Source organism: Stylophora pistillata, chromosome 13 (assembly GCF_964205215.1).
Source record: "Stylophora pistillata chromosome 13, jaStyPist1.2, whole genome shotgun sequence".
Classification (NCBI taxonomy): domain Eukaryota; kingdom Metazoa; phylum Cnidaria; class Anthozoa; order Scleractinia; family Pocilloporidae; genus Stylophora; species Stylophora pistillata.
The window spans coordinates 14,491,415-14,628,914 of NC_142531.1; the positions used below are offsets into that span (position 1 = coordinate 14,491,415).

The 137,500-nt window shown below is 38.7% G+C and overlaps 10 protein-coding genes, 3 long non-coding RNA genes and 2 pseudogenes across 15 annotated transcripts in view; 4 read left to right on the top strand and 11 right to left on the bottom strand.

The window, feature by feature from the left end:
- Window positions 1–11,471, bottom strand: part of LOC111321831 (ankyrin repeat and FYVE domain-containing protein 1) — a 21,555-nt gene extending 10,084 nt beyond the window's left edge. The window contains exons 1-13 of one of the 2 annotated variants that reach the window (XM_022924809.2): window positions 11,420–11,471; window positions 10,419–10,614; window positions 9,863–9,981; window positions 8,984–9,119; window positions 8,314–8,437; window positions 8,072–8,221; window positions 7,290–7,561; window positions 7,066–7,209; window positions 6,705–6,773; window positions 6,289–6,440; window positions 5,418–5,583; window positions 3,858–4,279; window positions 670–909 (exon numbers count right to left, since the gene is read on the bottom strand). In XM_022924809.2, coding sequence (XP_022780544.2) covers window positions 670–909; window positions 3,858–4,279; window positions 5,418–5,583; window positions 6,289–6,440; window positions 6,705–6,773; window positions 7,066–7,209; window positions 7,290–7,561; window positions 8,072–8,221; window positions 8,314–8,437; window positions 8,984–9,119; window positions 9,863–9,981; window positions 10,419–10,614; window positions 11,420–11,432 — 2,203 coding nt within the window. In that variant the 5' untranslated portion in view covers window positions 11,433–11,471. Of the gene's footprint in view, window positions 1–669; window positions 910–3,857; window positions 4,280–5,417; window positions 5,584–6,288; window positions 6,441–6,704; window positions 6,774–7,065; window positions 7,210–7,289; window positions 7,562–8,071; window positions 8,222–8,313; window positions 8,438–8,983; window positions 9,120–9,862; window positions 9,982–10,418; window positions 10,615–11,419 lie in introns of those variants that run through there. The other variant, XM_022924811.2, reaches the window with a different exon arrangement.
- A 4,622-nt stretch (window positions 11,472–16,093) lies between these two features.
- On the bottom strand, window positions 16,094–18,810 carry LOC111321832 (uncharacterized). The gene has a single exon (XM_088742480.1). It carries the CDS (start codon window positions 18,644–18,646, stop codon window positions 17,465–17,467), a length of 1,182 nt encoding a protein of 393 aa, XP_088598606.1. The 5' UTR covers window positions 18,647–18,810; the 3' UTR covers window positions 16,094–17,464.
- A 456-nt stretch (window positions 18,811–19,266) lies between these two features.
- On the top strand, window positions 19,267–24,428 carry LOC111321833 (uncharacterized). Of its 2 annotated transcripts, XM_022924813.2 has the most exons (5): window positions 19,271–19,509; window positions 20,681–20,801; window positions 22,551–22,655; window positions 22,802–22,871; window positions 23,038–24,428. In XM_022924813.2, the coding sequence occupies exons 1-5, from the start codon at window positions 19,322–19,324 to the stop codon at window positions 23,340–23,342; spliced, it is 789 nt and encodes a 262-aa protein (XP_022780548.2). In that variant the 5' UTR covers window positions 19,271–19,321; the 3' UTR covers window positions 23,343–24,428. The 2 variants fall into 2 exon arrangements, with proteins under 2 accessions (XP_022780549.2, XP_022780548.2); XM_022924814.2 differs by lacking the exon at window positions 22,551–22,655 and having other exon boundaries at window positions 19,267–19,509.
- On the bottom strand, window positions 23,677–54,127 carry LOC111321790 (citron Rho-interacting kinase). Its single transcript, XM_022924759.2, has 46 exons — window positions 53,820–54,127; window positions 53,335–53,426; window positions 52,759–52,842; window positions 51,642–51,886; window positions 51,265–51,358; window positions 49,761–49,961; window positions 46,309–46,462; window positions 45,556–45,763; window positions 44,642–44,900; window positions 43,713–43,840; window positions 43,440–43,548; window positions 43,035–43,088; window positions 42,281–42,388; window positions 41,925–42,014; window positions 41,706–41,747; window positions 40,837–40,944; window positions 40,165–40,257; window positions 39,594–39,710; window positions 38,379–38,488; window positions 37,557–37,656; window positions 37,424–37,477; window positions 36,941–36,994; window positions 36,565–36,633; window positions 36,289–36,327; window positions 35,975–36,028; window positions 35,080–35,151; window positions 34,731–34,847; window positions 34,464–34,573; window positions 34,294–34,377; window positions 33,106–33,241; window positions 31,757–32,113; window positions 30,951–31,122; window positions 30,185–30,398; window positions 29,479–29,567; window positions 29,148–29,331; window positions 28,788–28,876; window positions 28,451–28,716; window positions 28,294–28,374; window positions 27,596–27,740; window positions 27,081–27,223; window positions 26,763–26,855; window positions 26,365–26,473; window positions 26,128–26,262; window positions 25,919–25,999; window positions 25,256–25,340; window positions 23,677–25,175 (listed from the first exon to the last, which is right to left on the bottom strand). The coding sequence occupies exons 1-46, from the start codon at window positions 54,004–54,006 to the stop codon at window positions 24,827–24,829; spliced, it is 5,964 nt and encodes a 1,987-aa protein (XP_022780494.2). The 5' UTR covers window positions 54,007–54,127; the 3' UTR covers window positions 23,677–24,826.
- Window positions 54,128–58,847: 4,720 nt separating this feature from the next.
- LOC148717767 (uncharacterized) lies at window positions 58,848–59,435 on the bottom strand. Its single transcript, XM_088742411.1, has one exon. The coding sequence runs from the start codon at window positions 59,433–59,435 to the stop codon at window positions 58,848–58,850; it is 588 nt and encodes a 195-aa protein (XP_088598537.1).
- Window positions 59,436–59,522: 87 nt separating this feature from the next.
- Window positions 59,523–60,464, bottom strand: LOC148717768 (uncharacterized). Its single transcript, XM_088742412.1, has one exon. It carries the CDS (start codon window positions 60,462–60,464, stop codon window positions 59,523–59,525), a length of 942 nt encoding a protein of 313 aa, XP_088598538.1.
- Window positions 60,465–60,802: 338 nt separating this feature from the next.
- Window positions 60,803–63,811, bottom strand: LOC148717769 (uncharacterized). Its single transcript, XM_088742413.1, has 4 exons — window positions 63,695–63,811; window positions 62,693–63,538; window positions 62,037–62,609; window positions 60,803–61,924 (listed from the first exon to the last, which is right to left on the bottom strand). Exons 1-4 carry the CDS (start codon window positions 63,809–63,811, stop codon window positions 60,803–60,805), a joined length of 2,658 nt encoding a protein of 885 aa, XP_088598539.1.
- A 9,388-nt stretch (window positions 63,812–73,199) lies between these two features.
- On the top strand, window positions 73,200–76,528 carry LOC148717770 (galanin receptor 2b-like). Its single transcript, XM_088742219.1, has one exon. The coding sequence runs from the start codon at window positions 73,918–73,920 to the stop codon at window positions 74,929–74,931; it is 1,014 nt and encodes a 337-aa protein (XP_088598345.1). The 5' UTR covers window positions 73,200–73,917; the 3' UTR covers window positions 74,932–76,528.
- Window positions 76,529–83,624: 7,096 nt separating this feature from the next.
- Window positions 83,625–84,805, top strand: LOC148717771 (uncharacterized; annotated as a pseudogene).
- Window positions 84,806–85,337: 532 nt separating this feature from the next.
- On the bottom strand, window positions 85,338–91,990 carry LOC148717772 (uncharacterized; annotated as a pseudogene).
- Window positions 91,991–98,968: 6,978 nt separating this feature from the next.
- LOC148717773 (uncharacterized) lies at window positions 98,969–102,325 on the bottom strand. The gene is made up of 8 exons (XM_088742238.1): window positions 102,242–102,325; window positions 102,094–102,132; window positions 101,659–101,752; window positions 101,490–101,524; window positions 100,479–100,551; window positions 99,880–99,917; window positions 99,344–99,419; window positions 98,969–99,028 (listed from the first exon to the last, which is right to left on the bottom strand). The coding sequence occupies exons 1-8, from the start codon at window positions 102,298–102,300 to the stop codon at window positions 98,969–98,971; spliced, it is 474 nt and encodes a 157-aa protein (XP_088598364.1). The 5' UTR covers window positions 102,301–102,325.
- A 14,072-nt stretch (window positions 102,326–116,397) lies between these two features.
- Window positions 116,398–121,024, bottom strand: LOC148717774 (uncharacterized). Its single transcript, XR_015994812.1, has 4 exons — window positions 120,837–121,024; window positions 118,553–118,603; window positions 117,650–117,786; window positions 116,398–116,493 (listed from the first exon to the last, which is right to left on the bottom strand). It is a non-coding gene; the product is annotated as an uncharacterized LOC148717774 (long non-coding RNA).
- Window positions 121,025–124,372: 3,348 nt separating this feature from the next.
- LOC111321827 (antimicrobial peptide damicornin) lies at window positions 124,373–126,421 on the bottom strand. The gene is made up of 4 exons (XM_022924803.2): window positions 126,286–126,421; window positions 125,833–125,943; window positions 124,885–125,018; window positions 124,373–124,551 (listed from the first exon to the last, which is right to left on the bottom strand). Exons 1-3 carry the CDS (start codon window positions 126,383–126,385, stop codon window positions 124,894–124,896), a joined length of 336 nt encoding a protein of 111 aa, XP_022780538.1. The 5' UTR covers window positions 126,386–126,421; the 3' UTR covers window positions 124,373–124,551; window positions 124,885–124,893.
- Window positions 125,938–134,023, top strand: LOC148717775 (uncharacterized). Its single transcript, XR_015994809.1, has 3 exons — window positions 125,938–126,169; window positions 126,254–128,296; window positions 133,263–134,023. It is a non-coding gene; the product is annotated as an uncharacterized LOC148717775 (long non-coding RNA).
- LOC148717776 (uncharacterized) lies at window positions 130,545–134,335 on the bottom strand. The gene is made up of 4 exons (XR_015994808.1): window positions 134,159–134,335; window positions 132,434–132,481; window positions 131,115–131,232; window positions 130,545–130,651 (listed from the first exon to the last, which is right to left on the bottom strand). It is a non-coding gene; the product is annotated as an uncharacterized LOC148717776 (long non-coding RNA).
- Between the last annotated feature and the right edge of the window lie 3,165 nt (window positions 134,336–137,500).

The window sequence follows — 137,500 nt, forward strand, 5'->3', positions numbered from 1 at the left end:
CGTGGGAGAACTCTAGAAGAGGATAACGTGAGAGAACTCTAGAGGAGGATAACGTGGGAGAACTCTAGAGCAGGATAACGTGGGAGAACTCTAGAGGAGGATAACGTGGGAGAACTCTAGAGGAGGATAACGTGGGAGAACTCTAGAGGAGGATAACGTGGGAGAACTCTTGAGGAGGATAACGTGGGAGAACTCTAGAGGAGGATAACGTGGGAGAACTCTAGAGGAGGATAACGTGGGAGAACTCTAGTGGAGGATAACGTGGGAGAACTCTAGAGGAGGATAACGTGGGAGAACTCTAGAAGAGTATAACGTGAGAGAACTCTAGAGGAGGATAACGTGGGAGAACTCTAGAGGAGGATAACGTGGGAGAACTCTTGAAGGACCCATAATCTCGACGACTTCCCCTCTCCTGTTTCGTAGCTCAGAGAACTGAAGCCTTTACTTAATAAATCAGAGACTACACCTCTTGCACTCTCATAAAAAAGAGAAGTCAGTTTCTTTCTTTCTAAAGAACTAATGAAATGGCCTACATCATAGGATATCGTTTTTCTAAGTTAGGGATTCCCGTAAATTTAGCCAAAACTAGAGCCAAAAGGTGGATGGCACTTGACCTCTTACCGCTACTTAACAGAAAGGTACTCTCAATACAATTTGACGATAACCAACCTTGAAAGTCTAGAAAACAATTGACAACATCTTCATGCTTTTCTGCCAGAGCGATGTGCAACGGAGTCCTTCCGTGACAATCCATTATAATAGTTTTCAGGTAAGGATCCTGGTACAATTGAAAGTCGTCTACCAACTTGTCGATCATTTCTTCTGTTGGAGACTCAGCCACGTCCAAATCAGCGGCTGTTACCTCTGTACTAGCTTCGCTGGGAGAGAAATCTGGTACGGGGGCAGTTTCTAACAGAAAAAGAAAGTATTATGTCACAACAAAAAATAAGTATGTATGTAACATGACCACAAGACAAACATAGTACAAGAGTAAATTTCGTCTTAAGAGAAGACTTTGTGAGGAAGTTATTTTTCAATGAGATGATGACTTGGACACTTTAAAACATCGAAGTTTGTTTTAGCAATTGTGTAACAAAAATGACTACTATTCTTCCCTTCTCATAGGTTCTGTTTAACACCCCTCCTATATATAGTCCCAAAGATAGTACGTTATCGTGCCAACCTATCCTACTGTGATATTATTAGAGTGATTTGGGAACAACTCATTTCTTTTATGAAACCTTAAAGAGAAAGTACGGTCTAGAAAAAGTTTACTTAGATCAAAAGCTCCTTGCTTGAATTTTCCTAACTGGCTATTCCTTTGGGCTAAAAGCGTTTTAGTTGCGAACAATTACGTTCCAAAAATCGGCATTTTCAAATTGAAATCCGCCATCTTTGTTATGACGTAGCAATAGTCAAACATGCTAAATTAGATCCCTTACTAAAGTGGATGTAAACAAGGAATACAGCGGTGATGGGAGCGCCACCTATTGAATTCTCGACTTGGATTTTAATCTGAGAGGATGTAGTACATCCATTTATGTTTCAAACGAAACATGGCTCGTCTTCAGGGGAAGGAGATACTTCTGTTTGGGAGAAAGACATAGAGAAAGTCAAGAAAATGAATTTCAAGAAGAAACGTCGACCCGCTCAGTCGCTCACGTCTTGGAAATCGCGAGTCGCTCACGTCTTGGAAATCGCGAGTCGCTCACGTCTTGGAAATCGCGAGTGGTTCTCCTGCGGCAACTGTCAACAGAAACCTACGGAAAACGAGAATGTATCCTCCTAAGAATTAAATGTACTAGGACACCGACTCAATTTGAAAGGCAAAGGTTTTTTCCTCAAACAAATCCTTGCTGTGGAGTGATAGTTACTTTGCTAAAGAAGACCGCAGTGCCCGCTACAGATTCATTTTACACTGCTACCTCGGAATGAGACGAACTATTTTTGCAGTTACAGGAACCCAGCTTCGGTGTATAGACGGAACACGAGCCATTTGGAACTAAGATCAACCCCAGTTGGCATGCAACAAGTTAGAAATTCTAGACTTAAAGATCATTCTTCGTATGCGTAAACACTGACAAAATTGATTACGAACACTAAGTTGCCAAAATTAACGCTGACAAAAGGCAGAAGTTAATTGTTACGAATTAAATTCTGTTTGTTTCAGCATTTACCTTTAAGTTGCAAAGTTGTTTTTCATCTTCATTGCTTAGAATTAGCTTCAACGCAGTATTTTTCGTTCTAAAATGTTTGAAATGTCGCGAATTGTGAGAAGTAGAGCTTTCTTATTTCCGACGTCGACGCGCGCCGGAAAATCGCCTCTGTCTTACAGTGTTTACATTAGAAAATACCTAAATATAGTTGAACCTAAAATGAAACTTTCGATTTCTTTTGAAAGCATAAGCACTGCATAATTACGTCAAGTAGTTGGTTGGAAGACATGAATATTTTCATATTATTTTTATCGTGTCCAATCGATATGTATAATGAAATAAGGGCGCCTGCCTGACGAAGGATAATTAACAATTATTCCACGAGCGCACGTTGGATATGAGATGATAGGCTATAATCACCTCATATCCAACAAGCGCGATGATAGGCTATAATCACCTCATATCCAACAAGCGCGATGATAGGCTATAATCACCTCAAATCCAACAAGCGCGAGTGGAATAATTGTTTTATTAAAAACGCCTCCAAGAAATTATTATTTTGTAAGAAAAAAACCGGATTTCTTAGCGCCCTTTTGATTTTAAGCTGACGCGTACGCTTACCATATTTGTAGATTATGGTATATTGGCTCATATACCATAATGGCTGAGCCAATCAAAAGTCTTGAATTGCATTATCCAATGACCCAGTTTTTAATAATTTGTCTTAGTCGCAAACGTGTTTGTCTTGATAATTTGCTAGCGATGTATTAAATGCATGTCCTGTAGTTTTTTCTCCGCTGAAGAATGTAACTGTTGGGGTAAAGAAAATCTACTCGATGGACTTATAACAGACTTAGGAAAGACAAGATATATTTGTACACCGCTTAATAAAGCGCATGATGTTGAAAATCGGCTTTGGTCAAGGGTGGCGACTGAAAATTTACCACAAACGGTGTACCACCATTACGAGCTTCAATTTATTTGCTTAAAATAAAATGGTTTGAAAAAACTCGTAGAATAAATAACTGAGAGCTGTGTTGAATATGGAAAAGTCATTTTTGCCGGCTAACTTTTCTTTAATATTTCACTTTCCGGTAGCTTAAACACCTTTTCCTTTTGAATTTTAGTATGTATTTTGACATTCAACAACAAGACAGTTCACCTCATTTCAACTATTGGGAGTATTAGAAATTGTTTTCACAAAAGGTCAAACTAGTCAACAAGGTCGAAGTGCTGAACTAAGTTTGACTATTGCTACGTCACAATGACGTAATATCCAAGATGGCGTTTTTCTAACCACGAAAGTTGTAAAAATGGGCAACTTCGAAGCGCTCTTGTCGCTAATAAAAGCAAACTAGACAAAATGGCAGTTATTTTCGAACTCCTGAGGAAAAAGTCTTACAATTGAGATATTAAACTTTATCTAGACCGTACTTTCCCTTTAAGAGAAATAAGCCAGGTATAATCATTTAAGATGGAAACTGTGAAAGGTGTTAAATTTAGTTGTCGATAGTTTATGGTATTTCTTTAGAAAACGGGGCTGCTGATGGAAATCCATTGCTTGTACGCTCAGATACTAAGATGCATGTGTAGAAAAACGCTAGGCGAACGCCGATCTCGCTTGACAACGCGAAGGAGAAAAGACTTTCAGTGTACGCTCCATACTGATATAACTTGTAAAAATGGACCTCCCTATCGTACCTGTAGGAGGCTCCTCAAAAGGATTGCCACCATAAGACAGGGCAGAGGCTGCGGCTGATGCAGCTCTGATATCGTCCAGAAAAGGATTGGTTGCATCCTCAGATCCGAATGAGAACTGATCGCTTTCATCGAAAGGATTTGTGCTATGTCCCAGATCCTGCTCGAAAGAGTTCAATTCGCTTGCGGATATGGAAGATACAGCTGGTACAGATTTCATTTGAGGTGTTGGTAGCTTTTGTGATTTTTTCCGCCGCTCAGATTCTTTCGCTTTCTCTGCAGCTTTGGTTGTTTGTATTTCCACAAATTTCTGTCTGGCCTTTTGTCTCGCTTGTTTCTTAGATGCCTCTCTCGCTTGAGCTCTTTCTGTGGCTTTGACTTTCATTTCCTCCGTCTCTGTGGTTTGAGCGTTCGGGTTCGCTCCGCTTTAGAAACAAAAAAAATTGAAAATGTTTCATGGTTGCAGTATAAACAGGGCTAATCACTATTCGCGATATCCGATTCACATGAAATATGAAAAGACCAGAAGTGCATCGCGTTCTTAGGTTCAGGGCTTGACAACGGTAGCCAACTAGCCACAGACTAGTAGAAATTCAGTTTTGGCTACTGGTTTTCGGTTTCCACTAGCCAGTTTGGCTAGTAAACGAATTGACATTGTAGTAGCATCTAAGATGTCACCAGCCACTTAGCTAGTAAGTTGAAAAGTTAGTGTCGAGTCCTGAGGTTTCTGGTTTAAAAAGACTGTAACATGATTACCAGACATACTGGGATTATCAGAATAACAGACTGTTATTCATGCCCCTGACAGCTCAGAGCTAAAAGTAGTTCCAAAGGTTTTTCCCAATTTCCCACTTTATGGGACTTGTTGGTGATATTAGTATCTACTAAGTCCCATATGCAGTAAATGGTTTGAACTCGGGGGTAACATGTGAAGGTGTAGTCTGATCGTCCGGGTGAGTGTAGTCCTGAAAAGGACTGTTGTCGGTGGCAGTGACTGACGTTTCGACAACCTGTGCGGAAGTCATCATCAGAGTCAAGTGAAGTCATTCAAGTGAATGACTTCACTTGACTCTGATGATGACTTCCGCACAGGTTGTCGAAACGTCAGTCACTGCCACCGACAACAGTCCTTCTCAGGACTACACTCACCCGGACGATCAGACTACACCTTCATAAGTCCCATATAAAGGGATCCATAAGACATCCTCTGACTGATAAAAACACGATACTTGAGCAAAACTGCGGTTAACTGGTAAACGCTGCAAACCGCCAGAAAAAAACAAATAGATAGGAATGAATTGTTGTTTCTGATGTTAAAAAAGTCCAACCAGCACAAAACGCGTGAGGACCCTTGACTTGCTGGTATGCACAGTTGACGGAAAAAAGTGGTCGGTTTCAAGACTGGAAAAATGATGCCAACGGCTTTACGTTCAAGTTTGAAGTAATTCAAACGTAAATGTGTAGCGCTAAACGAAAAAAAAAAAAAACCCTAGGAAGCAGTCACCAAAATTAATTTTTTCAAGAAATCCTTAGTGCAACGATAAATGACTTGTCTTATCTTACTTATTAAGAAGTTCAGAGACGAGTTTGGCCAGGCCCTTCCTAGCCGCCACGTGAAGAGGCATCTCGCCATGTTTGTTCGTGTGGTTTGCTTGAGCTCCATGTGACGCTAAAAACAGACCAGCCTCTTCAAGGCCAGAAGCAGCCGCCATATGGAGCAAAGAATCGCCTTAAAAACAAAAAAGAAAAAAACAACCCAATGAGCATGAGGAAAAGTACTCCTGAAGACTTTCAGACAACGAAGGTTAAGATATCCAAGGTACATTAACAGGTATACCCTTCAACAGTAAGGAGACAAAAAAAAAGAAAAACACAGGCGAGCCAGGGTGAGAAAGAGGAAGGGGAACAAAGTTATTCGTAGGGATGAGCACTTTGTTGATAACGATCGCAAAAAGAGGGCCGCATTCAACCTTAAATATTGACAGAAAAAAAATTTTCCTTGGAAATCGCAGTTGTGTCTGGTTTGTGCTAGAACCTACGGACTTAAAGACATGAACAATTTGTTAAATGTGGCATTCTGCAGGTCTGGCTTGTTTGCATACAAAAACTATCCATTGCCACGGCAAACAAACCTGGATTGGCGGAAATTGTGCCACAAACAAATAGTTCCAGAAATCAACACTTGGGCCTACAACCTCAGCAATAGTTAGGTTGATTCCTTCAGTTACTTGTAAAAAAAAAAAAAAAACAACCAAAACAGTCACGTTGTACGACCCAAATATCGACAAATAAGTTACATTTTAGTTAGTCCTGTGTATCATAAAATCCAACTTGCCGTAAAGCTAAGTTTCCGGTAATGGAGAGCGAAATGCGTTATTTCTAACTCTGCAAAATGTTCCCGGTGAAACCTTCCTGTAACAAGAAGACATCTCACCTGTAATATTGTTGATGGCATCTGCACTCGCTCCATGTTTTACCAGCTTAGCCGCTAAACTATCTTCGTCCATTGGATCAACTTTCGTGTCACGTGATAATGCCAGCCACAATGGGACTCGCCCTTCATTGTCACGTAACTCCAGATTGAGTCTACCAATCAGAACAAACAAAGAAACGGCAATAAACCAGTGGAAATGTTTTGGCAAAACACGTTAAATGCAGGAATATGTTTCAACTGAGTGTGGATTTGCATTTGAGAGAATGAGTTGCAAAATGAGTACTACATGTACTTCTTTCCTTCACGGCGTATCAGATCCTCTGAAAAATTTGTACATTGAAAAGCTCTAAATCATAATGGGTTATAAGAGCGCACAACATAACACTCAAGAAGAAATGACATTAAGATCTACATACTTGACCTTTTGTAGCAGAACAGAAAGGACAGCATCATTGTCAGCCTGTATAGCTCTGTGTAATGAAGTCCTGAAAAGTAAATACACCTAATGATAAGTCAATGATATACAAATCAAATACCAGTGATGGACAAAAACCAAAATGGAAACTTGGCTTCACAAAAAATCTACAAACCAATATCTCCCTAAACCATACCTCTCAGAAGATATTTTCAAATGAAGCCAGGCCAAATACACTACAAGTTTGTCTAGAGAGCTTTGTATTAGATTTTTATAACCTTGTTTTGTACACGTTTGCTTACAACAAGAACATTCTTGTAGCAAATGATTTTCCAAAAAAAAGAAAACGTTTTTTTGCCAACCTCCCTGCACTGTCCTGAGCATCAACATTAGCAGAATTCTCCAAAAGCAAGGATGCAATTCTTGCCATTCCTTGTGCTGATGTCATTGATGGTGAATTGTTAGCTCCTACAGAGGCTGATGAAGCAGAAGAAGCTGACCAGGGTCTGAAGTACATACACAAAAAGTACAATGTAAACACAACAGCCTTGTTCTACCAAAGATAAAAGTGAGATTGTTCCCTTACTTGTAAGAAGCAGTCAGATGTAGTGGGGTCACGTGTTCACTGTGTGTTGCAGCACTGACTCTTGCTCCATTCTTGATCAAAAAGGTGGCTGAAAATTCATCACCTTGGTTAATAACCTTGTGTAACAAACACTTGCCATCAATATCTGCCATGTTCACATCACAGCCGTGACCAACCAGTGTCCTAGCAATGCTTTCCTGTTTCTCTGAGAGTGCAATGTGAAGAGGAACTTGACTACTAGAAGGTTCTAGCTCATTCAGTTTACCAGGTAACTACAAAATAAACACAACATTGAGTGTACAAGGCATCATGTTAACATAAACAAATAAATTCTAGAAGATGCAAGAGACTTGGAGTTAGTGCAACACATTCCATGTCAAGAGGACATCAGAGAAACCTTAACAAGGTTCTGTCTCCAATGCATTCTTGGGCATGTCAACAAACTCTCTTGGTACCTCTCAGGAGTGTGTAATGGGTACCAGCATAATGAGAGGGAAAACTGTAGAAAGCCTGCTAGGGAAAACCCTGGTATCTATTAGGGCTTGCAACATATAAGACCCCAACCTGGAAAAAAACCTAAATTCAGGGACTGCCAAGTTCCTGTGAGCTGGCCATGAGGGAGTCACAAAGGTGAAAATACTTGTGCTGCCTCCTAACCATCTGCAAGAATTTTGAGAAAATTGTTGTAATGTGAGTTTTCATGGGTTTTATGGTCCATCTTCAGGCCTAAAAAATCTCTTACCTGCCCTGAACTGCTAATTTTTTTCTAAAATACTGTTTACCTGTGAATTAAATTCAATCAGGAACAGAAAGACAACATCTTCTCTGTGATGTCTAACTGCCAGGTGAAGAGGGAAGCCAGACTTTGACTTGAACATTTCATATAATAAGGGAGCACTCATACTGCTAAAATCTTCGGTTTTTAGGTCATGCTGAAATAATGAATGTAAATTTGAGCAATGTTAATAAATTCACTTACTCTCCAGACAGTGTTTAAGACATTGCAAATAATAACATAACCAACCCAGTGATTGGAGATAATTTCTGCACAATACTTCTGCAACTCTTTGGCACCAATATCTTCAGCAGTCTGGTAAAACTTTATACAGTTGGAAACAGACACTGAAGACATTAACATTTTCTCACACCTGACAAAGAGACCAAACAGGAAAATGTTTGTATTATAAATTAATTTAAACACAATGTTCCTAGCTTTCAAGCAACTAAGAAATATCATTTAAATATTGCTGCACTAAGACAAGCCACACTTGATCTTCACTTGATGTAGGAAGCGAGCATCAGGAAAAATGATTGTACTTCTTTTGAGAAAGAGAGAGTACATGTAAGTAATGATGTGGCAAGGTCTTCTTGATTCACTAACAGCTTTCTTCATAAAATGCAATACCACTTCAATTTGAAACTAAACACTCATGCCAGAGACTCAATATAATATGGAGAAAACTGTTATTAAAAGAAAACTAAATCATGCCCCAACTGAGATAATATTTAAAAAATCCCTTCTTTTATCCTCCAACCCAAACATTACAAATGCCTCTCATGAGTGCAACTATTACTGGTGCCAAGGGTTTTTCCTCGTATATCTCAATGTAAATGAAACTTTTGAAATGACTACCAAACTGTTAACCTTGGTTTCAGGAAGGTATCAAATCATTCATTTTTCCCTCTTCCAGTACCTTTCCTTTAACTCCTTAAGTCTGTACTTTTTTGCAGCTTTAACCAGCTCAATGAGAAATGCTTCATCATGGGGGATTTCTGCCCTATCAGTGTACACCCATTTCATTAATGTCAAACCAACTGCTGAACTGACATCTGAAATTACAATCAATCAACAAAATGGTGAATACATTTCCTTTGCCAGAATTTCTAATTAAATAAATTCTTCTTTTTTCAATTCTTCAGTAACTGAAAGGAAGGTCACTCAAGGACTCTTCTACAACCAAATTCGGGTCTGTTATTCTTATGTACTGGTATGCAAATTTTTTATCTTCTTGCAACATAGCCATGTTTAAAATATTTACCATAAGTACTTGGAAATTGCTTCAACACATGTACAGTGCCAAAACCAGACCAGCTCATATTCTCGGGGATATCAGAACATGAAGTAGATTGCTAGTAATTTTGTTTAAAATGAATTCAAGAAATAGTTCTGGAAGATGATAATTAACCAACTGGATTTTGTGTCAGACTGGCCATATGTATTTTTTCTGCATTGGGTGAAATACTATTGAGCATTTTCAGAGCATCAGTAGGTATCAGTTAACTGCGTCAGCTTGATACAAATGCTGGGCACTGAACTGTTATGAGCTAGCATTCTCCAGGAGGAAATACATAACTTCCAGTCATTTCATTTAACAAAACCAGGGAAAATGTTTCTTTGCCTCAATACACTTTGCCTTCTTGGCATATTTCAAAACATCAGCAAAAATCATTCCAATAAAATTGTTTGTCCAAAGTCTATACCAAAGGATACAACTCCACATTAAAAGAAATGTCTGGTGTTTTAGAAGAAAGGACTCCAAGATATTGAAATGAGTTTTAATGGAGTAAGTTACCTGCTAATTCAAGTTCACTGATTTCATTCAGGTCTCTGTTACTCCAGTGATCCCCTCGTGCTGCCAGCACAAACTTGTGGGCCTTTATCTTCTGATCCGCAAAACACACTGTTATATCACTGTTCATAAATAGTGAAATAACCCTCATTTATAACTTGTTTATATCGTGACATCATGACTTCACTGAAACCCTACATTTAAAACCATGGTAACCCTGGATGGTGGAAAAGGTTGGAGATAGTGCAGTTTATTGGTGTATTTATTGCAAATGTTGCATTCTAAGTTTAACCAAAAGAATGTTAATAAAATCCTGCACTCAGACAACAGGATTCCAATGGGGACAGGAAACATATAAGCACACAAAACTTCTCTCTTTGCATTCAGTAGATCAATAAGAATGAGCACATTGTTACAAAAGTAAACAAAAGTACAAAGTATGTCATAAAAATTTATAGTGGTAGCTCTTCTCATAGGGCATGCAAAGCTTATTCTTTTGGAGCCAATTAACACCTGTTTTGGTTGAATAGGAGAAATCACCATTCCCACCTGGCCATACCTGTACAAGTCTTTATCAAATAGTTCTGCAACAGTTTTCAACAGCCTGCTAACAAAGGTGTTCTCATGTTCTCCACTCTGTCCTGATGTGGCTATTGCTACACTATACTTCTGCTCCAGCTCAATATGTTTGTTTTGAAGCTTTACATACTCTTGACGTAACAGGCTCAGGTGTCGTTCCAGCTTGGCAACCTGACCTATACTCAAATTAAGACACAGAAGAAATGATCAGATTTTAAGGAGTTAAAGGAAGAAGGCAAAAAATGCTGTGGAAAGGAGGGGGAAGAACCATACAAGTTCACAGTTAGGAGAAATGAACAGTCAGCTCAAAACTGTTTTCTCCGACCATACTTGCCTAAGCTTTCTTGGATTGTTGTATTTACCATTATGATTATACATTCACAAACCAAAAGTGGGGAGGTCGCTCTTTCATTATTCAACATCAGTTTTAATAGTTTGCAGCAGAAATGAGTGCTTAATTAAATTACTTAGTATTAGGCTGACCAGAAGGCCCTTTTTCACCCTGGATAATTATTTTGGTTTTTTTTTTTATTTACTGTAACGCAATTGAAAATAGAAGTTGAAAGAGAACACAAGATCGCCACCCATTCACTGAAAAATTGAATTCTTATTGTTAAATATAGGTCTTGTTGCAAATACAGTGCACAATCACTAGTTCTGATTAACATAACACGTCCGAGTTTTGATTTCTTCTCCTTTTTCGTTCCAAAACTAAAATATTTCCTTTATCTAAGACGCTGATTGAAATCTAGCCGGCAGGAAGGACTGGCAATCATCGACATAGATCAGATCGTTGCAAACGAACCATGCCAAAGTACATTGAATGACATAGCATTGTGTTCTCCAGTGTTGTGGTTATTCAGTCCTTAAAATTATGAGAATTAGAATATTTCATCAAAACATATACAAATACAAATGATTAAAAAGGTAAACAAAAGATACAGATTTAGAATAAAAAACTTAACATGGATTTCGACTCACCCTCGTCCGCCATTTTGAGCTATATTGGCACTAGACCTGTACCCCCTTGGTTTTGATGAAGATAATTACTAGTGGGGTGGGGTGAGATTGGAACTACCTGACAATATCTACCTGATAATATCTACCTGATAATATAAGAAATGCAACTGTTTTTATGTATGCAGATGATACCACCCTGTTCTGTATCGGAGACACCGTAGACATTGTTATTGCCGAACTGAATGCTGCTCTCAAGGTACTAGAGCTATGGTGCTTAAGAAATCAACTATTGCCTCACCCCAAGAAATGCGAAGGTATGCCAATTCATCGAGGAAACTTCACCGGTCCACTACAGTCATTAATACTGATGAATCATTGTATAAGTCGGGTTAAACACACCAGGCTGCTTGGAGTCTATTTAACAATTATTCCACGAGCGCGCGTTGGATATGAGATGATAGATAGCCAACTCGGCGCTACGCGCCTCGTTGGCTATCTATCATCTCATATCCAACAAGTGCGAGTGGAATAATTGTTTTATTGAAAACGCCCCCAAGAAATAATTATTTTGTAAGAAGAAACAGGATTTTTTTAGCTCCCTTTTGATTTTAAGCTGACGCGTACGCTTACCATATTTGTAGATTATGGTATATTGGCTCATATACCATAATGGCTAAGCCAATAAAAAGTCTTGAATTGCATTATCCAATGATTCAGTTTTTAATAAATTGATAATAGACTTAACTGGGACTACCATGCCAAAGCATTAAAGATCAGCTTTGTAAATAAGCTTAACATGCTGAAGCGCAGCTTGTTTTTACCAAGACCCATGCTACTGGACTTATACTTCAAAGTAATGTACCCATCAATTGTATATGGTATCACTGTCTGGGGCGGCCTTACTAATAAGGAGGGCCTAATTGCATTAGAGTCTTTACACTGTAGAACGGCAAAATTAATTTTTAACTGGCCATGCGATATGCCTAAGTCTGAAGGCTAAGCAAGGCTCGATGGTCTTCCGGCCATTGAAACCACAAATAAAGTTAATTTGGCTAAACTGATGTTCAAAATAGATAAGAGGACTTTACCTAAATCCATCTTAGATACCACCGAAGAAGTTGACGTGAATACTAAGGAAAATCTAAGAAGTAATGCCAACATAAAAGTACCAAAATTCAGTACATATTACATGAAAAACAGTTTTTCCAGAAGAGGACCTATCGTTTTTAACACACTTCTCCAATAGTCAAATTTAAGAAATATGACCATTAAGCAGCTATCCTCGTTAGCCTACAAATCAAAGGCACTTTTAAATTTGAACTTTAATTCTATTTCTCCACAGACAGTGAACTTTAAGGATCCCAATTTGAAAAAGTTTTAGATCTTCTAATTTTGATAGGCTACTTTAATTATTTTACGTATGATGCACGATCCTCGCAGAAGAGAGCGCTATTTATGCAATAGCGAAAATCAGACCTGAAAAAAAAATCAGGCCTGTACGGCCATATATTCTTTGTACCTGATTTATCGTCACGGGTTTATTACGAATCAACTTAACGGCCTGCTCCCAGTTGGCTTGTTAGCTCAATTGGTAGAGCGCTGCACTAGTATCGCAGAGGTCAGTGGTTCGAATCCCGTTAAGGCCTGATTTTTTTTTCAGGTCTGATTTTCGCTATTGCATAAATAGCGCTCTCTACTGCGAGGATCGTGCATCATACGTATCTACAAAACCTCTACAACCGTAGTTCAAAATATATGAACTTCATATATTCATTGTACCTGATTTAACTATTTTATTTTACTACATTTCATTTTATTCCATTTTACGTACGACCCCACAAGCGTGTAGTCGCTTTAACAATTATCGTGTTTAAATAAAGTCTTTGTATTGTATTGTATTGAACCGAAACTGTTGTTTGCGCTAGATAAACAGTCTAAGCGGGGTGAAGATTACTTCAAAAGTGACGAATCGTATTTCCTACGGCATTGTTGTTGTTTCTTTTTCTTTCTTTCTTCCCCTTCTTCGGATAACTATCGCTTGACATTTTACCCCCACTAACAGACTGCTCACCAGACCAGGGGCAGGGGCAGGGCAGGGGAGAAAAAGAGCTGGAAAACCCAACCCCGGTAGTTATAAAAAGATAACAAATTGTGTCTGTTAAATCACATTAACACCATCCTTTAAAGTGCCCCTGATAGCTGATATCAAAATTTTCGTACATCATTTTTTTCCATTTTCGTGTTCAGTGTATCTCCTTCACCTACTCTGCCAAATTTCAGTTTAGACCAAGCACCAGAAATATCTTTTTTCGGGCCGTTAAATTCACGATTTCGCGTCCGCCATTATTTGATCATGTTCCGGAAGTTGATCGCAGGACTGACCATGCTGCAGGTGTTTATCTGCATCGGAGCCTTGCGAATAGATCAGAGCGGGGAAAACGGATACGATTTGTGCGACCTCGCCGAGTAAACTTCAATCCTACAGAAATATTTGTGATCTACTCCGAACACTTCTCGGAGGACTGTTTCGAGAGACCTGTGTACTTTGAAGGATCTAGGCGAACAATTCTGTCGGGTTCAGTGCCTACCGTTCAAGAAGAGAAGGGACAAGAAAAACCATTCTCAGTGCGATCTCGACGCAGGAAAGCGAAGTCTACGAACCTCCATGGATTTTGTTACCTTTACATATGAGCTGATCAATATCCACCTTTAACAACTCACTGGCAGAATACCTTACACAAAGAAAGTACTCGGTGAACACTGTAAATAAGAATGATAAAATAGCCGAGTTGAGGAGTGAGATTTCTAACCTCAAAGAGCTCACTTTTATACAAAAGAGATGAAAAATATAATTGTGTGCTCTGATTCTAAAAAAGCTGGCTTTAATATCAGCGAAAGCAGAACAAACAGCTTAAGACACAGAGCGTAAAAACACTAGTACTTTAAAATGTAGGCTTGCAGCCGAAAAAACCGAGAAAATGAAAATTTCTTTAAAAACCTGTCAAACTATCAACCATCTGATAGCCAAGTCAGCGTGCTATCAAAGGGTCTCAAATTCATCCCAACGCCCGTGACAAACGAATTTAAAATCAGGCCAACTTTTGCGAGATTTATTCGCAAGACGAATGCGCCTCCGTTACACCTTTCACGGACAAAACAAAGAACCACTTCTGTTTCATATCAAACTGAATGCCACTGGTTCAGTCTTCTATCGCCCTTCAGAGCTACTTGGAAAATTGTCATAACGCTACTTGCAGACTGCATCTAAGCCAAAAAGTACTTTAAAAGAGTTGAAACAAACTCTGCTTTAAACCTCACCGAAGCAACACAACAATAGTCATCATGAATAAGACAGAAAAAACAAAAGAGGCCACTCAACAACAGAGTTCACTTCAAACCTCTCAAAGCACCGATAGTAAAAAACACGTAGGAAAGGGTTAATGAGATCATTGACCAAATGCATCGGGGAAAACACATTGAGATGGCTTAGAAATGGCTTTCACAAACTCCCAATATCCGCCTTCGGATACACAATTAGCTACTACCGAAAGCTATTTTTACTAATCACCCGATCATTTCTTACAAAAAAGGAAATTACGACAAGCAAAAATACAGTTCGAAGGCGATAAAGCGATGCGACCACAAAAAGCGGCGGCCACATGGGGAGTCCGTGCCGTATAGCAAAAATTCATCGTTTGTCGGCGCAAAACTATCCACAGAAGCTTCAGATGATTTCTGAGACAATTCATCGTCTGAAAAAGTCGACATTTCCCGACTGACAACGAAACAGTTCCCAAAAAAGTAATATGTGTGATTCCCTGTCCAGCGAACAAAGTGAGTTGTGACAAAGCAAAGCATAAGTTTGTTGAGCCTTTGACGTCATGATGACGTTTTTGCGGGCTCGGCTGGAACATGTTTTCATTAATGGCGGACGATTTTTGGACGACTTTGAAGCGGTAAAAATTGGTCATCGAAGGTTTGTTTTGAGTTTTTAATGGTAAAAAGGGTCTTAACTTGACCCAATTCAACATTGTGTAAACAATTTAGGCCAAATAAAATGGTCAATTTTCGTCTCAGGGGCACTTTAACATACACTGGTAACTCCCTCGTGCACATAGTTAGCTCAATTGGTAGAGCGCCGGACTGTTGTGTGGGAGCATAGTTAGTAGTTCAAATCCGGCCGGACCAACACTCAGGGTCTTTAATTAACTGAGAAGAAAGTACTGCCTTTGTAATAATATCTCCAAACGGTTAGACTTTCTAGTCTTCTCGGATAGGGACGAAAAATGGAGGCCCTGTCTCCTGCAGGGTTGGGGTAGGAGACGTTAATTTCCCACACACGAGATTACTGTGTGACGGATGTCCTCCTCGGGGTGGGATGGGTGGGTAATAAAGAGGTTAGGTGTCAATTGGAACGAAAGTTCTGTTCCTTTCTCCTGCCATTCCTGTGGGGAATAAATTAAACTTAAACTTAAGTTCTTCTGATTGCTACTTTTGCTGTGTCCTAATGAGAATATTTAGAAACCCCTCTGAACTTAACCTTTCAGGACGCTTAAATCTGAAAAAAAGCCTGCTCCCACAGGGTCACCACATGCTACTTGAAACATGGCATAGTTCATTCAAACATTAATTTACCTCTCTATGTTGAAGACACAGGCTGTGGTATTAATTAAAGTCATATGAATCACACCAACATTTAATTGTTTCTTTGGTAATTCTTTATTCAAAAACACTAACAAAACTAGGAAATAAGTTTTCACAAAAACATTCATCTTTCTTACAATTACTAGTCTTCATGACTGATTGCCCCCCCTGCCCCCTACTAGGACATATGGTACTCTGCACCTCGATATGTATCATGCTTTCAGCCCTTCACAAATAGCAAGATTACAGTAACTTAAACAACAACCTTCTCTAATGTGTTATCAGGTGTAGAATCACTAGATTGACCTTGTGATTTTAAACCTAAAGTAACATTTTTGAAAGATGACAATTATTCACAACCTAAAATTCTTGATTTGTACAGATTGTTTTATGTTTACTTCAAACAGATTCATTAAACAGAATCATTGCCAATGCCATATAATTATAATTTCTGTCCCTTATTTTCAGTCATTTTAATTTGCTGTAATGTAACATAACTTAATGAAGAGGTGAACAAAAACTCTAAATTATAATTGGCATGAGTGATTTAACAGTAGCATTTGCACAAATCAATAGAATTAAAGACTATTGCCACTGGTTCAAATTTGTAAATTGAGCGGCAATTACTTATATAACCCTCCAAGTCTCACAATCCAAATGGAAATTCTCCCCTCTGACTGCCATACATTTCCTTGTAAATCAGAAGGAAAAGTTACATGTTATATCATGATGACATCGAGCTGAAAAGCATCTTATCTCATGACCTATTTGCCAGATAACATATTGGAACCACAGGGAGAGGTGACATGTTCATCACATCTGGGAGTTAAAAGGATAACAAGAAAACATATTCAAAATGTATGGATATGGACTGAATCTAGATACTTAAGAAACTCAAATTCAAACATAAACTTCAAAATATTTACCAAGCTTAGTCAAATTAGATAGGTAGAAATACTTATCTCGAAGGAGGTATAAGATCCAAAACTTAAAGAAATCAATTGATGGAAATGAATTGCTTTACCAAAAGTTATTTAGTCATTTTCATTTATTAAAGTAGCACTTCCTATTTCTTAGGATCCTTTGGTGGCACTGAGTTCTGACAAATTCCATCACATTCTAGGGATAACACCACCTATTTCTGGAAAAATATCATTACTTATCTCTGTGAAAATTTTCCATATAGCACTGGAAAAGTTTGTTCAAGGACAATAATGTAGTATTGACAATAAATTTGCAATCAATTTGACTGTCAAGTCTTATTGATATAATTTATACCTATAAAAATTTCTAATTGGTTTAACTTTATTTTTCTGGATTATGATTTTGCAGTACAATCTCTTGCTAATTGGATTGTTATCTGCTCATGATGCTTGTTATGAAGATATCCTTCACATCCCTGTCATTGAATTAGCATCTTTATTACTGCACTGATGTTTTGACATTATCTTGTCCCCAAATTTCCTTACATTTCACCCAGATTGATGCACTGTAAAGTTCATGCAGATATTTGAAGACACTACCATGCTCTGGATGATAGCCTGCATCATCTCCTTGTGTTCCAGATCTGGATAGGGATCTACATTTTCCTGTTTCCAAACTTGTAGTTTCAACATTGTGATACATGGTGCGAATATTGTTTCTCCGACGTTCAGATTTGGGTCTCTGCTGACGGGTCAATTCTTCGTGTTTAACCCTCCTAATCAAATCAGAGTCATCTCTACTTCTGGAGGGCACATTTCCTGTCAATCTATTTAACAAATCATCTTTGTGTATATCCTCTAGTCTCTCCAGATCTGAATAGCTTAATGGCATCAGGTGAGAGGAGTCTTTGTGGAATGAATAAAAGCCCTCATCAAGTGCAAACTCGTTATGAATTGGAATTTGATCATCCTCGTCATCGTCAAGATTGATCAGATTACCAACAACTGATCCAGTTCTGTTGACAATAACGTCACCAGAGATGTCACAATGGCGAATTTCTGAAGAAGCAATAGGAATGTCCTGTTTCTTTTGTGGTTTACTATTATCCAGCCCATCATTATAAACAACACCAAACTTTCCTATCCCACTCGAACTAGGCAACTCAACAATTGGATCAGCGTTCGACCCTTGTTCTTCAGAATTTACCTCATTGGGGCCTGAAGCTCCCGATATATTCGTTGTCAAATTTGAACCGCCATTTGCGCTCGAACTGACAAGGTCATCCGAGGTTAATTTTGCTAAAGTGCTTTCAAATGACTCTACCATCATTCTCAAGTACTCGTAATTCGAATGAGTGATCGCTCTCATCCAAGATTCCATTTCTTTCGGTGTATCAGCACCAAGAATATACGTCCTTGACCCATCTCCACCAAAAGTTATCTGAAATGCGTATGGTTCTCCACTTTCTGCTAACTCTACGTGACAATTGTCCAACACAATCACTCCGATGGGTTCTTTGTCGGACCTTTTCTCGAAATAATACAAAAGATTTCCCTTCAGAATAAACCAACGTCGCTGATATCCTCGATTCACTTCACCCTTTTTATTGAGGAAGCCTTCTTTGTCGATTGGAGCCGAGGAAGTAGAAAATTCAGCAACGCAACGTTCGTTCAACCTCATAGTAATACGCACTATCTTTGATTAGTTCACCAGAATAAACATCTAAGACACCATCCTTAACTCTGAATGGGCATGGCCCTAAACTGACGAATAAAACTCCTCAGTAGTAAATATGCGTTCCAGGAAATTGTCACTTTCAGGCTCCATGTTTTTTTTTTTCTTGGTCACGTGATATAAAACGAATAGAGGGGAACTGGGTTCTAAATTGGCAATTAGAGCGTGACCTGGCACTACCAAAACACTTCAAACTTCCGGTTTCTCACGCTTTGGTCGACGAAAACAATCTTTTCGATGGAAACGTGTACAACCCAGTACACAATGTTTCGACAAATTTTCCACTCATTTATGATTGTAGGAGAACCTAACAATTGAGGTAAAACGAGTTTGGACGATGGCAGACTATAGGCTTTAAACAGATCGACCATCTTCCGCCATTTTGGAATTTAAGAGGTGAGTGTATTATAATATCGTAATTTTGTATCGTTAGGTTGTTATCGTTAGCTTCAATTCATGATTTTCAGTGAATTTAAGGGGGGGTCAGTAAGGGGGGGGGGGGGGTCAGTTGACCCGGGGTCAGTGTTTTGTCCTAGCCCGAAAATTTTTGTGGGATCGCTCTTTAGGAGCTTAGAAACCAGGCTCAGTTTAGTAATCACCGATCACCAAGCAGAAATAAGTATGGCGGAGTGCCAGGCGACGTCAAGTTGCTTGTCGTTTTGCACTCTAGAAGAGAGAAAAGCAGACGGGAAAATACTTTATTACGAAATATTTGAGTGGAAAATTAAACATGCTCCGAGCGGAATTCACCATTTTTCTGATGCTTCGCTAGACAAGCAAATGAGAAGGGATTTAAACACCTGGATCAGGTACGCCCGGGGTGGGGAGCGGGGGAGGGAAAGGAGGTGGTTATTCCTGGTAAGACACTAATTGTGTTGTACCGTTGAATGGCGTCGCATTTTTATGACTGGAGTGACTGTAATGGAGTTGCACATTTTTGGGTTTTTGGGGTTAAGAAAATCACGGAAAGTAGAGATTTAAAAATGGGAAGATTCACAGTCAAAAATTTGCTTCATTGGCCCAAAAGTAACTAAGATTGGGTCTATAATTGGTCATGGAGCACACTATAAGAAGGAAGGGTTCTGAGGAGCCAGTGGTACATACTTAGCACAAATTGATTCAGGCTTTTAACTTTATTTTTTCAACTTTCATACATTTATTTTTGTTAGATCTTTTCTCTGCAGTTGTTGTTCAGTGCTGATTTTGACACTGATCAATGTTTTTTTGTTTGTGTCCAACGTTAAGGGATATTAGAGTCATTGATTTTAACTATGCACTCTTGTGAAGAGAAGTTTTAGTCCTTGGTTTTGTTGTTGTTGTTAATTCAGTGCCTAAGATCAGACAAAAAATGATTACAACCGATAACAATACGTCTTTTTCTTGGGTAGTTTTTATGAGCTAATTATACAGCAGATATCTTACAGGATTGTTTGTTTACATGACTTAATCATCCAGGTGTAGGACCTTGATGCCCATAATTTTCTGTTCAGTTGCTCAAAGATTACCTAATATGCTAATAGATACCAAATTTCATCTAATAGGCGTCACAAAGGGTACTCATCAATGAAGTTTCACCTAAATAGCTATGTCAGTTATGAAAGTATTCTAAAACCTTGTCATATGGGGTACACACCAAACAAATCTTGTGGTCACATACACTATGTACCGGTTCATGTACCTGTAAGAGATACAAAACTGATACAAAGTGGCATTATGTGTATAACCTTTGGTCACCAGCTGTGTCAGTTGTGATAACTCAAGGGGTAGCTTATTGAGGAGAAGCAATGATCATTAAGGTATTCCATTCACTAATCTTTAAATTGGTATCATTGAGTAAAAAGAATTATTGATCATTTCATAACCAGTCCATGGACATGTTCCCTACTTATTTATCACAATGAGCACTGCTTTATAAATGTAATTTTTAATTCAGTACATTGGGAGGTACAGTAGATCAACATGATATACTAATGCTTTTAGAAACATAGATGAAAGGACTTCATGCCAAAGACTACAGATCTTATTTTCATTTTCTGTCCCTTGTGAGGCAGCCCTTGAACTTATCATTGGATTGAAAGTTTCCATCATCTCTGCAGGTGCTGTGAGTATTGACTATTACTTTTTCACTATAAAACAGCAAAACATAACAAGTTACATGTACATGTATGCTTAGTATGACCATCAAGCCGTCTTTTTAACAGCCTGGAAAGCAACTTCAAGCAAATTTGGGGTAATGCACATCAGAGAATCTTAGATCAGCTCCTAATGGTGGTTAATATTCTACTGCTCTGTTATTCTTGATCTTGTTTCACTACCTGTTTCCAAAAATCTACCTCTTTCCATGCTCACTCATAATGTTACCACAGTATATGGTGTAGTAATGAAATGTTTGAGTTCACACAGAAGGTAACCTACACTAACGACCAGTTCACTAACGTCTTGGGTCGTTTTGCCAACATCTCAGGTCAGTTTGTAGGATGACTCGTCACAACCCTACATCACACAAAGCCACAACTATCAGAACTCTAACACGACGCGCACAACTAGTGTGTGACTCGACAGACAGCTTATCCGACGAGAACAAATACCTTCACCGTGTTTTTACGAAGAACAACTACAACAACGACTTCATCCGACGAAACACTCACCGACCCACTACCACTACCGAAACAAACGACACCGCAACCCCTACGACTACAGCAACCATACCGTACATAAAAGGCATGTCTGAAAACATCTCGCGCATCTTACTACCCTTCAATATCCGCGTCGCCCACAAACCCATCACCACACTACGTCAGTTACTAACCAACGTTAAAGACAAAGACGAACCGAGGAACAGACAGGGAACGATTTATAAGATCAATTGTTCCGACTGCCAAGCCTCCTACATCGGTGAGACTGGCGGAAACCTCACAACAAGACTGACTGAACACAGACGAGCGACGAGGAAAGGTGATGTCAGCAATCACATTGCTGAACACCATCGACTTACCAACCACAACATTGACTGGGACTCTGCGCAATGCCTAACCTACAGCACTGACTATTTTCAACGACTGACTCTGGAAAGCTGGTTTACTAACTTAGAACAGACTCCCCTAAACAGATGTCAACAACTACCCGCTCCATACAAACCACTCATTCACGACCTAAACATCACAAACGACCGAAAAAGAACGACCTAACTTTACCGACAGATCGAAACAGACCAATCACGACCGACTTACGTCACTTGAGTCTTACAGCCAATAACATCACGGCAAAACCAACCGATCATTTCACACGAACTGGAATAAGAACATTCTACTGACAACAATCATTCACTTGACTCTGATGATGACTTCCGCACAGGTTGTCGAAACGTCAGTCACTACCACCGACAACAGTCCTTCTCAGGACTACACTCACCCGGACGATCAGACTACACCTTCACAATAAAGTTTCTCCTTCATCTGTGGTGCAATAGGCCAAAATGTACAAAAGTGCTCCAAAGTGCTACTTGGAAGAACACAAAAATAAAAAGAAACTGTTGGGAAATAATCCTGATTGTTGAAAGGCCGGTCCTCAGAACTATTTTAATTTATTACTTTTGGTGAAAATTATAGCTGCCATCTTTGATTTTTTTTTGAGCAGCAGAAGGCTGGGGAGAGGAAAAAAATTTGTACCAAGCAGGTGAGTGATGGTCAAAAAGGAGAGGGGAGGGGGTGGGGCAATCAAATGACTTGAGAGAAATCAGTGAACTGACCTGAGATGTTAGTAAAATGACCTAAGACATAAGTGAACTGGTCATCAGCAAATCGACTCGTAGGCGAAATCGGTTGAGTTGTGCATTTTCTTTGTTATGTAGGGAAATGGATATTGGGAGTTTCTACTCCAACAGCGAGGAGCAGACGTCGTAGCTTTTGATCAAAACACTGTTTATCCAAAAGATATGAGATATCTAGAGATCATGGTAAAGTTTTTTTGTGTTTTTTTTTTGTGTTTTTTCTGCGGGAGGATTTCTTGCAGAGGATGTTACATTTAACCCTGTATCACACACAAGGTTTCACATCGAAAGCAAAAACCTCTTTTTCAACTTGTTAATCTTGATTTACTTAGAAAGGTGACCCAAGAATTTTATGTGATTATGAAGACAGAGCTTTACTGTTAAGCTGGCCTGATCATGCAGGTAAATATTCGTGTTATGGTCACTATAGCCTCTTTATCACTCAAATCCCTTCTGCTTGGTACTTCTTCTCTTCACCAGACCTCGCTCCCCAAATCATTTAAACCATTACTGCTACTGACTAAAATTCATTCGTTTTCTTTAGTTTGTATTTTTTTGTTGTTGACAGAGGATTGCCCATTCTCACTGGACTGTCTGAAGTACTACAAAGGGAAAACTATAATTCACATCGGCGAACTCTTTGGCGAAACACTCTCATCAAATCCCTGGGGACAAACTACCTCACGTGCTTTCCAGCTTCGACTCGGAGAAACTTTCCGCTGCGTGTCACGAGTTCAGCTTCCAAACTGGCCTGGTCACATGGATTCACTAACAGTTTGGTCACGTGCTCCAGACGTCGTCGACTGTGAAGGAGCTGATATGATATTTATTCCATTGGAGAATCCGAGATACTTTGGGTGGAGAGGTACTTGATGATATTTGCACTTCCTTATGACTAGACTTTGCACCCCTGGTCATCATAGAGCTATGGATTTTAATGAATATCTGGAAAGAGTTTTCTAGCACTGGACATCACAAAGGACTTGGCAATAAAATTATGTGGTCTCATCAAGGATAGTGAAACAAACAATAGAGGAAAGTAGTGTTAAATTTGAAGCTTTGGCACCTTTGTGGGCAATGGGTGATCCACATGACGGCAATTTGTTATACTTTTGTAAAAAGCTGTAAATTATTTTTATCGCGAAAAGGGTGTTGACAAATCTGTTTCAGAAAAAAGAACCCTTGTAAAGCAAGACAACAGAGTAAATCTCTATCTGTTCTTTTTATTAACTCCAATTAAAACTTACAATGACTGTGGTAAAGGAAGCACGTTACTTTAGTTAGTGGATGTAAACATTTTTCCATGTCCTCAAAAAACTGATTGATCAGTCCTCGACAGGGGAAATCATCGTGCCGGCGTTTTGTCTCAGACTCCCTTAACTGTAACCTTGTGAGGCTGAGAAGCAGCAAAAATGAACAGGTCTTATCGTAAATACTGATAACATTAATAATGTACTATTAGTCGAGACTACAAAAATTAAAGTTCATTTATTCATAACAATAATTTGAAGACAACCTATTGAACCATTGGACAATTAGGCCAATTCCCTGACAATGATACAATTACTCAGGTTTCGTTACTCGGAAGCTTCCGGATAACTTCCACATAATTGTATTAAAATACTGTATTACTATAAACACATTTGATATAGTAGTCAGAACTCAGAAAATCGTGAACACAAAAAATGTTCATAGAATGTTTGTGTTCCAAGGGACAAACCAAACGGGTACGAGGAAACTAAACCGTAACAGCAAATCTGTTTATGGTTTTGAGGTTTTTTTGCATTCCCCCACTAGACAACTGAACTTTAAGAAGCTTATCACAGTGTTCATGGTTTTCTGAGTCTCACACTGAACAAGACGGATTCATATTAATTAGGGGAGCACCGCGCTTCGGTTTCTTAATGGAAAGGACCACATTCGATATTTGCACAATAAAGGTAGTTTCACGTGATAAAACTGTGATCAAAGGCTGGTTTTTAAATAGAAAGTTGGGACGGCTCGCGTGAAGAAAACGTCTTAAGAAGACTCCTGTGGGTGCCATACCCAAGCCGGGACGCTGTATTTCGGAATGACTCACTGATCAGTAGAGTTCGAAACCCTTGCACATGGTTTAATGGATTCCTAATTACGTTCGCTACATTGTAGCTCAAAATATAGCTGGTCATTAGCAACCCTTTCCGTTATTTAGAACTTTTGAGCTCGACAATGATGCATCAGACCGATTGTTGTAAAACTGAGTTGTTTATCAATTTGAAGTAGCTTTCGCGTGCATTTTAATTCACAACTGCAGGAGATTCAATTATTGCTATCATTCAGTGACGATGCATTATTCGCGTGCTCTTATAATTGCTAAGTCACATGTTTTCCTCCATCAGAGGCCTAACTGCGCGAAAAGTGCTGCTCTTTTTAAGATTTCCTCCTTTCGGCGACTTCACCCAGGTAGATCCAGGACTCCACGAAGGTGAACGAGCCAACATCGACGAACGTCGGCTCGGGCTTGACAATCGGGATAGCTCGGAAATGACGGACATGCTTTCTTCATCGTCCTCGGGTTGGAAGACACTTGCGGGAGCTGCGTTACCTTGGAAACATAGCATCTCCACTTGTTCGTGCAACGTGGAAGCGAGATACACTGCACCGGGAGAGACTGCTAGACCAAGGACTCGTGGATTTTGAATTTCCAGAAACTTGTGCACGTAGTGACTACAATAAAACAAGAGAAAAGCGAAAAGTGAAACATTGAAATTATTACAAATAATTAAGGAGGACTAGTGCAAAGGTACCTGGAATTTTCGGCTTTGATCGGTGGGATTTCACAAACGTCGATTGAATTAAAATGAGTGACAAACAGGAACGGCTCACTGTATGCTGTACAAAAGAAGAATTGAACAAAGTCAAGTTAGCGACCTCTACATATTGTAGACTTAAAAGATTTCGCGCAGGGGTCGCCATTTGCACTTTCTAGAGTACCAGTAAGGTGAGCATCGTTACTGTGCAACTTCACTAAAGGGAAATTTCCATGATGTCAAAGCGGTATTTTATAACTAATCAAATGCGGGCCTTAACTTAGTGCGTACCAGTATGAGTCAATCACATCCACATTAACTGAGCCCTTGATATCTCGGTTTAAACAGGGCAGATAAATCGCACATTACGTTGATTCTCAGCGGCGATTTTGGCGAAATATTAGACATTTTAGAAGAGTTGAGCCTGCGAATCCACAATTTCAAATATTGTTAGCAATACAAGGACTCGATCGTACGCTTTCCTTTTTGCAGACAATAATAATGCTGCGCTGTTTTCTAGTCTTTCTTGTGTGAGTGAATATCAAGACCAATTCTTTTGTAATGGTTGATCCAAGTAAAATAATGAGCCGTCTCTGTCGCAGAAATATGAGCAAGGAAATAGTAGAGGAGAATTTTTCCAAATTTTATCATGAAACCCACCGAAAGCAAGCGGCAGTCTGCTCCACATCAAAGGTTTTTGCCTGCTGTGAGAACCAAAGCTGTTCACAAAAACCCCAAACTCTGAAACAGGGTAAAATTAAGATAAGTAAATAGACTTGCATGGTTTTTGACAGTATCTCGCGCATCAAAGGCTACACTGAATATGCGTGTGATCCATTTTTGGATTCAAGTCTATAGGCATTTCTCACCGTTAAAACAAAGTAATAATTCTTCGTTGTCTGAATCCGCAGCGGTGACATCGAGAACGGCAATCGGGAATATGTTTAGTTGAGCGGCTCCATAAACTGCAAAGGCTAATGAAGGGTCTTTGGAGTTCAGAAATTCTGCAAGGAAATTTTGGGTTTTATGGTGAGATAAATGTGATCTTCTTCTCGCATGTCTTGAAATTGGCAAATCTACTATAGAATTTGATTTCTTTTCCAAACCTTTTACAACGTGTTGCTTTATGTCCAAAATGTAAAACTTGCCAGTGCCGTAGATCACGTAATTCTTACTGAAATGAATGCAGTTACATGGTTCGCTTGTCTCGATCTCCTGCAAGTGAAAATAAGTCCGCAATGTACCCAAAAACCCAAATGAAGTCCAAGTTCAACCAACTCTTATGAGCATGTGAGAATTACTCAGAGTCCAGCCTTTTATTTGGGGTAGAAGCCCTCCTCACCATACAGCGATCTCAGGCTTCTTTCCGGAACAAAAGCTGGTTATCCAACATAAAATACGAGGTTGAAGTGTCTTAAAAGAGCTTCTCAATAGCGGAAATGTTCTTGAATTAGATTGGCAAAGATGAAAGACTTAAGCCAATGGAAAATTTATGTTTCCTTACCTTGCGGGTACAAAACGTCCCAATGCTTGCATTGTATCGCAACAGCAAAATGCTGTTAGGAGTTGCAGCGCAAATGTAGAAGTTTCCCTCACACTGACAGAGTGCAAAAAGTTGTTCAGAGAGTATAGCGTACATTTTCACGAGATGTTTCACAGAAGTTTATGCTATAATATCGTTTAGGGTTAATACAATCAAACAAAGGCGGGAAGAAAGTTATCAGAAGAAGACAACGAAACGTTGTTAATCATGTCATGGTCATTATCAACACATAATTCAAGAGTCAACACCCTTGATGTGCAAGAAAAATATTTCACAAACCTGCCCAACAGCAAACAAGTGACAATTGGTGATTTTTTCAATTCCCTGTGGAGTCAGCTCTGTTATTGGCACAGTGGAGTTAGAGTGTCGTGCCCGGCTTGTGACTTGCTTAAGATCGACGCTACACAGCAGTCTGTCTTTGCCTGAAAAAAAATTAGTTTAGAAGGGCACCTCATCGATCAAGAATCTTTACTTTTGTTTTCTTTCTCCGAAACCTACAAAAGCAAAGAATTTGTTTGAGCTTGTAAGCGTATGGCGAGGTGGAAGTACAAGGTAAAAACTTTCAGTGTCTTGAGCCCAAACGACGACTTATGGTACATCGAGGACTCCACACAGTACACGGGATCATGATAACCAAAAAACCTCGAGATTTCCTCGTAGCCTAAATCCCTTAAAATTTTAAAAAACAAAAGTTCAATTCATTGTAAAAGAAAAGTATCACACCTTTAAAAAACATGTTTACGCTAAGAGAATATAAGATAAAAACAGGATATATGTGATATTTTTCACTTTACCTGCAATCATGATAACTTGGTTCAAGTCACTCAAGATATCAATCTGAAACGCTCTCTCGATTCCAGGAATGGCTCGAGGCGAGTGTTTTCTTGGGGTGTCAAGCGACAGAGAAAAGAGACCCTCTTCTGCACCAAGGAGAACCAACTAAAAGAAAAAAAAAAATTAAAATAATAATAATAATACAAATGAAATAGGGAAAAGTAACTAATTGAAATAAATGTATGAAAGCGACCCTCGCAGTAATGAACCCTACTTATGTAGGAGTGGAAATAGGGCCTGAAAAAAATGTAGGCCCGTGCGGGATTTGAATCCATGACCTCTGCCATACTGGTGCAGTGCTCTACCAACTGACCTAACAAGCCAACTGGGAGCTGGTCATACTACATAAGCTGGTTAGTACTACATAAGTAGGGTTTATTGCTGCGAGAGTTGCTTTCATACATTTCATGACACCGTAGTACACATATATGATTTTCATATATTCAAAATTAATTTATTTATTACAATAATTTCTTAAGGCAGCAATGGATGAGATGGCTGCAAGGCGAGATTTCGGGTACCAGCACAATTACTGTAACGAAGGACAGACGAAAGATCTCGCATGAATTCCAGGCCAAGCGTCGGACGACTTTTTATATTGCAACCGTCGCGTCCATGAATTACATCGACGATACCCCAAAACTTCTTTGATTATTACCTCGTCATTAAGCAGTTTTGTGCAGTTAATATCAAGACGCTCGCCTCCCTCCAAATGAAGTAACACGTTACCCATGAGCTTCTGCAAAGAAACATGAGAATCAAGTCAAGAAAAGGTTACTCTGCACGTATTACAAATCACAGAGAGCGTTTGTAACCTGATCCTCGCCGTCAATATTCTTCTTCTTAATCTCATCCAACACGAACTCCAAAGAGGTGACCCATTTCTGTTTAACTGGGAATGAAGGCGCTAAGATGTAAAGATTCTGAACGGGCCAACATCTCTGGCGCGACTCCACCCTCAGTATGTAGGGAAGATCCGTAGGGGCGGTACCTATCAATTCAGATGACATGACAGCGGAATGAACGGTGACGTGACCGTCTTTGCCACACAAGTGTAATACTTCTGATGGAGACGAGTTTTCTGAAAAAGAGAAACGCAACAGTTTTACCATTACGGCAGACACCTTGGAGAATCTCGAAATACTTTCTTACCGCCCATATTTTCTTTGTCATAAAGTTGCAGCATTTGATCGGCCAGGACTACCCATTTCTTCTCCCATCCATGCTTGACAGAACCACAACTGTAAAAAAGATACAAAGTTGTTTGTGACCACTAAAGCGGTTAGTCTTTTTTCATCAACATTGAGAGGTATCTTTGAAGTGATTACAAGTTCATCTTCGTTTGATAAAAATTGCGTTTTAATGTTTTTATCTTCTGGCATTGCTTTATGCTTGATGTGATCTCTGCTGAGACAGAACGTTACCAAACTCAACATGATAAAAAGTTACAATCCTAATGACACACTGAAGTTGATCTACTCCAAAATGCACTTTACAAAAAGGTCTGCATACCGTGGTACCCTGAGCCATCCTTCTCTCCTGCCTCCCAACCGAGTGGTGCTCTGTGAATTGCCCTCAGTTTCATCGCTCTTCTGTTCCTGAAGAGTTTCAGTGAAGTGCTCAACAAACTGGCTTGGTAATCCACATGTGCGTGGGAGGTTTGGTGCGCACTTTACATGGCAAACTAGGCCACACTCTGTAACGAAATGTTTGAAAGTGAATGAATGATCCAGTAACGTACATTTAGGTATCAGAGCGACAGTTTCTGTTAATCAAAGAGGTGATAATATCTAAAAAACTTCAAACCCCGCAAATGTCTTCTTTAAAAACAAAATAGGCTTACCAGCACAAAGAGATGATGGACGCACGAAGTGTAGAGTATCCAAACACGTAGCACACTTGGTAGCACGCATGTTCAGGGCATTGACAAACCTGATGATAGACGACAAACGTATTATTTAATATGCTTACAACACTACCTAAACCTGCGTCCTACGAATTTTGCGCAAACCGCCGCCCAGTTAGCCCAATGGATAGTGTGCTGGACTGTTGTGCGGGAGGTCGAGGGTTCGAGCCCCGGCCGGACCAACACTCAAGGTCTTAAAATAATTGAGAAGAATTTGCTACCTTTCTATAACATCAAGAAATGGTTAGATATTCTAGTCTTCTCGGATAGGAACGAATAAATGGAGGTCCCGTCTCCTGCAGGGTTGGGGTAGGAGAAGTTAATTTCCCACATACGAGATTACTGTGTGATGGATGTCCTCCCCTGGGGTGGGATGGTGGGATGTACAGGCCCCCATTTAAACCAGCTTCAAGCTGAACTGGGCTGGCCTGTCTAAATATCGTAAATACAAATCAAGAGAACGCGTCTCTCAAATTGACCGAGTGACAATGTCGCCCTGAAGTATGGGGCTGCTCCAAAAGGTCACACTTCTTTTTTCAAACGGGAGTCTCAAAACGAAAACAAAAAACTCTCGGTTTGGAAGGCAGCTAGAATGGTGATGCCCACAAAGTTCAGGGCTAGCAGCAGAACTTGTAAGTCCTACCTGTGTGGTATATTATGATGCATCCTCTCTTTCGGTCTGTGTGATGTTCCGCGGCCAGCCGGAGTGGCTGCATTCTTAGCAGTCTTCGACTGGTTTTGAGCACCCAACGGACTCGGTTGGTTGCTGGGTGACTGTTGAATCGCGGACAAGACAGCGTAAGACTGGGTCGGTTTTGGAGTAGCATTTCCGGTGTTTTGTGATTTCCAGTGTGCAGCTGCCAAAGGGCAAAAACAAGGGTAAGTATGGCTCTGGACTGCGAGAGGCTCCTTTATTAGATAATTTTGCATATTTGTACCACAGAGGTCCTATCTTTGGATAAATTTTAGAGAGAAAAGACAGCTATTTCAACCCATGACAGTGGCTAAGGCAGCTTCTTGTACTCTCCACAACGAGCATAGGAAAGTCACCAACGTTTAAACTTGGTCTACAGTGAGCCAAGAAAAAATAACCAAACATAATACCGGGAATCACGTTTTATTTCGTCTACGAGAAATGTTTGTTTTCTCCTGGCGAAAAAGTGGCCTACTGGGGTTCCTCCACTATAATCCGAATTTGATGACAATTTCCTTTGGAACTGATTGTTCTGAGGAAAGTTATAAGTTCATCTTCGAAATTAAAGCTTTTTGCACCAAAAATTAGACTGAAGTCTCAGTCTGTAAGCATGTTCCCCTTCAAAAGAAGCAAGGGTGTGATGAAGCAGCAGAGCTCTTTTTCTTCCTTGCTTGCTCATGAGTGATCTTTTGAAAGTAGCACATCAGAAGGATACCTTCCATTTTAGCAGCTTGCATTTCTTGCCGAACTCTATTCAGTTCAGTCTGTAGTTTCAAACTGGAAGCTCTTTCCTTCTCCAGCGCCTGCTGCAAGTCTCGCCATTGTTGCGGCACCACATTAATACTCTCTGGTTTCTTGCGCCACGACTTACTGCCACCACCGATAAGCTACCAAACATAATCATATCACTGTTTCTAGACACTACTTACAAATTATCAATAGTCATATCTCAAAGAAATCAGTGAAAAACTATTTTCGGGAAAAAAGAAAGGTCTAACTGGAAACAGGAAAACGATAGCAAAATGGAACTCATCATGCAAAGTTACAATCCAAGAATTTATCTATGTATCATGTAAAGATTTAGGGTTTGTCCTTTGTTGTCAACGAAACAAAACGGTGCGCAGCCAAATAAAGATATGATTATATTAAAAAAAAAACCCACAACATTTTTCCTCGCTCCAAACATGGTACCTTCTAGTGCAGTTGTTACTAACGCCCAACTAGTTTCGCTCTAACGAAGGGTTAACGCACGAACTTCTGCGTCAGCTTTAGAAACTCTGCGGTGGCCAATTTACAGTATCAACTCAACTTTAATACCAAATTATCTCTCTGAGTATTTGAGAGGCATGGGTACGAATCTCGTGGAAGCATGAATTCTTTTCAGGCTTCTTTCTGTGCATTTTCTTTGATTGCAGTTCACGTGTGAGGATACCTTGTACATTTTCATAATTCACGGGTCAACACACGATTCCTATCATTCATTTCTGATAAAATGCAACATGAATTCAGGGACAATTTCACCTTTTTCTTTTTAGATGCTTGGCCTTCAGATTTGCACTGCAAGAAGTCGATCAGTTTGCTCTGTTGAGAGCTAGTTGCCTCTAGTTTGAGGCGCTCTTCAGCATGCGAGGCCTCCATTAGATCCAGCTGCTCAGCTAAAGCAGCTCGTTCACACGTCAGTTCATCGCACTTCTCCATAGCTGCCTCTATGTTCTGGTTTAACTCAAAGTTACTGGACTTCAGCTTAGAAGTTTGATTCTCGAGACGCTCAACCTCAATCTTTAACTTGTTGTTGTTTTCGATTCCAAGTTGAAGTTTGCGTTCCAAGGATTTAATGTCCAGTTGGACCATTCCATATTTGGTCTCTGCCTCGCTAAGCTGCAATGGATGAGGACATTTTAATCTTGGCATCGCTTACACAGCTGTTGTTAAAGGTCTGATCACTTGCCACGAACAAGTTTAATTCATTGGCAGTTTATTTGGAATACACTGAACACTGAGGACTGAACAAACTATAATCGAATCTTTATCAAGCGGCCATCCATGGGGAATGGCGGGGTGACCGCTTAATTCCGGTCAACCGCCAAATACAGGTTCCACAGATCAGGGGTTTTATAAAAAAAAAAATAATACAAAACCCCACATAATTGACCCCTTTATGTACAGAATCTCGCTAAAAAAAGGTAGTTACTTTTATTTTGGGAGCGACGCATCGATTACAAATTACTTGAAACATTATTCTTAGTTTCATTTGAGTGGTTGGGCTCTACAGGTAGAAGACAATACAAACAGACCTTTGGAACTTCGTTAAGGGTGACCACTAACTAAAGGTGAAAATCACAGTGTGACCATTAAATACGGTGCCGCTTCGTACAGGTTCGATTGTACGGGGAAATTATGACAAAAATGGGCCGCACATTCTTCCTACTACGGAACTTATTACCATACTAGGTACACCATCAGGATAAACTTGCAAACTTCAAGAGTGTTATAAAGAGTTACGGTACTTATTCCGCGAGCATTTCAATTGAAGCACTTTCTCAGGAATAATTTAGATAGTAGAAATATCAAGATACTAATTTATGTTCATTATCACTGATGTATTTTTAAAACTACTTCTGCATGAACTTCCTAAATCTGCTATAGAAATCCTTTGATTATTCATTCTACAGTTTTTCCTCTCTTTTCATTATTTTGTATTTTTCCCCTACATTAATTTTCCATAGCAGTCCGCATGTCAATTTACTGAAAGTTTTCGTTCTTCGCTCGCTTGTGATTGGAAATTACTTTATCTCAAAGTTGATGTAAGGTCGCACGCTTGTTTGAAGTGCGCCTCTTAGAAACAAGCCCATCTGGAAGGAATAACTTACCGCTTCTGTCAGCTCCTCGCAACGTTGTCTCTGTCTGTCCAGTTGAGAATTCATCATGCCAACCTCCTTGATATGAGTGCTTTGCACTTCTTTCAACGCATCCTGTAACTTGGATACTTTCTCTTCGGCAGCCGAACTAGGCAGTATAATGAAGCCATTTAACAGAGTCAATGAAATGCCTACATACAAACATCAATCACGCTCTTCTAGATATGGTAAGTGTTTGTTTTTATTACATCGCTCACAACACTCGTGGGCAAGATGAAGCGAATCCTGCGTTCTGATTGGCTACCGGAGCGGGCAAGATGGGCCCATCTTGCCCGCTCGGGATTTCCTGCATCAATCCCGCGCGTGAAAAAAATGGAATTAGGAACCACGTTCGTAATTCTAGGACAATTTCGACGATGGAAACGCAGAAAGTAGCAGATGATAGTGAAACAAAGAAAACAGAAACGACTCTTTTGAGTTTGCTGTGCTACAAACACAGTTGGCTTTCTTTCTCGGCTCTCGAAGTAAACAAGTCATTTCTAAATTCTTAATAAAGCGAAATTTTACTACAATATTATAAATCCTTTATTAACCAAGCTTGTTCGGTCAAGATGGCTGGACAATAGCCTCGTTTTCTTTCCCATTTGCAAAAAAAGAACTTGGCCAAAATCCAGCCACCTTGACCTCACGCTTGGTTAACAACACATATTTATTATATAAACACTGATCAAATACCAGGATTTTCCTTTTACTAAAAAATCAGATCTTCATTGCGCGCAGTGAAGACACTATTTTTATCTTTCACGCGTGAGGACATTAGTGTCGCCATTACAAGAGAGCTTCCTACGCAGGCGCGTTGTGTCTTATGAGGAAATTTTATCCATTTCTAAAAATAACAGAACATTACATGGCCGCTTGGAGATACGAATTTTATCTCCTCGTGCTGAAAGTATCTATCAAGAGTGAGCGATGCGAACGAGTGAGAGATACTTACATCACTCGAAGATAAAATTTGTATTCCCGCGCGGCCATGTAATATCTTCTATATATTCTACGGATATCGCAGGGGATATAAATATATTTCAAAATATTCTTTCGAAAGAAGAGGTAAAAGAAACGATGTTTTTCCAAAGTAGGTTTTCCTGGGAAAGTACTAGAATCCAACGACGATAACTGTCAGATATGTACATTTTCTCTTACCGTGCCGTTTTCTCCTGTTCTAAGGAGCGCCGAGAGTCCACAAGTTCACACTCAGTTTTCTCTTTTTTCTGCTCCAAATCTCCCCTTGATTTAACAAAAAAATATCAAGATGAGTGTTTAGGTTGACTCACAAAATTGGGCACCTCTGTGGCTAGAAAACAATCTAATACCTTGTGATATTCCATTGTAACTGTTTTTCTTCAAAATCTTCGTTGATAATCTCCAGTTCTTCTACTTGATTTTCCAACATAGTGCAAGTAGATTTCAACATCGAGTTGGTCTGTGAACAAGTAAGTGCCAAATTCGGAATACATAATTAGAAACACATGATTACATTAACCTGAGAGGAGTTTGGTGATAAACTCACGGACATAATTGAAAGAAACTATTCGATAGAAATCGAGTCTGCAGACGGAAATAACAGTCACCCAACTTACAAATTCTATGCCTTCAGCTGCTCTCTTCTTTTCATTCAGTTCATCTTCAAGTTTCTCCTTTGTCACCTTTAGATCACAATTTTCGTCTGTAAGTTCTTCAACCTTCTTTTCCAGCTCCTAGGAGAAGATGAAATAAATAAAACGATCAGCACAACATTCGCTAGGAAAGAAAAACGCAAGAAACAGATTGACCCCTTTCAAAGCACTTTAAGAAAAAAAAATTGTCATCGAGAACTCACATTTCTAAATCCTAGAAGAAAATCATGAACGCTGTTTGTTTTCTTATTGACGTTGCAATGCCTAAGTCTGTTCCAGTATAACATCAAGAATTGCATAAGGTTTGACTTACTTTGGTTTGTGACACCAGTTCGTTGCAGCGATTGGACATTTCACTAAGCTGAACGTGGATTTCCTGAACCACCTGTGTATCACAAAAAATAGAAAGGAGACTCGAATTTAGGCTGTAAGTCGTCCCTTTTCGGTTAATTATTACAAAGATATGATCGGAAAAAAGCAAGGCAATAGATCAGACAAAAGCAGTTCCTTAATGGTTCAAGTGCCACAGACATAATTAGATAAATTGAAGTGTAGAAGGTAACTGTGGATAATAATTATTAAAAACTGGATCATTGGATAATACAATTCAAGACTTTTCATTGGCTTAGCCATTATGGTATATCAGCCATTAGTATATGCTAAAATAGTGGATAGCGTTGAAGGCGCGCTCTGATTGGCTAGTCAAACTCCGAATATCCGTTGCTATTTACCTCCGAGTAACTCGGGAAAAAATGGCGCCCCGGTTTGCATTCGTGACAAGCGAAGAAATCACTCAAATTAACGACGGTGGTGTATATTATCTCACTGCTTTAGTACATACTAAAACAACTATTCACCTCAGTGTCGGTGGTTAGCGGTGGATATTAACCTCACCGCTTCGCGGCTCGGTAAATATCCATCACTAACCACCTCCACTTCGGTGAATAGTTGTTAAATATACCATAATCTACAAATATGGTAAGCGCACGCGTCAGCTTAAAATTAAAAGGGAGCTAAAAAATTGAATAAAATTGAATAATTTAATTTAACGTTTTTAATAAAACAATTATTCCACGAGTGCGCGTTTGTTGGATATGAGATGATTATAGCCAACTCGGCGCTACACGACTCGTTGGCTATCTATCATCTCATATCCAACGCGCACTCGTGGAATAATTGTTAAATACATAATGAATGGAAAGACTTACCTCTGATCGATTCTCTTGCATGGTTCTTGTAATCTTATCCTGCCTGGCCGAGGCCTAGATGAAAGTAGAAAGTGATGTGATTAGCATTTCCTCATGGTAGACTCTTTTGACTCGTCGTATAGACATTTTACACTGTATTATCACACCTCTCGTTTCAGCAACTTAATAGTGGCTCTGAGAAACGGTTGCACTCGACTTGAAGAGGGGAGGGGAGGCGCAACAACATCTCCAATCTGGATATTTACATTTTCATGAAAATGACTTCTCGGGGATAAAAATCTTACTTTGCTGTACGAAAAAGAAAAAGGATTTACCTTAAGCTCCAACTCAAATTCTCTGGTATCAATCTCATTCTGAAAAGAGAACCAAGAGGCTGAGTACCGGTGAATATTAAATAAAGAGCACAAAAATCATGTTCAGGTTAATGGGGGGAATATTTGCTCTCTGACCCTACAAACACGGTCTTTGAGCCGACTCTGGCGATCACCCCATGTTTTAGATATGTTCTTGTTTCAACAGGCCAAAATAAAGAGAGCAACAAGTGAGCGTTATTGAGAAATATACGTGAAAAAATGGCCGACTGTATGTACCTCTAGTTTGAGAATGGTTTCCTCCAATGCCTTCTTCGTCGATCTCAATTCAGAACGTTCTGTAGAAATCTGTGTGAAGAAAAAGGCCATTAAATATATCAAAATCAAATAAATCGAACGAGGCGAGGCTTGAATTTAATGATAATGACAATGTAAAAAGGACTAACTTGGTCAAAATTTCAGGACATGTCAGCAAGCGCCATCATACAGCTCGCGGAGCCAAAGACCCAAGTGATTTAGAGGAGTGCACACGAGATGGGAGCCGTTCACGCGCCAATGTTCTTATCAAGCAAGAGCCAAGAGGCAGCTTCGCTTAAGAAACCTACAATCAATTCCTACCAGCCCTTTGACTCAATGAGATCCACCAACCACCTACCTCATTCAATTGCTTCTCGAGTTCTTGCACCCTTCGATCCATGTCTTTTGCAAGCTAACGGTTTAAATCACAAGAAAAAAATCTTTTGTGACTGTCATTTCCATTCCGTATAAAATCCTTTCTCCCGCTCCCCCCCACTACAACTCTTGGCGGCTAAACTCAGCTCAACATCGAACTGCTCTAACAATAGTAAAGAGTTATGTCGGTGTGACACTTGAAGCGCGTATTTTTTCCAATATTAAACTTATCCTCTCTAACCTGATTATATCAAAGAAAAAAAAGAAGTCTGGACAGAGATTGTTAACAAGAACTCAACGATGAAGGTAATCTTCTGTCCTGTATTGAAATTTTTACTATTGCGCAAGCCTGTGGGCTCGTTCAGTAGTGGTTGTGCTGACACTTGGTGTGTTTGCACTAGGCAAACCATTCTGCATAAGACGTGAAAAGCCGGGAGTTTCGTGATCAAACTTCTCTTTTTCTTACCTTTCTCGAGTTCTGTTCTGAATCTTCAAGCTGCTTCACGAGTGAGGAATTTTTCTGAAAACCAGTCGCAAGAAAAACAGTTTCAGCGATGCACAAAAAAGATAAACTTGCAATAAGCATCACTCGCCGGTACCTGCTGTTGAATTTTTAGGTCACTCTCTAGCCCGGCCAACTTTCTCGTCATCACCTCTTTCTCTTCGCATAACTTTTCCAATTCTGCTTCATTAATTGCTCTAAAGGGGGAAATGGCAGAAGTTACATAAAACGACCCGATTCTATAATAAAACCATGCAATGTGCCACAGTCAAGACGTTGTTGTCTATTGGGGCGTAAGAAGGATTTAGAATAAAAGTTAGGTTAGAAGGACCCACACAAGCGTCACACTGGCATTTGGGAAGCATGTCATTACTTGTTACTATTTCCTTTTGCCCCATAAGACCACACCTAACTACCCCTCCCCCAGCTCAATTGATTTCAACACGAAAACAATATCGATTTTAAAAGCTAATAGTTCGGTTTCGTTTTGATGAACACAGCGTGTTTAGAAACCACTACGGTATATGAGTTAAGGGATTCGCTCTGAGAGGAGTTGAAAGACCAGTCAACAAAGTTAATGACCACAAGTTAAACGGATTCTTCTGGTTAGCGATTATTGTCACAAGTTGCAACTTCGTTGCAGCTCACATTCAGGAGTTCTTGAGCATTTAGGTGGCAGCCGTTCCTTGGCATTTCCGAACGTTTTCGAAGCGGACCTTTTCCAGCGTTCCTCTAACACCAATCCTCCCTCTTTTCCTCCCACTGCTGTAATCAGTGTTGGCAGGTACTTCTGGATTTTGTCAGCCATAGGAGCAGTATACCATCAGGGAGCTAGCTAACTTCAAAGGAAACACCTACATATACCGAGAACTCATCTTTTATTCAAGCGAGGAGGCGATTGCACAAAGTCTCTACTTACAATTTTCCATTGTTGTCATAATCGGCTTCTGAGCTTCTTCTGCTGTAGTCAACGTTCTTTTCGAGCATTTCCTCTAATATCCGGCACTTTTCCGTCAAGGTGTCGATTTTCTTGAGATAACATAAAATCATACACAAATTAGTTAGCAACTCCCTTTTGCAGTAGAAAAGAGAAAAATAGAGCAAACATTGTACCGCAATAAGCCCTGTCATTTGCTCTAATCGTCTCTCAACCGTGAGAAAAGTATAAAAATAGTGTTCCTTTACTTCGTACCACACCTGTAGAAGCCTGTAAACCGGGCCCCACCCTTTTTTGTGTTTTTCAGGCAAACATATAGACCACTTTCATAAATGGCTGCCGGATTAATATTCTTTTGTTTAAATTTAAATTAGCCCTTCTGGCCTCGTTCTCCAGTACAAAATTGAAAAGAATACATTATCTCAAGCGAGGCCAGGAGGGCTAATTTAAATTTAAGGGTATATGACACGAAATTTTTTTTTTCGTTGATAGCTAGTTCCATGTGTATAATAAACGGTTTGAGAGTTTAAAATGAATGAAACAAATTTTTTGGTCGATTTTTAGCGCCCGAAACACGCAAAATTTTTTAATTATAGACTAGTGAGCAGCACTTCTGCGAACAGTAGTTGTAAAACTTGTTGTATTTTCCTACGCGTTTCGTCTAACTGTCGTAGACTTCTTCAGGGAGTTTTACAAGTGTGACTAAACGCCTGTATTTATAAGCCAAAGTTACAGGGGCCGATGACCGTAAAGGCTTGGCCGGACTTACGAACAGGAACAGGCGAAGTTGTGAAAAATTTGTGAAAAATTTAACACGTGTAAGGCAAGGTGAGAAAAATATTTTGGGGGCCGCGGTTTTAGCCTTTACGGTCATCGGCCCCTGTAACTTTGGCTTATAAATACAGGCGTTTAGTCACTTGTAAAACTCCCTGAAGAAGTCTAAGACAGTTAGACGAAACGCGTAGGAAAATACAAGAAGTTTACAACTACTGTTCGCAGAAGTGCTGCTCACTAGTCTATGATTAAAAAAAGAATATTAATCCGGCAGCCATTCTTGAAAGTGGTCTTGGGAAGGGACTAGGCAAGGACGAGAGGCGAAGCTCCTTCTCCCCGTTCGCTCAAAGACAATACCTGTTCTTCAGATTATGTGTTGCTGTATTTGAGGAGGCTACAGGAAAACAAAGAGGCTTCACTGACCTGATCTCGTGAAGCCATTAGCTTTTTCGTTTCCTCCAGCTCACTCTCAAGTCGACAGTTGGTATTTTCCATCTTTCTCTTGTATCGTGATAATATATCAAGTTCTTTCTCCATTTCCTGGTTATATTGGAAAGGTTAGTTTTGGTTTGGATAGTATTGACAGTGGGAGATGCGCTTATCCAATGTTAAGCGCTAGACTCTAAATCGAAGGGTCTGGGACCGAGACCTGGCTGGCTCATTGGGTTGTGTTCTCGGGCAAGACCCTTTAACTCCCAATGTCTCTCTCTCCACCCAGTAATATCATTGGGTTCCCGGAAACTTTCAGGAAATCTTCATAAATTGCTGAAGGGTAATTTGCAATGGCCCAGCATCCGTTGTAGGAGGAGTAGCAATCTAAATGCTCATAGTTGCTGCATGCTAATGAAAGCACCATATGATCCAGCGGAAAAGGGTGAGTAGGCTCATAACACTTACACTAACCACGACACTTACCAACAATACAACCAAACAATTCGGGCGAGTTTTTGGGAACCCGCCACACAAATTACAATACAGATTAAAGTAAAGTTACTTGTAGTCTTCTCTCCTGAGCCTGGCTGTTTGCAGCTTCCTTTTCAAGCTTCTTCTGTGATCTTTGGCTTTGAAACAATTGATCCTCTAAGTCCTGCAGGAGTGAGAAAATAAACTCATCGCACACAACTCCTTTTTTCACCATTAGGAAATAAACATACCAACAATCAAAAGTGAACTTCGAAAGTACACGAAAATGTCTTTGAGACATTAATACTAAAGAATGCCAGGTGTTGATTTTACCAAAATATTATTTGAACACTCTCAATTCACCTAACTAGGGTTTCAATGACTATGGAGTGAGCAACTTAGCGTGACTTGATGAAAAGCAACTGATGTCGATCTCCCGATATAAGCCTACTAACAAGGCTGGCCCGTTTAACCTAAAAAAAGTGGAGTTAAGTTCATAAAGGAATGTTCATTTTGGAGCAGAGCGAGCTGAGTTTCCAGTCTGTTCCAGTCTGCTTCATCCTTCAAGTTTTGTCCCGATTATTGGGAAGTTGAAGAATTAAGGGAAACCTTCAACCCGATTTCCGAGATCTCAGTCACTGGTTTTGGCCAGCGCGAATGAACAAATCGAAATTGTGAAAATCAAGCCAGCTTAGTTGACCGGGTTTACTCCATTTCTCTGGAAGATTCCAATCAGGCGGGCTATTGACCAGTCTCCACTTACCATGATCTTACTTTGAAGCTTACGTACTTCAGCCGATTTTTCTCTAAACCGCTCTCGCACACTGTTATCGTCTCCTCCTGTCCGCTTGATTTGAGCATCTCTGCACAACTACGAAAAAATAAATTACTTAATTGTTTATCCGATTGTCCATGCGCTCAAGATGGCAACGGTCACAACGTTAGAGTTATTCGGTTTCAATCATTCCGTACACCACTGCGCGGTGAAGGAGAAACGAAAACACAAGTTTGGGAAGAAGAATTTAGTCTCGTATTGATTGGGAAGAAAACAGACACTTTCAAAAACGCTCTATTGTGACGAGGGCTTGGTATTGCTATACTAGCTAGTTAGCTGTACTAAATGGTAATTTTCTCTTCTATCTCTCTACCATGTTGCGTTAAACGCTATGTTGTGGGGATCGAGGGCTTGGTATTGCTACGAACTAACAACCTAACTAACTAATCGTACTGAATGGTAGTTTTCTCTTCTATCTCTTTACCACGATGCGTTTAAATATCTCCTCTGCTAACTCTTCTTTGTACTTTAGTCCTATAACTGCACTGTCTGATCTCCTTGTTGGCGTAAAAGGCTGAGAGTAACAAATAAACAAGTAAAATAGTTTAATGAAGAAGTTAAAAAATGCTGAATAAGTGAGAGAAAAAGACACCTCAGCTGTAAGAGATTCACGGATTCAACGCTTTCGAAGCAAACCTTTCAGTCAAGAGCCCGCATGGACGATGTTCACCGAACAGCACTTTTCGCGGGTAGAGAAAATGATCAAACGACTAATATTAAAACCTTAAGGGCACTTACTGAAGCATGTATACCGACAGCCACAAAGATGTGATGTCGGGGAAAAGAATAACACTTACCTTCCCTTGCACTTCTGCGGAGTCCGATGGCTTGCTTGACTTCTACAAAAGTTGAATTGCGCCAAAATTAGAGTTAACTGCTTGTGTTAATGTAAAAGAACGCCATGCAAAGAAAACCAGTTTTACGTTGTGATAACTTTAAGAAACCTTAAAGAAAAGGAATATCGTGATCATAAATACGAGTTACCACGATGAAAGCATTTCTAGTTTATTACAAACCTTCAGCTTTTCGAGTTCTGTTTGTAGTTCGTCTTTATTCTTCCGCACGTTTTCTAACAATTCAGTCGCCTCCTGGTTTGACTGTAGAGACTGAAAAAGAACACTTCCGCAATCAGATTCATGTGTTGCATATCTTCCTTGTTTCACTACAAGGATCAATTTTGAAATTCCAGTCCTTTTTTTTTATTGGCTCACTTTTTTCAGAGCTCTAGAGAGCAGGCGACTCGCGCATGAGAAAACTGACACTGACAGTTCGCGCGTGACTATGTGTTCGCACGAGCCGGTGTACATCACTTGCGCTCAGTTCAACGCCCCTTTACTCACGCTAAGAAAATTGTTATAAGTGCATGGCTTACCTTTGTTAACTTCTGTTGCAGTTCCGCGATTCTTTGGTTGCTGTCCTTAGTAACTTTGTCCAGTTTCTCTTGCCATACCATCATGCTCCTCTTTGCTTCTTCATTCATCTTGAAATAGAGAATTGGTATGAACTAACATCATAAGAACATGGTGTAGGGTATTTGTGTCTAACGTGCAAAAGGGGTTGGTGAAGGCGATTAGCACTGATGGAGAATCAAAATGAAAACTTAGTTTTTATTTTGCACGTAAAAACGCGTGCGTAACTGTCTGTGGGGTTTTATCTTACTACTTGGCAAGAGAGACCAAACGTGACCCATAAAATCGTTTACAACGCTTAAAAAAAGGTCTTACAAACCAAATGCACAACTGCACTTGTGCCTCTAACAACGGCCGACGGATAAACAGACCTAACCCCTCCCTTAGTATTCACCGCAGACACATTGTACGGTTATTTTTATTTATCCTATCCTGACTCAGTTAAGGTGGTAACATTGAAGAGACTTGGTGGCCGGTTAAGTTTCTGATTATAACGCAACGTTCACCGAACAAGTAAACAGAGTTAATTTTACTGCTTCTGTTGACCTTTAGATATGGAATGACATCATACGTGGAAGCAATATTTCACCAACGGTCGGCGAAAATCTAGACGCTCAGAAAACTGGAGGGAAAACAAACTGCTTCTGAAGTGAGTCTAAGTTGTTTTGACACAGAGAGTAACTCAGTGTGCACAGAATAATAAGAAGGCGACGTTACCTTTGTCATTCTGGCTTGATGGTCGTTGATTCGGTTCTTGCTGACTTCAAGAAGCTGTTAAGCAAACAGATTCAATGATTCATGTTTTGAATGCTGACGTTTCACATCATTCACGATCTTTTTAAAATAAGGGATATCGAACATTTTGCGATACTACTGAAACGTGACGTTCTCTAAACAGTATGTTACACGCAAGGTTAACTACATCAAAGTACAGCAACGGTAAAATATCAAATTGGAAAAAAAATACATCATTTCGGACAAGAAGCTGGTGGCCAACCTGGGGGATTATCGTTGGTGTACAACCGGCTACAGTTCACTAAGGAGAGAATTTATTTATTCCTATTGATCTTGTGTACTGAAGAGTTTCTTCTAAAAAAAACACTATTTTTACTATCCCTTTACCTTTTCCTGTGATTTCAGCTCCTCCTCCAGTCGTTGGGCGCGTCTACTGGCTATAAAACGATCGTTTTCCAACTGGGCTACAATCTGTTGAAGGTCCTCGAGATTCTCTCTGCGTATTGAATTCAAACCAGAACATAACGGCACGTGTTTTTGTTGAAGATCAAGCATTTTGTTCAAGATTTTCCGGCTCTCTAAATTAATTCACCATTTGTCCAACACTTCTAAATGGGTATTTATCCATTTAGTGTTCTTTCTTTTACAATTAAAGCTAACCTGCTTTCCTGGTCCCTCAAATCATTGGCTTTTTGGCTGTCTTCTTTCAGTTCCGATAGCAGTTTAAGAGTAGCAGAGTCAGACTTGTTTCGTTCAGCTCTTTCCAGATCAAGACGTCTCTGTAGGTCCTGTTATGGCCAAACGTAATGATGATAGAAAGCACACGAAATCAGACAGAATCGGCTACATTTAAAGGTTACAATTTGTGAATTCAAACGGTGGCATAATAGGGATATTTATGTAGCAAAAAGGGTACGAGACACTAACAAGTAAATCATGAGACCACAGTATGAAGACATTGCACTCCTTAATGGGGTCTACAAGTGGGTCGCACAAGTTCATATATAAAATCCCCCAAAAATGGACTAGAATTATACAGGGCTCGACACTAACTTTTTAACTTACAAGCCAAGTGGCTAGTGACACCTTAGATGTTACGACAATTTCAGTTTGTTTACTAGCCAAACTGGCCAGTGGAAATCGAAAACCAGTCGCCAAAACTGAATTTCTACTACTCTGTGGCTAGTTGGCTACCGTTAGTATCGAGCCCTGACGGAGTCATTTGATGGAGGCCGTATAAGAAACGGTTCTTTCAGAGCCATCACAACTGCTCTTTTCAGAGCCACCAGATCTAAAAAAGTCAATGACCAGTAATTAATGTCCATGTCTTGTCTTCTTGTGTTTTTAGCTATAAGTTCTGCTACAACTGTAATCTTAAGATTTAGTTGCGCAAAAAATACTTGGCTGTAAGACGCACCCCAACTTACTGAACTTCTATGGAATTTAAAGTAACTCCGTAAATCTTGAAGCTAAGCTAAATTTAAAAATTACATTTCTAACAAATCTAAGACTTGATACTGAGAAGCGATAACTGTTAGAACCTGTTGATACCGTTTAAACAAATGTAACTACTCTTCTGTAGTCCTTACCTTGACTTGTGTATCATAGAGAACCTTTTCCTTTTCAAGCAGATCTCTTTCATACTCAGCGTTCCTCAGCGCTTTTTCTTTCTGTTCTAACGCAGTTTGAACTTCTTCCAAGCTCTTTTTCATAGAGACACTTTCTCCTTTCAAAGTATGACATGACTGTAGCGCATCCTTCAGTTCTTTAGCTTTGATAGTCAGTTTTCGTTCCAGACGACTCGGGGGCATGCCAGATGACATGGGTGAGTTAGGAAGGCTTCCGGCTCTGTATGTAAAAAGGAAACAGATTTACGTAGGTGTATGTGGGAAAAAAAACAAACTAAGATCATTAGATAAAAATACGCGTACATATACTTTTGATTGCAATTACAGTTATGTAATTGAAAAACGCGAGAAAGTAACGTTTAAACTGAAAAGTTGGATCGCGCCAAAAGATAATTGTATGGCAAAATCTATGTTGCTTTTCCTCACCGCACAAACTGCTAACTGATCACTGTTATGCACTCACACTTAAATCGCGACAAAATCAACGACTTTGCAACAGACTTGAACCAGCAGTCGTTAGTCAAGTCTTGCAGAAACTACGGAATCAAACGCGGCGTTGACCGATTCTGACACACAAGACATGGGTGGGAGGAATTTTTCTTCAGCTCACGTTGGTTTTTTTTCCTCTTCTTTTTAATACTTTCATTTTTGACTGTTAAATTTTCACCTTCTTTGCATCTCGAACACCGGTTTGGTTCGAATTTCTAGCTTTGTCGAGAAAGTAAGGTACACGTAATATTGTGCGCCGCAGGAAAAAACAGTTTGAGGAAGGAACGGATCGGAAGCAAGGTGCAAAATGAAATACAAAAAGGCAATTCCGGCTGCATGAATATTCATACTCTTTTAATTGATCTTCAAAAGCAGGCTTTACTTACTTCCTAGGAGAGAAAGGAACACTGTTGGCTAGATTTCTTGAGAAAGTGAAGCCGACAAATGGAAGATCTTTGCCTGTGAATCCCTTGCTGTCGTTTGTTAAGTTATATTTTTCCAAGTGTGCAATGACATCAGGGCTCTCAGGTTCAAATTCATCAAAATGTGACGTGTCTGCTGCACCATCCAGGTTTGGGACGTACGGTGGCACGGCTACAGTACATAGTTTAAACTGTATGAACACTAGTCATATTGGCATGGACCATTTTATAGAATGGGTTTAAGAGAAAGACAATTAAATTTTTTAGCTCTGTCCTCCCATTTTGTAGGTTTGTTTGTTTTTTGGTTCCACTGTAAGTAACTAATTTTGCCTTGAAAAATACAGAATATCAAAATTTTTTAGTCCTGCGACTGGAGAGGTACATAATGAGTCCAGGATAGGAAGGATAGCAGGACACTCTGGGCCTTGTTTTACTCGACAGTCCGACACAGACCACTGCATGGCCTGATTTTACTTGAGTGGCCCCTTTTTATTTGTGTGTGTATGCATTTTATTTTTCTTGATCTAAACTCCTACCTCCTCTCTCTCAGAAATACTTTGGTAAAGTATGAAATGTCAAAATGCACCTGTCACTTTCTCAAACTCCAGAATGGATTAAGATACAGTGTAAGACCCACTACAAAAGCTACTGTTGAATTTCTGCAAAGTTTTATCCACAAGTATCCAAAAGTATACCGTAGATCAAAGTTTGACTTACTCTCTTGTAAACTGTTCCACTCAATGCCACTAAAGAACTCGTGACAAAGAAGTCCTTCATAAGCCATTCTTGATTTGCAATCAGTGCACAATTTTAGAATCAAATCCCTTGTATTTTTGCTGACTTGGGCATCCTTAGAAAACTGCAGGGATGTCTAGAAAAACAGCAAATTGAGAAACCCAAAGGTTGGTTGAATATAGTTTGTAGCTAAGCAAACAAATATAAGTACAAAATAAATGGTTTGAAATAATTTAATAAAAATAATAATAGTAATAATAATAGTAATAATAATAATAATAATAATAAATCTACTACAGTAGGGCTGGAAACATATCTGAGAAACACTGATGACATTCTGCTCCAACTAGTTCTTCAACATGAGACCAAAAAGAAGCTTTACTCCATCCTAAAAGAGGCAGAGAAATTTAAAAGAGAATTTGGGGTACCAAACCTCAAGAGGGAAGCAAATGAATGAATTGCTAAGTTTGGTAGGAAAGTAAAACAGAAGGTAAAGCAGCAGGCCCAAGATATAGAAATGAAGCAATGGAGAAAAAAAGAACTGCATGGAAGACACCCCAAAAGATTAAGGGAAACAGATGTTGATGATTATAAATTTAAACCAATCAGCGGCTCAGAAGTACGGGACTGAAAGCTGAGACAGAGGGACTGATAATTGCAGCCCAGGACCAAAGCCTCCCTACCAAGTCCTATTTTGAAAGGATTGTTCAAGACGGTAGCAGTCCACTAAGCAGAATATGCCACAAGCACGACGAAACGGTAGATCACATCATATCTGGCTGCCAGGAACTCGCAAAAAGTGATTATCTAGAGAGGCACAATAAGGCAGCTGCATATATTCATTGGAAGGCGTGCCAGCATTACAATGTTGAAGTCCCAGACAGGTGGTAGGAACATAAACCCGAGACAGTTACCGAAAACGAATAGGTCACAATTCTCTGGGATATGCAGATGCATACTGATAGGGAACTGTCAGCGAATAAGCTTGATATAGTGATGAAGGACCATGCCAACCGATGTGGCAAACTTATTGATGTACCGGTACCATCCGACAGAAACACCTCAACGAAAGTCATGGAGAAGCTTTCAAAATACAAAGATCTTGAGATTCAAATCGCAAGAATGTGGGGAATGAGAACAGAGACTGTGCTGATTATTGTTGGTGCGCTAGGACTTATTAGAGAGGGAATGGAACAGAACTTAGGAAAGATCCCTGCAGCCAGTAACATTAATGAGCTGCAAAAGATTATCCTCCTAGGAAAGGCGCACATACTGAGGTTTCTGTCTATCAAATAAAAGAGTCCCCTGGCACCTCAGGACCAAGGATTATTGAGACTGAAAGAAGCAAATAATAGCACTGTAAACTATAATAATAGTAATAATAATAATAATAATAATAATAATAATAATTTGTAATAATGATAACAGTTTTTTTTATTATAAAGAACTTTATTACAATCCAGATCCTATTATAATAATATCAACAAGCACAAAGGTAACATTGAATTGTTATTGTAGTTGCTAAAATCTATTTACAATGGAATCTATAATTTTATATTTTTTACATAATGTCAATAACAATGATATTAGTAATTAGTATAATTTCAGAACTGAGCAAAGAGTTTGCAGGAATCTGATTGGTTGAGCAGTTCCTTATATGACGCTATATAAACCACTCCACGTGGTTTATATAAAATGTTAAAATAAAATGTTAATAAATGTTACCAAAATGTTATGATTTTAGAAATTTCTCTGTTGTTCAGCTCTGAAATTATACAAAACAACTATTCCCCCCAGGTTCGGTGAATACTGTAGAATAATCCCCTTGACTTCGTTTTAGGGATTATTCGACAATATTCACCTCACCTCGCCTTCGGTGAATATTGTTAATTATAATTATAATGATGATAATAATACCAATACTTCATAGTAAAAAACAATCTATACTTAAAAGAAAAAATGAAACAAAAAAAACCAAGAAATAAAATAACTTATTATGCAGTAACAGAGACCCTGCGTGTATGTTTACCTCTCAATGTCAACCTGTGGTGGATAAGGTACATGAACAATGCAATATAAAAAGGAACATAATATTTATTGAATGTCTATCAGGCGCCATATGGGACAATATTGTCAATGAATTTGTATTGGTTTTAACAAATATATTTGTACCATTACATAATATATTTATGCCTAATAAAATATACTTGTATCTATGCATGATATAATTAAAAATATATACCGCTATTGCCCAATAAAAATACATACGGCTAACACCCAATGAGAATGCGCCTGCTGATCAGCGGAGTTCATTGGGCTGATGGAGTGGGAGACCTGGGCCAGGGGTTAGCTACAAACAAAATGGCGGAGGGTAGTGGTCTGCAGGCGTTTTTTCTTGACTCGATTCCTTCGCTATTTCATCAAGCACAGAGATAATCTTAATGTTTGAGAGTATTTTGAGTGTAGGTTATTAACCGGCACTCAAAATAGGTGTCATCATCTAATAGGTGTAATCATTTAATAAATGATTACACCTACGTCATTAGATCAGTTATTCTACAATGCGAAGAACAGAGGGCTAGCGAAGGCTTGATTCAGCTGTAAGATTTGTTGCATGCAGGAGTCTCTCACCACTTCTTTTCAAAATAAATTAGGTCTTTGGGAATGTCAAATCTTGGCCTGCCTGGCCTCGAAGACTATTCCAGTGGACATGAAAATCCCACTTCCGAAGCCAAATTTCTTTGAGCATTGCATAGTTCTTGGAACTGACAATTTAAATCGTTGACTCCCGAGTGCAACGAATCTAACAGCTGAATCAAGCCTTCGCTAGCCCTCTGTTCTACACATTGTAGAATAATTGATCTAATGACGTAGGTGTAATCATTTCACCGGTGCTCGAAATACTCTAAAAGATTAAGATTATCATTGTGCCGGTGTCTCTGTGCTTGACGAAATAGTGAAGGAATCGAGTGAAGAAAAAAGCCTCCAGACCACTACCCTCCGCCATTTTGTTTGTAGCTAACCTCTGACCCAGGTCTCCCACTCCATCAGCCCAATGAACTTTGCTGATCAGCAGGTGCAATCTCATTGGGCGTTAGCCATGTATATTTTTATTGGGCAATAGCTGTATAAATTTTTATTGGGCATTAGCCGTATATATTTTTCTTGGGCGTTAGCCGTATATATATTTATTTTTTGAGCAATAGCTGTATATATCTTTATTGAGCAATAGCCGTATATATATTTTATTGGGCAATAGCCGTATATATTTTTAATTATATCATGCATAGATACAAGTATATTTTATTAGGCATAAATATATTATGTAATGGTACGAATATATTTGTTAAAAAACCAATACAAATTCATTGACAATATTGTCCCATATGGCACCTGATAAGTGTCCAATGTATCTATAATACATTGCCATGTACCTTGTAATTCATGATCTTGCTGTATGTTATCACCACTGAGTCAGCCTCAAATGGTGTCTGTCCACACAACATCTCAAAAGCAACGACACCAAGTGACCACCAATCACATTCCACTCCATATGGAACACCTGACCCATCCATACTGGTTAACACTTCAGGTGCAATGTACTCAGGAGTGCCGACTGGCATTTTACTGTGCACCTTTTTGCAAATACAATGTTTTTATGTTTTCAATCAAACAAGATAAAATTAATTACCAATTTAGCCAAAAGAGGGACCAATATTCTAGTGTGGCTGGGGGGATGTTTTTTGACAGAAATTAATTAAACATAATTATATCATTTACAGATAATTTATATTTACACACCACTGACCAAGCATGAGGTCAAGATGGCTGGATATCTTTCTTTTTGCATTTTAATAGTCCCAGACAAAGTCAAGGTAATTAATCAGCCAATATCCAACCATCTTGACCTGACAAGCTTGGTCAATAAAGGTTTATTATAAAGAAACAAGATTTTACTTATTACGAATCAAGAATAACTTGCTAGAGGGTTGTTTAATTTTTTCTTTGTTTTGACTGTCTTCGGCCACTTTTTGTGACTTTGTCGCTGACATTGTTCAAACACTACAAATTTTGTAAGTCAACATGGACTTTTCTTCTTGCATGGGATCAAAGTGGGCAGTCCCAAGCAGCCAAGATGGACTCATCTTGCCTGGTTATGTAGCCAATCAGAACACAGGATTTGCTCCATCTTGCTCACAAATGCTGCCATGTATATTTAATAAGTTGTAATATTCAATAACTATGACGGTCAAAACAACAATTGCATGGAGACAGTTAAAATTATTTCATTTTCAAAAATAAAAACTAGTCAACCTTCCAGAAAGGGCTTCCTTCATTGGACATTTCATACATATCAAACAATTTCTTTTCTTGCAAGGTTAATATAAAACTAGATACAACTTCATCTGCGTCCTAGAAAATCAGAAGTCTCAGTTGCAGAATTCAAAAATAAAACTGTTTAAAACCTATTGCCAGTAAATCCCTATCATTACATGTCACTGATGAAAAAAAGCAGTGCCTCTTCATTTGATAAATATATAGAGGATATTACATGAACACGCGGGGATATGAGTTTTATCTTCGAGTGCTGAAAGTATCTCTCACGAGTGAGCGCAGCGAACTCGTGAGATATACTTTCAGCAACAGAAGATAAAATTCGTATCCCCAAGCAGCCATGTAATCTCCTGTTTATTATATAGATACTGATGAAATTTCCACATAAAAGACAACTTTTTTTATTCATTTTTGAAATAGCAATTGGGTAATTATGTTAGTAACCATGACCACACCAATATCCTCGCACGTGAAAGATAAAAATAGTATCTTCACTGCGCGTGGTGAAGATATGATTTTTTAGTAAAAGGAGAAATCCTGGTATTTCATCAGTATCTATATAATAATTAACTTAATTAATAATTTTATTTATTTATTACATACCTTTTTGTCTGCAGAAAGTCTGGCTGATGAACCAAAATCTGCTAGTTTGATGTGTCCAGTTCGATCAATAAGGACATTGTCTGGCTTTATGTCCCTGGTAAACAAACATAAAGTAAGTTTGTGCACGATCCTCCGTAAGTTTAAACTGTGTCTTCTGTCATAAATATTGTTAACTTACACTCAGATTACTATTACTAACAGTTTCTATGAAACACTCTGCTTATACCAGGCTGTCAGATTTATAATATACAGGTATATCATGATACTATCCCCAAGTATACAGCCAATCAAACTGAAATCTGTAATTTGTGAACAAAGAGAAGTCTGAGAATTTTGGCTTTGAGAATTTCTATCACCAGCAATAAGAAGAATTTTACCTGTGCACATAACCTAGTACATGAAGACTGTGAATAGCCATAACCATCTCAGCAAGATAAAACCGTGCAACATCTTCCTCTAGTACATCGTCATGCTTGCTTAACAAAGACAAAAGGTCTCCACCAGGGTGATATTCCATCACAAGATACAGGTTATTGATATCTTGGAAAGCATACTGCAGTGATGTTATCCAAGGATTGTTGCATAATGCCATTATTTCTCTTTCTTCATCATAGAAGGCGACCTTTTGATAAAAGATCAGGGGTACAGAATAAGTTATAGAAAAGGAAAAGGGTTAGGTTAGGTAAAATATTTAGCAGCAATTTAAGATCACAGATTTTTAACATGAACAAAATAAGTAGAAAGTGAATCTTCAATAGCTCCAGAAGTACACATACGAGACTGTAAAGGCTACAAATAATAAACTGTGAATTATTTACCAAAGTGGGGGTAAATAGTGGTGAATATTTACCAAGTCTTGAAGTAGCAAGATAAATATCCACCACTTTCACTGACACTAAGGTGAATAATTGTTTTAGTAATACCATACAGATACTGAAAAATTAGTTTTTAATTCATTTACTATACTGAAAAGTGGTTGGAAATTAAACAATGGATGCACCATTTTGTCTTTTACTGCTGCTCTGAGGTGAACAGTACTTGCTATTTATTTCCAAATTAGCCCATCAGCTCACGTAAAAAGCATTATTCGCCAGTGTGGTAGAGTGTATATATATAATAATGATGTAATGCAGCTTACAAAGAAGCTGTTTTCTTGTGCTGTTCTCCTTGTACTTTTTAAATAATTTGATAATGATAAAATATTAATTATGATAAATTGGTGTCACAGCAGATGGCTGTATGATTTTAAATTTTGAACACTAAATTTTAGAATACAGCAATTGTAACTAAGGGCAAGAACTTCTACACTCAACACCAAGAGATGATTCCCACTCTATGAATATGCACATCAATAAAATAATTAAGAGGAAATTCCAAACATATTCTGTCAGGGGTGTTTTGGATAAAGTACATGTAGTTAAGCATCAAGGGCTGTTGAAGACATTTGTTGTCTGCTAGGTAATGCTAATACCAGTAGTTCATCTTTATACTCACACTTTCTTGAGCCAGCGTTTGACTCTTCTTCAATGTTTTCATGGCAAACACATCCCCACCTTGTTTGTCTTTGACAACTTGAACCTGTTTTAATTCACTTTAATTCTTAATTGTTGATATTTTTCTATCACTACATTGTAACACGCCGCTGGATCTTTGAGAAGCGTTGCGCTATATAAGCTATGAATTGTATTGTATTGTATTTTAAAGTTTGAAAAAAAAAAAAAAAACTAGCAGCATGTTTCATCCTATCAATAACTTTACAAAATAGCCTAATCCAATATTTTAATTCAAATATAAAATTAAAACAGTATCCAAGCAAATATACTGTTCATGTGCGTTTGAGATATCATTGGGCAGATATTGAACTATAAATAGAAATTTTTAAATTTTCGAAGGGTCCAAAACATTTATGGAATTTCGTACGGTTACTTCCCAAAAGCAAATTCAGCTTTCGTTGCAATTTTAACGTCTCATGGAAACCTTCAAACGTCGAAATAGATTTAATTTCCTCGAATTCACTTCTAACATCGAAATCGATCGGTTATTAAAACTAAATGTAATATTTAACCAAACCTGTCCAAAATGCCCTCTGCCAATGATATTCAAAACCTCGAAATCCTCTTTACTCAAGCAAATTTTTCGAAGATCATCAACCATAGGCTGGTCTAAGGAATAAAGGATAGGAGTGAAAGCTAAATGAAATGATATCATGGGCCTAAAACATTACCACTGGATAGTTATACGTACATGTAATTAGGAACATATTTGTAGATTCCCACAGATTATTCACACGCCAATTTTTTGACAAGAAAAAAACCATTATATCCTAGATAATGAAACCTTATGCATTAACACAACATCACGAAGCAGAAAATACTCTAGTAATCTCAGAGGGCTAGCTAAACACTCTTATAGAGACTTACAGACCAGGGACGACACCTATATGGGCATAAATGTCAAAGCAAAGCAACAAATCCTCACCATTCCAAACCAGAATTCTCGATTAGATATCCATGAGAAACACAACCGTGGAAAGGGATTTCTTGATTTACACTTACATTTCTTAACAAATCCAGAGATATTCTTGTCCTTGAGCATACACGCCGAGTTACATTCATCGAAGAGAAGGAGAAACGCATCCAAAAGTGCTTCGCGGGTGAAAGTTCCGCACGACTTTCGACCAACATTCTTTCCGGCAAAAATCTGGTTGAGTTTCGCACAACGAGTTGAAATTGAATCAGCCATTTCTTTACAAATATCAATCAGAACACCAGAAAAGTTAACTATTCAGTCCGAAGGAAAAAAAAACCGGCCGACAAATTTCAGGAAACAATAATTATTGAATCCCGTTGAAACTGACAAACTAAACCGTTTGCATGCCAGAATCTGCGCCGGCAAACATACCAGCGGAAATTCGCTAAGCGATTTCTGATTGGTGTAGAATGTCATTATGAGTGGTCTGATTGGTTGACTGTCAGAAGAGAGCGAACTTCGAAACGTTAGCGGGTTAGCAGGTTTGTTTACAAAAATGTGGTAAAACTTCGGGAAATTTTGAAGTTTGTCTAGTTGAACATAAAAGTTAATTATTCAGAAATCGGTTAGAAAACAAACAAATGGCGGCTTTTTGTCTGGAATTTTACTGGACCCATGGTCTTCCATCGCAAGCTAAAACAAATATTGGGGAAGAGTAGACAGCTATTTTTAGACTCCCAGAGTTATAGTGAAACGGTAGGATCTGGGTACGAGAATGCTCCCCTTTAGGAGTGAGGATTATTATGAATCATTAGAGACGTTTCACTGTATTTTGCTTTGGTTTTTAGCTGTTGTAAGCTTGCCTCTTTCATCTTCCTGAAAGTAGAAACGTTCAGAAAGAATAAGAATCTCCCGAACGAAAAGCTGCGTCAATCAGCTGGAAAAATCTCAAGTGGGAATGGCAGGGGCCGGGGCACCGCCTGAACACAAGAGCATCCCTCGGGTATCCCTTCGGCCTGGGTATCGCTATTCCACATGTCATTTATGAATACCTGCATTTCCGTTCTTAATTCATAATAATCCTCACTCCGAAAGGGGAGCGTTCTCGTACCCAGATCCTACCACACCAGCTGATAGCTGCCGATGCAACTATTACTTTGTAATTTTTGTAATTTTTAACCTGCTTTTAACTTGCTTTATCAAATTAATAGCTTTAGAGTTAAAATATAAGGAGTAAAGGAGTGTTTGCCAGCAAAATAGGAGGGTCCCCAATAGCTTTTTCGGGATCCGGGATGGGGCTAGTTTGATGGCTGGGATCTTGGATTTAAAAGGGGAACAAGACACGGAGTATTATTATGAACGAGACACGGTAATCTGCGATTTTGAGGGGTGGGATTCGGGAAATAATTACAGAAACGAACCGAGAACCGGGATGTCCGTTGACGAGAATTTATGACGAAATTGATCTACTAGATTCACTTCTCCCTTCAAACGCTTAAGTGAGACGCGATTTCCTAAAAACACTTGCATGGAAGGCCAAAAAAAGCTACTCAAAGATTGTTACAGGCCTGAATTTGTTATGACAGTCTTTTCTGCGCATGTGTCAGGGACACGGCCTTTGCCTTGCGCTGTTGTTTTCATTGCGACCCTTTGGTGATACATGGACGTTCTGAGCCGTGCCCTGTCCTGTAATGGTGACCTTTGATTTCTTGGTGACCGACCAATTTACCTCTATCAGAGAGAATTTCAGCCGGGTGAACAGGTAAGCCTCGAACGCTCTGACTCTGATGAGGAGCAGCAAGAACTTCTGAACAGCGGGCCACAACAACAACAACAACAACAATTGTCCTGCTAGGCATTTCCCCACCTCCTTGCCCTGTCGGCTGAAACTTATGCAGTAGTCTTTAGCCCTTCCCCCCCCCCCCCGCTCAAAAATTTGCTCAACTGGCCCCGAGGAGGTCGTTACCGTGACTAGCGGCGTACGTTATTCGTGCAAAACTTGAAAAATTCTAAAATGAACAATATCATTACTTTTGTAAAAAATAGAAAAGTAAAGTAAAAATAAAAATATCACCCATCGAAAAGGCCCTTCTTAGTTAAGATAATATACCAAGAAAAATATTTATGATCGGAATTTGGATTGGCCGGTATAATCCTTCGGCCCGACGGGATGGAGAGAAAATTTTGGTGAAGAGTGCGGGATTGAAGACGCTACTGGGGACCCTCAAATACTTCAGGCCCTTTGGCTAGCGTTGTCATATATTATAATAGGTTTATTCAATATCATCAGTTTTGGCAATACAAGTATTGAAAAACGACTGATTTACAAGCATACTCAATAATAGCAGATAATAAGTATGATGCACGATCCTCGCAGTAGAGAGCGCTATTTATGCAATAGCGAAAATCAGACCTGAAAAAAATCAGGCCTGTACGGGATTCGAACCACTGACCTCTGCGATACTAGTGCAGCGCTCTACCAATTGAGCTAACAGGCCAACTGGGAGCAGGCCGTTAAGTTGATTCGTAATAAACCCGTGATGATAAATCAGATACAATGAATATATGAAGTTCACATATTTTGAACTGCGGTATTAGATACGTATGATGCACGATCCTCGCAATAGAGAGCGCTATTTATGCAATAGCGAAAATCAGACCCGAAAAAAAATCCGGCCTGTACGGGATTCGAACCACTGACCTCGGCGATACTAGTGCAGCGCTCTACCAATTGAGCTAACAAGCCAACTGGGAGCAGGCCGTTAAGTTGATTCGTAATAAACCCGTGATGATAAACTTCAGTATTGGTGTTTATTTCCCTTGACTGTCTGTCAGCTGCTTCATTACATTTTCCTGCAATGTGTTGTGCAGAAATCCAGATGTTTTTAGCCATGCACCAACTCCAGATATCTGAAGCCACTTTGTTACATTTTACAGAGTGATTAGTGCCCATGTTATTTATTGCTGTCACTGCTGTTGTATTATCAATTTTCAGTCTGATATGTTTATTATTTAGATTTGTCACAAAAGCTTGAAGTGAAAAGAATGCAGCCATTAACTCAAGGTAGTTGATATGCTCTTCAGCTTGTTGGGGTGTCCAGTGGCTCCCATAAGTCACATCATTGAAAACACCTCCCCACCCAATTTTTGATCCTAATTGTTAAAGATGGAGGGTCATGATTTATGACATTGAATGAGTTCTCAATGTTTTTGATCCACCATTGTAGTTCTGTTTTGGCATCTGTGGAGAGTGACATAAAAGCCTTATAGTTGCCATTATCGTCTTTGATAGCATGTGATTTCTCTTGTTATAGTTGTATGTAATAAAATAGCCCATACATAACTGCAGGGAAACTTGAGACTAGTAGTTCTAGGATACTTGCAACCTCTCTTATACTGTATTTTGACCTCTCTTGCAGTGCTGTGCATGCATTCTTAATTTTTGTTTTTTCTCTATGGTCAGTCTGACAGTCATTGTGACGGAGTTTAACACAATTCCAAGAAAAACAACTTCTTGGGATGGTATCAGACATGATTTTTCAGGGTGGGCACAAAATCTCAGGTTAACAAACAGCTTTAATGTTTCAAGCACAGTAGTTAGACATTCGGTATAAGTATCACCCTGAATGTAATTGTCATCAATATAAGCTGCCAAGATGTGGCCTTGTAACCTAAGACAAGAGTGGACTGGCTTCATGAGCTTCGTAAATTTCCTAGGGCAAAAACATAGCCCATTAGGAAAACAGGTAAACTTGTAGAAGTTTCCTTTCCTGTGAAATTTGAGATATTTTGGTGCTTCTCCGATACTGGCACCGAGTAGTAGGCATCCTTGAGGTCAATAGTGGCCATGAAACAATTTGGTCGCATAAGTTTAATCACAGAACTGAGAGTATCCATTTTGAAATGGTGATAAACAATGCTCTTGTTAAGTGCTTTAAGATTTAAAATCATACAGTGTGATCCATCTTTCTTTTCCCTCGGAAATATGGGGGAAATAAAACCACCAGTTTCGCGGTCAGTTCTGACAATCACGCCTTTGTTTAAAAACTTTTCGATCTCAATCTCAATTAATTGTGACACAGCATCTGAGAAATCTCGAATGGCCGGTGGCCTATGTTGGACTGGCGCGTACTTAACGTCAATGGTTGTACCAGTTATCATATCTAAAATTTCACCATCAGATGTAATGGTTCTCCAGTTGGAAAGGAAACTAGTAAGGTTACCTGCTTTAAAGCATTTCAAACTTTGCTCTAAGCCTGTAATGATAACTGGTAATAGGGTTTAAAATTTACTTACATCATGAATAACTGTTTGTAATGTGGAAGTTTGGTTCACTTGGAGTCCTCTCTCTTCTGGTTTGAGGCCCATGGTTTCTTTTTGAACGTGTTGTAGCTCTTGCGATGCCTTAAAAAGGTGTAGTCGCTAATTTCACACTTTATTTCTTAGCTCACAATCGAGATAAATTTTATGATTCGAATGTATGAGCCTTTGGAATCCGCAAAACGCTAACTGAAAACTTCAACAACCAACATGTCTGACTCAAAAAAAAAAAACGTTCCACGTGTTTTCTCCTCTCTCGCTATGCCTTATGGGAGGCACAGGCCTCCCAACACTAAAAGCAACAAATTCCCCCTTTTTTTGTAATGTTCAACAAAAAGGTAACAACATTCCGCCCCCCACGAATGCTCATGTTTAAGGGCCAGTTCATAGTGAATCGTTTTGTCTCTTAGACTTTCAGTTTACTAAGCTTCTCCAGAGTCTGATTCTTCCAGCAAACAAATCTTGGTGATTGGCCTTCGGTGTGTTGACCCTTTGGTCCTCACTTCTACACTCCTAATCAGTCCGTCGGGTCCAGGAAACACATTGCTTACTAGTCCGAGTGGCCACTGATGTCATGGGACGTTATCATCAGCAATAAGGACTAACTCTCCAATTTTCAAGTTCCTTTTGGGCTTTGTGCCACTTCTGGCGTTCTTGTAGTGAGGGGATGTACTCCCTGAGCCAACGCCTCCAATAATGGTTAGCCAGTAGCTGTGCCTGGCGCAATCGCTCTCGACTAAACTTGTCACTGTCATCAACCACTTCTGGAGGTAGGTTCACTGTGGGACGAATGTTTAAGAAATGGCTGGGTGTGAGAGGCTCAAGCCTGATGAATTTCTTGTCAATGGTCTGGAGTTAGCAACTCGTTCAGCTTCCGTAAACACTGTTTGGAGTACTTCTTCGTTGATAAGGTCTTTTCCAAAAATAGCCTTCAGGCTCCTCTTTACAGTTTTCACAAGTCTTTCCCAAACTCCAGACATGTGTGATGCCCCTGGAGGGTGAAACACCCACTTACAGCCACGCTGTGACAACTCTCTACCCACTTTCTCATTGTCTATTTTATCAATAGCCTCTTTAATCTCCCGATCAGCCCCAACAAAGTTCGATCCATTATCGGAGCGAAGCTCCTTCCCATGTCCCCTTCGATTTAGAAATCTCATCAGCAGCAAGATGAAGTAATCTGTTTCCAGGGACCTGGCAACCTCGAGATGCACGGCTCGAGAATTCATACATACAAAGATGACGCCCCATCGCTTCTCTGCAACTTTTCCTCTTCCTCTCTTCACGTAAAAGGGGCCAAAATAGTCAACACCGGAAAAAGTAAACGGTGGTTCATAGGGGGTCAGCCTAATCTTTGGTAATTCTGCCATTTCTTGAGTCATCTTAGGTGCCATTCGTTTCTTGCAGGATATGCACCTCCCAGTAGTCTCCCTCACCGCTGCTCTTCCTCTAACCACCCAGAATTGTTCTCAAAGAAGGGAAAGTACTTGGTCAACTCCACAATGTCCATTTTTCTCGTGTAAATAGCGTATCAGGATCGTGGTGACTTGATGATTTTTCGACAGGATCATAGGGTTCATAGCATCAGGAGATACGGGTGCTCTCGAAATTCTACCTCCGACTCTCAATACACCATCATTCATGATTGTTAGTTTAAGCTTCACAATATGGCTTGACGCCTTCACTTGTCTCCCAGCTTTGAGATCCTTTATCTCTTGCGGGAAGACGCTCTTCTGCACCAACTTGACAACTTCTCTTTTAGATTTCTCAATTTCTTCTTGACTGATACGTCGTGTGACTTCGCATGTGTTTGTCTCTTCTTTCTTTTTTTTTGAGGACCACTTGATCCACTGTAGAAAGTTCAGTAACCAGGCAAATGTGCGAAGAAGAGCAATCCAGCTAGAGAATCGGGTCAGAAGGCAGTTTAAAGATGCTGTTGGGTTTACCGTGGTCACGTACACTTCTTTCTTTATTTCAAGCTTCTCTACTGCGATGTTCTCAAACTTGGTTTCTGGCCAGTGATCCTCACTACTATACAGGAAGGGTGGGCCTTTTAGCCAGCGCTCGTTCTTAAGAAATTCATTCATTCCAAGGCCTCGACTGACATTATCAGCGGGGTTGAGTTTGCCGGGACAATCTCTCCACTGGTGTGGTGATGTAAGGTCCCTAATCTCTCCAACTCGATTGGCCACATAAGTTTGAAATCGCTTGTTCTCGTTGTGAATATAGTTTAAAACGATCATGGAGTCGGTCCAAGAAAGCACTTGTTCAAACTCAGAGTTCAATTCGTTTCTCACTGCAAGATCAACACGTGCTGCCAAAAGAGCTTCCTGTAGCTCAAGACGGGGAATACTGACAGTTTTGATTGGGGCGTTCCTCGACTTTCCAATAACAAATATATTAATGCACATTCTACAGTTCCATCGGAGTATGTAACTCGGAGGTATGTGGCGGTACCATATCCAACTTCGGACGCGTCGCAAAAGTGATGAAGCTGTAAGGTAGCTCCTTCATGGTCTACCCGACTAAAGTAACATTTGGGGACATTCACATTTGCCAGAACGGGTAGGTCATTTTTCCACTGTAGCCATCTTTGGAGGAGCTCTCCTTCGAGAGTTTGATCCCACGCCCTTTTTAACCTCCACAGTTCTTGCATGATTTACTTCGCAGGCAACATTACGGGCGCAGCGAGGTTCAGTGGGTCGAAGACGGAGCAGATTGTCGATAGAACTCCCCTCATGGTGTTATCTTATTCAAACTCTAAGACCTTGAAACCAAACGTGTCCGACTCTATGTGCCACCCTACCCCCCGTGCTCTGTGGACGGGTAATTCATCAAGATTGACATCCAGAGACGGGTCAGCTCTCTTTCCCAGAGGTATAGAAGCCCAGAACTTGCGGTTGTTGCAAACAAATTTCGTCAAGTTAAATCCGCCCTTAGCACAAAGTTTAATCAAATTTTCCATCAACGCAATTGCACTTTCCGGTGTTGGTACTGATTTCAAGAGGTCATCAACATAGAAGTTGTTTCTAAGAGTGTCTATCGTAATCGGGTCAAAACTTCCTTCATTGTCATCAGCAGTTCTCAACAGGGCAGAGTTAGCTGAGCAGGGTGAGTCGGCTGCTCCGAATATGTGTACTGTCATCGCGTACTCTTGCGGTGTTTCGGCTATGCCTTCTCTCCACCACAGAAATCTTAGTGAGTCTTGGTCTTCTGGGCGCACTTTCGCCTGGTGGAACATGCTTTCAATGTCCCCAACCAGAGCCACATTCTCCTCACGAAATCTCAACAAGACTCCAATTAAATTGTTCGTGTAATCAGGCCCCTGTAATAGATTCTTATTCAAAGACGTTCCTTGGTGTTCTACGGCAGCATCAAAGACTATCCTTACTATGTTGGGCTTGCTGCTGTTAGTGGCTGCAAAGTGAGGTAGATACCACGTTCTGGGACCAGATTTGGAAGCTTCCTTATCTGATAGCTTACGAGCATATCCCTTCGCTATGTAATCCTCCATAGTAGCACGATATTTCTCCTCAAGACTGGGATCTCTATGGAACTTTCGTCTCAAACTCTGCAATCTCATTTCTGCATCCCTTCGGTTATTCGGTAGCTGAACATCATCTCTTCTCCACAACAGCCCCGTCTCGTAGTGATCTTCGTCATTTAATCTTGTTGTCTTATTCAGGATGTCCACTGCTCTCATATCATCTCTGCACAAGATAAGGTATCGGCGTTTACAATCTGGGTCCCTTTCCGTTTCAGCCTTCAAAGTGTTCTTTGTTCCAAACCCTTCCACTTTCCAAAACTTCTCTACTTGGTCATGTAAATTCTTTTCACATGTGACAAAGTTTACTGAAATGTCCCTATGTTTCTGTGAGCCATGAATCGTTCGAGTTATGACCCAACCCGGTGGGCCACGCGGAGCTTAAAATTGGCTATCAGGCTTATTTTACTTTCGAACTTCAAAAAATTCATGTGCTAACATCCTTTCCGATTAGTACGGCCACCTTTCTCAGCTTCACGTCAGGTATTTCAATGTCCGCTAGGCGTGGGTGTGATTTCCTGTCAATATCTTCTGGAAGGCACTTCTCTGCGATATTGAACTTCTCTGATACAAGGCCTTCTTCCACAGTAATGACCTTTCCTTCTCCACTAGCGGATTGCAACTGGAATTCTACAACTTCAAACTCTTCATCTTCTTGTTGCAAAAGGGTGTTAACAGACACCACTTCCTTCCGACCTTTCAGGCCTAGTTCATTAGCAACATCGTAACTAATCATGGTTCCACGTGAGCCATTGTCTAGCAATCCATACGTGGTGATGGACTTGCCATCGGACGATGAGATCTTCACTGTTATCACATGGAGAAGTATGGTCTTCTTCTTGGTCGGTACTATTGCGGTTGCGTACTGCACTGTACTCCTAGGTTCAGTAGTGCTCGGGTGCTCACCATTCCTTGGATTTGGCTGATTCTCCGCAGGTTGTTGTTCCCGTTCATGGGTTTGGTTGCCTCGGTGAGAGTCTCCATTGTCTCTTCTTGGAGGGTTGTGAAGAACCTGTGATGTCGTTTATCACTTCTACACGGACAGAACCTTTGAGATTCACACCTGTCTCTACGATGTCCTGGCCTCATACAAACATGACACAACCTATGGTGTTTCACAATATCCCAGCGGGTTTGCAGATCTTTGTTCTGGAAGTCGAAGCATGAGGCTAGTTCATGTGCACCAGAGCAACACAAACAGCTCTGTACTCCGAGTAAGGGCTTACTCTGTCCATTACCTGTTCCTGGCCTTCCAGATGAGTCTTTCGCAGAGAAATCAGTAGCAAAGGATGAGGTCTGCGTTGGAATCGGAGGGACTTTACTTCTCTTGGGCAGTTTTTTGTTTGCTCTTGTCTCCATGGTTGACATGGCGACTACACCTGCAAATCCTGGGTCATTCTTAATTGCAGCCTGTCGTTTGACAAACTTGGCTAGATCTTCTAGGCCTGGATTCTGTCCCTTTTCTCTGCTGGAATACGATACGTCAGCCCACTTGTTGATCAAGTAGTCGGGCAGTCGTCCCGCGATGAGCTTCATATTTGCAGTTGTGCTTGCCTCGCGTTCATAGTCCCCCTGTAATCTTTTGGTAGCACACTGGAGCTGTTCGGCAAAGTTACCTAGACCTTTAAAATCTCTATTTCCCAGTTTCGGTCCCACTGTCAGCTTTTCGACACAGGCAGCCGCAACTGTAGCTGGTTGACCATAGCGATCTTCTAAATTCGCAACAATATCTTCATATGAACACCCTGCAGATCTTGCTACAACATCATATGCTTCACCTGTCACAAACTTCGGTAGAAATTCGATTTTCTGCGCATCAGATAATAAACCCTCTTCCAAGTTGTCTCGAATCCTTTTTCTAAAGACTGGAAAGTCTGCGGCACTTCCACTAAATTTTACTGGGTGCATCGCCTGAAGCGTGGTGACTCTCAACAAAACTGCCTGAATTGAATTTGTGTCTGAGTGTTAAATAAATTCGGGGGCTTTGGGGTTCAGTGGCTTAGTCTCTTGCTGACAGTTCGCAACCCAATTGGCTGTCTGTTCTTGTTTCGGTAGATGAGGTTGAAAAGAGAATCTGGGTTCATCTTCATTTCTTACAACCGAGCTCTCTTCATCAGATGCACTGTCATAATCCTCTAAAGCCAGCAAATTAACCTCCTTTTCTTCTAACTGAGCTTTAAATCCGACCTCTTTAGCAATTTTTGGTTTTTGCATTTCGATATCAATTTTTTAGGGTAGTCCTGAGAAAGAATATTGTCGGTGGTGATGAATGACGTTCCGACAACCTGTGCGGATGTCATCAACGGCAGAGTCTGATGATGACTTCCGCACAAGTTATCGAAACGTCAGTTAACAAGGCAAGCGACGATGAAACAACTGAATACATAAATACGGAAATGAAAGAAGCCGGAAATTCTTAAGTTGGTGTAGACGGGAACATGATAAAATTTACTTACGGGTTTTCATATCGCTTGATACACTAATCCAGAGGTCTCAATAAAAGCCAGTTATCGGCGGTCTCTCGCCATCTTTTGAGCTTGTGAGCAGGGTTTTACCTTTGGGTTTGGATTCACGGTCCAGTGGGCTATTACGTCATCTACAGCTGCTCATGAAAAAAGTTATTTAACCCCTGCTGATCGCAGCTAGATGTCTAACTTGGTCTTTACCAATGAACTACTGAGCAAAGAATAATTATCTTAAGAATGCTTTCAGGCTGAAGACACTCTAATAAGTCTCAGTCCCAAAATTGTTCAAAAATAATATTGAGGACCCCGCTGGTATTAAAGATAACTTGACATAATTATAGCGGTCATAGAAACCTTTCTATTTCATGCCGGAAAACAGTAGTGCTCGCGTTTTAATTAAAGGGATCCTCCACTGTTTTCGAAAATATCGCTTGAAATGCTCTTTAAGTGTCCAAAATTAGATCTTTCGGACAGAAAAATGCTCTCTCCCCTTAGATTTTTTTGTTTTGGCCTCTCAAAGGAGGCCTTCATGACCAGTTCGAACGTCCCGCGATCGCCATTTTGATCGCAGGGCTCTCTGGGGTGATGCCGGTTAATATTCTTAAAATCATTAGAAATGTTGTATCTGCCCCATTAGCAAACTTATTTAATACTTCTATTTCATCTGGAGTAGTACCAGAGAAATTTAAAGTTGCAAATGTCGTCCCTGTTTACAAAAAAGATTCACAAACTAATGTCAGTAATTATCGCCCTATCTCTTTACTTTCTATATTTAATAAAATCTTAGAGAAACTTATATCTAATAGGCTATTAAAATTTCTAGAAAAAGAAAATATATTTTTTAAGGGACAATTTGGTTTCCGTCTTCAACATTCAATTGATTACGCTATTCTTAGCATAATTGATAAAGTACAAAAGGCAGTTGATGAGGGTAATCTCTCTTGTGGGTTATTTTTGGCTTTCAGCAAGGCATTTGATACAGTAGATCATGACATTCTAATTGATAAACTTGAATACTACGGAATAAGAGGCATCGCTAAGGACTGGTTTACTTCATATCATAAAAACCGTAAGCAAATGGTTTTAGTAAATGGTGCAACATCTGACCTTGTCTCTGTTCCTTGTGGGATTCCTCAAGGATCAGTACGGGGTCCAGTTTTATTTCTATTATATATTAATGACTTTCATGAATGTTCAAGCCTCCTTGATTTCCACTTATTTGCTGATGATGCTAATTTGTTTTATAGACACAAAGATATTGCAACCTTAAGACAGCACATTAACACTGAGTTGAGAAATGTAAATAGATGGCGTTGCTCTAATAAGCTGTCACTAAATATTGAAAAATCAAGTTATGTCATATTTCATCCCTCTCAAAAAAAGATATCTGATGATTTCAATTTGGTGATAAATGATGTTTGTCTTAAGAAGGAGAGATCTATTAAATATCTTGGTGTCTTCATAGATTCAAATTTATCATGGAAACCGCATATTGAGTATATCTCAAAAAATCTGAAGAGGAGCCTCGGAATATTAAGTAAAATCCGTTACTATGTTCATATTATTACCTTAACTGGCCTATACTATGCACTGATCTATCCTTTTTTGATATATGGTATAATTGCCTGGGGAAACACGTATTCAACTACCCTAAAACCTCTTTATGCTTTACAGAAAAAAGCATTGCGCCTCATGACATTTTCACAATTTGATGTGCACTCAAGTCCCCTGTTCAAAACCTTAAATATTATAAAACTACATGATCTTGTATCATATCAGATTGCAATATTTATGTATAGGTTTAAGAATAGATTATTACCTCTTGCGTTCAATAATTTTTTTACTGAGGTCAGTGAAGTTCATCATTATAATACAAGATCTGCTGCAAAACAGTCTTATTACCTCCCTAAAGTAAGAACTAACTATGGTAAATTTCACATAAGATTTCAGGCGCCCGTGATATGGAATGCAATAAATGAACAAGTCAAAACTGGTTCTCTTTCAAGATTTAAATTAAGTCTAAAGGAACAATATCTTTCAGTATATTGATGACATTGAATTAAAATATTGCTTTCTACACATAGCTATTTTAATTATTATACATCCTCGATAGATTACTTTACACATAGCTTAATGTTTTTATTGCTGTAATTATCATTATCATCTTTGTATGTTGATGTTGTAAGTGTGTACGTGTATGTGCGTGTGTGTGTGTATGTGCGTGTGTGTGTGTGTGTGTGTGTGTGTGTGTGTGTGTTTAGGTCTTACCTCCGCTGTAAATATTTAATTTACACTATTTAAACCAGCTCTCTGGTGTTTTTAGCTACTTAGTTATTTCAGGGAGCTGGTAACCCTTAAACAAGCTTATCAAGTCAGTTTTTACAAATGACTGTAATTCCTAAATTATGGGGTAATAAAGTTGCTGTTGTTGTTGTTGTTGTGATGACGTAAAATGGTTGTTCGAATCCCTTGCCCTCGGTAAAATTGGTAGCAAAATGCCTCATTGCGTTGCTTTTAAGTGTAGTATTCAAGCTAAAAACAGGAAAAACGATCCCAAAATTCGTTTCCACAATTTTTTCCGAATGATGCAGCGATTCGACGAGCTTGGATTCATGCTGTTGGAAGGACATCCTTGCCCAAAGACTCACGTCTGTGTTCGAAGCACTTCGAACAGCATTGTTTTGAAGAGTCTTACCCCTTTCCTGTTTTTCCTTGACCCTGCTTTTTTCCAGGAAACGGCAGAAATACTATTGTTTAGATACACTAGTTTATTAATAAGAGGTGTTATAAACTAACAGTTCTTTACAAACGCGTCATTATGAAAAATTACAGCCAAATTCGTGCGTTTAGTTCGTTTTGTAAATGACATTCCAAAAAATTAACCAACAGTCAAATGACCTGAATTTAACCGTAAACCGTCAAAAAGGCTTATTTTTAACCGTCAACGTGACCCCTCCCCATCGAGACCCTCTACTAATTGGCTTATAGCAATAGAATCTGTTTTGAATTTGCAAATCAAATTAATCTTGCTAAAAATATGATTCTAAGTCAGTTAAATCCCTTTGCAATGCCTTGAGACAAAAAAAAATCATTCGAGAACACATCGAAGGAAATATTTCTTTTTAATAAACCAAGCACCATAATTTTTATTGGTCAGCATGAAAACAAGGCTCTACCTAAAACAAGGCTTGAGAGCTTATTCAGTCAATTATAATAGTGACACATTTAGGAGGCGCCGTGGTCCAGTGGTTAGGGTGCTGGACCCTAACCACAAGTTCATCAGTTAAATTACTGTCAAGTGTTACCCTCCTTAAATAAAGTTGTTGTTATTATTATTATTATTATTATTATTATTATTATTATTATTATTATTATTATCATTATTAGGGTCCTCCACCTTCTACTTGCTGGATTTGTTCTCGGTGCCCCGAGTTCAACTACTCGGCTGCGCTCTGTAAATAGCGTACTGGTCTGCCTCCTGCCAGTGGGGATTTTCATGCAGTTTAGGTTTACTTAAAACCTTTGTTTGATTTATTTGAGGACCACAAGTTCATCAGTTAAGTTACTGTCAAGTGTTACCCTCGTTAAATAAAGTTGTTATTATTATTATTATTATTATTATTATTATTATTATTATCATTATTATATGATGACTTTTCCCGAGAGGTAGGAGTTTTATCAAGGGAGTGCATTTTTATCGACTGCCTACTTTACATGGCATTTAAACGCTGATCATTCATGGATGCGAAAAGGTTTCTAGCTTTAGATAACGTACATAAAATCGTCTCTAAAATACAGTCAGCCTAAAACCAGAACTTTAGGGTCAACGAAATGGAAGTGTTTGGGTTCGAAAAGTGACATACTTAATTTCTACACAGCTGTTTACTATAACTAGAATTTACAAGGTTTTTCCTTCCGAGGAAATTCAATTTTCAATTTTCTTGATGAGTGAAGTCCGCAATTTATAGGAAACCTAGGAGTGTCAAATTGGTTTAAACTTTGTTGTACAAAATGGAGGGACTGGTGTAATAATCTAGTATCATTATTTGGAGACGAATATCACTTTATTGAAAAATATCAATCATAAAATCGAACATACCATCATAAAAAATCGTGGACTAAAAAAGAAGAAAATCCAGTGGATCAGTTTAACCACAGAATAGCTTACTGTAAATATATTACAATTCTGACCTCCGTTTAAATTTTAATCTAAAACATCAACTGTCCGAGGACAGTGATATTTTTGTCTTTTCCACGTAACAGTAATACTGCCATCAAACAAATGAACAGTTAGATTGCAATATTTTTTCTAGAGTGAGTATCTAATATCTAAGTGATTGTAGTGGTAAGAGGACTGAGTGCAGACCAATTTAGTCTGTTATCAGATAAGTAAGTTACAAAATCAGACGACCACAAAGTTCTGTTACCAGTTTATCAAAACTGTAACAAAATTCGAGAAAACAAATTCACCATTGTTTCTACAAAAAGTTTTGTATGATGCATTTTTAAAAGATTTACATTGTAAACTCACTGACTTGAACCTTGCTTGGAGTGATATTACAGACCAAGATGTATCACTCCTGTGTGATGCATTGAAATATGAAATATCAACTCAACAGACTGTCTTCTCTTTTTTTTATGCAAGTTCTCTAAAACTTTGTGACGAGAGCTTTTTTTTTAATGATACCACCAGCCCTGCCTATGACTATCTGTACAGAAACTTTCGCAGTAGGGTTTACCTATTCAAAATGAAAATGCAAGTTTCCTTTCTGGTCAATCTAAAAGACATTGCAATTTCCTACCAGGAGCTCTTGAAGATAACATGCTTTGGTTAGCACTCTTAATTACTTAGTAACAGATGACTCTTTTACAAATTATTTCGTATTAAAATTCTAAAAGGTCCCTGAATAGCACCAAAATGTTTTTCTCGTAGATACCATTTACGATACAAATATTTCTTTTCCCGGGGAAAAGTTTCGACTGAATTTTTTTTTGGTAATTCTGCATCAAAACCAATCTAATATATTCTATCCATCTTTTAACTCAAGGAGGAATTAATGTAATGCTACTAATATTTCTTCCAGTGAGAGAGATGTTTCCCAACAAAACAATGATGTGCGTCACGCACTCGGTGTCATTATCTGACTGATGAAGTGTAATTTAGGTATTTGGCTCCTTATTCTTCTTATCCGAGCTCAGTTCTGTACCTTCTCTACAGCAATAACAATTTTATGAGTTGGCTTTCAAAGCATTAATAGATATGCAACTATGAGGAATTTCGACTTCATTATAAGCAAAGTGCTTCTCTGATTGTCTGCTTAACCGCTTGTCTCACTTCACTTATCTTCCAGCGGTAAAGAAAGGGGTTTAATGTCGAGTTGAAGTAAACTAGAATAGCTGCTGTTCCCCATATGACGACTAAGCGCGACGAATAACCGATCACAAATTGCAGTATAATATATGGCGCGTAACAAACAACTAGTACTAACTGTACCCACAAAGCACTGTAAATTACCTTCCTGTATCGTGCCATGTTGAGTGCATCTAGCTGGCTTGGCTGTTGTTGAACATGATCTTGAACTTGAGCTTGATGATGACTGAGAGTGTGGAAAATCTTCGTGCACGAGCCGATTGAGATTAATAAGCAAGATGACATCAAGACACGGCCAAACCAAAATATTATCCGATAATGTAGCATGAAGCATAAAGCAAGGATACTGGATACAGCACAAAAAGTACCAACTACGATGATGTGTTTACGCTTCAAAGTTACAGTTTGTTTGTATCTTAGCCCAAACAACAAGGCGAGAAGTCTGTCCACGATTATGGCTGTCAATGTTGACAAAGAAACTAAACATAACGTGCAAAGGCTGATAGTTTCTAAAGAAACTGTTTGGGGCTGCGTCGGTGGGGGAAACGAAATAGTGTGAATATATCAACAAAGTTGAAATGGTAAATTTGCCACCGTTACGATTATAAAAGCTGACGTTTCAAGCGTTAGCCCTTCGTCGAAGCGTGTAGCTTGTTAGTACGACTGCTTTATGTATGTATCGACAGAGATTCCAGTGCTCGTGAACTAAAGACATCCAATATGACGCAGCCCCAAACAGTTTCTTTCGAAACTATCAGCCTTTATTCATGTTTATCTAAGTTTAGTTTTCTTTGCATTTGTCTGCTTTTCTTTATGCTGTTTTGTTTGCTGTTTGTTTTGTTTGTTTTGCCTTTTTCATCTTAAGCAGATCTGGGTATAGCGTTCCTACAATTAATGCTTATGTGCAGTTACATAAAAATCAATTCTATTTCCTTTTTGTCGTACTCAAGCATTTAATCTTATTTTCTTGCTATTCACGGTTTAAATTTTAACCACTGGACATAGAGTTTCTAAGAATAGGCATTAAAGTTTCTTGCTGAGAGTAGAATCCCCTTGTGTGTTGCAAAGCATGCGAATCAATCAGCAGTCAGTTGAAACTAGATGCAAAGACCATAGCATAGATGAACTTCGTCTTTACTGAATCCGCATTGTACGATTAGATCATAATTTTGCAATGAAATCACTTATCTGAAACATCGAACTAATTAGTGGACGAGTAGTTCATGAACAGTCTGAATATTCAATTGAACTGATGAATGTACTAACTGATACTGTTTAGATGATTGGGCCGCCTACCCTGATCAAAGAATGAGACCAATATTATTCATAAGTAATGCCATTTTTTCGCAAAATTAATCGAGGAGCATTGAATAACTAACAAGAAATTATATTAGAGTGATAGAATAAGAAACCGCTTTTTCTAGCATACAATCCTTGTTTACGATTAGGGGTATCAGTTTCAGTCTGCTTTTGACACCTCAGTTAGCTGATATACTGTAAAGGTCACGGTATGTAAATTAAATAGGCCTTATAGAAACGAAGAGGTTGCTGAAAACCCACCAGCGGCTATTCTTTGGCTACATTTACAATAAAACTTACTTCTAGAACATATTAGCCATTTGGTTTAGATTATTTAAAATCATACTGCTTGGAGGGAATCATAATGGGCTCTTATTAAAATCAAAATTGAAATCGATTCTAGCTGATTACTAGCCCTGAGAATTCCCATCACAATTCATCAGTCTAGCGACCGGCGAGTTGTTTGCGAATCAAAACTGCGACGCCTTAAAAATCTGTTGATATGGACCCAACCAATAACTCGTATCAATTTATCCGATTTCTCCTTCTCTGCACTTGCGAAATTTATTGCCGGTCATGGAATAAAGGCCGTGAAATACGCCTACTTTACCGGTTGCATGAAGATTTCTAAGTCGAACAATAGTTTCAGCAATTATGTTTTCCTCACGGGTAAATAAAACTTTTAATTAATAACTATGCCGGTTTTATTTACTAGGCTCTTTAAGACCTCAATATGTTTGTATTTTTTCAACTATTAGTGATGTTAGATTTACGTTTGATTATTTGTTTCACGCCCTTGTATTTCAGTCTCTTCATGAAACTATCTGTAGAACGCCGAAAAGCCAGAGTAACTTTCTTTCAATGAGACGATCCCTGCCACGTCTTAATATAAAGTTGAATAAGGACCTGAGTTACCCATTGATTCTTACGGTGATAAGATTACAGTTAAAAAGGATCAAAGCGATGTCCTTACTGACAAATTTCCAATAGTCACAAGGTACATTATTCAATGGAGGAGGTCATTACTGAAACATCGAAGGGTCGTTAAAAAGGCAACTCCTTATTCTAGCTTCCTTTGAATGTCACTCAAAAACGAGTTCGGTGGCTCCCGTTTCAGATAATTTTCATTGCAATCAGCACATCAAGATAAATAAACATATCTGCAATCTTTTTCTGAACGCTAAGGGACTCCATCTGTCAGAAAATAACTTATCAGAATAAATAGAACCTACAAAGAACACCAATACACTGTGCTTTGAGTTAAATTTCTCTTATCTTATCATGTGTTTTCCTCGAGAGATAGCATGTTTCACATACATTAAAAAAACGCACTTGTTTATGAGAAGTTACCTGATAAACTATTGACGCTGTTCTTCAGGAGCATGTGAATTAAATTGTTAACTCGACTGAAGCACTGAGTTACTGTATTTCTTTTTTATTCCAAGCTTTCGCCGATCTACGGCATGACAGTTCCCCCTTAAACTTGTATTGGTAGAAAGAAGGACAGAGGTCATCAGTTTTTTTATTTGTTAATTTTTTTCGTAAATCAGCAAACAAGAAAGTAGATACTTAATTTACTTCATAATTCTCCCAATTCGAGAACCCAAGGAATAACACGGGTGCAACAGTACTAACGGTTCAAAATTTGTGGTTGGGTAAATAGCCAACGTGTTGAGTTTTACTGATTTGTAGTGGACAGTTTCACAGTCGCACTTGATATTTGATTTCCACACGCAGTCCTGGGCCTGGCTCATTAGTCGATGGGTCGCAACTAATTGTTTAGTTGCATGGGAGAGGAGGCAGGTTTTTAGACAATGTAGTCAGTTTCGGTTTGATCTGAAGTCAACAGAGGGACTGGTTGGTAGTTATACGGAACTGTCTTTCATTATTGGCAGCTAAGTTCATACTATGCTAAAGTACTACCGGCAGGCTGAGACCTGGTACTTACAGGTGTTTGTGTATCCGAAGCCCCGGGCCGGGGCTTGGAGTTTAATATAAAGTGCAGTTTGGGTCTGTATAGCAGCAGACATGTCACGAATTTAAGAAAATATACGATATTTTTTAAAAAACACTGTTTCGGCAGTTCTTCTCAGTGTCATCTTCAGTTCTAATTTATACAAAGTACAAAGTTGAATCTAAAGTGCGTAACAAGATGCTCATGGGTCAAAACAACACTAGAAAAAAAAAACAATATTAATGTATAGAATTTCAAGGAAAGTTTTAAATCAACATGATAGAGATGATGATTAAGTATAGGTTGCTCCCACTGAATGTGAATAGCTTCTTAGATTTTAAGTTGGAGAGTTGTGAAAGCGTGATCTAAGATGCTGAAACACTCTTCAGAACTTAGACCGGTCCGCTTCTAGTTGAGTTTGCTGTCCCCAAGCATATCTACTGGAGAATCCTGTTACAAATGCTCTCTAAATTTCTTTTTGGTTTCCTGTCTGGTATTCTTAACCTCTGGTGAACCAGTCCAATGGTAGGTACGATGTTTAGTTGACAGAAGACTTTCGGATTCTCGTGGTGAGTCGATTTTTGACATATAGTGGTGTTCAAGACTCAGCATTTTTGCCGTTCGTCTTCTAAGTTTCATTAACGTAATCGAAGACAGATGTTTATTTATTCAATCAGGAGTATCATGTTCATTTTTCGATGCACGCAAGCCTCTACTCTTACGAGGGAATTAGTCACGACTTCAATTAAAAAAAAAAAATAAGAACATCGTGATTTAATTTTTCGACCCTGAAGTTACTTTATCTCTAATTTTCTAAACATCGTATGGGACGCATTGCGATTCATTAAAGCCGAAGATCTGTAATAGCTTTTTAATTTATTTATTGAACTTCTGCTGTCAAAAATGATGGCAAATAAGAAAGTGAACATCCTGTGCAAATGCATTTTGAAATTACTTTTTATTTGAATTAATTGCGGCACTGTTATGAAAACCTTTTCCTTAAATCAAATGCTTATTTTTTACTGCTGTTCGATGCTTGTTATAAGTTATTGACTGTTTGTTCCGCTTTCAGAAGTGAGCTGATCACGAAACTGTTCAAAAAAGCTGGCTACACTCTCGTTGTTAAAATGCGTGGGTTTTTAAACCAGTCTTGATGTGAAGCTCCAAGCTTACGCTACTGGGGCCTTAGGGTTTTTTTTTTCGTTCACGCACAAAAAAAAAAAAAAAAAAAATGAATCAAACTTTTCTCAACTTGACGAAAATCGCCAAAGCTAAATATCGCGAAGATCTTGCTACCTTTTGGATTCCTTACATGACTTTGTTTACCAGCGGTGCAGTTCTTAACGTCATGGTGGTGTATGTCTTGCTTCGAAGTGGAAAAATACGACAAAATATTTCTAGCTTCCTGGTTTTCCACTTGTCTGTTACTCATTTATTATTTCACATAACGATTCCAATGGTTTGGAAAATTCATGGAAACAGTGGAACCTCTGTATCTTGTAAGGTTCTGGTGAGCCTCGATCTCGCATGTGCTGCGGCAATTTTTAACAGTTTGTTCGCGATTGCCTGGGATAGGTACAGAAACATCATGCAACCTTTCAAGAGTTTGGCTCCAAGAAGTGCTAAGGTCTACTTGATACTCACTGCTGCCATTTGGATCTATGCTTTGATAACGTCACTACCTTTCATGTTCAGCGCGAGGACATACACTCAAGTATTTTGCCCGAAAGGAACCAGTCCGCTTAATGGAACATGCAGAAAAATAATTTTCTGTCACATGCCTGCAGATTGGAAAACAAAGCTGTCAAGAACGATTTACTTCATGCTGGCATTCGTTATTCCTTTCCTCTACATGTTCTTCGCCTATACAAAAATTGCTTTTAATTTGTGGAAAAGAAGCAAAAACGGTAAAATTCACGTTGCTGTTGCTAAACGAAAAGTAAAGTCTACTCGCTTGATGATCATTGCTGTTTGCGGCTTCGTGTTTTGTTGGGGACCAAAGTTCTTTGTAGATTTGCTCGCGGTGTATGGAGGTTTCAATGAAGAGTTTGTGGCATTACAAATTATAAGTTACTTAGCGCAAATGTCAAGTTCATCGATAAACCCTGTCATTTACGCATTTTTCTGCCAAGAATTTCGAGAAAACCTGCGAAGATACTGTTGTTGCTGTTGTCGCCCGGGTCGAATACTTTTTAGCAAGCGTAACCGACTTACCTCTGCAAATCGAGTGGAGTCCATCATGTGAAGTGGACAGTCTGCAAACACAAGCGAACCAGGCAAAAAAACCTACCCTATCAAATTATTTATTTAGGGATCTACCACAACATAGAGTATGGATTTGAAGGATAAGGTATATAGAGATAAATCAAAATCTGTTCCAAACAGAATCTGAACTTGCGCTGGAGAGGAGATAATTTTATGATCATTTCAATAATTTTATTGCTCACGAAAGGGGTAATCAGATTAAAAAAATATATTTATAAGTAACAGGAAAAATTTAAAGAAGCATAGTAAATAAGAATTGAAGCCTTGAGGCTAAAAGAGCCATGAGATTCTGAAGTTTGCTCCTATTTATTAATAGTCAGTTCTTATTCTTATTAAAAAAGAAAAGACAAGTCAAGTAAGAGAGAAAGAAAACAAACTCAATACATAATTAAGCGAGACAGGTACCAGAATTTATATGCTAGTAACTTATGATGTTGTTTTGAAAGCAAATAACGTTTCAATTTTTTGACAAAATCGGACGTCCTTCAATTAATGAGGACTATCATCCCAGAGATTTACGACCTGATATAAACGCATTTGTTTGCTTATGCAGGCAAAGGTACTTTCAAAATTGCTTTATTAAGAAACGATTTTGCAAAATCGTTTTCAAAACAAGGAAAAAGAGAAAAGGAAATGAAATACTGTATAAACATTATTGAGTTCTATTACGACTGTTTTAAATTGTACTCTTAATTAACAGCCAGGGTGTTTTTATGCTCAAGGTTGTACTGCAACTGCTCCAGTAAGAGAGAGAAAAGTTCTAAGTTGTTAAGAAACGATTCCTCTGTGCTTACGGGTATGTTGGACAGAAAATTGGTTATTATCTAGAAGTTAGCCGATATAACCGAATTCTGAAAAGTTAATCAGCCTTCGTCAAAAACTGAGATTCAGATCTTCTGAATCGGAGCAAAGTCAACCAGGTGTTCTCGCGGAGGATAACTACTCTGTTTTCAATCGACATCTGATAGGAATACGGATTGCTTTAAAATGCCGTAAAGATATCTCTAACTGTAGATTGACTGTTTTATCTTTCCGCTCTTAAAAGTTTATGTGAAGACAGAGAAGATCTCCATGGCAGTGAGTCAAGACACTACAAATATTGTGTTGGTTTTAATTTGCATTGATCAAAAGTTTCATATTTTTTTTAACCATTTTTATGATTTGGTAAAAAAAATTTATTAACTTTATTAACTGTTCCTTTTTACTCTGTTTGATTTAGTCACGTTTCCATAAGTTTTGCACCTGGAAGACTACGCCCTCGTCAACTCTTTTTGGTTTCATATTCAGCATGCATCCCAACTTCTTTTACAACTCTTAAGTGATGCGGTTTTCAAACCTTAGTGTCTATGATGGAGTGAGGAATAATGACCCTCGGGGATTTTATGACCAATTAAAGCAGTTTAAGCCTCTTTGACTAAAGGAGAAAATCTCTCCTAAAATGTAAGTTCCTCTTTGCTCCTTTGTCGTTGTTAGCGATGCTCAAGTTTTGAAGTTCTTTAACAGAACTTACTATCTTTATATAGTTACGACAGAAACTTAATTTAATTCTCCTGAGCAATAAAAGCATAGTTACACAATTCCCCAAATCTAATAACGTTTTAAAAATAGGTAAACAACAAACACAGCTGAACTTTTTCATCAACTGATGATGAAAATGAAATACTTTATTATATTTTAATTTCCAATTAATATAGATATGAGGAAATTAATTTTAGGCGTAATTTACTTTCTGCCAAATTTATTTGGCATGTCCCAGTAGAACAGCTGGTCCAAATATCTTAAACTGAGGTTACATAGCCTCATTTTATATCATATATTATCATATAGCTGGCAGCACCCGCGGGCAAGATGAAGCAAATCCTGTGTTCTGATTGGCTATACGAGTGGGCAAGATGGGCTCATCTTGCCCGCTTTAACCCCAGCACGAAGAAAGGTGCGTGGGACGGATCTTACAACTTTCGTAACTTTCAGAAAATGTCGGCGATGAAGTTACAAAAAAGCGGCAAAAGACAGTCAAAACAACAAGGTTTATTATGCTACGAACACAGCGGCTTTCTTTTCCGGCTCGTGAATTGAATAAACGAGTCATTCTTGATTAATGATAAATCCTTTATTGACCAAACTTGTTCTGTCAAGATGACTGGATATTTGTTCTTTTTTTACGTTTTCGGCCAATATCCAGCCATGTTGACTTCACGCTTGGTCGATAACGCATATGTAATTCGTATTGAAATCCAAAATTTAAACCGGATTTTTTCATGGCATTTATGTAAGCTACACGGAAAAACTGCCCAAAATATGATATAACTGAATAAACCTAACACTGCGTTTTCTACAGGTGTCGATAGAAGAAATGCCAGAAATAAATATCAGCTATCAAGAGTTTAAAAGAAAGGTATAAAATTAATAAAAAAAATGAATTGGATTTTCGCAGAACAAAGGGATACAAAGGACATAAAAGAGAGAGAGAGTAATGAGGCTTCGACTGAAAGTTTCGAGTTTCCACATGTCAGTCAGATATTTCACAAAAAACGCTGAGAAGGGCGGTTTTAAACGGCGCTAAATTTCATTTCAACACTATCGTTCGGACTCGGAGGTAGATATTGACATATTACAATTTAAACTGCGGTGTTATGCAAGGACTTCCAACCTGAGAAAGGGCGTAAAAACACAAGTGAAAAAATACAATAATTTTTCACTTGTGTTTGATATCGCCAATCAGCTGCTGACGTCACTCTGTCACGTTGATAGATGAATGGCAAAGCCTACACCATCCCCAATCCAATATTGTTGGTCGAGATTTTCTCTGATCATGGCTGCTGGAACACTGAAAAACTGGTATGGCTTACAGACAGTGACGTTCAAAATATCCTGCGAGGAAAAGAAATTCAAAATACGAAAAGAAGAACCGAAAATTATGTCCTCAGTGGCGATTTCTGCCGTTTACCTGAAAATATATCTTCTGTGGGTGAGTATCGGCTACCAGTTGAAGATTATCAGAGCGATGAGAACCGCGTAATAAACGAGTGCAGTAAGGCTGAAAAGATGAAAAGCATGAAGAACGTAAAAGAACAAAAACATCAGGCTCTGAATTCCCTTTATTTGCAACATAAGCATAAAATGTAAACGTGGAACTCAGCTAAGTGGCAAGGTAATTCCAAAGACATCTGTTGACGAATGAAAACAAGACGAATTTAAAGCGTGAAAAAAGAGCAATCTTTCCAAGCTTTATGCATGCCGGCCTTACGTCAATTCAAAACGAGAGTTTTAGGTCTCAGCCTGCGATAAATTCTTTAGCATGTATACGCATGCCAGTGATATGAAAACGTTTAGGATGCGGATTGGAACTTTCAGATTCTGATCTCAGGAAGGAGAAATATGCATTGGGACGTCACAGCGTTTGAGGGCTCGAGCTGGCCTGTGAGTCAAAGTATCGTCTTTCACTTTCCGAAACTAATGAGCAATAAACACATTCTTCATAACCTGCTTACCCTTCAACCAATGTTTGCATTTTTGCTGTTATCCAAGGGCATTTAAATAGTTGTTTGCACCGACATAATGATTATTCTGGTATCTCTGAGTCTCCTGATCAGGCAGAAAATTCCAAGAATCGCTTTCAAACATGATAGTTTTTTCAAACCTTCTAAAAGCAACAACGAAAAGTAATGATTAGAGTTCTTTACGGGTAACCTAAAATGAACAATTATAACCAAATTAAATCAGTGAAACAAGTTTCATCACACAAGGGGTTCGAACAAATACGCCAACTAGTAATTTAAATGACTCGGCTGACAATGATGAATTCTCTGTCAACTTCAATTTCTAACGAAAACGTGAGCTGCAATAAAGATTGCAGTTTTGTATTGCTGGTTTTATTTCCCAGATATCGACTAGGCGCATCATCAACCGAGCAACAGACAGACACCTTTACTTTCTGCAGGTGCAGTTTGTCATGAAAGATAATTATGCTGGTTTGCATTAAAAGAAAAAATTAATGACTATGGATTACCGTGGGTGATGCACTCGCCACGACCACTTCAGCAGCAGCTATGATGATGATGATGATCGTTTGATTCCATACTCTCGCAGCTAAGTCTGAATTACAGTATGGGTCAGTATTACATAGGTACTACATTAAATATACATCTTATTGATACTTTGAACACAGTTCACTTCATGCTGTTCAGGCTGAGGCACCTCAGTTGTTTCACTAGTATAATCATATGTAGCAAAGAAATAAACATGAAAACATGCAGTTATACAGCTTTATGGTAAAAAATCTCTATGAGTCAAGTTGCAACCAATAATAAAGCTTCTTGTACAAGACACAGACGTGAGTTAATGTGAATTTTAAACGGGAAAATTCAAAGAGAATGAAGGAGAAAAGAACAGTTATAGAGGATGTCACAAAAAAAGTTTCGTAACCCACAACGTAAGCGTCCTGGTGAAACCCAGTAGTGAACGTACTCAGGTTAAGTTGAAACTCGATTAATGAATTAATTAATAAAATCTTCCTTTTGTCACTATATTGCTACTTTCATGTCTCTCACTATGCAAGCTATGGTATTAGTAGAACTAGAAAGTTTTGTGTCAATCTTACAAAGGAATAAATATTTAGAGGGTGAGGGTAGTTGTCAAAAGCATTGCAGGGCTCAATATGGGATTAGAATACAAAGTGCAAGTAAAAGGGGTGGTCAGTTTATAAATTATTTAGTTAGTGCAAAATCTTTTAGGCTCAGCAAGACCAGTGCCATCTGCCTACATGCCCCAGGGTGCTGGAGGGCAATGAGAATGCTTGTCACTTGACTTGTGCTAACCCTAACTGTAACCCTAACCCTAAACTGTAACCCTAACTTAACTGTAACCCTAACATCAAAATACTGGAAAAAGATCAATTTAAGTCGAGACTTGCCATAGCTGTCTCCTGAAGGTGTCAAATACCTTAGTCAGCTGATTTAAATTTTTTCTTAATCTTCTACCAGCAGACAAAATACCTTATAATTTGGCCATACAAAACTCAAGCTCACTTGGTTTGTCGTTATATGACGTATCCATTACAACATTTGCGGTTTTGAGACACCGTGGGTTCAGACTTTGTGGTCACGTGACCTAGATCAACCGCTCGTGTTTGGATGCGTTCATATAAATGTTTTTTGAGCCATTTTCCCTCTACAGAAGCCCTCAGGACAGCATCATTAAGCTGGAATGTGAGTAGAGGCAAGCCTCAACCACGACAAGTGAAGTCGTTTCTCTGGCCGATCTGTGGATGGCTACCAGGACCTACCAAGGCTTTTTGGGCTAGTTTTGAGTGGAAAAAGTCTCGATGGATGTGATATTTTGCTGGTAGGACTGGGTGGCCCGACACGATTCTAATAATTTGTTAAAATGGAAATGCGAAGTGTTCCCTTCTCGAGTTGTGGTGGAACTTCCCAGAATTCTTTTCGGTCATAAACTAGGCAAAGATTGTGTTTGCGACACTAGCTTTCGTCAAATGGAAAAACAGGGGCTAGCGGATGAAGTGAGAAAGCATTTTCCAGCCAAAAAGCAAGATCTTGGCCCTGAGGTGTGTTTTGAATGCAAACTTTTGATTTCTTGAGCAAGTTTTGATCTTAAAAGATCGACACTTTTTCAGTGTTGCTCTTGGAGCAGAATGCTGAATTTTTGGGATTTGTTGTTATAAGAACGGTTCACTGCAATGGAAATCGGGAATCATTGTGGCTGTTTTAGGCTGCAATAGGTGTCACATCAAACACCCTTCCAATGTACACACTTACATAATGTTGTCTCTTAATTTCAACAAGAAAAAAATAACAACAGTAGTCAGTATGTATGCATGGCTTGCCCTACAAAAGTTAACTACGATAATGCAGCTACATGAACTCTTGCTGTGTTATGGAAATACGGCTTGGTATTTTCAACAATTTTTCGTATCAGATGCAATAAATATATGAAGTTCATATATTTTGAACTGCGGTATTAGATACGTATGATGCACGATCCTCGCAGTAGATCGTGGTAGATCGCTGCACTAGTATCGCAGAGGTCAGTGGTTCGAATCCCGTACAGGCCTGATTTTTTTCAGGTCGGATTTTCGCTATTGCATAAATAGCGCTATCTACTGCGAGGATCGTGCATCATACGTAATTTTTCGTTTAATGAGCTTTGCACGCTTTTTGTCTTAGATATTAGTTTTTCTGCAAAATATAGTCAGAGGAGGTAGGTAATTCCAGGATTGCCCTTGCAAGACATTACGTGTAATTTGTGTCATCGTCCGGGCATGATTCAAATAAATAACAAGATTCACGCCGGCAGAATATTTTACTTTACGCGTTCCAAGAATTCGAACGTTTGAAAACAATTGTACTAAACAACGGTCCTCTGGCTACCGGAAATGTATAATCACTTACCATCCTATTACCAGCGGTGATAAAGTATTAAATGACAACTAGTTCAGAAAAATTAGAACTAGTTTTCTAGCTCGTCACTGTTGTGATTGTTGCGTTTTGATTGTTAAATAAACTAAATATAACTGTGCCAATAAGCCGTTTATAAAAAGTCTTAAGAAACTTTTTGAAATGATGAATCCTAATATTCTGATATATATGCGTTATTGGCTAAGCGCGAGATCAAGATGTCTGGATATTGGCCGAGTTCCTTTTTTTTTTTTGCGTTTTTATGGACCGAGACGAAAAAAAAAACGGGAAAAAAAAGAACGAGGCTTATGTCCAATCATCTTTACCGAACAAGCCTGGCCAATATAGGATTTACTAAGACTGACTACGAAATACTTGTTTATTTCGAGAGACGGAAAAGCGCAATAAACCAAGGAGATTCGTTCATGCTTTATCTAAATAGCCACGCTGCAAATTGAATATATTCATTTAAATCGTCATCGCGCGAAAAAGCATATTTGACATTTCTATCCTAGCAGTATGCAGAAAGTATGTCACGACAGTTACATAAAGTTGCAGAAAGTATGAATAACATAAAGTATGAATTACATAAAGTTGCAGAAAGTATGTCAAGACAGTTAAACAGCCTAGTCTACCACGAGTTTCCCGTAGGGAATCCGAAGTACTATTCGGGAAGTTTTTCAACATGGTCCATCCAGCCAGGGGCCGCCTATAGACCAGCTTATCAAGAGGTCGTAAGTTCAAGTCCTATTTGGAGCTCTCGCCTATCACCTAAATGACCAGGCTTCAAATCAACCATCTCCATTCACATCATCACTGCGTAAAAGCATCACCTTTGACATTTGTATCCTGGCAGAATGCAGAAAGTTTGTCAACATATATAAACCTAGTTAATGGTATAGTTTATCACAAGTCTTCTTTAACTCGGTGATGTAGCGTCCAAAGTACTGATTGGAAGGTTGTGAGCATGTTAGAAAATTTGGGGGGGGGGGGGGATAGCCATAAAGCTGACGTCACATGTATGCTTAGAGTTTATAATGGCACAACTGATATTTCTGTGCACTTTTCTTGGAGGTGGAAGGTCAGTTTCCTTTAGTAATATTGGTGCACCTCGAGCTCTTTATTTCCCTTGAATACGTCTAATACTCAAATCGCCAGACTTCAAATCTACCATCTCTATTTACATCATCATTTAACAAAAACATCACACTCGGCTTTTGTATCCAAGCATTGTGCAGAAAGTTTTTCAGCATAGGCCTAGTTAAAACCATGGAGTCTGTCGCGAGTCTTCTTTAACTTAGTGATAGAGCATCCAAAGTACCGTATTTACCCGTGTATAAGTCGACCATGGGTCAAAACTTGAGGTCCAAGCGCCAGTAAAATAATTAGCATAATAATTGTCTCTCAATGTTAACAAACATGTAATAAACGGCAGCACAGTTTACAGCGTACGTTCGCTTAACGATCTGTTTCACTATATCAGAGCTTCAAGTTAAAATACATCAACATTTATCATCTGAATGTTAACGCGAATGTCGTAGATACTCACTGGCTCAATTTTGCCATAAAGAACCAATATTTTTGCTGTAAATAAAGCTGTAAAGCCGCTCAGAGAAAGCATCTGAAGACGCATATGATGATCGTCTCACAGAAGAGTGGCAAAACTTGTTTGGCACGAGTGATGACGAGGACGACTTCGACGGCTTTTTGCGAGCAGGGACTGTGCTTGCTTACAAAACGGCTCCTTTAGGAGCCACCAAATAAAGCAAAAGTCAATGACCAACTGTAGAATTGATTTTTTTGTTGTTGGTTCTTCTAATGTTCTGCATGCATCCGACTACGAAGTTTACAAGAACTTTCTTGTTTTAGCATGTATTTTTGCTTAAAAGCAATAAAGACCTATTATTATTATTATTACTATTATTTCAGTTACCATACCAATACTCGACCGATTTCGAGGCTTGCCTACCAAGTTCCCCAACATACGCTTTGCACTTTGTTTATCGAGTCGTTTGGAGAGTCCTGAGCTTCTTTGGTATTTTGCCTGTCTTATAAAGCCGCTTTTTACCTCTACACACTTAAATGGTTCGTTTGAAATCATTATGTTTGATTTTGTGAGCATTTTTCACAAATTATCCTCAAAAAGCCCGCATATACATGTGTTGCTAAATTGGGTAATACGCTCGTGTACGTGCCATAATAGTGACCTTACGATACGACAACGACAACGGCAACGGCGACGGCGACGGCGACGTTAAGGGACTGAGTCGAGTGCGTCGTTGCCGTCGGTGTTCCCGCCAAAAGTTTTGATTACGAAAAGAACTTGAAAACTTCCAGCTTTTGTGGACCTGTGTGTTTATTTACTTATCAATTGTGTTGAGTTCTTGCTGATTATATTATGCCAAAGGTAAGAAAAACTATTGTTCTATCTTTTTCCTTTAATATGATCGATGCTACGGAATGCTTGCTTTTATATGATGTCAATGCACCCAAAAATTCTTATATTCCATATTGGAGCTACGAACGATTCGATCTTGACCTGATGACAGACGACGAATGCAAGACGGAGTTCAGGTTTTACAAAAACGATATATAAGAAATGAGCGAAGTTTTGAATCTTTCACACCGAATTGTCTGCTACTTGAACGTGGACAGAACAGAGGCATTTTGCATATTTCTGAAGGGGTTTGTCTATCCTTGTAGGTATGTGGATTTGATACCAAGATTCGCGAGACCTGAGCCTCAATTTTCCATGATCTCAAACGCTGTGATGAATTCCATTTACACTAGTTGGAGACATTTGCTGTTGGATTTAAACCAGCCATGGTTAATTCACCCACATTTGCAAACATTCACAGAAGTTATCAACGAGAAGGGGGCGGTTCTCCAAAACTGTTGGGGTTTTATTGACGGAACTGTAAGACCCATCTCTCGTCCGGGCAGAAACCAACGTGTAATGTACAATGGTCATAAGAAAGTGCATTCAGTTAATTTTCAATCTATTGCTACACCAAACGGCCTAATTGCTAACCGTTATGGCCCTGTGGAAAGAAAAAGGCACGACAGCGGAATGTTGAACCAGCTTCAACGTCTTTCGTTCAATCCTCACGGAGACACCTCATGTGTATAAGGTGACCCAGCGTACCCCCTCCGACCTGAACTTCAGGGTCCATTTCGCGGTGCTCGGTTAACAAACATTCAAAAGGCTTGGAATAAGTCAATGAGTAAAGTAAGAGTTTTAGTTGAGTGGATTTTTGGCGATGTCGTGAACTATTTTAAATTCTTGGACTTCAAGAAAAATTTAAAGATATGTCTAAGTTCCGTTGGCAAAATGTATATTACATGTGCTCTAATGCACAATGCCGGGCATGTTTGTATGGCACCCCTACTTCAACATTTTTCCAGATTTCCTCCCCAACTGTCCAGGACTACTTTCAGTGATAAAAGAAACATGGCCCAAGCTGGCTGAAAAAAGTTTCCAGCACTTAAAATTTAATGGATCGTTATAACCACCCTTTATCAGTTGATGCTGCAGTCATCGTATAAAAGGTCTACCCAATCAATGTTGAACATGTTATGATTTTTGCGAGAAAATAGGTTACCATAGCAAAAGTATCACCTGCTAAAAACACCCTCCCTAATTATAGGTTTAGGAGCTTATAATTCAAAAACGGCACGTGGAATTTTTTTATCCTTAACACATTTTTTAGAGTTCGCAAATTTCAGCCTCCGTTTTCTTATAAAACTCCTATAATAAAGAAAGAGTGTAGTTTAATGAGCAGTTCGTAGTTTTGTAGAAAAAAATTTGATCTACTTTAAAGGATGATTACCATGTAACAAAAACCTCCTCATTTCCTTAGCTTCACGTGTCTTCAAAATTTCCAAGACGAATTTTATACATTTTTAACAACTTTTAACGATCACATAACCGTTAAACAGATTGTCTAGTTAATACAAAATAAACAAACCATTCTTAGACTACAATAAAGAACCATGAAACGGTCTCTGAACGGTTAAATTTTTTAAGAACTGTACCAGACATTTCTATTTGCCTGCAAACTTCTGTAGCAAGGTCATAAGTGTAGACTTGAATACTCGAATAAGTTTTTAATTTCACGAAGATCTGGTTTGGCTGTACAAAAGGGAAACAATCGTAAACAAAAGGAAGCGAAATGGAAACACCACAGTGACAACAAACTTACAAGATTTGTGAACTCGCAGGAATACGTGAATAAACACTCGTGAGAAAAACAAACGAACATCTATACCGAATTTTGACCTCTGCAAGTACGAGCACATGGTTCATCCCAAAATATTAACAATTTAAAAGACGTAATTTTACCAGTCCCGCGCGGACTGAACACGGGAAACGAAATAAACAATTGTAGAACGTTTTGTAACTGACAATAAGCGCCTGGGTTTGCTGCTGTTGCTGTTGCAATAAAGCCATATTCATATTTTGTAACTGTTGCTGCTGATGTTGCTGCAATTGAGTGGCAATTTGCTGTTGCTCTACTCTTTCCTCGTGTTCTTTGGCCCTTAATTTCAACTCAGCTTCTTTCGCCACCTTCTCCATTTGTAGTTCTTGTTTCCTTAACTCCAGTTCCTCCAACCTTTCCTGAGACTCAATTTTAACTCTTTCTTTCAGGAATGTCACAGTGTCTGCTCCACTTGCTCTTTTCTTTTTTTCTGTTTTGGCTGGCCATCTTGGCTTCTCTCTTGACTTTGTTTAAAGGTTTCCAAGCTCATATTTCGCATTTCTTCTACTTGAGAAGCTTCTTGTATTTTCTTCTTTTTGGAATCATTTAGCCTATCTGCCTCATCAAATAAGGATATTATTTCTTCCATCATCATATCTTCACTTGGCTCGGGAGATGTTCCGGACGCTTTTTCGTCCTCGGACACTTTTTTCTTGAAGCGCCTTTCAAGAAGCGGGTATCTGTCACGTACTGAACGTTGCGTTACACAAAAAACTGGGTCACTCGATCTTCCAAGGTGACAAGCAAGATTTCCCCAAACTTCACCCCTCTCGACGGTGCCTTTTTTTGTCCTTCCAAGGTTGAAATTGAAGAATATCTTTGAGGAAGAATATGTCGTGAGCTTCGGTCCATGTAATGATTTGATAGTATTGTTAGCGGAAGTTCTCGGACATTGTAAACATGCAAAGGATCATGGATAGTCGTGTGGGCCATGCTTTCCGGGTTGTCATGGCGGCTGAATAAAGTGTAGTTTCTTTTTATAGTTAAACCTGGTTTATTACTCGGCCATCCGGGTGACATCGTTACATTGGCGAAGAGGATTCAATTTGTTTTGTGAGGTAGTGGATATTTTTGGAAGTCATTTGTGCGGAAAGTCTTGGCAGTTTCTCAGAAGATGGTGGACAGTGGAACCAGTTCGAGTACAACTTCAAGTTCACAAGCTTCGCCAGCTGCGACATTTGTTTCTCTTCTTGATATGGCCAGCCTTACTCCCTTCAATCCAAAGGAAGATCCGAACACACTTGCAGTTCGCTGGAAGTTGTAGAAACGCTCGTTTAATCTGTATTTGGTGGCAAAAGGTATTACGAAGGATGAACAGAAAACTGCATTGCTGTTTCATACTGGAGGGTTGAATTGACAGGAGCTTTATTACACGTTATTGACCGGTGCGGATATCAAGCCGTTTGCTGAGAGTATGGAGTTGTTGCATAATTATTTCGCACCACAGTTGAATGTTCCATTGGAAAGGCATCAGTTTAGGCAAATGGAGTAAGCGTTAGGAGAGTCGGTGGATCAGTTTGTTGGTCGGTTTAGGCAGAAAGCAATCTCATGCGAGTTTGAAAATTTCGATAAGGCAATAAGAGATCAGTTTATTGAGAAATGCAGGGATGCCAGTCTTCGTCGTAAGTTTCTTGAGAAAGCAAATGCTACTCTGAAGGATTTACAAGATTTGGTTCGTGTGCAAGAAGCAGTGAACATGCAGGTGAAGGCTATGGATCAGTCATCCGGTCAGGTAAATGCTGTTTCCGGAAGACCTTACAGCAAAGGAAAAGGAAAAAGGACAGCACAGGTTCATTACACAGACCATATGGCACGTAACCCGAATTGTCCTGCCCGTAGCAAGAAATGTAATGCATGCGGTGAGATTGGACATTTTGCAGTCTGTTGCAAAACAAAGGAACGCAAACCTTTCGCAAGAGATGGCGAGCGAAGGAATAATGTACGGGGAAGAGCTTACCAACTATCAGAAGATTAAGCCACTGGCCAACAAGATTATTACGCATTTGCAGTTGGAGTTGGTCAGCCTGCAAGTGGCAGTGAAGTAGATATGAAGATTTGAGGAGTGATATTACCCGCACTACTGATTGACTCTGGCGCGTCATGCAATGTGATCGACCAAGTAACCTGGGAAATTTTGAAGAAAAGTGTCTAGTGTGAATCTAAGAAATCAAGCAAAAAGTTGTTTGCTTATGGGAAGAAAGATCCTATTGAGGTGATCGGGACATTTGTGTCTGAGATTGTATGCGAGATCAGTGGCATCAGTTGTGTGGACGAATTCACAGTGGCTAAAGGTCCAGGAAGACCTCTATTCGGTAAGAACACTGCAGAGAAGTGAGGGTCGGTCCAGATGTGTGTTCATTAACTGCTGAAGGAAGTGATGCCGACATCTGTGAGAAGTAAAGAGAGGTTTTTACGGGATCAGGGAACTGAAGGATTTCCAACTGAAATTACATAGAAAAGATGATGTCAAGCCTGTTGCCCAACCCGTACGGAGACTGCCAGTTGGGTTAAGAGCCAAGGTTGACGAGAAGTTGAATGAGCTGTTAGCAAAAGACATCATCGAGGAGGTGTCACACAACCCAACTGAGTGGGTGTCGCCGTTGGTTGTGTTCCCGAAGACAGATGGTGACATTCGGATTTGCGTGGACATGCGCAGGGCGAATTCAGCAATAGAGAGGGAGAGATATCCTATCCCTACAATTGAGGTAGTCTTGTACGACCTTAATGGCTCAACTGTTTTCTCCAAGCTCGACCTCAAGTGGGGTTTCCACCAGGTGGAACTTGATGAAGGATCGCGCGAGATCACAACGTTTGTTACACACCGTGGTTTGTACAGTTACAAACGTTTGATGTTAGGGGTAACATCGGCGCCTGATAAGTACCAGAAAATTGTGGCAGATAATTTGGTTGCGCATCGTTGTGGCATAAAGGAACACGACAGGAATTGACATGCCCTACGGACCCGATTGGAAGAGAAAGGACTAACCTTGAATGGGGAAAAATGCCAATTTCGTCTTCCCAAGCCGACATTCTTCGGTCATGATCTGAGTAGGCAAGGTGTTGCACCCAGTGAAGAGAAACTAGCTGCCATCTTAAAGGCAAGCCCTCCACAAGATGCTTCACAGGTCAGATCATTTGTTCAGCTTGCACAGTATTCTGCAAAGTTTCTTCCCAACTTCGCGCAAGAAGCAGAACCACTCAGGAGCCTCCTGAGGAAGAATGAGCCTTTCATTTGGGGTGAAGCACAAGATAGGTCCTTCCAGAAGTTGAAACAGCTCGTTGTACAGGCCAATTCGCTTTCATATTTCAGAGGAGACTGTAACACGCGTGTTATTGCCGATGCAGGTCCACAGGATCTAGGGGCGTTCCTGACTCAACTTCAAGACGGCGGGTGGCGAGCAATCCCATACGCGTCCAGGAACCTCACTGAAGTGGAACGGAGATACAGTCAGACCGAGAAAGAGGCCCTTGCCCTAGTTTGGGCTTGTGAGAGGTTCAACATTTATGTGTACGGGCGGAAATTTGAGCTTGAAGCTGATCACAAGCCACTCGAGTGTATTTTTGGCAGGTTTTCAAAACCATCAGCACGTATCGAACGATGGGTTCTGAGGTTGCAGGGGTATGACTACAGAGGGGTTTATCGGCCTGGCAAAGCGAACATTGCAGACTCTCTCTCGAGACTCAATCAATGTGAACCTAAAGACTCAAGTGGGGAGAAATTTGACTTTGTCAAGGCAGTCGCTGAGGAAAGTTTACCTGTTGCTCTGACAGCGAAACAAATCGAACTGGCTTCTAATAGTGACCCAGAACTTACTAGCCTGAGACAGTACATTTTTAGTGGGGACTGGTCTTAATGTAAGATGACAGCTAATGTGTGTGTCAAGGATGAATTGTGTGTTTTGGGCAAACTTGTTTTGCGCGGTACAAGAGTTGTTGTTCCGAAGGCTTTACGGGAAGAAGTCTTGCGTCTTGCCCACGAGGGACATCAGGGCATCATAAAAATGAAAGCACGTTTAAGGACAAAGGTTTGGTGGCCAAAGATTGACTCAGATGCAGAGCGGATGTGTAAGTCTTGTCATGGATGCCAAGTCGTAGGTGAATTTCAAGTTCCTGAGCTCATGAAAAGAGTAAAGTCGCCTACTGGACCCTGGCAAGACATCGCCACAGACTTGATGGGTCCTCTTCCCACTAGAGAAAGTTTGCCCGTAGTCGCAGACTATTACAGTAGATTCTACGAGGTCGTGCGCTAAACAGCAGCTAAGAGAGTGGTGGATGTACTGACAGATATTCTTAAGATATGGATTTCCATTTACTCACAAATCTGACAACGGTCCTCAGTTTTGCTGTAAGGAGTTTGAGAAGTTTCTCTCTGATCACGGAATTGAACACTTGACATCTCCACCACCCCGGCCGCAGGCTAATGGAAATGTCGAAAGACAGAATAGAACTCTGCTTAAGTCTTTGAAAGTTGCTCACGTCGAGGGAAAGAACTGGCGGGAAGAACTACAGAAGTTTCTGTTAGCATATAGAACCACACCGCAAACAAGCGCTGGTGTTACTCCTGCGTTTCCCATGTTTGGTAGAGAGTTAAAAACAAAACTTCCAGAGTTAAGGTGCGCTGGTAACTTGTTGAACGAGGGGGTCAGAAATCGTGATTGGAATCACAAGTTGATCCACAAGGAACATGCTGACAACAAGTGGGGTGCTACCGAAAGCCTTGTAGCGCCTGGGGATCTTGTTTTACTAAAGAACACGAAAACGTCTGGCAAACTGGAAGCAGATTTCGAGAGTGAGCTGTACACAGTGCAGACTAAAGAAGGCAGTGAGGTGGCTGTTAGGTCCGAAAGAGGGTGTGTAATATAGGCGGAACAGTGCATTGGTTAAGCGGTACAACCCACCAGGGGAGTTACCGGGAGCCACAGAGGCCATTTCTCAAGACGCTTCAAATACCCTTCCACTAGAGGAGAATATAGCGACATCAAAACCAACCAAGGCGGACTGTCAGAATGCCGGAGAAGTACAACGACTATGTACTATATGAACTGAACTCTGTTGACACGTTGGACTTATGTTGAAGTCTGTTAGATTCGGTTTCATGTTTCTAAGTTCTATTGAACAGTTCATGCAGATAGATTTATTATTATTTGTTTTTCTGTTATCTGTTTGTCTCTAAAGAAAGGAGGGGATGTAATGTTTTGATAGTATTGTTAGCGGAAGTTCTCGGGCATTGTAAACATGCAAAGGATCATGGGTAGTTGTGTGAGCCATGCTTTCCGGTTGTCATGGCGGCTGAATAAAGTGTAGTTTCTTTTTATAGTTAAATCTGGTTTATTACTCGGCCATCCGGGTGACATCGTTATAGTCTATTTCATGGCTTAGTTATAAGGAAAGAGTATAAACCTTATGAGATTGATGGGAATTGAGACATTCCAGATTTGGACCCTTTGTCAGTGTTATATAAGGCAGCATTTTCACAGGGGAATCAGCTTTTAAATAAATCAAAGTTACCAACAACAAACAAACTAGGCTGTCAGAATTTGGCCTGGGGATAAGGAGGGGGGAGTTGTCCAATTGACTGAGAATAATTATTTTTGTATTGACACTTGGATACGGGAATGATTACTGCAAACAAGAACTTCATTACAATGAGAGGACAATCTAACCTATTGTACTGCCTGAAAATAGGGAAAAAGTAAAACAAGATGCAAATTTACTTCCAGTATTTGGAAACAAACTGATAAGAAATTACCATAGATCGGAAGTTACACAGAATACTGTAGTATCTAGCAAAACTGCAGATACCACTGAAAAGCTATATTTCCTTTTAACCTTATCATTGGAGGATTTGGGGAAAGAATTAAGTAAGAGTCCTTTTTCGTGTGTTTCAAGATAAAAAAGAACCGGACCAAATTGTTCCCTATTTTTAACACTCGATGACTGCTTGAAATAAAAGCATTGCTTAGATAACACAAGGTTCATTTTGGTGATTAAGTTCGGTGTGTTACTGAGTAAAATCAACGCAGCGACAAATTTAAAATAGTTGTTCATTCGTGAATGGAACTAGGTTGCGTTCAACACAACACACAGGTTTAACGCCTGAACTAAAAAGAAACTGAAAGAAAACAGCAAAATAACTGAGAAACTGTTTCATTTTTACTACTTAACAAGATAGTAGAGCGATGCAAATAAGCTTAAATTATAGAGATTTTACGTACTTATAGCGTAAAATTCAGCCGAGTGTTATCACGGTAAATATTTCGAAATAATTCGACGATACACATTAAATTTCAGTTGCTGACCTACAAAAAAGTAAAATATAGCTCAAATATAACATTTACCTCGGTTCCTTAGCCATTTCCTTCACTGAAATAGTGATATATTTCTCTTCTTCGAAACACTACTGACTTAACATTTTCACTCAACGGCAAGACTCGTTCACTGACGTCCACGCCTTCCCCTGACAACGCCAACGTGACGTGAAACGTGTACGCCGTGGTGCGTTAAGAGGGCAGACATAGTCGTCGCCGTTACCGTCGTCGTATCGTAAGGTCTCTACTAAGCTGATTAAAACTTCACTTTGAAACTTGCTGTGATCTGTTCACATATCCGTACTAGAAAACTTTTCCAAGAAATTCTTACCTGGAAATTAAGAAAATCTAGTTTTTGACCTCAAAAATTGGGGGTCGACCTATACACGGGATCGACTTATACAAGGGTAAATACGGTACCAATCGGAAGGTCGTGGGCATGTTAGCAAATAGCTATAGGTGGAGATAGCCATAAAGCTGACGTTACAGGTATACTAACAGTTCATAACGGTACAACTGATATTTATGTCCACTTTGTGTGGAGGCTGAAAGTCAGTTTTTCTTTTAGGAATATTTAGGAATATCTAGGAATATTTGTTACCGACTGAGCCGACATGAAAATACATAGTTGTTCTGAATATTTTCAGCCGTTAAGGATTAGGGCCTCTGAGGGAGAAACTTGCCGAGTAGTAAAGTGTAAGGCATGGTGATTGTTCCCTTTCGGATTTCGAGGAATGGTAGAAAGTATAAAGAAGTGTTATTGATTGACACAGTAGGATGTAAGATCAGTTTTGACTTTATTCGTAATGATCGTACAACCTAAAACGTAGCCGACAACTAAATGACATAGGCGATATCGCTTGACAAATATAAAAAGCAAAGCAAATTAAAACACAGTTAGTGAACAAGTATTTAGTCAATTCTCGACGAGAGTTTTATCCTCCGGTCAGTTTTACGAGGTTACAGAGATTTCCCTATTGAAAATTTTAACTGGATATGCGACGAAGATTTTAAAATGGATCAGGTTATTTTACATTTCACCCGAAAATTGTTTATGGTGTAGTTTTCTGGTGGTCGTGCAGTACTTTTTATGCATGGTTAATGAACTTCTACGTTCTAAAACATTAGAAAGCCCGTGTTGGCCCCGCTGAGATTCAAAGGGACCAACACTTTTTCAAAATGAAAAAACGCTTTTAATGACTTGCTTACCCTTGCACAGTGCCTCTGTTTCTCCATTTAGCCAAGGATGAACAGATAGTCATTACCGCCTGTCAAATGATACTCGGTTAATCCCACCTGTTTCGAAAAGTAAAATACTAAGACTCTCTGACACTCAATCATGTCAATCATCAAGGTACTAAAAACAGTAGCAAGCCAGAAAACAGTGTGATAGCTGAAATTTTTAAACAGCAATTATTGAAAAAAGGAAACAAAATATGTCCAATGAGGAGTCTGAACAAATGGTTTACCCGTTTGAATTTCCAGTGATTTCTTGCATTCCGTTAGAATCAGTTACCAATTGAAGAAATTAGCACGGTTTTATATTACTATTATTATCATTATTATCGTCATCATCATTATTACTGTCATTACTGTTAGTGTTCTGTTGTTACTTCTGATGCTAACTAGTAATGTTATCTTATAAAACATATATGTTGCATTTTGGGCATTATTTGTTGTTACTCCTGATCAGTATACCTTATCAGACTCCTCGGCTTTTATTTCCTTTATCATGTCTCCAACTGTCTTCAAACGCTGCAGGCTATTAGAAGTTTTCAAAAGCATGACCATTATCTCACGAAATAAGTAGCTATTTTCGGTTTCAGGCCGGATCCGATTTTAGTAATTCCTAGCTTACACGTAACAACCACAAGTTTTTCCTAAACCATATTGGCAGTTTTTTGGCTTAGCTGCAATGAGGGTTTTCTGCACATTTTCCAGAAGTATCTGTGTGAAAAAGCGGAGGTTAAAACAGCAACAATAATTATAATAATAATGAAATTATGATAAAAAAAAGCACATACTGAAAGGGGGAAAGAGAGGCTGTACTTCTATTTGGCTCTGAACTACAATAGAAATCTCTGTATCACTGCAGAAAGGAAACTAACCTCTTTGGTCAACTGATTTTCCTCTGCCTTTGCCTTTATAGCCAAACGGATGTCCTCCAAGTTACCCTTGAGTTCCGAAAACTTGTTTTTCAGGCTAGATTCAAGTGATAGTTTTGGTTAAGTCATGATGCAGCCAACGCTCCCTTTAAGTGCCAAAAATGATTTTGAGATACAATGAATATATGAAGTTCATATATTTTGAACTGCGGTATTAGATACGTATGATGCACGATCCTCGCAGTAGATAGCGCTATTTATGCAATAGCGAAAGTCACACCTGAAAAAAAAAAAAAAAAAAAAAAAAATCAGGCCTGTACGGGACTCGAACCACTGGCCTGTGCGATACTAGTGCAGCGCTCTACCAATTGAGCTAACAAGCCAACTGGGAGCAGGTTGTTAAGTTGATCCGTAATAAACCCGTGAAAGTGATAAATGAGATACAATGAATATATGAAGTTCATATATATTTGAACTGCGGCATTAGATACGTATGATGCACGATCCTCGCAGTAGATAGCGCTATTTATGCAATAGCGAAAATCAGACCTGAAAAAAATCAGGCCTGTACGGGACTCGAAACACTGACCTCTGCGATACTAGTGCAGCGCTCTACCAATTGAGCTAACAAGCGTAAATCGGCACAGATGAGAGATAGGTCAAGCTTTTTCAAAGTATAAACGAGTGGTACATCACATATCTTGGATTCGCGTTTTGAAAGTTAGCTTACAGTTCTTTCACATCGACTAATAAATTATGATATTCTATCAGTTTACCTCGTGCGCTCATTCTCCATTTCATTAGGAAATTTACATCTAGGCAGAAGAGAGAACATATATTTGTCGGTGAAAACCTTATGCAGAAGTCGTGTCAAAATCTAAGCAAATTGAATTTGAAAGGACAAAAAAGGAAATTCTTACCCATTTGAAGCAAGCACAACTCCAGAAAAAAGTAAGGTAAGGGAAATAAGACGAAGGTCAGAACAAGTCACCATCGCTTTTAGTTTCGACGCCTGTGTACTGAACACTTTTCTGCAAAAAGGATCGCCCGCGTTTAAAAGGAAACTTGTTGTTGGATTTGTTAAATTTAGAATCACTGGATCCTGCAACAAAGCCAAGACCACCGCGAGATTTTGCTCATTTCACTTTGCAAGAGGTTATCACTGATGAAAGACATCGATTACTACCTGCAGGTTCCGCACACACACACTTCCCAATGAAATTTTTTTAAAGATATGATTAGATATAATGACACTCTGAAGAGTTGTTTAATTGTTCTGACGAGTAATTGTAACATCGCAATTATTCGAACACCAGTTCACATGCAGTGAATTTGAAACACAGACCCTAAAACAATGGAATGAATTTAAAACATTGGCACTCTTTGTTATCGGAATGTTCTCTTGTTTCCACAGGGTACTTTGAAATTGGTTGTACCAATGTGCACCACAATAGATAGAAACCCTTCTTTAGTAGAATTCAGTTAACTTCTGAACTATGCATCTCAAATTAGCAATAGAACAAAATTTGTCAGCTGCTCTCTCATAGGGAAACTGCCACACTTGAAACTAAAAATTGTATAACGCAGTTAAGGTGGCTGGTACCAGTGTTCATCATTTTGATGGTTTGTAACTTTGAAAGAATACAACAAAAATACTGACCAAGGCCAGTTGAACACTTTTATAGGGTTGAATCAAATAATCATTGGTTATTCAAAAATAGGTGTCATTTTGTCACTAGCAGTTTCCATGGCAACGCTTTCACAGGCTTATTCAGACGCATTTTTTAGCTTGTGGCTTAAATGATTCAAAAACTAACCCGGTGACACCGTTTTTTTTTCAGTGATTGCTTTTGGCACTTGAAAAGGAAAATGCACAAAGATTTTTAAAAAATTCTACAGAGCGGAATCTCAGAAAATCTAGAAAAAAAGGCAATTTTCACACATCGCAAATATCCTTCCGTAGAATTTTCTAGTTTTTTTCTGATGATTCCTTTCGACGTTATCATATTGGAACAATAAAAAGAAGGGGTCACCGGACTTGTTTTCATGCAATAGCTTTCGTGAGTTTACCAATTTCCACGCGCGTTCTAGCGCATTTAAAAATCTGGATTCCATAAGATCGACATTTGCTCATGATCTGTTATAGCTACCGCTGACAATTGCGTGTGCTCGCGCGAGCGCCTACGATCTGATATTTACATACGTAAATTCGCCTTTACTGCTAAGAAATCATTAAACAGCTGTCAAAGACAGCCTCCCGGGCTCATCTTAAAAAATCCTACACACGACTTCTGGCTACATCATATTATTTTTCTTGAAGTTTCAAAGTCTTCTTTCACTTAAGGTAGATTATCCTTCACTTGAGTTGTTCTTTTTTCGCCGTCGCAAGATTTCAAATCGGTTGAATATTTCTTTTAGATATGAAGTGAAGCAACCTTTACTTCTCCGAAAATCGTCTTCTTTATCTTAGTTTCTTTCTCCTGCATTCACAGTGGTCACTCAACACATCAAATACACGCTCAAAGGTAAACTTCTCACAAAAGTAGAAAAAATTCCACGTACCGCCATCTTTGTTTTGAATTTTCATCTTTTGATCTCGCGCTTCTTTCGCACGTTTCTCTCGCGCGCGTCACGCAAGAGTGACCTGTTCTCCGCGCGAGGAAACTGGTACGAGCTACCTTAAGCATTGAATTATTTCACCGTCAATAAGCGCACGCACAACAAGCTGAATGTGAATGACTCGTCTTGTTAGTCAGACCAGAAATGATTCGGAGCTGGAGCCGTTGGCCCTATTCAGTTGCAGATTCGCCTTGTGCCACCTCTGTGAGTTTGCGCTAGATTGTTCAAATAGTTTTTTTTTACGACAGATCGTTTTCCTGTAATGTTAAAGTGAATAGCAGGAATATAAGAAAGCATTAAGAAATTAAACTCAGCATCATCCAAGCTCCAAATTCACTTTATTTGTTCTTATGATGACCATGAAGCTCAAACATAGCTGACAGTCAAGAAGCAAAAGCAACACTAGCTCCAAATATATCTGTAGGGAAGCAAATGAAAACATAAAAAGAAAACAGTTTTAACAATTTCTATTCAAGCCTTAAGTCAATTCGGGACAAGTGTTTAACCTCTCTTCAGGGAATATGACGATAAAGAGATTTCTTAGTCAACTAGATATGTGTAGATTCTCATTTGGATTTATGGATGTTTTTCGGTTTCCTCGAAAAATCGTGAAGTGGAGCAGACATCGGTCATTTCTCTTTAAAGATAGTAACAACAAGAGTGCAATAATAATTAGCACGTTTGTCTTGACTTTCTGTGATGCTTTTTGCACCTAAACTATTAATAAGTAATAACATGATTTCTTGTGCAATTGGATGTAAATAAGCACTTGTAAATTTTGTCTTCCTTGAGAAATTTACTCGTGTTCATTAACACCAATTATAACATAGCGCGCGCGCTGGTCCTATCTAATTCCTATTGCGTCAACATGAAAAAAATCTTTTTAGAACATAGCTAGCAGAGCCGCGCAATCAAATTCAGTATACGTAAGCGTGCTCAAAATCCCGATAGTGCACGCTGATGTAGCGTGAGCAAATCGCTTCGCCAGAAATTTTTTTTTTCGCGCGAGCAGCCATTGTTAGCTCGGGGAAAATAATATATTTCGCGACAATAATGGATACAAACAGAGACTTGGTCTACTGGTACCAAAAACGAAGACAATTTTTCGGCCTTTTCCCTTGGGCTAGAGTTCTTAAATGAGGCAGAAAAAGAGAAAAACAACGGATAAGGAGACTTGGCATTAGCGCCGTCATGATTCGCTTCAATTGATATTGTTGTCCATTTTTCGCGTCGGATTTGATGCACAATTCCACCGGCTAAGTTCTAAAACAATCGGTTGATGCTTTCAGCTGTGCACTATCGAGTTATGGAGCACGTGGGAAGTTTGGAGAGCACTCAAGAAGCTAGAGTTGCCCTCGGCTATTGCCTCGGGCAACTCTTGCGCTTCTTTCGTGCTCTCCAAACTTCCCGCGTGCTCCATAACTCGATAGTGCACGCTAAGGCATAAACCAATTGTTAAATGTACGCACGGCCGTGCTCAATAAAATGACGTGTGCAGTTTCAAAATAGCTGCAAAATTTCCGTCGTGTGAGTTCCTTAAGTTAAAGTTTCGGAAAGCGATAATAGTAAATCGAAGACCAACCAAACTTTTCTTTGGCTTTCGACCTTCCCGCAAGTAATCAATTCAACAAGCACTACGAAAGCGAAACACAACAGGCCCGTTTCCCGAATTTATCAGAACAGGAGCTGGAAAAAATTTTAGCTGAAAGACATTCAGCAAGAACTAAGAAGACTACAAATTGGTTTGTGGCGACTTTTAAAGGTAAACGTCTCTGTTGATGAGGTTTTTTTGGTTACATTTGTTAATTCTACCGAAAACCATTTAATTACAAATTCGACAAAACAATCGGAGACGCCAACATTTTCGGGCAACTTTCATTTAAAAAAACATTACAAAAACGTCATTCAGCGCCCAAATTATTTTCGTATGTTATAAAAGAATTGTTTCATGCTTTTAGCTGTGCGTCTATCGAGTTATGGATGCACTTGGGAAGTTTGGAGAGCACTCAAGAAGCCAGAGTTGCTCTCGGCTGCACATCGAGCAACCCTTACGCTTCTCTCGTGCTCTCCAAACTCTCCGCGTGCATCCATAACTCGATAGACGCACGCTAAGCATGAAACAATTCTTAATTTGCACTCGGGTAATGTTATTACCTATACTTAATGTATGCTACACTGTATTTGACAAGATGGCGTATGAAAGCGCAGCTGGCTCAGCTGAGATTCAAAGTGGCCAATGTTTTCTCTGGGCCCCAAATTAAAAGAACCAAATTAAAAGCCCTTACCCTTACGTCGGTGTTTTCAGTTTTATATTTATCCAAAAGGAGCCAGATAGTCATTCTCACCTGTATAATGCCTTAATTTCAATATCGCCTGTTTCAAGAAAGAAAAACCAATACTCGACATTCAAACATTAAGATGTTAAAGACACTAACCAGTACGGTAACTGACATTTATATCGAGTGCAGATTCTGAACCCGCTTCCGAGGGTTAGACTTTTCGCCTTTTTATTTCTAAATTGGTATTATCGGTGTTATCATGATTGTTGTCACAATTGATATCATGATTGCTTATGATTGCGTGATTGCTTATGAGTTATTTTCTTTCTTCTGCTACCAACTGAGGTTACTTTCCTATACTGACTAGTAAAGCATGTACTATGCATTTCAAGGCCCTTCGAAGCTATACCTGTTTAGGTTCCTCGGCTTCTATCGTATCGTATCGCTCCTTCATCATGCCCCCAACTCTCTTCAACCGTTCCAGCCTGTTGGAATTTTTCAAAAGCATTATTTTTACCCATATACACAAGTCAAGATTTTCAGTTCAAAGCTGCCTTCGATTTTATTGCGTTCTTGTCTTCAGGTATTAATCAAGGTTTTCTTTTATTGTATGCCTCAAACATTTGTTTTTTCCTTTAATGTATTAGCTGCTAATTGGCTCAGCCACTTGTCTATGAGCCAATGGCCATTATTCTTTGTTGAACCGGAAGTCACTTGCTTTATTCCTTTATTCTTCCTTCTTTTTTTTTTACCAAGCGACAATCTGCAGGAGTTGCAGATTATGATCTTAAAACCGTTTTATGACGACAAAATTAATGTCTCTCGTACACTATTTTGCCACGTATACGTAGCGAAAGATGGGTTGAATAAATCTGGTGTGTTTCGACATATTGAAACCGTTTAGCGTCATGTTTATTGCTGCGGTGTGAATATGATGCCTCTTACTGGTTATCATTTCGAGTTAAAATGAGCTGGCAACGGTCCTGTGAGTGAACAAGACAAAATGAACCTTATTATTTATTGTAGCGGTATCTAATGAGTCAAAGTTTAGCTTGTCAACCGTCTTGACAAGGAAAGCTGAGTGGGTGGTTCAATTACTGATCGATAAAATGTCCACGCTACAATGGAGCCATCAAATTTAAGGTCGAAGAACGCCTTGGGTTACCATCCAATGTAAGTAGGGTGTATTTCAACAGAACTCACTCTGCTGGACAAAGAACTACCTGGTTTACATTACTGAGACCACCGCCTGGTTAGCTCGCTCATGTGGTAGAGCGCCGAACTGCCGTGCGGGAGAGGTCGAGGGTTCAAGCACTTGTAAGGAAATTGAACAACCCAGCTTACACCCAAAATTTTCAGCTCAATTCAGCCGCCATTACATGTTTAAATCACATCTTGACATCATGGCTCATGCCTCTCTAGTATTTCTCTCGTTCTTAAACGATCCCGTGTGCTTCTATAACTAAAAAATGCACTTGGCGCGTTTATTATTTCTTTAACAAACAGTTCTGCTTTAGTCTAAAAAAAAAAAAAAGGCATCATACCGTTGGGCAGATGTTACAGAAATTTTCTAGTTTATCCATGAACAGTAGGGTATCATTTTCCAAGGCCGCAATTCTGTGTTAAAGGGAAAATAAAAGTCATTAAAAATAATAAATTCTACGGCAAGCTTTGCTCCCCTCCCACAAGAACAGAGGAAATACCATTCTGAGCGTGGAACGTTACTCACAGGACGATCGGTTAGTCCCACGTCAAAACAGAAAATCTTTTGACGTGCTTTAAGATATGGTAGTTACAATGATGATGTTCACGACGATAAAAATGTAAACAAAGTTTACTAAAGCGAGGCGATGAGACATTAGCAGGACTTGGCGATGAAATGACGCGAAGCGAAGCGGCGAAAACAGGCGGAGTAAACGGTGTATAAAACGGACTAAAGCGGTGTAAATCGGTATAAAGCGGTTCCGAAACCTGAGAAGTAAACTCAACGAAAACCATAATTGAAAGACGATACAACTACATTAAACTTCGGAAACAACTCTGGATTCCATCATAAGACGTAACAGGAAGGTTAAAAGACATACTTCTGTATCTGTGTTAGGGCCATTGGGAATTTTACAGAGTTGACGTTGTACCTCCTTAGATGCTTGATGTTAACACGATGAATATATAGCCTGAACTATTTCCTGAGCACGTAGGAATAACAATAATAAGTGATACAAAGAACTTCTGAGCAGTACAAAAGATAAGAACGTCGATTGTACCATTCACAGTGCATGAGAAAATACGAGATCTGAAATATCTATATCAAGAAACTCCGAAAGACACGAAATGCATATCAAAACCACTTGGCAGTAACAACTACTTATTCGCTGCTGTGGAGCATAATTTCCATGAACAGGTTTGATATATTTTTGAAGGCACGAATTCCATTGTTATTTGAGTCAAAATGCTATAGCTGTAAAATATGTCTGCCTTGTCAACCCCCTTAACTTGACCTACCGAAATAGAGATAGGATACTATCACAGACTATATTACTGAAAGCAATGCTTACTTGGTGAGCATTGTCTGCATCCCTTCTAGAAGTACCTGCGTCAAATGGAAAAAAAGGAAACGCTCAGAATAATAGGGGGTAGAAAAAGTTTTATTGTGAGTATTGTAGCTTTGGATCATGATCGGAACAATGATAGAAATCTGAGCAACAAGGAAGTGATTGAACTTACTTCTTTGGTCAATTGGTTTTTTTCTTCCTTTGCCTTAATTGCAGAACTGGTGTTCTCCAAGTCACCCATTAGCTCCATTAGCTTGTTTTTCAGGCTAAGATCGTGTAACAGTTTCGGTTAACATATGGTACATGATTTTTTTCTTTTAAAACGCTGCTTTAATTTGTTTCTAAATTATACATTGAATTAGATAGTAAGCATCGACATGCTTGTAAATCGTAACTTAAAGGCGAACTTTTATTCAAACAAAATTTGCTTTTGGCGACCATCCTTGGTGCAGAGAAAGGTAAGTGATCCGTTTGGAGAAGAATCAATAAAATGAAGGAAAGATCGAGTTCTTTCAGTAAGCAATCTCTGAAAGAACCAGCAGCTGCAGCACATTAACTAAGTTGGATTTGCGTTTTTATCTACATCTATGATATTCTTTCGGTTTACCTGTTGTGCTCATTCTCCAATTCATCAGGAAACTTGCAGCTAAGCAGAGAAAAAAGAGAACATACATTTGGCGATGACATAGTCAAGTAGAATCTTAGTCATTAAATCTATTAATCAGAATTTGGAGGTCGGAAAAGACGATTCGTACCCATTTGAAGCAAGCACAACTCCGATAAACATTAGAGTGAGGGAAAAATACGTCGCCATCAGTGCCAGTTTTAGCGTTTACCTGATCAACAATTATCGATATGAATGAGGGGATTAAGGGATTAAGGGCACTAAATAAACAATGTGTTGTTATCGATTTTTTAAACTCAAAATCATTATCTCTTCCAAAATGAGAAGACCAACGCGATATTTTCTAATTAAGCTTAGCAAGAGGCTATAATGCTTCCCCATTCAGTCGTAGTTTTCACAATATAATTAAAATCAATTTTACTCTGTCGAGTATTTTTTGTTATCGGGTAATACCAAGGCTAGAACTCAAGCAGTGAATTTGAATCGCGGGCGCAAATTCGATCTCTGATCGATCGCTAAATAATTCCAAGTCCATTAGGCGATTTGAATTAATTTGAATACATTGCAACTATGAGATTTTTCTTTTGTTGCTTCCTTTATGGTAATACTGTTTCAATAGATAAATGTAAATGTCTTGGGGAAAATGAAAATATGATGGAAATAAATTGATTAGTCGCGAGCATTTAGTGAATACATGGCAGCATGCGAAGTTCAAAGTCTGCCAAGTTTCCAAGCCCCCCGTCTGTGTAGCGCTGTCAAACTTTTTCGCAAGAACGTCTAAATGCCTCGCCTCTGTTTCCGAGAAGGAATTGAAAGTTTTTATCGAGAACAAATATTCGAAAAACAAATGTAAAAATTCTGAATGATTATTTGAGGAAGAAGAACCGAGAGGAACCACAAGATAAAACCGCTTTAGCCAGTGTTCTAAGGAAGTCTTACGCCGGCGCTAATGATAAAAATTGATCGCAGCCCGCACTCGTAAGTTCCATGACTTTTCTATGATTTCGACACAACCTGCTTTTAAAGACAAAAGATATTGACGTTATCAAAGACCCAGAATTTCGCCGAGGGGAACAAATTTCTAGCCAGCATTTTTTATTTACTGACGGCGGGGTTTGGCGAAAGGTTAAACACAAACCTGCTTTGGAGTGAAAAGAACCATAACGAAGTCAAAACTAGAAATTCATGCTAGGATTATTCTTTATTTGTAACGACTACGCAGTGCAACCGAACCTGGTGGATAGATGTTGGCAAAGATTACCATTAACAATTTCTAAGATACATGTACTTATTTAAAACTAAAAGCAAGACGAATTAAGGGATGAAAAACGTGAGAAACGAACAATTTTCGTCTTTCCTTTTCAAGCGTTCAGTCACCGCTCTTTGGTTTTACATTAGTGGGATATCCTAAACGATCATTGCGAGCTGGCAGCAGCATTAACTTACATCTCTACATGTATCCAACAGAGGTCAGATCAGTAACCATTCCAGCCTTTTTAAGATGACCCTAGACTATCACTCGCCAACGGTTCGTTAAATAGAAAATTCCAAGATTCACAATGTCAAGATATCAAATTTGGCAACAAACTTTGAGCAAAGGACGGTACAGTTACCAAAATGAACATAGAGAAATAGAGGACAATTCAAAACAAGTTGTATCCAAAATGGATTCTGGACAAATACTTTGATGATTCATTCAAATAAAAAGTTAGTTAGCATTCGTTTGAGACGAAAAGAGAAAAACACCTACCTATTCGTGGTAAGAAATCGCTCGCGGCATCGAGAGCTTTGCGATGTATTATATGGATACTCTGAGTAGAAATTTAATATTTCATCTTTACTAGGAAACTAGCACACGTTATTGGTAGCTCTCTTAAGTTGGCAAGAGGTCAAACGTCTGCGCATGAATGTTCGTTGAAACACAAAAAGGGGCTTCCTAATGCATATGATAATTAATTGCAACCAAAAAAACGCTATCTGCGCCTTCAACTAGCGGATTTACAGGGTGTTTTGAAGCAAGTATTTTTTTTTTTGATACATTGGAAAATGAAATTGTAAATTCGCAGTAAACTCCAAACTGAATGCATTTCCCAAAACATCCTAGGTTTCTCTTTGCACACTTTTGTTTTCTTTCGCATAATTTCATGATAAAAAAAAGACACATGATAAATTTAATAATTATGAAAATAATAATGATGATAAAAGAACACAAATAATGACGCCGATGGTGAAGATGATGATGATAACTTTTATTAGTGTCAGGTGATGTCTAGAAGAGGAGAAATACTCCCTGCTAAAATATCTTACACTACTAACTTGTACTAAATTATATTTGGATTAATTATAATCAACTCAAGGAGTGTCAGTGATAATACATGTTACCAGGAACTCTTCTCAGAAAATATAATTAAAAAAGACACGAATATAATAACAAATAAAATCAATCTCACGAATAGCAATTATCATAGCCTTGCGGGAAGTTAGTTTAAAATCAAGTCGGCGAATTTGAGTATTTGGTATCAACGTTTTAATTATACTTCGGATACAAGTTAGATTTCACAAGGTGTTGATCTTCGATACGAGGTAAAAAAGCAAATTTCATAGAAAAATCTCTGCAAAGCAGAAGCGCCAAGAAATGAGCCAATAGGCGTGGGTCTCTGAAACTAACCAATCATCGAAGAGCCCTAGACCTTGACCTTGGCCACGAGTGTTCAATAAATCAGATCTTCAATTTTGCGGTGGGAAAGGTGTTCTTTTATCTCGGTAATGGAATACTTTGACGATTTCCGACTCGATACGTTTGTAGATACATCAAGTTTTGATAACATTGAGGGACCTCAGCATAACTCGGAGATAGGAGGCCCTTTAGGGTTGGTAAAACCTGAAGAATTTGGCGATAGGACTTCTCTAAACTCGCCGTATTAAGACGATGCAAAATCCGTCTCTTCTAAAAGTTCTCAAACTTCCTCACGTTCCTGGAGATCTTTAGATTCCGGTAGTCCTATCATGGAAAACTGGGTGTGTTGGAAACTGGGCTAAAGCCTGAAACTAAGCCTGCATTGGAACTGACTTATGCACGAATTTAAACTGAATTAGGAGTATACTGGATACAAAACTAAGCTCACATCCTAACTGAGCTATACTCACATTTAAAACTGAACTAGGTATGGACAGCAAACAGAACTAACTAAGCTCATATGACATTAAAACTAGGTTATGCACACACAAAACTAAGCTCGCATTGTAACTGAGTTGTAAGCTTATTTAAAACTTTACTTGACACACACTAGAAACAAAACTGAACTCACATTGTAATATATGATTTATGCAAGCAACTAAAACTGAACTTGGTTGACACAGTAAACAAAACTGCGCCCATGTTGTACGTCGTAGCTAAGTTTTGCACGCATTTAAAAGTCAATCAAGGGTATATTAGAAACAACACTAAGTTCTACCTTTGAAACTGAACAAGGCGTATACCAGAAAGACTTAGATCTCGCCGTATCTTCGTGATGTGTGCAATTAACACTACAGTTAGCGCACATTGGAAATAAAACTAAACTTGCATTATTTGAGAGTTATGTGTGTATTTCAGTAAACTAAACTAGGTACATACTGGATACAAAAACTAGCTCACACTGTAACAGAGTTATGCATGCATTAAAAACTGATCATAACTACAAAATGGAGACAAAAGTAAACTCATATTGTAACAAAGCTATGCGTACCGCTTAAAACTCAACTAAGCTCAGCGTAAACTAGACAGAATACCAAGCTCACATTATAACTGTCTTATGAGCCAATTTAAAGCTATATCACACATACACTGGAAATAGGCTAAAGTCACAATGTAAGTAAGTTATTTTCATGCCTATAGAACAGAACAAGGCGTTTACCAGAAATACAACTATGAATAGAGTTGCGCGGGCATTTAAAATTGAACTAAGTTTAAACACGAATCAAAACTAAGCTTACATTGTAACAAAGATTTGCGCAAATTAATAAATATGAGTTAACATTATAACAGAATCATGCATGTATTTAAAGCTGAAATAGGCCTACACTAGAAAAAAAGTTAGGTTCATATTCCAACAGAGTTATGAATGCAGTAAAAGCAGAACAAGGGGTACACTGGAAACATTTTTTGTCCCTTTCATGTTTGAATAAGGATTGAATGCTGATGGAAGTTACGCTACCTAAAGTAACACTTGAACGGAAATTTTTCACACCACAATAAGCCCTCGTAGTCGTTCAAATCACTACCTGTGTAAAGTAACACGTTTATAAGATTAAGATGCTATTATGATTTAACTTACATAAACATAAAAAAATCCTTTCCACAACACTTTTAATTCCTTAATACTTCAGCCGTTTGGAAATGAAAAAATTCCTTACAAAAATGCGCGTGTACGCTCTATTTGTCAGCCAAGCGTGTTATAATTTACTTGGAAAAATACAAAGGGGTAGATTGTTCTTAAGCAATACGCAAATAGCTCCCTAAAACTTAATCTTTTACTCCAGAAAAAATGTTACTAGAACAAAAGAAGTAGAAATGGGTATTTGCTACAGAAAGTGGATATTTGCTACTTCAAATGGGTATTTGCTACGCAGTGGCTTTTGTACAATAAAATCGTTTAATTGCAACATATAATAAAAAAAACGGGTTTAACATGTTGTCTTTCATACGCGAAGAACTTTCTGACCAAAAAAATGCAGTTAATGTAAAGTATAATGATTTTATAAAGAAAAAAGGTTATTGAACTTCTCAAAAAATCTTGACTTGTAAAGTCGTGTTGATACTATGTGGGAACGTGGTTTTGTTCTAAAATTAAGATGGTGCGGAAAGTAAAATATTCCAGATCCCAGAGGGGTTTTACGGCAATAAAAAGGACCTAGAAGACATTTAAAGTCCGTCAAAATTTTTTATTTTAGTGATTTTTTCGATGGATGTCCCAAAGATTGATTATTTGCTACATTGGTCGTGTTTAGATTGATATACTGACTGAAGATTTCGTATTGGTCGGTAACTTTGAATAGATGTATTATAAGTGAAAAATAGAATAAGATATTTCGCTGTAAAAACGGGAAAATATTGGAAATTTTTAAATCAAAAATAGAAGAGGAGAAAAGGTAGAAGATACACAGCCATGAATCTGGAGAGAGAGAGAGGGAGAGGGAGAGAGAATTGATGTCATTTGTCGGCTGAAGTCGTGACAGAAATCTCTGCTTATACATGTAAGCACTGCCGAGCCGGTAAAAAATATCTTATTTCTTAAACTTTGTAACTGAACGAAGTTAAGGATGTACCACGTGACTCAGTTCGCAACGCAAATGATACCGCCCGCTTGAGCGGGCCAGGTGGAAGAAGACTGCCCGCTCTCGGAACCAATCAGATTGCAGGATTTCTAGAATACCGCCCGCCTACGCATCGAGAAAAAATAAACAGAATTATAAATGCTTCAGTTGAATCAGTCATGACTAACATTCACATGCAAAATATGGAATATTTCGAACCGAGGAAATAATTGCTATCTTTTGATCAAATCTAACCTGCAATTGATCAGCGACGAACTGTTCTCTTAGGGCCTGGCTAAACTAGGAAACTTTGTTGCGGAAGCATTGTTTCCTGATATGTTTCCCGGGGTGGCTAAATTAGCGGGAAACAAACAAAAGTTTTTGCTGCCCCAGTGGCTAAAAGAGGAAACATTGTTTCGGAAAACAAATGAGCTACACATGCGTGTATGAATAAACTGACTTCGGGGAAGTCTGGGATCAAAAGATGTTCACATTTTGATTGTATCAAAGCCCTTTGTGGCATTCTGCACAATAATAAGGATCTTCAGCATCTTGTGCAACTTCCAAGAGGAGTGATACACATCGCTTGTTTGTTGACCGGACTTCTTTTTCTTTCCAGGGCCTGTTCCCTCATAAATTGTGACCTGATAATTTTCCACTTACTCTTGTAATCCTCCCGGCTGATATCATATTTTTCTGTCATCAGTAGATCGATTTGCGAATACGCCACCTCCTTACTGTCCCTGTTCATGTAGTCCTTATGACCCACGTCCCAGAGACAAGGCCTTTCCTCATACAGCGTAACTAGCATTTCAATTTCTTCATCTTTCCAATTCCTTTCCCTTCCCTTCCGTTTCTTTGAGCGTGACCTGCTTGAATTTCTTCGCAGTCAGCCATTTTAATTGTTGTCTGCTCGCCGTTGCAATGAAACATTTTTTAATGTGCGAGCGGCACTGGAAATTAATCAACATTGTTTTCATCGTGGCTAAACTGGGAAACATATGTTTCAGACGCAAAGTTTGTGTCCGGGAAACAAGAATGTTTTTGTCTGCAGGCAAAAGCAATGTTTGTTTCCGAGCAGCAAAATTTGTTTCCGCAACATGTGTTTTCCGCGCGGCTAAACTGGGAAACATTTGCCTCCGCAACAATGTTTCCGCAACAAATTTTCCTAGTTTAGCCAGGCCTTAATTAGAGAAAACGATCAAAGCAACTGAAGAAAATAAGGGAGAATTCAGGTTTTGATGAAACTTTAACCTGTACAACACACCATCTAATCATGGATGTATAAGAGGATGTAGGTTTTCCGTTAATTTCCTTTTAAATGTATCAGTCTGTTCAAATAGCTATTTCAAACATGTAACATAATCGCACCATTTCACGCGTTCAAGGGATGTTTATAAACTGCGTACTAGTTCCCTAGCAAGCCCACGGTAAAATTTACCTTCCTGCCGGCCGTGTTATTAAGACGACAGAGCATTTAGCGTCGACTGGTCTCGTTTAAAATTAGCAACAATGGCAATTTTATGGCTTATCGTTGCTGCATTCTCATCGTAGCACTTGCTCACAGTCGGTGTACCAGAAACTGCTGACGCATGTTTAAAATAGGTGGTTTTTTCTGCTATTAAATTTCAGTCTTATCGCAGTCTTAAGAAAGTCTATCTGCTGTTTATGTTCAGGGCCATCATGAATTAACATACGTACGCGATTGGTTGTCAGGGTAGAGTTTGCGTCAATGCATTCTCCATGATTTTGTTGCGATTTTCAGGAACTAAAATTCTTATTTGTTTGTCCTGAATTCTGCGACGCTGTTAAAAGCAAAAAAAAAAAAAAAAACTGGACCGAGTATGACGTGATACTGTATATTTTGTACCCCCCACGAACTTTATCCTTAAACTCCAAAAAAAAAAAAAAGAAAAAATATAGTTCTGGAAAGTAAAAAGCTATCTTGTACATGGAAAAACAGTCCAGAAATCGAGAAAGCTTGAATACAGTCTTTATTTGAAGGAATTGTCCTGTTGTATACGTTTTATACACTCACGCTTGGTCAATAACGTGTATTTATTTCACCTGTTATCAGAGCACGCACACAACACCCGCCTCATCATCATCGAAAAGAGGTGCGCAATGTCCATAACAGCGACATTTTCAACCCTGAAGCCTACAAGCCAAATGTTATCTCCACCTTGTAGTTGTTGGAACGTTTTATTGTGTGACTTGAGCACGAACCGGGGCATCAGACTGCGAAGTAAACGATGACATTCATACTGCACAGCATTGCAAGAAACATTTTTATTGAATTGCAAACGTGACTGTGCTTGTACATGTCATCTTAAGTCCTGTTTAGGAAGGTGCAAAGTATGTGTCTGCAAACAAACAAAACTAAAGTAACTATGTATACAAAAAATGTTTTCGCCCTTCTGGTTTTCTCATCCTTAACTTGCACACACACTCACCCACACATACACCCACACTTACACACACAATAAGCTAAAATATTGTATTATGGCTGACCTTTTGCTGTCAAATGCTTAAAAGCTTTGAAAAAAATGAAATGTGACCAAGGACCCGGTATATGCTGTGAAACCCTGGGGGAGACCCGCGTTGGGCCAGTCGTAAAGGGTGCAGTTTCATTGATAATGTCCTATAAATACCGGTCCTACAGCTTATTTCTTTTGACACTTTCACTGAAATGACCATGTTTACTCCGTTACCTCTTTTCTTTTTCATATCTTCCTCCACTCCGTTATACTGGCATTTTTTTTCACTGCTATTGCCAGTGATATAATGTTCCCTATCGTTACGAAAGCCGACCCGAGCAGACTACATACTAAATTTCAACATGGTCCTCCACATTCCCGTAAAAAGTTTATTTCAAGCTATTTTTTGCAGCTATTCAAAGTAGGCTTCAAACCTATCCGGGCTCGTGTAAAGAAACGTTATCAAGGGTCCTTTTGTACCCCTGCCCTAAATACATGTACAATGTATTTCATTGTTCAGGGATGTTTGGTTTGGAAATGTGGTAGATTACTTTATTACGTACGTTTTTATTAATTTTTTTTTTTTTGACCGACTGTTGAAACAATCAAATTTAAACAGACTGACAAACAGGAAATCGTGTAAATACGGTAATAAAAGATTGTGTACAGAGAGCTCCCTAACTAAACTGTGACACTGCTGTTTTCATTTCCAAAAAATTTCGTTGTACAAGCTATCGCTATGATTGAAAGCCTTGACTTGTAAACTATTACATTAATTCTTAGATGGCAGTAGGTGAGCCAGGAAACTGAAGATCTCGATGAAAAAATTAACAAAAATATCGCTTTTACGTATGATACACGATCCTCGCAGTAGATACAGCTATTTAAGCAATATCGCTTTTGATACCTGCAAGGCCTCAGCATCCACAAGTGAAGTGGCATTTAGCCTGCATGTAGCGTCCATTGCCGTCTTCCTTGCTACAGAACTTCTGAAACCGTTTGCAGAAAACTTTGGACCTGCTGTCGAAACAATCTGTACAAAAAAAAAAAAAAAAAAAACACCAGTAAAAACAGGTTAAAGTCACAAAAATGAAGCTCGAGCAAACCTATGCGAGGTGAATTTTCTATTTCACACTTATCAGTGTGCGAGTTAGGCAAAAAAAGAAATTTCAGAATTTAATGTTAATTTGTGTAGATCAGTAAATTGCTAAGTATGCGTGGTCTGGAAGGGTGTCGTATGCCTTATGCGCACTGGTGTTAGGGTTATAAAGAGAAACTCCATCATACCAGCATGTAAAACAAAATTATTTCAATACAAAAACCTGCTAAGTAGCGTGGTCTGGCTACTTATGCTACTAAGTAGCATGGTCTGGAAGAGTGTCGTATTGAACTTCTCAATGCCTTTTGCGCCCTGGTGGTTATAAAGAGAAACTCCATCATACCAGCATGTAAAACAATTTATGTCAATTCAAAAACCTAACCCAGCCTTTTCACAATGGTAATGATTGACATCGATACATAACAGCCAATCGTCATCTTGGACGTAAGAGAGTGTTAGTGGAATGGCACTTTATTTTACTCCTTTAATTATTACATCACAACTGAATTTTATTGGGGAATCTTAGCTTATACATTGTTTATTTAGTTTGCTTTGGCCTATACTCTCCTAAGATTGAAGCATTTTTCACTGTTCAGTTGTAAGCTGATATAGATTTGTTTGACAGTAAGTAAAGTTGGCAGTGACAGAAAACGGTCTGACGCCAAAAACATCAAACGTCGATCTACTCCGGCAAACCAGCTGCTTTTACACGTAAATTAAAACACTCGTAATATCTTGATTTTGCTTCCTTCGTTTTGAATGTGATTAATTTGTGTATCTGGCACAGGTGGTAGGTTCTATCTTACCTCGAGAAATGATCTGTGCCTTATCATTAACGATTTCGGCATCCTCTGGTGATAAGAAATAAAAATGATGGCATCATAGCGTTTTAAAACCATCAGTACCCTTAAAATCCAGTGGTCATGTGAATACAAACGTTCCACGTCTGATACATTGTGAAAAGGTTGCCGAACAGCGTCAGCAAAACTTATTTTTCTGAAAGATAGAGAAATCCTTTAAAGCAGTGTCAATAGAACCTAACATTAAAGGGCGTACAGGGTCAGAAAAAAAGGTTCCCCCGAATTTAATCATCCCTTCAATGGAGCCAACATCTGCCGGCAGAGGTTATACAAGATTGATTTTCATCACGAACTAGAGATTAGAACTTTAGAGAACTTAAGAGATTATGATGCAGTCAAAAATTGGAATCATTTTCATATTTTATCTAAATAGGAAAAGATAGATTGATCAGAATCTTTTGCAATTAGTTCATACCTATAGAGTAGGAAAGGAACAGAGAAAACTTGATTACATTCAGCGCGAGAAAATGTGAAAAAAATCGATATTTTACGCAGTACAATATATAAAACTTTCATTCATGTTTTTCAGTTATTCACTACTTCAGTGTAACCATACCTATCTGATTACTTAGTAAAGTTGTGCAATCACATCGCAGGAGAAATAAAACAACGAAGGCAATCACTACTGAGTGTTTCTGGTGGCGCATCTCGTCCAGTAGATGGTTCTCCGTACGACTTTATATAGTATAACAAAACTATTCTTTACTGAAAGGCTTTACCGTATATCTAATAACAATCCGTTGTTAATTGATTTTTTCTTTTACCTCGACCCATTTCGTCACCTTATCGTCAAAATTCTGTGAACTTTTATTATTGCTCGGCACAACCTACCAACACTGCTGTTTCCCGTGTTTCCTTTCTTCATATTTTTTTTTCGATAAAAAAAAATAACGGAAAAAAATCGCATAATCGATGGAGCGCGAAAACTATCAAGCGACATTAAGTGCTTTGGGTTAAGGTTGAAAGAAAATTAGCGAAAAACTAAACCTTGCGATCCGAATGAATATGAAGAGAGCACAGAAACCAGACACATTGTCCAACGCCGTAAAAGTACAAATAGGTTCATGTGGCAATTTTATTTTCCGTCTTATTCACCTGGATACGGCTATGATAGTAAGGAGAAGTTTTCAAAATTCCTGATTGCAGTATCACTGATAAAAAATTCAAGATTGGGAGACATTTCTTTTTCATGCCCACGAAATCAGTTGTTCACGAAATGGTTCATTAAGCCAGTCACGGCCTCCTTGGCTAAGCAATTTGGTTCATTGTTGATTGCTCATGTGTGACCACATTTCGTTTTCATACCACGGTTGTAAATTCCGTGGTTATGGTGTAAATTATTGAGATTCTTTTTCTGTTTACATATTCTTGGTCTTTCTAATCTATCTATTACTACTTGTAAAACTGACAGAAACTAAGAACGAAGTCATTTTTAATGATTATTTACACTCGTCATTATGAACAATACCTAAAAGAGGCTTCCAAATACATATATTTCATCATTTTCCGCAAACGGACCTTTACAACGCATCGGTCAGAAAAAATTCTAGTTTCGTAGAAACGGCTGTGTACGAAAGAAAAATAAGTCTTGGAGAAATGTAATCGTTTGTCTCACGATATGGTCCTTTGGGATTTGGATCGCGACATCTCAGCTGCACACTGCTAGTCTTCTTAAAATTCTAGTCTCGTACCAATTCGGGAAATGAAAATTCTTTTACAGTCAAACTAAGTGAAGCGTACCCCTCAAGATTACATTAATGAATTGATCGTTTGAAAATTGAACCCGCCAGTCGTTTCAAGAATGCAATAATGAATTGATTATTTGATTATTGAACCCACTAGCCGTTTCACGAATGCAATAATGGATTGATTATTTGAATATTGAACCCGATAGCCGTATCGGTTTTGAAAAGGCGCGGATCATTGTTCAGATTAGAAGTCCATTTCTGAAGTCCAATAAGATTGCTCTATTTGACGAGGTATCCTGAAAATGAACAAACTGCACTGTAAAAACACTGCGAGCGCGATACCCTCTTGCAAATTTCGCACGTGTCTACATCCTCCTACAACACACTTAGGCGGCATATTTTCGGACAATATCGACTACAACCTTCCCAAACAAGTGAAAATGTGTAAATTGCAGACTTTCGTGTTCTCGATTTGACGTCACATTACCCGCTAGAGCCATTCCTATTTAAACTCGGTCGTGGGGCAAGATGGCGGCCGATTTTCCGTATTTTGACTGGGCACAGAAAATTGAAGATTTGAGCAAATAAGAAAATTTTTGCACAGAAATACTCCAAAAAATACGCTTATTTCGTTAAGCGAAAAAAAAAATTGGGGTTTAGGTGCACTTTAACGAAATAAAAGTCTTGCGATGGCTTCGCCCGTAAACTAGTTTTTTCGACCATGAATACACACAAGAATTTCTACAAGTTCGTCAAGAAGTAAATAGGCGAAAAAAGCTCTCGATAACATTCCATTTACAACATTTACAAGAAGTTCTACACAACACTCGAACTCACCTTTCCCGCCATGTCTGACGCCATGTTGAAATAGTTCCGAACCATCATCACGTGTTTGCATAATCCAATCAGAAATGGACTTCTGATTTGAACAATGATCCGCGCCTTTTCAAAACGAATACGGCTATCGGGTTCAATATTCAAATCACCAATCCATTGTTGCATTCTTGAAACGGTTAGCGGGTTCCATGTTCAAATATTCAATTCGTTATTGCGCTCCTGAAACGATTAGCGGGTTCAATATTCAAATAATCAAATCATTAACGTAATCCTGAGAGTACGCTTCACTTAGTTTGACTGTAAAGAAATTCACGGAGATCTTCGAATATAAGCTACTTCTAATCAATCTTATTTTATTCTCCTGCCCTGCTACTAATATTGATCCTAAAAGCGATACCAGCTTGTATCTCCATTTAACAAGTGATTAGCAAAGTTGACACGAATTTGACAGAAGACGAAATTTGAAAATGTGAGATCTACTTTCAACAATTATGCAAATAGAATGACTATTTAATTAAGAGGGCTGCGCTACCAAACGGTAGGGTCTGCAGCCAGCTGATGCAATATGTAAACTATACAATGAGAACCTCAATAACTTCGACAATTAAGACAGAGTGAAGCATCCAACCGCATGGATAGATAGATATGTCTTAACATCATGCACCGAAGCGTTTATTCCAAATGTTTTCTGTCGGAGGCAAAAAGCTCAAACATTCTCGTCGTACATTAAAATTTTTTGTAAAATGTTGTCTTTGGGTCAGTCAGGGTGAAATCTCTGGCTTGACGTTTATCACAAACTAGCACTAATGTGCTTTTTTCGCCGCTGTTATTGTTTTGGTGGTTATTTTTTTCTTCCACAGCATGGAAAATAACCATGATCCTTTATTTGATAATCTAAGCATGTTTAACGCGACCACATATTATTTCAGACAATAAAATTGAAAGGTTCAGCTAAACAAACGCAACATTTTAAAGCAAAGCCTTGCAAAATTGTTGCTCGCAACGTGATACGCACGTTTTCCCAAACTGTGCCCGCCCTGTAGCAACAAATTGCACAATTTTGGTTGGTATTTGAAGTCGGTCAGTTTTTTTTTGCAAAATACTTCGCTCGCTTAGTCACGTTCGCGCGACATCTTTGCATCAGGGCAAGCATGCTAGGTTGATTTGTTATTTCAAAGCGTCAGAGGAATAGTGGATTTCTGACCTTAAACATGGCGGACAATAACGACCCCAATTGAACAATCGAAGACAAAAACCTTAAGGAAGTGGACAAAGAGGGAGACCACGTCATCGATAGACGGTCGGGACATCCATTCTTTTGGAACATACTCGAAAAGTTGCACAAATATCACTCAAGGGAGACAGGAAGCAAGGTTTTTTTTTTGAAAAAAAAAGTCTCGTGCTGTAATAGAGAGCAACGGTACAGTGTACCGACTGCAGGATGTCTAATGCTGTAATTCAAGTAAAGTTGTTCTCAGTTTAACTTAAACTTTTGTTTAAAGTATCCCCAGCACATGGGGTTTTATCCTTCATTTTCTTTCTTTTTGTTTCTCTGGGGTGGAGTGGGGTTTCCAGTGTTCAGAACATGAAGTAGAGGCGTTAATGAATTGTAAATTTGTAGCGTGAAAACGCTGTTTTAATTTAAATAAACTTAGGTTTGCACGATCACTCTGCCCTTGGTGGATTTAAATTAATTCCCATTGACTCAACGTTTCATCAAAAACAGTCTCCTCGAAAAATTATAACGTCTTTCCGAAGCGTTGACGGAATGCATTTTGAGATTTCTACAGGTTGAACGTACATGTAAATAGGAAAAAGAAACAAGCCAATAATAAAAAAAAAAGTAACCAAAAACAAATTGATCAGGTGGAAAATAGAGATTTTTTCAAAGAAGGAGAAAAGGAAATAATTTGAAAGGAGGAAATTGTAAGGTGATGGAAATGGGAAATGTAGTTTAAATTTAAATAATGTCTCACTCAAGAAGTAACAGTTTGGATTTCGATTGAGATTCATAAAAAAGCTAATGCAACTATTTTCACAGATTTTATTCATCCACTACATTCAATCCAGTCATACACTGTGAAGATAATTTTTTTGTTTAAGGCATGCCTCGGATTCTGGAGAACCTATGAGACAAGAAATAAGGAAGCTATTAATAAAAGTAATGGTACTGATAAAAGGAATAATGTTATGACTAATAGCAGACGTCCAAACATATGTTTTTTTTTTCGGAAAACGCAGCTGAGGTGAGCTCTCCATTTTGACCTTTCTGTGCGCATATTCTACGGTGCCAACAGTCCAAATGGAGCAGGCTCGCACGCTGTGTTTGTTCGGGCGGTAGTTTCGAAATTCCACGTTTTTTCCCTTTATTTTTCAGGTCCCAACATAAAAGCTATGCCTTCCACATATTAGGATGTCTCCATAAATCTCTTCATATCACTCTTCCTTACTTTTAACGCAAATTGTATTTTTTAAATTTTGTATTTTCCCTCGACTATTAACAAATGGTAAACACCACAGCGTACACTATTGAGTTATGGATGCACGCGGGAGGTTGTTAAGCACGAAAGAAGCGTAAGAGTCGCTCGAGGCGTTAGCCGAGAGTGACTCTAGCTTCTTGAGTGCTTAGCAAACCTCCCAAGTGCATCCATAACTCAATAGTGTACGCTGTGGTGTTTACCATTTGTTTTATAACATAACATTGATACATTGTAGCTAAAGAGTTCCCTTTTATTTAAGAAATCTTACGCGACCAGAAAAAACAAGCCCGCGCGAAAAAATAGTCTTTGCATTTGCTCACGTCAGCAGCGTACACCAATGGGCAAATGGGGGATGCTAAATTGACCAATCAGAGCGCGCGCTTTACTTTGGTTATGTTATAAAATCTTATGATGATATTCTATTTCACGCGAACTACGTGCGGTGCGCTATTACTATTACTTCAGCATAAGTTAAAAACAGGGAGGAGGAAACATCTATTAAAAAAACCTCGTTTTCAAATGTTATTTAAAAAGGGATGGCTGCCTTCAACGTTTGAATCCCCTTAAACAAAGGTATAGAGCACCAACTCCACCCAAACATTTTGTATCTTTATCCTTAAATTAAAGCGGAAAGGAACTGGAATCTGTTTTGAAAATAATTCATAGAGCTCCATGATTTAACGAGAAAGGTCACAGTTCATAACAGGCCTGTTGGCGGAAGACTAGGTTATTCTTATAATAACAGAGGTAAATGTGGTGAAAAACATTAATTCTTATCTTAATGGATTAGGTAGTGAGGTACCTGTGAATGAAATCAGCGACAAAGTCCACATGTCAATCTACAATTCTCTGCTAAGAAACGATGGTTCTTGGAACCATAATGAGAACACATGAATCTAAATCTATTGCAGAATGTTGCCGAGCTCACGTCTATGCAACCTGGCAAGTCATTAAAAAAACAAGAAATGAAATTAATAGTCCTGATAATATTGATAATGAACATAATTATGACAATAACAGTAATGATAACGGTTTTTAATACAAGATAGCGACACATACATACATACATACATACATACATACATAGGTTTATTGACCACTCTCCATAGGGGCTTTTCAGGGCCCACTCCATCCCACCCCAGGCCCCAGGGGAGGACATCCACCACACAGTAGTCTCGCGCGTGGGAAATTAACGTCTCCTACCCCTAACCCTGCAGGAGACGGGGCCTACGGTTTATTCGTCCTTATCCGAGAAGACTAGAATAGCTATCCATTTCTTGTTACAGAAAGGTAGCAAATTCTCCTCAGTTATTTTAAGACCATGAGTATTGGTCCGGCCGGGGCTCGAACCCTCGACCTCCGGCGCACTAACCAATTTAGCTATATTGTGCGCGCCAAACGCGCTAACGATAACGATGATGATCAGATAATGTGAATAAAACAAGGTAAAGTGAACTCAGTGAAATACCCATACACCATTACATTGTGAGACTCACGATGAGACTTCACACCCCACTAGCTTCTAAATACTCCCAACAATTATAATAATTATTATTATAATTATTATTATCATTATAATATTGAGATGAAAAAGAAGAAGACGAAGAAGAAGAAGAAGAAAACATCATTACATCTTTCGGCTTAATTTTAGATTGGACCTAGTTATCCTTTGAAGCAGATCTATCAGTAATCAATCTATCAGTACCTCTTTTAGTTTTATCCATGTCCAGGTCCGTTTCTTCGTCGCTCATTATAGCTGCAGTAAGAATCAGGATTCAGTTAACCACAAATGTTGCCCAATAAATTATAATTGTAACAGCTCTCAACGTAAATCTTTAGATATTATATATACAAGGCTAAAAAGATTAAGAAAAATTATTAAAATGTTAAAACCAAACGTTTTCAGCTGTTTGCCATCATCAGGGTTGAAAGTGTTGACCGTCTGTACATACTTATATATCTTATGTGATTCCCGATGGGAAAAGTTTGGAGACATACGAAATGACTTGTTTGTTCAAACTGGGGCGGAATTGTTGGATCATTAGCCCCTCGACGATCCTACGCTTGTGGAATGTTTCTGCTGAGGAGAGAACACGCCAAGTGAAAGAATGTGATGGATTTTCCCGCAAGTGTTTTGCAGGTTCAGAGGTGTGAGTAGGATTTGAATGCTCCGCAATACGTACTGCTAGATTTCTCCCAGTTTCGCCAATGTAATCAACGCCACACTGAAGAACAATCTCCTTTGTAAAAAACTTTGGATCTGTGAGTGTTCTGTCTTTGTTGTTAAAAAGGCTTTTAATTTGCCTTGTTTGCCACTATCACCCTGACCACTTCCTCGATACTGCCTTTTGTTATAACAACAAGTTCAATTGCAGCGTCTTCAAGAAACCGGGAAAACTACCAACACATTGGAAATCTAAGTTCCCTACTAAATGGAAAAGGAATTGCATCACTGGCGCACTCCATAGAGCCAAACGCATCTCTACCGATCTTGACAAGGACATAAAAACTCTTGAAACATCTTTATCAATGCAGGTTATCCCAAACGTTTTATTTCGCACACAATCAACAACTTTCTAAACGACCCATCACAAGATGACAACATCATTCCGAATTTTCTCTTCGAAGACCGAGAGAAAGTCTTTATCAAGATTCCTTTTTGCGGTAAAAACGAAAAACTCGGTAAGACGTTTGTTAAAAACTCAACGAGTTCACCAATTATAATTTCATCTTTGTAATCCTGTGGCAAACAAGGCAAATTAAAAGCCTTTTTAACAACAAAGACAAGAACACTCACAGGGCCAAAGTTGTTTACAAAGGAGATTGTTCTTGTGGCGTTGATTACATTGGCGAAACTGGGAGAAATCTAGCAGTACGTATTGCGGAGCATTCAAATCCTACTCACACCTCTGAACCTGCAAAACACTTGCGGGAAAATCCATCACATTCTTTCACTTGGCGTGTTCTCTCCTCAGCAGAAACATTCCACAAGCGTAGGATCGTCGAGGGGCTAATGATCCAATAATTCCGCCTCAGTTTGAACAAACAAGTCATTTCTTATGTCTCCAAACTTTTCCAATCGGGAATCACATAAGATATATATGTATGTACAGACGGTCAAAACTTTCAACCCTGATAATGGCAAACAGCCGCAAACGTTTGGTTTTAACATTTTAATAATTTTTCTTAATCTTTTTAGCCTTGTATATATAATATCTTTTATTAAGTGAACATTGTGGACATCGTAAATCTTTAGGAAACCGTACAAAGCGAAGCAAAAGTTTTACAAGTCACATTACAATTAACGCTGTTCTTTGTAAAGCAATGTAAACTGTATTCATTCGACAGGTGAAACATCCTAAAGCCATGCAAAAAATTCACAAGAACGTCTAAGAGTAACGGCTGGGAAGACATGATCAAAGAAGAGATTTTAGATATATAAAGAGATATCAAATTCAACAAAAGCTTGCTTCTTGGAATTAAAAACACCCATTTTAGATATACATGGGAACTGACGGGACTGCTTGTGAATAATTCAGTTTTCTTTTTGATAAATTGTTAGTAGTGCACTACCTCCAATGCAGATGGTAACAACATCTACTGTACAGAAGGTACTTACGTTTGCTACAACTTCGAGTATTGTAGGCGTGATGCAAATGATACTGATATTGATGGCAGGTTAAGGAAAATTTGGAATCAGCATTTGCTCGACTGACAAATTTGTGCCTATGCTATCAAATGTGTTGAGCCATGATAGATTCTCATGATAGAATTGGACACGCATGGCACACCCAGTCAAGGTGTCTTCTAACGAGTCAAGATTCATACGTTGTAGAAAAAAATACCATCATTCCTAATTTTGAATCGCTTGAGGTCATTACCGGTTACTAAAATCCTGTCTAGGGTTTCGAAAGAAACTTGTCTTAATTTAATGTCAATCGTCGTTTGGGGTATGAAAACGATTTTGTTACAGGATTGTGGAGACCTACCCAACTCGTCAAGAAGTGAGCTGCTACGAGCCTGTGAGTACTGAATCGTCATTACTGCAGCCAGAAGCACAAGGAATAACTTCTTGGAGATCATTTTTCCTTAAGAGCTCTAGCGAGAAGATCTTCAATTTGCACCGCCAAAGACAAACTGTTATTCAAGGAAATATCAGCCTGTGACTTTATACTTTACGGACTAGTCCACATGTTGACACCCGCAGTTTTTCTCAGGAAGGACAACGATTAAAACATAACGCCCTAGATTAGCGGTTTTGTCTCGAGATTAATTAGATAGATTTATTTCAAGGTGAGAAGTGCTAATTCAGTTGTACTGTGAGGAATATCATGATTATCTCATGATGAAAAGGAGTGCCGGCAAGTTTCGTTTTCCAGTTTTATAGAATCATTTTTGCGTCTGCTTTTTATTCTTGAATGCCAGTGAAAATTATTCGCGACCAGAGGTGAACAAACCCTTGAAGCAATGATTTATGAAAGAAAGTTAATTTTAACTTTTTCCAGTAATCAACTTGAAACTAATACCCATCAAAGGCAGCTGATTAGATTCTAATGATAAAAAGATAATTTCGCTGCAAACGTCTTTCCCATATTTGAAACCGTACAGAACACAGGATTACTTATCCAGAACGTTGTTGACATAATGGTAAACTGTTGTGGTCTCTAGTTACAATGACAATCATTGTGAGACACTGAGCTTCAAAAGACAAACTAAGTGAACCGAATTTTGTCAAATTTTCTTTTGAAGACACGAATTCAAGTCACAGCACAGTTTTACCTTTAATCTTCATCCAACACCTGAAGGAGTTTCCAGTTTCGGAAGCGGCTTAATGTGAGGTTAATTACAAAGTCATATATTACGACAACTCTTACAATTTCCAGACGGTGGTAAAAACGGTCTTTTCAATTTTTTCCCCTTTTTTTTGGTAAATTATCTGCACATTCAAAAATGTGCAAAAAAAAAAAAAAAAAAAAAAGAAAAAAGTGGAAATGTGGCTTGTCTTGAGCTCAATGGACTCGGTTTATTTCTCCCGCGAACCCTTAATTTAAACTACCTTACGATAGGTTTTATAAATTGCAACATTTCCGAATTTTTGGCAGAACTGCCTTGAAGATCGTTAGGCTATGGAAATGATATTCATTTGAGTACTGACCAACTCCTGCATCTTTTCTAGGAAATTCGGATTACAATTTGACAGCTTTTCGTGTACGCAGCCGATACTCCAATTTCATTAAACAATTGAACAATTACAACCTTCTGGTTCATTTTAAACCAAGTCCTGTTACCTTTTATTAACTTGAATTATGCCGGTAGCTGCGAGACCTTCAATCTGTGAAGATAATTAAGCATTCTCCACCAATTCTCGAATTGATCGGAAAATCTAGAGAAGTCTAAATTTACGCCCTCGGAGTGTTCCAGAAAAAAATACAATAAACAAACAAAAAATGTGTACGCTTAAAGGAGACAGAGGCTGTCCACAATATACTTCGTGCGCTTTAGGCAGAGGTATAAAGGCAATCAGACTGCTCTGATATTATCATGAGCCATCTGCATTTTTTCAAAAGTAATCATAGTTCTTTGCACGTGGCTGAGGACTATAATGGAAACTATTATGATGAGCCTGGGATCAGACTTGCAATTTAGGAAAAGACCGGAAAACTTTTTGCGCTCGTTTACTGTATTGTCTGAAAATAAAAAGGCAGGTGATTAAACCAAAATATCACGTCCATTTTGTGTTAACCAACATCCTTCGTAAAACGACGCAAATTTTTCGCAAGCCTTTTACTTTATAACGAAAAACCATGATTCTTTTACATTCGCGAGCTTGTAGCTGATGACAAAGTTCGGGGAAAAAATTATGTTTTATTGAGTATGTATCACTGGTGTGTATTTCCATGGAAACGTTAGCTAATTAAAACTGCTGTTATATCAAATAATGCACAAATGGTGTTAGCGGGCTTAAATCAGCAAAAATTGACCAGCATAAAATTAAAAATCCCACCAGATCCATGAATTGCAGAATCGTATCCAATAAGAAATGTATTGTCTTTGGTTTGGATTAAAAAAAAAATTTGCCTAGTAAATCGAGATATGAGGATACTCATGCCCTAGTTTCAAACGTGTGTTACTGATACTTTACCACGCCTATTTAAAACATAATCAAGGACAAGATACATAAAATATTTGATTTTATATCAATGAGCAAAGTACGCATCGTCATAATGGGCAATTCAGTTTCCAAGAGGATGCTTTATCAGGTTATAGAGCCCGCATGTAACTAGTTATGTCATAAAAGCAACAGAACGCACTTTTTTCCGGGCTCTATAACGTGATAAAGCCACATGGGATGTTGGTAGAACACAAGGCCGAAGGTTTGGGATTTATAAGCTTTCCTCGTGTTCCCCCAACATCCAAAGCGGCTTTATCAAGTTATCGAGCCCAGAGAAATTTGCTCTATTGCTTAAATAAAACTTTGCCGGACACCACTTACTCACCTCATAACTGGTCATATTATTGCTCAGTCCTGATATTCGGATTCAGTGATACGTAAACAGAAACGCAAATAAATGCGATGAAACTAATAAAGGGTGCTGATGACTAAACTTCATTTTCTTTTTTCATTAAACAAACTGCTTGTCAAGCTGATTTAGATTCGTAATGATTGTAGAAGAAACAAAGAGAACACTAGCCTTGAAAACTGTCCAACTGTTTCAGGCCTTTGCAAACAAGCAAACAAACAAACAAAAAACATAACTATAGCAACTACCATATAATCTCTTGCTATGTGGTGATGTTATGTTCTACGTTCATGGGGTCCTGAATACGACTTACTTGACGTTAGGGAAAATTTAAACGTAATGTGACAACTTAACCTGCTGGAAGATGTTTTTATTTAAACATGCATTGTCATCCTGTAGAAGGTTTGGGCCAAATCCAATCTCTTTGACCCGAAAGCCGAAAAAATTGAGTGCCGAACGCAAGTCGATCAAATTTTTGTTGATACAAAAGTCATAATTAACCAGGTCCTTTTTGAACCTGGGTTTTCGTTCCACCGTTTGGATGGAAATTTCTGATCTCTATCAAGTTGAAAATGTTTAATTGAAAGCGACAATGTCCGGGTTTGTCAAGGAAATAAAATTCCCAAGGGGTTCCAAATGAGGCCTAAGTTCTCCCATCTGACATCCATTTTCTGGCACGTTGTCTAAAGGTCCTTGTTTGGAGCAGTCTCCTTCAATCACTTGATTGCTTAAGCGCAAATTTTCTCCAGCTATAATCAGACAATCAAAACGTCAGCGTCTAAAATTTTGAATTTTAAAAGAAGACTATGGGAACGAACGACAAACATTCAGGGCTCTTGGTTTGACTCCAGTGGCTCGCTGGTTATTAGTTAAAGAAATAGATTAAAGAGAAAGTTGTTCAAGCACTCTGGGAGGAAGGCACGATTCCAAAAGACTGCGTCGAAAGGACAACTGCGCACATTACTGAATTCAAACATTACTACAGAACTCACCAGAAGTACTCGTTTCATATTTTGTTATTATAGTTTATTACAGCATTGTCAGGGCAATGTTCACAACAGAAGAATTCAAAGGATACCCGTCGAAGACTACGGAAATATTTTCAAGCTATATATAACTGTTGTCTCTTTAAATCTCGAATCATCACTTTTTCGGGTAACATATTCTTCTTAGTCTTTAGTGTCTGAAAAATAGAAGGAATCATTCTGTTACCGAACAGAATTAACTGAAAGAATATAATGGGACGGATTTCCCATTATTTCTCCTGAGTTCACTCAATGCTCCGCCAGAGACGACTGTCGTAACCAAACACTCCTAGTTCCCTTTTAAGACTTCCCGTGTCATAAAGTTCCTTTTCGAAGTCGTCCTTTTTTAAGCTACCGCGTGCACATCTGTTCGCAGGTTTTTTCGTTTGTTTATTCATTAATTAATTCTTACGTTCCTTTCTAGTACTGCATTTATTCATGAATAAATAGTCAGCTCTGCATAAATGTATATGCCACAATTAAGACTGTACCTCGTCATCTCAACCCCTTTGGCATCCACAGGAATAAGAGCACTTGTGTCTTAATAGCCGACCTCTGATGCCTTTTTTATGGCAATAACTTTTGAAGAGGTGGCAAAAGGCCTTCCCGCGTAAATCTGCGCAGGCTGTGGGATAAACAAAGATATCATGAATGAAATAATTACGATGAAGGTGATAATGGCGATATCAATGCTGCTGACTCATATTGCGATAACACAATTGCGGCAAAGTTAAGCTGATGTACTTTCAGCTAACAAATTATTATTGTGGAGGATTCTTTGAATCAGTATATCCTTTATCGCTATCCATTAGCCAGAAGACATAACAACTGTAAGCATAGTTAAATACCGTCGCTTTCATCTACATTGTAGCATAAACCAAAATGATTTGCGGCAAAAAAAGAAACGCCATAATCACATTCAGACCGCATTCAATTCAAAAGTGATTGATTACTCAGTCCGGCTTCCGCAGAAAAATTGACAAGAGTAAGCAAGAAATTTCATTAAGATGTGGAAGCTGGGATTCCTTCAAGACGATTGTCTAGCTCTGGAATTGAAGGATAGAAAGACATTTTCTCATACATACGAATTATTATGCTTATTTGAAACATGAACGTTAAGAATTTATACGTTGGGTTTTAAACCGCATCATTATTTTGGGAATCTGAAAACTTATGCGTTTCAATTACCCAGAGGCTTTATATTCGATTCTAAAGCAATTTGAGAAAAACTGACCTAAGGCAAGAGAAATTCTTTTTATGTGACATCGATATGAAGACAGATTAAAGTTTAATTTCATCAACAAGCAACCACAATTTTGCCAATGTATTACTTTGTACCAATCCCAACAGCTGCAATTTCGTTTGCGAATTCCCACAATAGTTTTTGTTCGTATCCCCAAATCCCCCAGCAAAACAGTTTCATTTGCTCTTGTTCGTACCTCTCCGCTTTTCTGGGATTGCGTCGTCTGAATCGTTCTCGTTTAGACTTGATGTATCAGAATTCGTTTCCAAATCGGAGTCATCGCCGTCATCTAGAAGGTCATCATCATCTAAATGTGTGAAAAAGAAAGTGATGAAAGAGGAAATCGTCTTTGAGATCCTGAAGGTTACTTTCGCAAGTCATGCTTCTAGTTTTTGTCCTGCCTCCTTATGGTCGGTCTCATGAGTCATTGCAGTGCAACAAATCAAATCAAGAGGGCCGTTTTTTGTAATGGGTATTTAGGTCTTATGCATGCGGTGGTTTGTATACTTGAAATTCTGGATAATACGACAAAGGTATTATTTTTTAGGGCAACCGTCAATAACGCATTACACACAAAATGGAAATTTTGCCCTTCATAATCATTAACTTTCTTTCAGGATAGAATCAAATTTGTTTTGTCTTATCATACCGTCAAGATCCTCAAACAAGGTAGCCGCAGATGCCTTCTGGAATTCCATCAGCACCACCAACGCCCCAAAGAGTATAACTAATACTTTCACGGAGGCCATCTCACCACTTGAGGAAGTCTTCTTCTGCGTCGAGTTCTGCTTCTGATGGACGGATGACTTTAGTGATAATGTCAGGAAGTGTTCTTGTGTGATATATAACACAAATATTTTTGTTTAATCAAATATATGTTTTCACCTGGCGTTGACCACTTGTAAACTCGGAAAACTCAAACAAAATTTTATATCGGTTAACTCTCCACTGTTCGATGTTGTTCGGCTTTGTGGAGCGATAAAAATATCATATCAAACAGCGAACTAGCCAATGTAATTTGTTTTCGATTGTTCACGTCACGAGGATAGCTCCACCTGGTTCGTTCCAATTTGATCGTTGTTCAATGTACAATTATCCCTGTGTTATTCTTTTCTCTCTCAAAACTGGTGTAAGCGTATTTATGAGCGATTGTACTAAAACCTCAGCTGTAACAAGTCGGTGCTACCCATAAAAGAAAAAAGAAAAAACCAAATTCTCATAATAATACGAAATGCTTATCTCGGGAGATTCCATATACATTTTTCTTATTATTTCCATACATATTTAATTTGGTTCCTAGTAAACACAAAGAGAATTTACTTTATTTTGAAGAACGTTTTTCGAAGTTACATTGTTAGCGATGGCTCTCGAAAATTAAGCTATTACACAGAGAAAATGCATTTACATTTCTTGCTCTTGATTTATCATCTTTTCCTGTGGACCTTAAATGAGCAAACTCCTATCTTGAATAACTCTGACGGAAACAATTTTCTTTAAGATGCCGTTGATAAGACAGAAAATGAAATACTGTTGTGGAATCTTAAAGTTTTTCTTCTTCTGATGAAATTTTAAGCAGATTAAGCGCTTAGAAAGAAAAATTAACAGTAGTTAACAATGTCGCAACGTGGAGTTTCATTGAATATTGGTATCCGAAACAAGATGGATGTTAATCGCAAGCAATCCTTGTCAAATTCATATTATTTTAAAGATTGCGTCGATTTGTGACCGCAAATATCGTGCGAATCATACAAACGAATAAATATTTATTGATGTTTTCAAATTAACAAGCCGAAGAGTGGGCGAACAGTTTAACCCATCTGACGAATAAATGAATCTGCAGGCCTCGTCGATCTATTGCATTCTTCAAATAGGGGAAAAAAAAAACAACCCATAAGAGGATTCAGTCCATCTATTTTAATTAGAACACAAATTCAGGCCAAAACCTCGTTTTTCCTCGCAAGCTTCACACTTTAAAGGCAGAGACTAGGAAGGGAATATATTGAGAAGTAATCAACACTTTTCAGAAAGGGAGTTTGCATTTATTGTGAAGTCAACGCTAAGAAATTAAGCTGCAATTAGAACTCAAAAGAGTAAATTGGAAATAAAAAGCTTTTAAAGCCTTTTTCTCCCGGCATTAATAATTGTAATTGTCAAAATGTGTCTTTGTCTGAAAACAGCTTTAGGGTAAAGAAAACTTGGATTATTTACTGCCCTGATTAAAAGGCTGTTGGAAGTCTGACAAAATAAAATAAAAATTTCCTAAACTAACTACCTTGGTTTAATGGGGGTAAGGCACTGTGGTAAAGGAAAATGTGGGAGTCATTATTGAAACCGGTTCCAATCCCACAGAGTCGCAGCGGTTTGCGGAATTCACCAGATCACAACCAAAATGACTAAAACAGCCACTGTGATAAAATCACAATCACCTCAGTTACAAATCTTTCGGTTGCTGAAATGAAAATTCTGACACTGGAAATGATCATCAGTCTGCTTAATACCAAACCAGATTTTAAAACAATTTTGTGTTTAAAGTGTGGCCCACATTAACTTCACACTGATAAAACATTTGTCTTCTTGAGTTTTGTTTCTTTGCATCGAGCTTATGCATTACCTGAAGGGCAACATACGGACTGAGGGATCTGACACATGCAATTTCACAGGTAACTGTTCCCACGGTCTAATGTCAATGAGAGATTACATCCGCCCAAAAACTTCCGAAATGATGCATTGACTAGTATCGTATCTTAAACGTGTGAATAGAGGGTTTTCCTTTTCTTTACGAGTTTCGAAGGAAAGCATGAATTAAAAAGCAATTACCTATTTAGCAGCCAGATCATTAAAAGACGATTGTTATCTCGAGATGGAAATTAATTTGTTTTTAGACATTTACCCATCTTCAATTTGAAGTTTCGTATTCACTCAAGTATTTAGCGTAACGATGCAAAATCCTTATTAAACCAAAGCTTACTCCATCGAGAAACTTCCTAGAATAATTAAACAAGTATTTGAACACACCAGTGAAAGAAAATTTCCAAATGTTTACTCATCGTACTTAAAATTGAAAGTTGAAAGGTTTCCGCCCCTCCTGTGTATATTACTGATAACTTTTACCGTCAAATGAAAAGCGCATATTATAAAGCTTTGGGGGCGGCTAAAAACAATTTTTTTTTTGATACTGCTGGCTTTAAGTGTGCGCTGAGGGACGCCCAAGGAAAACCATATGTGATTATTAATTGATCAGGTCGGCTTGTAAAAAAAGAGAAAAAGAAAAAACGAGAGTGTAAAGCTAAATTTGGAAATCTCTTCTTTTTCTTCCTTCCTATTCATGTCGAGTGCGAAGTGAAACTTCTTGGTTATTGAAAAAAATCAATTGTAAAAAAATGTAAAGTCTGCAAAACAAAATTAATTGTCTGAAAGATGAGATGGTCGCAGTTTCTGCTCTGACGACATCCAGCAGTTCGAAATACCAGGGAGCGATTACTACTTTAGATTAATCTTTTGTTCCAGTTACTTTGCACCCATGATTGTGACCATCTTATATTAACAAGGGAGCTAAATTCTGCAATTGCGATAAAACAGTCACCGTTCAATTTGGAAGCTCCATCTCCAATTGAGAGCCGCTGTGACTGCATGAAGAGAAACTAATCGTTTTAATTGAACACTACAGTGTTAGCAGTGTCTAGTGCGCTTAAAAACAGTCTTCTTTACCGATGGCAAACCGTCTCGTGATTATGGAGAGGTTCTTTATAGAAAGATTCGTCATCAAACGCTATGAGACCGCTTGCGTTATCAGCCACAATGTACCTCAAAAAATCCAATTATTCGAAAATACGAACTACGTATAATGAGTAAGGAACTTTTAACCATCTCCGGCGATTCCGGCATTTATTTAAGATCATAAAATGCGCCGGGTATTTCTTTTTCCACAAATTTTAGATAATTTTGATTATATTTGGCAACCGCGAAAAGGAAAAGCAATATATTTGCATACTTGTAAGAAGTTAAAATTGTTTTCGACTCGAATTTCATTTCATATTCCAAATTATCATAAATGACAAAACATAAGGCGCATATGAGATGTACGGCATATGAGATGTACGGCATATGAGATGTACGGTATATGAGATGTACGGCATATGAGATGTACGGCATATGAGATGTACGGTATATGAGATTTACGAACATGGGTGGAAATGAAAACAACTTAGGAAAGGCGCAGACAACTGAGAAAATTTAAAAAATTATTACTCCTATGTTTACGAGAGAGTTTATTCTAGGGATAACAACTGCAGGCTTTTCGTAGACTCCTAAAAGAGTCTATTTGTGCAGCTATTTTTGTGCAGCTAGTATGAAGTAACTGTATGAAAAAAATTAGAACAACAATTGTAGGACTGATTCTTCAATGTTTGAGAAGCTGGTGGGCGGGCATACCTAGAAACGACGTAACACCTTCTTGAGATTTTCTTTCTTTGTTTCTATTTTTATTTCTTTTGATTTGATTTGATTTGCTTTTACTGAAATTCAACTCCATGGAAATTGAAGGAAATATGGAATAGCTAAAAAAAATTCCGGGCGTTTTCCTTTCATGGCATCTAAGAGACCGAAGTAAGCGCAGAACTATTCCTCGGCGGTTGTCTCACCTGTTTTCCCCGCCACTCAATGCGAAAAAAAAAAGACTGGATGTTTTGGACTGTCATTCGACAAAATTAGATTAAAACTAAAAAGGTGAATTACATGCTACTTAACTTCAAGACTGAAATGAAAAAATTTAAGTTCAAACATTTTGTTCTATGATCTCGACTGTATCCAAAAATGAATTTTAAGCTTCACTGTCGACTGTTGATAGACAGCCTCTCGATGTATTCAGTTGATCATACACATGTTGAATTTCAATCGACACAGAAAGTATTGACTTAGAAGGAACGTTCTTTATTTCATTTATTAACAATCGTTATCGCATCTCGGAGAGGTATCTCTCCCTTAGGAGAAAAAGTTAGAGTCCATTTTAGACGTATCTGCAAGAAAGGAAAAAATAGTTTTAGTTTAAGTATGTATCTTCTTAAAATCTCCAGTCATTCAAGAGGGAAAATTTGGAAATTCATCGTAATTAAGGCAGCAAAGGGTATAAAATATACGACTTCAACTTTATGTGAGCTAGCATTGGTATCGATGCTTTGCACACAGTGAGCAGGGCATGTCGTTGAAAGTCTAAAGCATATCACAAACAGTTTTGTGTTGATAGCGAAAGACGGTGGGCAAATTAGGCTAACATTAAGCTGACCTCCTCAGCCTGCATATTGAAAGATATCACAATTTTCCAGATTGGCCCGGCTGTATTGAATAAAAGGAACAAACCAGTAGAAAACGAAGACAGCAAATTTAACCAACCAATTGCAACCAAGTAGTTCAAGGTCTCTTCCCGGCGAAATCGTATCGTGGGAGAGGGGTATGTGGGCTGAAGAGTGAGACATACATTACCTCACACAGCCACAAGATAGGTAACATTTGGTTCTCATAAGGAAACCATTAGTACCATGGGCTGAGCAAAATCTTCTGAATCTTTCGCAAAATGCTGGGGAAAATTCGTCGTGACAGCCTTTAAAAAAATTCACGATAAGTCAGAACTCAATAAGTCACGAAAAGACTTTGAAGCAGGTTAAAATATGGACTTTTATCATCATGAAGTAGGCGCATTTCAGCAGCTCAAGAAGGAATTTCAGCAGTTCAAAACCACTTTCCTATCAAACCAAACTGTTGCATACACAATTCTCGGAAACTAATTTAATAACCTCATAGTTTCCTTTTTCTGCTCACATTGATTGGGGTATAAGTAGATATTAGAATAAGGACAGGCCTTCTTTTTCTTTCGCGCGAGTAAAAAAATCAGCAAAAAGAGAAAAAATTGCGGAACTCTTTGAATACAGCGCCCCACTTTCGAGCGCCTCACTCCCAGAGTTATGTGCGGCGCGCTAAATTCATTTCGTTTTCGTTTAAATTGTTTTGATTTACACGACAGACTTTTCCGAAAAGGAGCGGCTGCTCGTCATCATAATGGATAAGGGTTTGAGTTCTTCTTTCCTTTTAGACGTAATCTTTTGAATTTCTCACCATACATACAAAAAAAATATGATAATTGGGTGATATCACTTAAGATAACTAGACTGCATTATCACTATGTATAGCATTTAAAATAAAGACCTTGTTAAAGCACAGATTTACTCGTTACCCGGAGTCAGCGACACCAGGTGACGAATGTACATGTATCAATATAAGTGTGTTACAGTCATAAATTAATTTTTTTGGAAAAACAATACACTCTAAAACAAATAAAAAAAAAAAGACGAAAGGAAGTAAGACGATATGCTGATTCCAATTTGAGATAAGGAGGCGGAAAGGATTCTACGAATCTGCTGGTAAGTGACAATGAATTGACCACGAGAGAAAGCATTCTGCAAACAATGTTTGAAACAGTTAACTTTTCTTTACTCTTATTTTGTTGTGGCAGTTCGGATAGTATTACGGTACTGGGATTACTACTTGATTACTTTTCATTTTGAACCCTTAATCTACCTTTAGAGAGGGCTGCAAGTCTCTCTTAATTTCACGTGATCTACGATAAGTAATCATCATGTGGATAGATAAAGTCTATCAAGCTCTAAAATTTTCAAATTATTGTTAGCTGCACAGTCAACTCCTCCTCGTGCCCTTATTCATTCAACCTTTTCAATTAGTAAAAATATCGTTTCCGAACAGTTTCTACCGTTCGGGATATGCTGGAAATTTAGGTACCAACTAACCTGTGACAGCTCGGCGTTCATCTGGTGAATGAGCCTCATCTGGTTCGACTACAGATAAAATATGATTGAAGCTAACCAGTGAGGGTTGGATTCACCACTGGCAAATCCCAAATCCCACATATAATTATATAAATTGTTATGAAAAAGCTTTTCTAGATGAGAGTGACTTGATAATAATCATGATCAGGTAAATTGTGACGCCAAAAATTTTTTTCCGATTAGTCACGAACTTTTTCGCGTCGCTTCGGCCAAAGTCCCTCAGCGCTACAAAGAACAAAAGGACTATTGTTCACTACTTAATGTGTGAAGTTGAGCGGAACAATAGACCATTTCTTGATACGATTATAATCAAGGTTATCAAGAGATTAGGAGGTTATCATGATACACACTGAAGGATCGAGGAGACAGGGAGACTGTTCTTTCTTAATTCGCGATACTGACCAAGCTTGTTTATTCAAAGAAAAATTTTGGCCAACATCTTGACTGAAAAACCTCCGTCATTAGAAGCTTTTCAATGAAAGATCATCTTACAGGCTTTTATTATTGCAAGCAGGGCTGGAAAGGCCACCCGGTCTTACAAACAGCCCCTAGAAATGCAAGGTGGAAAGAGTGCAATAAGAAACGAAGAAAGACAAATAGCAGTGGTCAATAAATGAAATGCTTTTTGCTGCATTGAGTTCATCACGCAGAGTTTAAAATGTGCGGACCTCGCTGCGCTCAGTCCGTAGGCCATGTTCTCGAGCCAAAGATCTTCCCATCCAACCCTTCCCATTATTAAATAAGTGAATAATAATACACCTAAACATTCCTATTTTTTTGTTTTTCTCAGTTGATAGGAGTGTTGGTGACTTTGTTGTTGGCAAAACAGCTTCCACAACCGGGCGAAATGTTTTCAAAAAAGGGAGGTCATTAGCAAAGTCGTGATGTTTCCAACCTTAAATTTTGGGGAGAAATATTTCCCAAAGAAAATGAAGAAATGACGCCAGAGCAGTTGTATCTCAAGAGATTGCAAAATTATAATTGTCCGTAAGAGAGCGTGAACTTTGGACAGGTACGCATGCATTGCGTATCGCGTGAGATTTCAAATTTTCCGAATATCTACCAAAAATAAAGCAATAATTGGGTCCGTTAGTTAATGAGCAAGTCAGCTATTTAATTTTTCACCTCGAGCTCGATGTATATAATTGAATAAGTGTATGGTCGTGATTGAGATGGGTACTCCGTTCCGTTCAACATGGGTCGCTGCTTGCTGAGAGGTAGATTAAACCCTTTGCTTTATATGATTTTCTCATCTAGATACTTTCAAGTGGGAGGTAGCCTGTATTAGATTAACTACTTATCCAAAGAAAAGAATATGTCACGGCAACGATAATGTTGCCCGACAGGAATGGGCTCTATTACCTAGTGAATAAGTTGCCCTTCGTGGAACACGATGGGTTTTTTTTTTAAAAGTCTCTCAGATGATCAAAATATAACCGGAAAAGACAGAGTTGATACGAAGAAAGTACTTGTATGTAGGTTACGAAAAAAACTACTTTTTGCACCGAACTAACAACTGTCTCAGAATCCGAATAAAAACTGAAAAGCGTGGCTCTTTTATTGATTTCTCATCAATCGTATTATCTTACTCAGTGGTTTTTGCTTTCAATATGGTCATATGCAGCAACAACGAGTCGAAAACGTGAAACTACAAAATTGAGACGAAAAAAAAAAGGTTACACTTACTTAAAGTTTCCTCCTCTGAAATAGTCCGAGTTTCAGCTTTCGGGAAGCGAGCTGCTAAAGTAAACATGAAGCAGAATAGCAGAACAATTTTGCAAAAACCCATTGTGAACACAAAACACGGTTATATATTTTACACTTAGTTCTTGACTGCTCCTAAGCAAATAAACTATGCTCCTCTTTCTGTTAACTTTGCCCTTTGTAGTGCTCCACTCAGCTTCCTCTTGCAATTAATTTGGTGTTCCCGCTGTCTAAAATAGACCACATAACAACCAATAATTATCAATCTTATTTGACCCTGTAGATTAACGCTGTGGCCCTCCTAATGATTCTATTTGGCTGTTTCTGCTCCAAAAATTAAATAAATTGCGAGAGAATCATCAGGAACTCAGGTGATCAGGTAATGGAGTAGGTCGAAAACTAGTCTTGCTTGTAGATTGTAAAGGACAGTTATTGTAACCGATTTTGTAGATGACATCCACCTCCATGCTTCTAAATTAAATATATATCATTATATATACACCCGCAGAGGGAAGTCATCTTAATGGTTTTTTCCCCTCAGATATTTAACTAGTAAAACGGGAATTATCGAAAAAAATTGGAATTGTAGCATTCCCTGATTAATACATTTGAGACTCAAATAGTTACAGAACAGAACATTGATACCGGCTATTGTAGGCCGGCTTGTATAGAATATTAGAGTTCGAGGTGATACTGTTCCCAAATTATTTTTTGTACGGCCCAGCTCCACCGCTGTGATAGACTTATTGTTAGATTAGAAAGGATAGATTTCCTTTTTTCCTGTAAACAAAAACCACCAAATTGCGCGACTTGAGTCAGGTAATAATTTTTCTCTTGATTAAAAAGAAGAAGAAAAAACATATTAAAAGGAATAGATAATTGCATAATTTGAATAACATATCTTTTACCAGAAAGTTTGAAAACGGGATCAGGGAGAAATAGTATTTATCTAAAATCTGTAACATTGGTAAAACTAAGTGCTCAATATTCGATGTCTTGCCGATTTTCATTCCTTTCGTGGAAAAGGAAAGAGAAAACAACTAGAATAAAGGAAAAGTCAAAGTAAGATTTTGGATGAAAAAGGTGACGCCAAACAGCGACAATCCCCCTTCCCAAAAGTAATTCCTTTAAAAAGACTAAAAAAAAGTAAAAGACGTAAAATGACATTTCTGGGCGAGGACATGAATGCTTAATGAAGCAATTTATCGCACACATTCATTAAATATTAATACATGTAGAAAATTTAGCCAATTTGGTCATAGAAAATTTAATTCAAGGAAACGTTTTTCCGTGGCAATGGCAATCATGGAGGTGTAATTATGAAGGAGCATAGTGTCTTTTTGGTCAAGAAAACTCTTCTTCAGGGCCTGCTGGTCCGCCAAACTCTAGGACGAATAAAACACACTTTTCAGAAGCTTCTTAGGAAGAGGCCTGATACAAGGAAACACGTTGACATGACATGCTAATTGCAATGCGGAAAGCCGTCATTTAATCCTATAAGTTTTGTTATCTGACGATAAGTTGAGAAGCTGGCTTCCATTAATGAAATATGCGCGGAACTGTATTGCTAACCTCCCTGACCTGAAGATTTTTTAGTTATGTTATGTTTATACAAATTCTGAAATTCTTAGTTATTTATTATTGAGTGATTGAATTGTCTGCTAGTTGGACACATCTCAAATACATGTGGCTTTTTCAGAATATATAGACCTTTCTTTACACTGCCCATCAAAGTTATATCATAGCAGACACGCTTTGTCACTGTTTATTGTGAGCTTGTATTTGCATTGATGACACTTGTAAGTTTGGAAAACATGACGGTTCAAAAGGACGTTGAAATGGCTTTGAAATTTTCGAACAAAAATTTCAACCGACCTATTTAAGGAGTTTTTTTTTTTTAAGAACTTACAAAGTCCCATGTAAGTTAGGATCTAAAGGTTTTTGATGTCATGAAGTCATCGGCTGTCACGAACGAAAAACTTAAGTTTTGTTCTACTGATACTGAAGTACGAGTCCAGTCACTCGACGAAACTTATCAACATTTTGTAAACATCATCAAAGAACAAGAACAACGAATTTTTTTCCGCTTCAATTACACAGTCGAACGTCTCCATCACGCATACTTTTCTACGTCCCGACCAAATTCTATATATACCATATTTTCCACTTGAAATCTCTGTACTACAGATGAACTCTGAGACTAGGTCCAGACTGTCAGAGGTTTTTTTCGGCTTCATAATTGTTACCGAATTCATTGTTACCGAATTAATTGTTACCGAATTCGCAGTTGAATATTTTTATAGAAACTGAGCGGTATAAATTTAAATTTAATAATTTAATAAATTTAATTCATCAGTTTTAGAGTTATCGGATTCATAGGCTTTACACTTGAGGTGTATCTGGAGTCCCAACTGGCATTAACACACCGAAATAAATCCGAAAATATAGAGTGGTTGTAAGGCTGTTTCTTGCTTCGATCGACGACAACAACATTTTCCCAAAAAAGGGGCAAGACGGTCTATCAAGTTGGACAAAGGACGAAGTTGAACTTCTGCCCGGAGTCGATTGCGCATCTTCCTCCCAAAAGGATTACGAAGGTTCAGAACAGGCCGGGAGAGTATCACAAGGAAATACGAAGATGTCAGGAAAGAATTCGTCACGTTGTATGAACAACAGGATGGATTATCCCGTTCTCTTAGCCTGATCACCCAAGAAAGGATAGCAAACTTTAAAGAACGCAGGCGGAAAAGAAAACAGATTCGTTCATCAAATCGTTTACATGAATTAGCTTCAAAATTTTTCGGATTCGATGTTCCAACCTTAAATTTCGGATTAAAAATCTCCGGAGATACGACCAAAGAGGGAAAGTTTAATTTCGAATTTGTCTTCTTTTGTGTAAACAGCAAAACGAATGTGGTACCAAAACGTACCGGATTCGTTACGAATCCGAAACAATTTCCGTCCACTAGTGTAAACCTAGTCCAAGAGCGAGAAAGTACCGTACATCCTCAACCCCTTTACTAAGAACCGCTCTGTATTTATTTATACAACTGAAAACGTTACAGACCCAAATATGGACTACTGAGGGACGATTTACCTGCTGTTTAATTTCTGTAAAACAGTGTCCCCTTACAACATTTGATAAATATGAATGCATATTTGCGTCTGTTTTTAGTAAAAAAAAAAAAGGCGGCAAGGGGAGTCTTTAAAAAAGTCACGTCATTGTGGTGGGAGAGAGTTTCGCTGAGTCATATCAGAATTTAGATCAGTGTGAACTACTCAATTGAGATCGAGTGACTACCGGCAGAACTCACACATATAAAT

Excerpts from the sequence above, each read along its gene's own strand:
- LOC111321832 (XM_088742480.1), bottom strand. The coding sequence starts at position 18,646 with ATGAGGTTGAACGAACGTTGCGTTGCTGAATTTTCTACTTCCTCGGCT.
- LOC111321833 (XM_022924813.2), top strand. The coding sequence starts at position 19,322 with ATGGCGGAGTGCCAGGCGACGTCAAGTTGCTTGTCGTTTTGCACTCTA. Across the intron at positions 19,510-20,680 it reads GATTTAAACACCTGGATCAG|AAACATAGATGAAAGGACTT; the intron begins GTACGCCCGGGG and ends TAATGCTTTTAG. Across the intron at positions 20,802-22,550 it reads CCATCATCTCTGCAGGTGCT|GGAAATGGATATTGGGAGTT; the intron begins GTGAGTATTGAC and ends TTTGTTATGTAG.
- LOC111321790 (XM_022924759.2), bottom strand. The coding sequence starts at position 54,006 with ATGGCTGATTCAATTTCAACTCGTTGTGCGAAACTCAACCAGATTTTT. Across the intron at positions 43,089-43,439 it reads AGCTGAAATCACAGGAAAAG|CTTCTTGAAGTCAGCAAGAA; the intron begins GTAAAGGGATAG and ends TTTGCTTAACAG. Across the intron at positions 26,263-26,364 it reads AAAGCAACACGTTGTAAAAG|AATTTCTGAACTCCAAAGAC; the intron begins GTTTGGAAAAGA and ends ATTTCCTTGCAG.
- LOC148717767 (XM_088742411.1), bottom strand. The coding sequence starts at position 59,435 with ATGACTCAAGAAATGGCAGAATTACCAAAGATTAGGCTGACCCCCTAT.
- LOC148717768 (XM_088742412.1), bottom strand. The coding sequence starts at position 60,464 with ATGTGCATTAATATATTTGTTATTGGAAAGTCGAGGAACGCCCCAATC.
- LOC148717769 (XM_088742413.1), bottom strand. The coding sequence starts at position 63,811 with ATGCAAAAACCAAAAATTGCTAAAGAGGTCGGATTTAAAGCTCAGTTA. Across the intron at positions 63,539-63,694 it reads CTGATGAAGAGAGCTCGGTT|GCAGTTTTGTTGAGAGTCAC; the intron begins GTAAGAAATGAA and ends AATTCAATTCAG. Across the intron at positions 61,925-62,036 it reads CCGTACTAATCGGAAAGGAT|AAACATAGGGACATTTCAGT; the intron begins GTTAGCACATGA and ends CATGGCTCACAG.
- LOC148717770 (XM_088742219.1), top strand. The coding sequence starts at position 73,918 with ATGAATCAAACTTTTCTCAACTTGACGAAAATCGCCAAAGCTAAATAT.
- LOC148717773 (XM_088742238.1), bottom strand. The coding sequence starts at position 102,300 with ATGGCGACGTATTTTTCCCTCACTCTAATGTTTATCGGAGTTGTGCTT. Across the intron at positions 100,552-101,489 it reads ATGCAGACAATGCTCACCAA|AATTGCGGCCTTGGAAAATG; the intron begins GTAAGCATTGCT and ends CCTTTAACACAG. Across the intron at positions 99,029-99,343 it reads AAGCCGAGGAACCTAAACAG|GCGATATTGAAATTAAGGCA; the intron begins GTATAGCTTCGA and ends TTCTTGAAACAG.
- LOC111321827 (XM_022924803.2), bottom strand. The coding sequence starts at position 126,385 with ATGGCCTCCGTGAAAGTATTAGTTATACTCTTTGGGGCGTTGGTGGTG. Across the intron at positions 125,944-126,285 it reads CTTGTTTGAGGATCTTGACG|ATGATGATGACCTTCTAGAT; the intron begins GTATGATAAGAC and ends TCACACATTTAG. Across the intron at positions 125,019-125,832 it reads AATCCCAGAAAAGCGGAGAG|CCTGCGCAGATTTACGCGGG; the intron begins GTACGAACAAGA and ends TTTATCCCACAG.